The sequence below is a fragment of the Amblyomma mixtum genome, chromosome 8 (assembly GCF_055824585.1).
Source record: "Amblyomma mixtum isolate Tamu chromosome 8, ASM5582458v1, whole genome shotgun sequence".
NCBI lineage: Eukaryota > Metazoa > Arthropoda > Arachnida > Ixodida > Ixodidae > Amblyomma > Amblyomma mixtum.
In genome coordinates, this window is record NC_143019.1 from 47,853,218 (window position 1) to 47,988,206 (window position 134,989).

The 134,989-nt window shown below is 46.8% G+C and overlaps 4 protein-coding genes, 1 long non-coding RNA gene and 1 other non-coding gene across 9 annotated transcripts; 3 read left to right on the top strand and 3 right to left on the bottom strand.

Moving 5' to 3' along the window:
• The first annotated feature begins 12,747 nt into the window (after positions 1–12,747).
• On the top strand, positions 12,748–37,340 carry LOC149332324 (microtubule-associated protein 1 light chain 3 alpha-like). 3 transcript variants are annotated; one of them, XM_089557213.1, is made up of 5 exons: positions 12,748–12,947; positions 15,637–15,753; positions 31,912–31,967; positions 33,286–33,392; positions 36,838–37,340. In XM_089557213.1, the coding sequence occupies exons 1-5, from the start codon at positions 12,827–12,829 to the stop codon at positions 36,998–37,000; spliced, it is 564 nt and encodes a 187-aa protein (XP_089413339.1). In that variant the 5' UTR covers positions 12,748–12,826; the 3' UTR covers positions 37,001–37,340. The 3 variants fall into 3 exon arrangements, with proteins under 3 accessions (XP_089413339.1, XP_089413338.1, XP_089413337.1); XM_089557211.1 differs by lacking the exons at positions 12,748–12,947; positions 15,637–15,753 and adding an exon at positions 28,858–29,667; XM_089557212.1 differs by lacking the exons at positions 12,748–12,947; positions 15,637–15,753; positions 33,286–33,392 and adding an exon at positions 27,761–28,048.
• Positions 37,341–37,641: 301 nt separating this feature from the next.
• Positions 37,642–37,713, bottom strand: TRNAT-UGU (transfer RNA threonine (anticodon UGU)). Its single transcript has one exon. It is a non-coding gene; the product is annotated as a tRNA-Thr (tRNA).
• Positions 37,714–38,761: 1,048 nt separating this feature from the next.
• Positions 38,762–41,648, bottom strand: ix (mediator complex subunit intersex). Its single transcript, XM_089557214.1, has 4 exons — positions 41,415–41,648; positions 41,282–41,340; positions 41,109–41,202; positions 38,762–39,109 (listed from the first exon to the last, which is right to left on the bottom strand). The coding sequence occupies exons 1-4, from the start codon at positions 41,610–41,612 to the stop codon at positions 38,897–38,899; spliced, it is 564 nt and encodes a 187-aa protein (XP_089413340.1). The 5' UTR covers positions 41,613–41,648; the 3' UTR covers positions 38,762–38,896.
• A 234-nt stretch (positions 41,649–41,882) lies between these two features.
• On the top strand, positions 41,883–45,871 carry koko (cyclin Q). Its single transcript, XM_089555729.1, has 5 exons — positions 41,883–42,174; positions 42,271–42,368; positions 42,444–42,529; positions 43,516–43,648; positions 45,314–45,871. The coding sequence occupies exons 1-5, from the start codon at positions 42,117–42,119 to the stop codon at positions 45,653–45,655; spliced, it is 717 nt and encodes a 238-aa protein (XP_089411855.1). The 5' UTR covers positions 41,883–42,116; the 3' UTR covers positions 45,656–45,871.
• A 13,967-nt stretch (positions 45,872–59,838) lies between these two features.
• Positions 59,839–115,226, bottom strand: LOC149332328 (paired box protein Pax-1-like). Its single transcript, XM_089557215.1, has 5 exons — positions 115,147–115,226; positions 83,096–83,217; positions 74,614–74,838; positions 65,107–65,297; positions 59,839–63,019 (listed from the first exon to the last, which is right to left on the bottom strand). The coding sequence occupies exons 1-5, from the start codon at positions 115,148–115,150 to the stop codon at positions 62,869–62,871; spliced, it is 693 nt and encodes a 230-aa protein (XP_089413341.1). The 5' UTR covers positions 115,151–115,226; the 3' UTR covers positions 59,839–62,868.
• Positions 94,611–106,663, top strand: LOC149332329 (uncharacterized). Of its 2 annotated transcripts, XR_016285139.1 has the most exons (4): positions 94,611–95,419; positions 96,095–96,184; positions 100,089–100,141; positions 106,205–106,663. It is a non-coding gene; the product is annotated as an uncharacterized LOC149332329 (long non-coding RNA). The 2 variants fall into 2 exon arrangements; XR_016285140.1 differs by lacking the exon at positions 100,089–100,141 and having other exon boundaries at positions 94,962–95,419.
• Positions 115,227–134,989: the final 19,763 nt, after the last annotated feature.

Sequence of the window (134,989 nt, forward strand, 5' to 3'; positions counted from 1 at the left end):
GGAGGCACACAGCGATTTCTACAGTATAGGTAGGTGAGAAGCCTGTCTGCGATGCGCTTACGAGACGAAAAGCTCGGCCTCGGCACGCCGCTTTCTCTGCCGTCATTGCTCGCTGCGGTCGTGGCGATCCGAACCAGCTTTCCTTGTGCTGTAGCTATAGACCAGATTTTTTTACCCTCGCACGCAGTCTGCGGGCGCGCTCCTACTCTCGACATCAGTCGCCATCTGTCGGCGCGCGCGGCCCGAGGGACTGCGGGTCGCGCCGGCGCCGCGCGTAGAGCGCATGTTTACGTGTTCGCTTCTGCCGTTGTTGTGCTCCATCAGCTAACGTATGAGGGTGTGGGCTGTGCGTCACTGCTCACATTTTCCATCCTCCTCCAGACAGTACTGCAGATATCTTGCGCGCAGTTACTCGTTAACGTGACATCCGAGGGTAGCCGACCAGGTAGTGTACGGACTGGAAACCGGCACTTCTAAGCAGATTTCTGCGCTGTCGTGTCGTTTGTTGTCGCCTTTTACGTGCGATATCATCTATGATAATTTTATGCATCAGAATGTAGATCTATTGATTTGACTCAGTGGAGTAGTAACTGATTAGGCGAGCTGCAGACTGAAGGTTGTCCCGACGGAGCGCTTGTTTCGATCACCAGTACGTGTTCGGCATCCTTGCGCTGAGCTTGCTCTTGTTCCCATTAAACCCATTTCATGCACAGGATTGTAAGCACGACCGCTACCGATTTCAGCTGCTTTTTCCGCACGCATGTCAAAGGGGTCTGGGGGGCAAAGGTTTATCTATAGTATGTCTCGGCTGTTGGTATCTACACTACTTTGGTTTGGTTTGGTTTATTAAGGTTTTACGTCCCAAAGCGATTCAGGCTATGAGGGACGCCGTAGTGAGGGGCTCCGTAAATTTCGACCACCTGGGGCTCTTTAACGTGCACTGATATCGCACAGTACACGGGCCTCTAGAATTTCGCCTCCATCGAAATTCGGCCGCCGCGGCCGGGATCGAACCCGCGTCTTTTGGGCCAGAGCCGAGAGCCGTAACCACTGAGCCACCGCAGCGGTGCGGTATCTACCTTATTCATAGGAAAATACTATGCGCGATTTCATTACATTTTCCACACTTAGCCAAACGGCTACGCAACGCTCTCACACGCGGCGAGAGCTCCTGAATAAAATAACGCCACTTCGGACCTCAGAATTAGTGAAAGCTGGATTAGCTGCTCATATATCTATTCAAGCTTTGATAAATTAAGCGGAAGTACGTTTTTATGCACCAGGTTGCATAAACCATGACAAAATTTGTTTTCTGTTGGCGCTGCGACTCAGTTGAGCTCACAGCGGTAATTTGTTGATAAACTGGCGCGGCGACAAGAAAGCCCTGTTTGTGGAAGGGGGGTGGCTTTATGGCCAGCCGGCAGGAAGGAATAAGAGTGCATGGGAATTGGAATTGCATGCTAGCCGCACACCTAATGCTTGATATTGAACAAAAAGTTTCTCTGCGGTGGAGCACCAAGACGGAATTCGATATAAGCACGAGCGCGTTCTAAGCGCCGGCACAATTAACCTGAATGTCAAACTAAATGTCATTAAAACGCGTCAATGTTATCGCTTTGATAACGTAAATACTTCCTGCAACACAGCCACGTAGCGGAAGTATGCTCGACAATGTTTTTTTAGCGCCCGAAGCGCGGCTGTATGCAGGCGCGGCCGCGGAACTGCCGCAGCCCCGTAGTCCCCAAAGAAACGCCCGCACCGCGGCGCGCCAGTCGGTGCAAAATGGCCGCGCCCTGGAGAGGCTCAAAATTCTGGTCAGCGATGCGGGGCCCAGTCTGGGTTTGTGTTGTCAGACAAATCGGATGGGGTCAATCAAAACAGCAACATTCACTGCAGGGTGTAACCATTGCTTCCCACGTTTTCGCAAACATTTAGTTGACGACACAAGCCTCTTACCTGTCACAAAGTGCGTTCCGCACACAAGTAAATTTGAGTTATCGGGGTCCAAATTGTCGCGCTTAATGCGAGCCAGCCACAGCTCGCGCAGATTCGTACTGAGTCATGGAGCGCTCGCACTTGCATGCCTGCGATTATCTGATGAATGCAGATGAAGTTCGTGTTAATCGGCTTCTTGTTTCACCTGGACCTGTCGCTACGGTTGGAGCAGCCAAGGGTGGCACACAAAACCATACTGAATCTACGGATGGACGAGAACCATAACGATGCGAGCTAACATAGGCAGCGGTAAGCTAGAGGCGGTCTGGCGGTCTGGCGGTGGTTCGGCAGCATGGCCGACTAGCAGCCGACGGCCACCGGATGTGACGTCGGTGCAAGCTATGTATACGTCGCAATAAGAAGCTTCCGCATTGCCCTGAAGGCAAATACGATGTTGCCACAATGGGTCCGAGCTAAGAAACCCTGTGGTCACGTGATCCGGTATGTACGACTGGCAGCTGGAGCAACCGTGTGGAACATGCATGGACAGTGGAGAGAACGACAAGGCAGGGAGAGTCTTATTTTTATGCTATAGAGCTAGGAGCCCCTTTGGACCAAAATACGTCGTTAGACCCATAATTCGCTGGGCCGGAAGCGACGTCATCAGTAGAAAGTGACAACTATATCGACGTTTTTTAACTGGGTCCGCGTCGCCACCACCAGACAATTTCGGGGAAACACCTAACCACAAGCTAGATGACCTGTTGAGATGTCTGTAGATTTTAGAAACATGCACAGAATTCGATGTGAAGCAACAATAGCTTGTAATGCTACCGCACTGCCAGCACATTATGTAATAATTATGTGTCCCCGTGATTTTATTCTTACGGCGTTAGCTGCTCTTAACTCGCTCCTCGATAACTTGAAGGGGGGGGGGGGGGGGGGCTTCTTAACCCCATTCGGAAAGAATAAAATACGACAGCATTTAGGTTGCCTGCCGTGTGGTGTCGAAAATGAGTGTCAAATGCTCTTCTTGCGATTTTCCCGTCAAAACTACGGTCGGAACCGGTTCCATTGCCCTTACATGGTATGCATGTGTCGTCACCTTCTAGAATATTCGAGTCCCGTCCGGTGGACCACCATATGGGAATATACTAATCCTACCCACTAATCAATATTAATCCACCAACTAATCCACCTTAATCCAGTTTCTGGTGGGCCTACTTCCAAAATTTTCGGGGTCCTTTATTTCGCGTAAAAAATTGCCAGACGACCGACAAAGATGCTGCGACTTTGAGCGCTAGCCGATACTCAGGCCACCCATCTCCTCGGGCACAGTAAAGAGCGGATGTGTGATATGTGCGGGTATTTATGCCACTTATATTTTTATTTATTTATTCAATACTTCCAGCCGCCTTTTGGTGGCCAAGGCAGGAGTGGAATAGATGATATGCGAAATTGCTTGGTGGTCTGGCACCACCGCGCCCACAACTTCCGGTTTTCATCTTGGTTCGGGCGAGCTCATCGAGCTGGTGCATCGTTTGCTATGCGTACATTCTTGATATCGGTATAGCTGTCATGAATCTTGCGTGTGAAATTTCAACAGGCAAGCTTCAGCTGCTGCGTTGTTTTCACTGCTGATCTTTTACCAAATGTAGATGCTTTCAGTAAGCGCCAACTTCCTCCTACCGCGTCCTGAGCTTCGCTTGAAGTCTGGCGCTGATGATCGGCACTGGGAAGCGTGTTGGCAAGTCGAACTCTGCGCCACTGTCATTTTAATTCGCGCATTAAAGCACCGGTTCAAGCATCACGCATTATCACGGCTATTTTATTCCCAGGTGGACGCGATTTCAACTGGTGGGGTAGCGAGCGGTTATTTTGCGCTGAGTGCACAGATGTCTTGACAAACTGCTGCGACAGTGTGAACTTTCGTTCGCGCCGACGCCAGGAGCTTCGTGCATTGCAGTATATTCACACAGGACCCTCGACCAGCTGCGTAATGTGATTCCTTTAGTGCAATGTACAATGCACATCCGCGGTTTTCAACGTCACCGTTTCAGAGCCCGGCGCCGGCTGGTTTTCGACGCAATTCGTTGAAACCGCGTCTTGCTTAAGACGCAGTTGAAGCGAGTATTGCGATGTTGTCAGTCGATATTAACAAGAGTAAAGTGGGCACATATAATTCAAAATATTGTAAGCAAAGACGCAGTTTTTTGTTTTTTTCGGATAAGCACTAAGCTACAGCGGCGGCTTGATTAGAGAAAGAGCGTACAGCTGTAGGTGCCTGCACGGACTTACGCTGGTCAAGCTGTGTATGCGGGGGTGAAATTCGCATGTTCGGTTGCCTCCGACACTTAATTCGCTTCCTCCCAAACCTACACAAATTTCTTTGTTGCGAAGCAAGCTGTTGTAGCTTGCCACAACGATAAAATCTGATGGCCTGAAGAGTTTTCAGTACAATGTTGCACGTACTTTCTAGCTTGGAAATGCGTCCCGCTTTCACAATAAAGTAGCTTTTTTTTTTTCAGACTTTCGCCGCCGGAGATATCGAATGTACAGGAATCCTCAAAAAAATAAAGCATTCGCACCTCAGTTTTTATACGTAGGATGTATTGCTTCACAAAGAGGCCTTAACGCGCATAACATATGCGGGCGCGATCACGTACGACATTATAAGAAAACAATGTGTGGGATCTTGCAACAACCCCATGGTCCAGAGAGATTGCTAGCCCTTCCAAAACTAATCCAACGCGGGAAAAACTTAATTGAACACGTAACAAAAGCAGCAATGTGCGTGTGGTTCTTCGAGTGCGCTTAGTACTCCACGGCATGAGCAATAGATGGAGCGCACTGAGTGCCCATGGCCGCGATTTACCTGCACATTAATGAACGTGCTTCTTCGCGACTGGAATACACGCTTGAGGAACACAGGCGTAGGCTCGCTCAAAAAAATTACCTTCTCTATTACGTTGCTCAAGTATGCGTCTACATATATTCACGCCCAACCGGAGAGTTAATAAATGCACTAAATCGTCTTGTAATTTTGATCAGAGGCAACAAAGGATGCGGTCCGTATCTTAATGTAAACGCAAATCACGTAGAAAGCTTTGTGATAAATCAGCGCAGAAAGCGGAAGCTGTGCACTGAATGGCTTGCTGACACACGATACCTCACATAGCATTTGCTGTTACTAAAACGTTGGGACAGAGTAAAGAAAAAATAGAAAAGCGAAAAGCTGGAACGCACCTAGTTCTGGCACGCATCGTAGTTTCTTTGCATAGTGGACAGCATAGCGTAAGAGCGCATCGTCATTCCACTTTTCAAACGAAGCGCAGCCGTTTTAACCCAACGCAGGGCCGCGGTTTCGTTTTCTGTACCGTACCAACATGGAGGACTTAGTTCTCGGAGCGCCGAGAGATGGCGCTGCGCATTTCGCATATCTTCTATTGCACAGTGCTTTGCCAACAGCAAACAACGAAAAAAACATATTCAAGTGTTCGTTTGCCAAAATCCTTGTATGCTTTAAGCGTTAATTACCTGGGCCATATAATATATTGTATATAATGAGCCATAAGGTTCTGCGACCGCCAGCGAAAGCTTGGCGGAAACCTGGCCGATTAGACCTCATCCTCATGCCTAAAAAAACAACTGCGCGCTGATATAAACATCCCACGCTTGCAACGCTTTGACGACGGTGAATGCATTGCGGTCGGACATTTATCATATATTAGCTGCTCGCACAGTAGATTCCAGTATCCTGCAAGAACCCCAGGGTTTGACGTCAGAGTAACTTGTTTTCCCCTCAGCTTTTTCTTTATTCTCCATACAGAGGTTCTTGCGAAATGCGAAGCGTTGATTATTCAGTCTCTGCAAAACACAAAAGCAGAAACTTGAAATACACTTAACGCACCTTAAGCGTGGAATGCAATAGCTTTAGAAATCACCCCTGTTGCTACTTTGATGTTTCTGTATCGCGCTTTCAAGCGTTTCGGAGTTGCTCGTCAGACACTCGTCAGCACTCAGCAGCTCCACTTCGATCACAGAGCTGAATAAGCAGATGAGATTGGATTGATTTAGGGCTGAGGGACCATATACGCAGTGTTTCCTCGAGACATATACCTCACGATCCGGAGATTTCTCACATATGGTGGGCCGGTTGCTAACTGCACGTTGCGATGACGGCAAAAGGTCACGTGACCCCTCTCGACCAATCATAAATTTAATCCCCATCTGCCAAGGTGGGCAGATTATGATGACGTCACAATGTGACAGCACCTCTCAATCCAGTGGGCCGGTTGACACCTGCCACAGTGGACAGGTTGTGATGACGTCACAAGATGACGTGACCTCTATCGTCCATGTGGTGTTGACATACAAGCGACAAAGGTGCGACTGGGTGCGACCAACGTGCCCTTGACAGAGCCAGTGATGTTCAGACCGAGGAATTATCCCTCCTTTAGGGAATTTTAGAACCAAAATTTGGCAAGAAGTGAATTTAAGGGTTCTAAAGAAATTTTAAGACCTAAAATTTGCTCGTTTTTTTCTTCCAAATTGCTGGCTTTTACAAACTGTCCCGGGGAAAAACGGCCAGAAATAGGGATATTTTGCTCTAAGAGAATTTTAGGTTACGTCAGGGAGAATCCCTGGAGAGAACAGCTGAGCTAAAATTTCGCCTTACGTGTTGCGCAGCACATCGCTCCAGATCTCTAGACAAGCCTGCAGCCCAAGCCTCTATATCCTCACGAAAACCTTGCACCATATTAAGGAAAGTTACCTGGCGTCAGCCAAGCAGAGGTCGAATCCGCGACACTTTTTGCCTGGCGGCCAGTCACGATCGAACCTTCGTTGTCTGCGGACAGTCCCGTGAGATTGCCTCCTGATTTCATCATCATCAGCCTGACTACGCGAACTGCAGGGCAAAGGCCTCTCCCATGTCTCTCCATTTAACCCTGTAGGACAGGACCTCCTGATTAGATGCCGCCATGTCTCGCTTCCATTACGCCGCACGGCATTGTGAACAAGGTCTCAGCTCGGTCGGAATGATTAAAAAAAAGCAGTCACGGACAAACAATGCCAGCACGTATCAATGAAAATAGAAAGCAAAACACAGCACGTACAAAATACAGAGGGGCTAAGCAAAAGGTTGCTGTTTTTCCAATGTCCAGGGCTTTCGAAGCGCTGCAGTCTCTCGCACAGCCTACCGCATCATATTTCAGCAATAGTCGTGCGCTTCTTGAAATGGTCGTTACAACAGCCGGGCGAAGAACAATGTTCCTTTTAAATCTTATCTCGAGAGTGCAGAAGTGGTACGGACGCTTATCGGAACGAACGAACGAACGAACAAACCACTTAACGTGCGTTGTGATCAGGAAGTTGCACAAGGTGGGAAAAGAAAACGCCCGCGCGCTCGCATCTGGCGTATACAAGAAAATCTCGTTGTGAGCCTGCTAATTCGCCTGCTTGCTTCGGCTGAACGTAAGATGAGGCCGATGGGCGCCGCCATATTGGGGCACTGGGCTGTGCTCGTAGTACTGGAAAAAAAAGAGTTCAGTGTGTTAATCTCCACGTTCTCCTCACAGCCCAGAGAACCGGTTTTTCCGAAAACCTCACGATCAGCTGCAGCATGTATAAGGCCCAGGGGTTTCCCCAGGAATATAACTTAGGAGGAGGCGTCACAGTTTTTAGGGAGGGTTAGAGGGGAGTGTTGATGGTAGAGTAGCAGGGACAGCCATATTAAATTTTTTTATTTCCGATGTTGATGTGTGGGGTGGGACTAGCAACATTTATGACTCCAACACTCATGCCGAAAAGACAAATGTTCCCCGTTATGGGTAACAAAACAATTGCGAAAGCAATTGTACTGTGCGATGTGCGATGTACTGGCCCGTGTAATGTGCGATGTCAGTGCACGTTAAAGAACCCCAGGTGGTCGGAATTTCCGGAGCCCTCCACTACGGCGTCCCTCATAGTCTCAGTTACTTTGGGACGTTAAACCCCAACAAACCAAACCAAACCAATTCGTTTTGTTAAGGAGGTGTCGTCAGAAAAGCAAGGTTGTGTATAGGGAAAGCCCTGATTATACCGTCACTGGAAAGTACGCAGGCGTTTTTACTGTCTATTCGGTGACGGGACAACGTGGCAACATATAGCAATGGTAAGCAACGCGGCTGCGTGATAAGGAATGGCAGCGTTCGTCTCGTGTAGGTATGTGCCCACTTCGTGACAGGACGCTGGCCAAACTGAAAGCGACTAAAGGACACTCATGGATTGAAGCAGCACTGCGATCTGTTGATAGTCGTACTATACAGAGCACCGGATTAGCTTCGACCACCTGGAACCTTTAACGAGTTGCAGGCGTGCAGAGGGGGGTGACCAAACCCACAAACTTGTGTTTGGTACCAGAACGCATATGAACTGAGCTCCAAGGTGACGGTTGGTAGATGAGAAGAGCAGCGGCGGTTAGAAATTGAGTAGCGCCAGCTTGTTGACTTGTCTCAAACAGCTCAGGCAAATAAAGTGTCACACAGTGCGGGAGCAACACTTGTGCGCAGGCGCGATACACTCGCATTACCAGGCACTCAGGACAATCGCTTCTAGTTTCTCTATCTGCCGCCAGGTGGAGCATGACTTTGAATATTCAAAAATAGCGCCGTGACGTCATTAGTGACGTAAGAAAGAAAGAATGACCGCGTAGATGCCATTGAAGCGCGCCGCTAGGCTTAGCGGAACTGGCCATGGCGCTGTCCCGAATTCTTGGTAATGGAGGCGGTCGTGCATGTGCGCCGTGGAGCCGCGGCGCCGCGGCCGGCATTGACCAAGTTCAGCTACGACTCCAAACTGCCTTGCAGTAGCCCACTCTCAATAAAGTTCTGAACAAAACGCGGTACAGAGAAGCCTCGATGCCAGCGTCTCAAATCGAGTTGTACGGGCTAGCTGTGCGTTTAGAGAGGAGCCATTTTTTTCTCATAGTTGTTGAACGTGTGAACCTGTAGTGTGTACAAAGAGTTTCTTGTTTTGTTTTTTTTTTAAATTTACCGCTGGAACTTGCAAAACTCGGTGGTCCGTGCAGCCACCGAACAGCCAAAAGCGTTGTCTTAAGAAATGGTAACGCAGAATTGGGAAGCCGTGTTGCAGAACCAAAATGGCGCATTCGTTACTACCCGGAGTTATGACTGCAGTTGCTAGGCTACGAACCGAAATCCGTCTGTCTCCTGCCGCCAGATTTCTCGTTGCCAGAATAGAGAAGCGCAGTTAACTTGAAACACTGATCCCGGTCAAGGCACCAGTTAATTTTTCCTTTCCTAAACCGTCGGAATGGTCGGTTGGTCTGGTCGAATGTTAGTCGATGCGACGAATAACAATGGCACTTTGGCCGATGATCGTATGCGGCTAAGTGCGAAGTAGTTCGCGTCTTCGTACGCTCGTCCGGCGACACGTTGTCGGTTGGGGCAGCAGTTCCAAAAGCAGTTCTTTTCAATGGAAAACGGTCGTCGGCCTTTTGCGACCCTGACAAGGCTGTTTGCAGTCTTGCTTCCCATTCTCCGCGGCTTTGGACAGCGTCCGAAGCGCGCGACGCGCTGTCATCATTCCTAACCCCTCCAGACTTTCCAATGGGCGCAGCAGCTGCCGGCGAAAGGGAGAAAAGGAGCTCATGGCGCCGTAGGCTTCTAGCTTAACAGGCGCCCTCCATGAACTCCTGAATCAGCTGTCTGTGTCGCCCAACCCTTCGTGTTTCGATCAACCCTAAACAGCTAACTTCAATACCGCAAGGGGCGCTACGGTCTGCTAACCTCCAAATTTTGAAGCACTCAGCTGCCTAGGTTTTGAAGAATGACGCCCAAGTGGGCATACAGTTTCACAACTATAGCAGGACCCAATAAACACGCCGACCGATTGCCTGAGTGTTGAATCACCCCCGCGTTGATGCACGCCTGCCACCTCCCCTCTTCAGCGCCCTGAACGGTGCCTGCATACGATGCGCAAAGCCTCTAACGTGGCCACCGCACTGCCAGCGACTGCATATCTGCACAGGAAGTTTGTTGTGGCAACCCAACAGAAACGCTCAAAACCTGTAACGCGTGCCAGAGGTGATTAGACGGGGGGGGGGGGGGGGGGGGGGGGGCGAGTGCGTTGCAGCCCTCTTTCCTGTTTGGGTTGCGCTGCACCGCGGTGCGGCGTCTGCAGAAAACGGAATAGGGCACAATGGATAGTGAGGGGCCGGCCCCTTGAACGATACATGTATCGGCGTTCGGCGGACTCCCGCGCCAGTTCCTGCCGACGAACGTCGAGGAGAAGCAACGGCTGATCGAGCTCGTAGTCGGACTGTCGGATTCGTTGCCCTGAGGTGATCGACCACAGGTAATTGATGCACTGGAGAGATCACCGCAGGAGAGCGTGTGGGCTAATGAAAAGGTCGGACTGTCAGGCTTTGTACGAATGAGGGGGTCATCAGCAGGTTAATGGTCCATTGAAGAGGTAAGCAGAAGACAGTAGTCTGGGTTAAGGGAAAATTCGAACTGTCAGATACGATACTAATGTGGGAGAGCGTGTGGGTTAATGAAAAGGGTCGGGCTGTCAGGCTTTGTACTGATGAGGTGGTCATCAAAAGGTTAATGATCCATTGAAGACGTAAGCGGTAGACAGCAGCCTGATTTGAGGAAAAAGTCGAACTGTCAGATACGATACTAATGTAGTGGCCATATACACGGAACCGATACGCTGAATACCTCGGAGGAAGACAGATGCATGCAGCCTAAGGAAAATGAGAATCGATGAAGCTCTAGCTCACACTCAGAAGAACAAACGGGAGTTGATACTGCTCTAGGTGGAACATACTACGCGCACAGCAGTTTACGGTCCTTTATAGTAGTTTCCTCCCTTTGCCGCCGCGGTGGCTCAGTGGCTATGGTGCTCGGCTGCTGACCCGAAAGACGCGGGTTCGATCCCGGCCGCGGCGGCTGGAATTTCTTTGCAGGAGAAATTCTAGAGGCCCGTGTACTGTGCGATGTCAGTGCACGTTAAAGAACCCCAGGTGGTCGAAATTTCCGGAGCCCTTCACTACGGCGTCTCCCAGAGCCTCAGTCGCTTTGGGACGTTAAACCCCATAAACCAACCAACCAGTTTCCTCCCTTCCCTTACGGCGCGGTTCAGGTGTCCGCCGAGATATGTGAGACATATACTGCGCCATTTTCCTTTCTTTAAAAAACCAATTTACCAATTTTACAATTTAGAGTAGGTGTGAATGCTACGGAAAAGAGACGAAGTCGTGGTGGCCGAGAAACAGTTTGAGCGACAGGTTAGGAAATTCGTTGGCACAGGTGATGTCAGCGACTTGGTCTAGACAGCGGTGAGTAGAGGTCACAGGGACAGTATTTTGCTTGCAGTGAAGTTAGGCTGATGATAAGGATAATGATGGGGCTAGATGTTACTGGGGTAAATTTTACTGCAACGAGACATCTTCTGGGGAGGCTTCTGCGAAGTTAACCGAAGCACCTAGCAGACAGCATATTGAAGGATGACAGTGATATTGGCGGCTCAAACCACAGGAAATGAGGAAAACGAGCACAAATGCAGGGGAAAAAAAGGCAGCCACGCATGGAAGCGAATAGCTAACGAAAAAAAGCTGTCCCGGTATATTGGCTGTCTGAGATCCTACGCGGAAATTTCGCTTTCCAGTCGAGGGAGACACAACTGGCACTGTGTCGGCTTATCCTGTGTCCATCTTTTGACGCCCTTTCCAGAAATTAAAAAAAAATTGGCGCTTAAAGACTAGTCTAAAGTTCATCTGTGGATTCTCTGCAGTTCGATGATAGCAGAACCTTACGGGCTAGTTGTCGGTTAGTTAGTACGTGTTAAAAAGGAATTTATGACCAAGGAGGAAGACGCCCTCAGTACAGAGGACACAGGGCAAGAGAAGCTACCAGCTGTTTTTTTTTCAACCAAACAAAAAAGACACAGTTCCTAACAAACGATACGGATTCCGAAGCAAAATCTACATTGTCCCAAATTATCGGACGAAAGGAGCTACGAAAATCCTTTTCTGCACCGTGAAAAGAGGGTACTAGCGACGCACCATTCTCCTTTTCTTTAACTATGTATTATTATAGGCCTCGAAAGATTCGCGCCCTAGATTGTTTCCACTCCTTTAGAGCCCTAATCTCAGGAAACCGTGGCTCACGCCAACAGAAAGTACAGTGCGCTGGAAAACTTTCGCCTTCTTTGTGCGACGACAACGCATAGCTCGTGCGAAGCAATCGCGTGCTCAACAAGGTATATCTCTCACTGCAAACAGAGCACCGGAGGCACCATTACGCTCTGCAGACGGCGGTCTGTCCGCCACATGGGCTCCCATTGAGACAGGCGTGCATAAGCTTCCTACACTTTGTGGTGCATGTTAGCAAGGTCCAACGAAAGCTGTACTGCATCCCCTTGCGCCCCATGCTTGGAGACCATTCCATCATTCATCGTTATCATCCCTCATGAGCAACGTTTAGTTTGATTAACAAAAATTAGCCTATATATCCCGGTAAGTCTACTGAACCTCGTCTTGCGGACACTGTGTCCACCCATCCCAACATGCATCCAAGACTCAGAAGTCGTGACCCCATCTAAACCCGTTCCTGCCTCGGCTGGGTTTTCGTTCCCTTGACTCCACCTATCTAAAAGTTCTATTCTGCGCATTACATGTGCTGTCCCAATGCACTGCAACTCAATGCGCAGTTCAATTCAGTGAACACTCCTACATGTTTCCAGTGAGCCTAAATGGCACGTAAACATCCGCAGCGCGCAGAGTGCCCTCTCGGCCACGTCCCGTGCTCCCTGGCCGACCCACCCGCCTAGGGCCGAGTCCAAGAGGAGCACCGCGTACAAGTCAACGATAAGCGAGTATACGATGGCTCGCCACTATCGACGGCTAGAGGCGGCTATCGCAAACGAGCTGCTGACACCTCACTGGTCATTCAAGACGGCTCCCGCAAGCGACAAGCGCGAACGGCACGTCAAGTTCTACACGGGTGAGTAATATATACTGCGTAAACGTGTACGTATAGTATATGCACGGCGAAGCGTAGAATGTACTCGCGGACTTCGCCAACGCAGTAGAAGCCAAAAGGGAGCAGGGCGAGGGCTTTTGAAGACGCGCTACCTGCTCGTGAGCGCTTGACAACAACACGCTTGTGGAAGTCATAGTCTCGCGCTTGTATAGCTCCTACTGCGTAGGCACATTTGTTTGGAGTGTTCGCGCGCGAGTGTTTAGAACAGCGTAGGAATCAACTCATTTGCTTACATGGCGCTAACCCGTTCGGTTTTGCTGAAAACTTCTATGCTCCGTGTAAGCAATTGTGTGTGTGTATGTGCGCTCGACTTGCCTGAGCATGTGTAATTACGCGACTTTTAGAATCCTGATCTGGTGTAGCGTGCCATGTACAACACTCATGAACAAAAGTTTTATGGATGGGAGTCCTAGGGAAAAAAATTCTACGTGGGCAGACGAACTAATTCATTGAAAAGTTTGGATGCATAAGAGGGCATGCATGCCTCGTTCTCTGAAACGAATACCAGATGAATGGGTTGGAATACAATGATCTATTTTTTTGCGCGAACCCACATCTCGTCCGTAACTGTACATGACCACTCTTACATCTACAGTTGTCGTTAAAGGCTGTCTCTTCTTCCTTTGTCCCCAGTCAGGCTCTAAATAGCGAACTTCCGCTATAGTGTACTAGCCTTCTAGTGCGCTATACTTTCGCGTACGAGAAGGCACGCAACAGTCGGCGTCCATATTCACCTTCCGTTTTCACGATTTCCACGACTTGTTTATCCGGTCCACAAACAAGTATGAAAAAAAAGTAAGCATGGCATTAATCTTTGTGATGAATGGAAAATTTGTCGGATAACAAACGTGTATATCCAGAAGCTTGTGTTTCGATAAATTTTAGAATTTTCTCCACACATAAATAGCGATGAGACTCGGTATATAGGGTTAGAGTTTTACTTTTATTCCTGTGAGAGATACGTCAATCTATTCCGTGCAGGTGGACTGTACGCGATAAAGCTCAATAGTTATAAGATTACTTAACCTTATTAAGTGATCAATTTTTGTAGTTTTGATTTTAGGGGGAAAGATTACATTGCGAAACTGAAAGCCGCCCGCATCGAAGATGAGCCCAGTTTTTAAATCTACTCTATCGGTTATGTGGTTTGAAATATCGAAAGTCAAAATTCGCATTTCAAAGATCGATGAGTCGGCTTTTCCGGGTTGCACATTTATAAAATGGTGTCGCTGCGCATAGTATCGTCGCCGTCACAGATACACAAATCGCGTCTGTATTTACTGCATAAAAATACGGGCGACACCATTTTATAAATGTGCAACGTATGAAAGCCAACTCAACGAGTTTTCTCATGCGTAATGTTGGCGTTCGGTATTTAGAACCACATTACCGACAGAGCAAATTTCAAAACTGGGCTCATGTTCGATGTTTACTGCCTTCCATTTCTCAATATAATCTTGTCCCCTAACTTCAGAAATAAAAAATGTGTATTAGTTAATTTTAGTTAAATTATCGTCTTTTAGTTGAGCTCTTGCTGTACAACCCACCTGCACAGACCGCACCGACGCATTTAAAATAAACCTGTACACGTTAAAAGAAATCACCCGTTATAGGTTCCCGTCAGTTCTTTACAAGAATGGCTTCTTAGTGGAATGTTGGAGCTAGTATAAAGAATGCAGAACAAAGAGACATTTTTTTGATTCGGGGCTCTCACAGCCGAGTCAGTAATAAAAGGTCCTGCTGATAAAAAAGGCGGCCACTGAACTTTTTTCTTTTTTCTCGGCAGCATCGCAGCGGCAAGATACCGCTTGTGCCTTTTCTTCTACGCTCATGACTGTGCCGTTGTTTATTGTTACCAAAAACAGCGGAAGATATCCGCAAGATAGCTTCCATTTATACACTCAGTCAGTTAAGCCGAGACGAGTTAGCTAGCCAGTCACGTCAATATAATTTGTTTCTTTTTCTTGAGCATCGGTTTGTGTATTTTACTTTTGCCAATGACTCCTCATTTTTTCTTCCTGTTTCTGCTTTTAAATTACTATAAAGCTTTCATGGCGCTTTCATTGGGGATTTTCTGTCAGCGTTCATATCTCCGCTCATTTGCATATAACAATACCAAATTATGTCCCTCGCATTCCCTCGATAAGACCACTCAATAATTCTGTCGTGGCACGGCAGGCAGCTGTCATTAATCAAGCTAACAAGTAAACGAAGGCAAAGAGACTCATGGCCCTCCGAGAAACTGAGACAAGCGACAGCTTAGGAGCCCACGAGCAGAGAACCCGAACTGTATACGACAACGTGTGCACATATTTTTTTTATTTAAATATACTGTCAATCCCCAGAGGGATTGTAACAGGGGTGGGTGCAAGAAAAAAAAATTACTGTATTATTAACAAAGAATTATACCAGAGAGAGCAGCACAATCGACAGATCACATTATTGCAGGACAGGTGCTGGAGTGCATAAGTGCTGGAATGAAAGAAGGACGGGAAGAGTATTATATATTCTCAAGCACGATGCATGTAAAATAGGTTAGCTCCAGCAGTCTGCAAAACGCAATGTTCTTCCTTTCTACGCCATTCTTTGTGTCGTCTTACGGTCTTTTTTTATCTCTGCCCTCTGGCTGTGACGTTGAAAAAACGAACAGGCTGGAGTCCATGGGTGCATTCAAGCTTCCTGCCACCGAAAGAACTGGACGACTCTGGGTTCGACAGCCTGTCGCGCAGGTCCTTCGCAGAGACGTCGGCCAGGACACGACTGCCCAGTAAGTCACCCGCTCAACACGGCGTTTTCCCACCTCCTCCTCAGAAAGCGGCCACAGAGTGAAGTGCGCGGCCGAGTTCGGGGACGTGCGGTGGACAAAGATGATTTTCGGAAACACTGTGCTCAAAATGGCGACTATAAAACAATAGAAAAGATGCTAGACAAGAGCTTACTCCAAAGTAAATATTTGGACCACGGTGCTAGAACCCCTGTGGCCTGAACCATTGGCAAACCTGTGTATAGAACGGGAAGGTGGACGCATCTGGCACCAGACAAGGTTAATTGAAGAGACATGGCAGAGGACTTTTATGATGATTCTGATATGACGTGCAGAATGGATAGAAAAGAAGAAAATGACACTGCTAGGCCTTCATAATACCATCGCATTTGTTTTCATTACGGCCTATCGTTTTCGAGACTGCAGGGGTGTGCCAAGAGACCGAAACAGAAATGATGTTTACAGGAAGTAGCCCGTGCAAACAAAGCAGTTAACCGAGTGTCGCAATGAGCATGCGCCGTGGGGAATCCCCTCGGAGGGTCGGGGACTAACGCAGACCGGATCAAGGCAGTCTATGTAACGCGAGTCCCCTGACCTCGTGCTGTGCAGACGGGGGGGGGGGGGGGGGGGGGGGACAGGAAGCAAGATAGACAAGAAACGACGCACCTAACGAAGTGAATGGCGATAAGAAGAAAACTGACCATCAGCTGGGGCACTGATAAGAGAGAACGATATCGTGTACGCTCGCCAACGCGGCCTGGCACACCAGGAAACGTTTCGCGACCACCTCGCAACAATGGGAGGAGGAGAAGCACTGTGCTGTCAGGCGTGTGTTTCTGAATGGACAAGCCTGCAATATTTGGTCGCTGGATGCACACAAGCAGATCCAGCATCACTGCGATAAGTTTGTGTTTGTGTGTGTGTGTGTGTGGGGGGGGGGTGTCGCGTGCGTGCGTGCTCGTGTCTATACGTTCTAAGCCACTGCAAGAAGAAAAACTGGTGTGGCGCGCACGGTATCGGCCAAAGACACACTATGGACACACGTCCGGTGATAAAGTGCTAGCGCCTTTCGCACCGTTAGCTGTATAAAAGAGTTTATTGTGGGTTTTGGGTTGTCGCGGCGTCGTAGATCTGAGTGCGACAAAAGAAAAAAAAAATCTTTCCCGCGCCATTTGCTCCCTGCGCTTCTCCAGGCAAGTTTAAAGCGACCTTAAAATATGCTTTGTTAAGGATGTGTTTTCCTCCTCTTTTGGGCTCCTGGCACTGCTGGTATACACGAAGCTATCGCTCTCACTGCCTCGCTCCAGAAATAACCAGAAAATCTGGAAGAAATTTCAAACTTGTTTCATCTCAGCCGGAGTGACGCAGTTATGCCGATGGGTGTATAATTGCCGTTTAGTATCGCCATAGCCGGAAGAAGGGCCAAAACGTTTCGCGGCAGCCTTCCGTGCTTTTCTTCAAAGTGTTGTTCTCGTGCGATTTGGAAATACTTGCAATTAGCGCAGTAACAAATGCCGCTTTTCGCTCTGAAACTTTTTTAACAGGGCCGCCGAGGCGGCCCTATGGTTATGGTGCTCGGCTGCTGACCCGAAAGACGCGGGTTCGATCCCGGCCGCGGCGGTCGAGTTTCGATGGAGGTGAAATTCTAGAGGCCCGTGTGCTGTGCGATGTCAGTGCACGTTAAAGAACCCCAGGTGGTCGAAATTTCCGGAGCCCTTCACTACGGCGTCCCTCATAGCCCGAGCTGCTTTGGGTGACTCCAATAAACCCCAATAAACCATAAACCAAACTTGTTTTAACCAGAGCATACTAAAAATAACAGTTGCGGCGCTAGTAAAAGACCAAGAAAGTTCGGCTGAGGCTTAGCTAAAGTGTTAAGCCTGGATATCTCGAAGCGAAAAGCTTCGTGGCGATGCTCGTGGTTTAGCTTAAGGTTTCATACATAGGGTTACAATTTAAGTATAGCTTTCTAGCTTTTCCAAAACGTGTTGTCTTAGGTATACAAAGCTTGTACAATCGTTATACAAGGCTATTAAAACATCTTTATTTGTTGTTCTTCAATATACACAGTGTCTTGCACTTTCTGTATAGCCATAAAGATGGCCCGGTGATCAGAGTAGTAGTAAACAGGTGGCGCGCGCCGTAGCGCGTGGCCGCCGCCGCCGCTCACGCGTTCTCGCAACGCCTTGCGAAAGAACCTTCTCCTCTTAGGACGGCGGCGGCGACCGCGCGGCAGCGGCGAAGGGTAAAACGGTGGCGAGGAGGAGAAGCGGCGACGTAGCTCGCGCCGCGGCGGCGCCGAGGGGTGGCTCACGAGAAGCGCGGTACTGACGAGCCTAGTGAAGCTTTTCGCTTCAAAATCTCACTAGCCTTCCGTGTTCTCAAACGGATGCTTTCGTGAGGGATGGATACGCTTTTTCAACTGCCCTAACAATTAAACTCCGGTTTTCGCAGTAAAAATTGCTTTCATGCGTACTGCGTCAATGAAAGAAATTACCTGAGGCCCATGCACATGTGCACCACGCTCGTTTCTGTTACATCACGATGATTTCAACGAGTCGTTTCAAAGCATGCAAAGAGCCCACGGATGTCGCGAGGCTCTAAACATGAGGCGCACAGTATTCACACCTGTGACACGCACTGTGCCGTTTAGGCGTTATATTCACAGGCACCCAGCTTATACACAATTACAATGTAAAAAAATAAACCTATAAATGCAAATTGTGGAAAGTCCAGGTTCTCGTGAGGAAGGAATCCTGGCACTGGCGGCAGGAGGACATCGGGCCGCACGACCAGCAAGTAGCGAAGCATTGTCCATCACGTGGACGTGGAATGACGACCAAAATGGCCAGCGACCTGCACTCCAGAGCCGTGGGCGTAAGAAGCGGTGTCCAAATTCGGGAATTTGTAACTGCGTCGAAGCCGCAGATGACATCCAGGAAGGCCCGGCCACTGCTGCTCGCTGGTGTCTGCTCCAGGGACACGTCCTCGAGCTGTGCGCTGGGTGAAGAGAGTAGCGGGAATTACAGAAGGGCCAACCAACTATGCCGTGAAGCTCTAACGCTTCAAGCCAAACGTAGCGCCATAGTTTCGCAGTGCAGCCTCTAGGCGTTATCGAAAGAAACAGCTGATCAGCGCGTCTCATAGACATGGCTTCCCATCTTGATGGTACGCACCTTGTTACACACTCGGAGAGAGCACGTACTTGGACCGGCGAGGACTGGCCTCCCTGAAGCTCGGCAGTCGTCGTGTCGGACCCCGGGGAGGACGGTGGTCAGTGACCCGGAAGTCGACGGACCGAAAAGGCTTCTTAGATGTTGCGACGCAGCGGTAGGTATCGCTAGGAATAAGTTCCTTCCAAAGAGGTTCCAGCGAGGGAAACCGCTTCTTGCCTTCGGGACGAGCGCCACCTCTAGAGCGAGCAAAGTAGCGAGGCTCTGCGAAGACAGCGCGCGGGTCTGCAGACTTGGACGGTGTCCAACAGAGGGCAGGCGGTGACGCAGAATCGTCGACTGCTGGCTGATGTAAGGCCGTGCATTGAGCTGGCGTCTTCGCAAGCGAACGAGGCTCAGGCACCAAGTGAGGCCGCCAGCAGACAGGGAAAGAGACGGACCTTAAACCAGTCGCCATCTTTGACTGAACCGGTCTGTGGATCGTAGCACGCGGCGCGCGCATAGGGCGGGTTCTCGTGCTTCTGTTTCTTCAGAAGAAGCAGATTTATTTATTTATTGCTTATAGGGTCCAGAAGGGCATTGAGTAAAGGCGACAAAAAATGACATATGTACGAGAGAAACTAATTAATCTACATAATTAATGCATGGCTACTACAGACTTCAATGTGCAGACGAAGAAGTCCTTGCCTAAGTCCTTCAGTGTTTCGACTTTGCCGAAACGCGGCCGCCCTCATTAAAGACGAACCAACGAAATTTGCTGATCAGCAGGCTACTCATCACCCCGTAAGCACGTCTTTTTAAAGGGGTGGAGACAGGAAATTGACTATTTGCAATCGCTAAAAATCGTTCACTCGCTCTCCACAGTCCTCGACATCGCACACATGAACCCTGCGAATTAGCTAGGCCTACTCGTCGTGGAAGGCAGGCGGCGTCGATTGAATATAAAGAATCTTTAACACTGGTGAGTGTCAAAGAAAGTTTGAAATGTAGCCGCTCGATTCAGTTATATGTAAGGATAAGGTAGAGACAAGCGCAGCTGTTCAGGTCGTCGTCTCGTCGACGTGAAGGTTTCGCACGGCCGCCGATGCCGGTCATCAGTGACGACCTTCGGCCGATCAGGCGCCTATACCGACGTCGCGCATTGACGTTCACATCGAACAATACAACATAGTGCCTCCACGTGCTCCGTCGTGGAAGCTTTCCGCCACGTCACGTGGTCAGTTTCCCACTTGGTGTGCCTTCGTAAAACGGGAAGCTATATATCAGCTTTTTCCAACTTTGCACGTCTTCTCAGCTACTCTGAGGCATATATGGAAGCAAAAAATTGGCACTTTTTCTGGTCGCGAAAAAAATCAGCGCCATAAATGTGTCGTGATAGCCTTCCGTTCCCTTATTCGTGGTTGGTTAAAAAATAAAAAAAATTGATTGCAAATTGTGTGGTTTGATGTCCCGAAGCGATCCATGGGCTATGAGGGACTCTTGAGGGATCAGGATTTAGACCACCTGAGGTTCTCTAGCGTGCGCTGACATCGCACAGCACACGAATTTTTTGTATTTCGCCTCCATCGAAATACGGTCGCCGTGGCCGGGATCGAACCCGTGACCTTGGAATCAGCAGCCTAACGGCACTACGACTGACTAAGTCGCCGCGGAGGGGGTAAAAGTTGCTTTCGCGGGTGCTCTACGCACAAGCAATTGCAACAACAGACATATTGCGATGTGAGGGCGAAAAAGTTAGCTTTAGTCTGAAGAACGACCCTAACATCTAACACAAAGCCTTAAATTTGTTTCTGCAGCACACGTCACTTCGCAACAAAAATCTCATTCGCCAAAGAACGACTCGTAGAATTCTCGAGCACTTTGTTGAATCTGTTTACTCAATCTATACACTTCAACGTATACTTAAGGATACAGTAATATGAAGATCACGTATTTCATATTAACTTTAGGACGTTTGTCTCTTGGTAAATAAAAGCGGGGTACTGCGCACAAAAAGACACGGACGAGAAGATAACACAACAAGCGCAGACTCGCGACTAACTTTATTTGAAAAACGACACTCCTTTTATAGTTTCAAACTGGCGCATAAAAGTATCCTCGGCACATGAATGCCGAAGGGCAGGACCACCAAGAACCGAAAGTTCCGCTCAATAACGAGGAAAGGGAATGACGACCAAGATGATCATCACTGCGCGTCCGCGTACCGCCTAAGAAGCCTTGGCTGTCATCGGATACGCCGTGATAGGTCGTGAACGTCAACTTCGCAAGCAGACGCCTTCTATGGACCGGTGAAGGCATCAGCGCGTATGCCTGTGCAGCGGTCGATCTAATGTCCATACTATATATTGTGCTGGATCACAGGCGTTCCAAGCTGACCGTGGTGGCTGATGCCATTGTCATGCATGGCACTATGTATGGCACCCGCAGGCTGCACTAACGAACCATGGTTCCTTAGTGCAGCCTGCAGGGTGAACATGGTCGTTGGTACTATGGTTCTTTAGTACAGCCTGGATGCATGACTGCAGAAGAAGCTGTTCCGCATGTACCATGGCCAAGATGTGCGGTTCCTTAGTGCAGCCTGCAGGGTGAACATAGTGGTTGATGCTATGGTTCCTTGGTACAGCCTGCATGCATGACTGGAGAAAGAAGCTGTTCGGCATGTCCCATGGCCAAGATGCGAGTGATGGCGTTCGACTTCCTGTTACAGATCCGGAGAAAACACGTTCCTGCAGCGGTTCGGTGAGCGTCGCCATTGGGGAGGGCGGCTTGCTGTCGGTGGAAACTGTCTCGTTGTGTAGGCGGTCAGTGTCGCGGGCGCCGAAGGACCGAAAAGACTGTCTAGATGGGGCAAAGCCGTCAGCATCACCCGGAACAAGTTGTCCCCGAAGAGGTTCCAGCAACTCAAAGCGCTGCCTGTCCTCTGGACGAGGGTCACCACGCGGGCTGGCTAAGTAGCGAGGCTCCATGAAGACAGCGTGCACGTCTGCAGGCTTGGATGGTGTCGGGAAGGTCCAAGCGGCGAGCGGTGGCGCAGAAGCGCTGACAGCAGGGGTTCCACGCCTTGGGTGCGAGCGTTCCCAAGAAAGCGCAGCACAGTTGACGAAGAGGTTATGGGCGATCAGGGAGCTAGGCGAACGTAGAACCAGACTCCATCTTTGATCGAACAAATCTGTGGCGCGTGATGCGAGGCGCGCGCCCAGTGTAAGTGCACTTCAGCTTCTGCGGACGGGCTAGCCACCTAGCGGTGCCCACTGCAGTCTCATTAATGTAAAAAAGAGCGCAAGACAGTGGTACATCCATAGAGTTTCTTACTAGAAACTCTATGGGTACATCTATATTTCGCCTTCAGCGAAACGCCGCCGCAGTGAGAGCAAGGAACCCACGGGATCTTGCGCTGAGCAGGCGACTGACGTCAGCTTTAGTTATCGTTGCGACAGGATTCATTCTGAGAGGCGTTTAGAGGACCTGGAGCATCTTTCTTTGATGGCGTACTTTTTCTCAGTGGTTTTGGCCCAAGCAGCGCAGGTAATCCGCCCAATATTGTAGCTGAATGGTTTCACTCTGGTCAACTGTAAGACCAGCCTTTTCCAATATGTTCCCAATATTGGGCCAATTAATTACCTGTGCTATTGACCGCTGCCACTGACCGCTGCTGGCCTGCTGGACACTATCGGACATTTCTTACTCCGGCAAAGGGCAAAAAGTCTGAACGTCTGCTTTTTTTTTTAAGTACATTCGCGGACGTGCTCTCCACTTTCGCATAGACGACAGCCGGCGCCAGCTGCGACATTTCATGTTTGGCAACGCAGTATAGAGAACATCGTGTGGAATGGACGAAGGATGACGAGATGTTAAATACAAGCGGTGGAAAGGCTTTAGGGAGCCTTCATCACTCCAAAGCGTGACTGCCTGGTAGCCTATGGCTGTAGTAGGCGTTGAGCAGACTTTTCTGAAAGTACAACCAGGGTTTTTTGATAGCAAGAGGCCTTGGCACATCTTCCAACCCTCCCACACGTACTTTTATCGATTAGGTGCAGCCGACCTAGTTGTCATCGCTCTCTTTACGCCCTATCTACAGCGAGCTTTCCCACCTCAAGCATGTTACCCATTCCTACGTCCCCTTCCTGTGGACCTTGGACGAACAGAAAGACCGTTGCCAAGCGATAAAATGGTGCGAGTGGAAAGGAGCCCTTGTGAACGAGCGGTCAGAGGCTCCAGCGCGTTCGCGCAGCGTTTATCTGTGCCTAATATTCCAGGAGTACGACGCACTTCGGATTGCAGCGGGTATCATGCGACTCCCAAGTATAAAACAAATAATTGAGAACTAAAGCAGTGGCTGAGCCCATAGTTTAGAATTTGACAGGTATGATACAGGGAATTTATAGCCATTTTTAAATACATTCGATCCCAGATGTACCGAACGCGAAGGGTATCGAGAAATAGTTCGATGTATCGTTAATTCTACTTACGAAACACGACAACAGATAAGTTTATTTGCAAGCCAGAGGCACGAATACGGTGCACCCACTCTAACGCGCCGGCGAGCAGCACGTCTCTGCATGAAGCGCGCTTCTATCGCAGGTGTCGTGGGCGATGCTTTAGAACCAGCCATAGCCTATCATAAGGAGTACCATTTCACCTAAAAACATTAATGTTCTGCAGCGAAGCCAATCACTCAGGGGAAATTTAAGTTATGTGCCACGGCCACGTTGCCGGTGTGCCCGTGTGGCACGCACAACTACCCGGTCAGCTAGGTTGGCTTCGCTGCACAATAACCGGTGCACCAAACTTCGGCTTCACTGCATTACGGTGGCGTCCTGTTGAAAACAGGCACGCCAAACCGAAGGCTACCGACAACCAAATTCTACGTTTCTCTTGTCTGGCGGTTCTGCAAGGTTTTCACGTGGCCAGCGCTGCCAACAGGTGTCCAAGGCTGCGATGACGACTGAAGTGTCGACCCAGTTTTGCGCGCGTAAAGTGATTGCGGAAGTGCAGTTAGGAGAAGCGCTACTCGCAGGCACGCAGCGCGCCGCTCGATATATCCTATGTTTCGTTGAACGGCACTTCGACAAACGCGAATACTGCTGTACCTTTGTATGGGATTTTTCAAGATAATGTATTTGCTGTTTGATACAAACAATTATTCGGTATACCCGGGTTTGCTATTGCAGAATCGATTGTATTAAGTTATGAGTGTTGCGTGGCTCATGATTAATTTGTATTATTATTTTAAACATCGCCGTGATGCATGTTTGTACTACTTTAGAGGCGAAAATGAAAAAAAAATTGGAGAAAACCTAAAACTGAAGTCGAAATCATTGGGTGGCAGGGTTGCTATTGGTGGTTCGCACAGGTGCGCTGCCCTAGAAATGAGGTTCAGGGGGGCAATGCGCGCACTGCAGCCGTCACACGCGGCCCACAGTGAAGTGGATCAGACTGGGCTGTGTCTCATTGCGCTTTTTGCTATTCGATCCCCGCCTGCAGGTCGATCGAGTCTGGAGAAATGACTTTTACAGCGACAGCTGTTAGTGCCGCTTCCCTCGGTTTTGCGGCGTAGTAGTAGTGTGGTGTCCGCGCAGCGTAGCACAGCGAAAGACTGCGAGATGATAGGAGAGTGCGAAGCACGGTGAAAGGTGCGGTGCGGGAGATGAAAATAGCTGGTGCGTTGCAGCAAAAAGGGGGGGGGGGGGGGACACTGCGGCGCAGAGCGAGGAAAGGGGCATCGATTTTTGGAGGAAAGGAAATTAGACGCAGTAACTGTCTCACCTCTCGGTGAACGCCTCAAACGCGCCTTGAGGGAAGAGATGAAGGAGGGGGTGATATGAAAGAGAAATAGGTGCCGTAGTGGACGGCTCCCGAATAATTTCGGCCAGAGCGAGAGGGAAAGGGCTGCGCTGTAAAGGCGCAGCGCGGAGGAAACAAAGTCTGGCAACCACAGCGGCGCGCCGCATGGCGAGGCGAGAGGAACAGCACCGTGGCGAGAATACAAAGAACGCCGAGAGCACTGTGGCATCTCGGCGTCAAAATTCTCAGTGTCACACCACAAAAGGTGTCTTGCTCCAGCTATCGCTGATTACAAGCGCATAGAGAACCGCGGAGTTCGAGTTCGAGTCTCGGACTGGTATAAATTTTATGCTTTGATTTTATTGCCATAGCATTAGAGTCACATCACGATACTGCTGCCAGGGTACATGCTACTAGTGACGAAGCCAATCCACATTACAGTTCCACTATCAACACTTCGCTACTGTAAGTCCTCCTCTTTTCTAAAAAAAATGAAATAGAAAAATGCGTATGTTTCTCTAAACTGCGCAAGGCGTACCTAAAACACATAAGGCTTTCAAAACAAAGTACTCAGGAGCATTGTTACGCGCAATTCGCTCAATGTGAACTTCCGGTTTATTCGAACAGACGCTTTGCTCGGTTCGAATTAAGGGGAGTGCGATCTTGAGCTCCGTATCATTAGAAGAAACTCCGGACATCTTTGCGTTCTAATTATCTAGGTTCGATCAAGACATCAGAAGTTCAAATGACCGGTAAAATTGGTTAAAGCTTCTCTGCATATTCAGTTTATACGAAGCGTTAACAAATACACACTGGAAGTAATCGCTATGTTGCAATAATAAATTGAGGGCAAATATGGCTTTTCCCATATTTACGTACACATCTTTCATCATGTCATTTTTCTTGTCTGGGGGCCATCGTATACACGTGTTCCGAGAAAGCGACGCCATGCAGCTGTCACGACGCAGCAGTTCAAAGCAGAATACGAACAAGGAATGCGCATGTGCGATATCAACAGCAGATGTCGTTGGCGTTAGGGCAGAAACAATAGCAGACAATAAGAGAGTAGCGACAATGAAGTCCTATTGCGCGAGGTATTCGGGCAGCTTTTTTTTTTTTTTTCTGGCAGCTTGCTTTCTAGCTACACTTGATCTGGTATGCCTCGGCTTGTATCATTGAGGACGGTGGAAAGAAATGCGCCTTTATCTGGCAAGAATGCCGACTCAACAAGTAAGGGATCACCGCCCGATTAAGACGGTATGCCGAAGGTGCGATACGCGACAAGAATTCACGTTCTAAAAACACCCTACCAATACTCTGTTAGATCGGCTGCACTCTTCCAAATTTCTAGGCCAAGGCTCGAAGTAATCAAATGCGGCTACTTCATAAATATCGCCAGCCAATCGCATAATCGTGACCGAGTTCGGCGAGCTACGAAGCTAACAGGATCCGATAATGTTATGCGCAGTGGAAACTGTCAGCACGAGATCGCCCTTGCCCAGGCCACGATATGGAAAAGGAAAGACACAAATACTAATCTCAACAAAGTTGCAAATGTTGCTGGCATCTTGAGGAAGGTAATAGCAGCACAAAAAAACGGGACTCAAGAGAGACACAACCAACAGGACTGCTTGTGTTTCTCTTGTGTCCCGTTTTTTTGCGCTGCTTTTACCTTCCTTAAGATGAACCACCGACTAGCCCAAACAAAAATTTTGATCAATTGCTGGCATCATCCTGCTCTTATGTCAGCTTAAAAAGAAACTGAGGACAAACCTGAAGTTGGCTTGTGTCGATAGAACACCGCATTTCACAGATAAAGACACTACTTCCAATGATAAGGACTATGAAGATAATGATGATGAAAACATTTATTGAAAGCCACAATGCCTTAGTTGAAGGGAAGAAAATGAAACCGAGAACGCAGGATCGATCTTCGACAACGATCTCCATCATCTAGCAATCTTTTTCTTACTGTCGGCACATTTTAAAGGGACATGAAAGACAAACTTTAATTGTCCTGAATCGATTAATTCCCGCAGTCTAACAACAAAGCGGAGCTTTTAAGAGCTATAAAACGCCAAAAAATGAAATACAGGTGGCTCCATTACCGGCCGATGCCGCAAGTAAAAACGGTGCACTGACAGTTTTTTCTAGCACGGATCCCAGAGGCTAGATACACCGCCGTTCACTGTAAAACGGTGATCACGGAGTCCATTTCGGTGTAGACGTCACGAATTTGAATCGAGTTAGGGCCAACTAATTAAATCCAATTATCTCAGCAATAAATGCGTCTTTTGCTGCCGGACAAATGTGGACATAGCCAGAAAGAGCCACAGAATCAGTTTTTACTAAGAACAAACATTGGGTGGAGCCGTTCTCGGTGTCGCTTCAAAGGGGGAATATCGACGGTAAGAAGTTGAGCTAGATTGATAATTACCCCTCGAGGAAATTACGAGTTTTGTTTTGTTTTTTCAGTGCGAAAAGGTGACTTCGTCGTTCAGGAAATTTTAAACGATGCCTGAAATAGAAATTTCAAACGAGAGGAGCATCATTTTTAATCTCCGTCATATTCGGAGTTATTGAAGCTAGCTGAAAAATTTTTACAGTGCGGTGACGAGTGATGAAATCCAGATCGTTCGTGAGCTTTTCATAAGCTAAGTAAATATCATTTCATGGTCCCTTTAAAACACCAATCTCATCTCGCTGGGCTAAGCCTAAAGTCATCGGAACATCAGCTGTACACTGAGCGCCATCGTGGAGAGCACGCGGTAACGAACAATAGCACAGATGCCAACAGTCCTGAGAGGGCGCTGAAAGCTCAAGCTCAGTTGAGTCGTTCAGCAAAACAAAAGCCATTTTGCCGGCTAATAAGGATAACCGCAAGTTATCGATCCCTTGAGAGGGGCAGCCGTTTACGAGCAACGGACTGAACGATAACGCACCACAGGAAAGCGCGACGACATGCACAGACCACATCGTCACGCGGAGTGAGCGCATCGATTAGATACGACAGCAGACGGGCGCGCCATGTCCCCGCTTAGATTCCAGCCAATAGAAAGATAGCGATGGCGCGACACGCATGCCATTCTTGCCGTTTTTCCGATCACGTATCGGATGAAAAAAAGCCCGCATCACACACCTATACTACACCGGCCGCTGTTGCCACGAGCCGAGGCAGTCTCGGCGTGGGTGCTGGGCCTGACACGTGTCGGGATGCACGTGCGTCTACTTCGGCGTGTGCCTGCGTCTTCAGCGACCAAGCGACCTTCGAGTGGTGGTGCATCACGCCCACATGTCGGCAGCAGAGGCTGCGCGGAGCTTCAAGGAGCAGAGGAGCCTGGGTAATATGTCAACGTACCACCACTCCGACACGCCAAGCGCGTAATTAGAATTCAGAACTAGTCTACTGACTGTAGATGACGCATTCACGTGTCGCGTCATATTTCGTCTGGTTAGTGTGAGCCATTTTTTGTGTGTGCATGTGCTACAAGGCGCCGATAGATGTCCCTCACTAGAACCACAGCTGTTAAAATGCAAAACAAGCGGGGAAGCCGTTGTTGCTAAGCGTCACCAATCGCCCACGCGAGCGGTTTTGTGAATGTCAGGACAGGTATTTGGTGCACTTAGATTTCACAGCGTCCTGTCACAAGGTTTGGTTGAACGAGGTCGAAATTCTGAGACGTCTGAAGTCAGCACGCGTGTAGAACTAAAGCAATCGGTGTTCGTTGTGACACTGGCGTGCAGAGAAGCTTGAAAGCCGCGGGTATGTCTGAGTGACCAATGACAGGGGACCGAATGGACCCGAAATGGCCAACTTGAAATGGACAGCTTGTGGAATACGGCCCTTGACACGCGAGCAAACTGCTTGTTACAAAGTGTTACGCTATGAGCGATCTATGGAGCGCTAGATGCAGGGCAATATGTGAGGCGCTTCAACAACAGCGGAATCACCTTCGCGACGATGAAGTGCGATATGCGAACTATGCCAAGTTGTCGAGTTGGGAAACAAATGACCCTCGATGAGCAAACGTTTGCTGATTTCCGCTTTCTGGTGTAACCCAGAAACACATCAGCAGTACACGAGAGAATCACGTACAGGCGTAAATAGCCGCATTTCCCTAATTTAAACCGGATTAACGTCGGGCTCTCGTCTTTTTTTTTTTTTTTTGGATTCCCCGCAGACGGTGGGAGGAGTCGACCAACCTTTCACCCAGTCCCGTGGCGGCTTGCCGCTCTACCATCGGCGGAGTGATACGTAGTGATCGGCGAAAGCAAAGAGTCCACGCATATTTTGATTTCCGTGGCCCTAATCTACAGCTATGCGTCCGCCGAGGTGTGGGCGTGTAGCGATTTGCGGGGTACGCCAGTTCAGGGACGCTTGCTTCGGGAGATCATGGATTAGCTTTAGGCGCTGCTGAGTTGCTCAAGCTTTGCCGTAGTGCCGTCCCACAAATGCTGTGTAGTGTGTTCTCTCACCAAAATGCACAAGCCGGAACTATAGGAGCCAGAACCTGATACCGGGGTACAAAGGGGACCACGCAGTGTACCAGTTCAATTTGTGTCTGTTTTGACAGACGCACCGATCTGATAAGACTTACGCAGCTTGCGCGTGCAAAGCAGAACTGCTCGCTTCCGAAGCCCATCTCAATCTACAACATATCGTCCCCAGCATGTTCTACGCAGATAACAAGCGCGTGCCGATAGTTTGAACAACGATAGAGGCGCCCAAGAAAGCAATGTACAATGTCACTTGCATCCGCAAACTCTACGCGTGCTCTCCTGCAGCCCGCTTGCTCGTGGGTAAAATTCTTCAGCAGTTTCAAAAGCTGTTTGTTAGCCTTACTACGCAGCAGCAGCCGCAACCCACACACGTCATCATTTTTCTGTGCGCTCGGTATTCTTCCGGAGGTGACAGGCATGAAGCGTCTAAAAAGTGGCAACGTGAACAGTACTCCTGTGGGTAAGTTGCAAAGTTCGCATGAAGCAAGCGGCGGGGCAGCGCATGAGCAGACCGAAGCGCCGCGTTCTGCGCGTGCCCAAACGCGCGATTTCACTTCGCGCGCAAAGCCGTTGCGGGCGCTCTACAAGCTAGCGAAGTTCAACGGAGCCGAATTGTTTTCGTTATAACCACTAGTTCATTATAGATGTATACACAGCATGCTAGGGATATTCAACGGTGCCGAAATTTCTTCGTTACAACCCATAGCTCATTATAAACATATTTACATCAGCTTGACAGCAAGTATTGTGCGTGCTGCTGTATATTTACAACGAAAAAGTAGGCGCCGTCATAAAGCAACTCGTCGGACGACTGATGTGCTGTTACCGCCCTCATCTGAGCTGCACGCAGCATTACGTCCATCACTTTGTGCACTGTTCTGTTTTTAAGCAGCAAGCAGAGAGGAAATGTGCACTGCATTGACAGTCAGCGCTCAGTGATGACTCAGTGGTGAGAGCAAAATTGTACGCTTTGTTACATTGTTTCAGGGCGTTGACATGCAGCAAGAAACATCCATTATCATTTCAGAGCGCACCATTCACCCAGCTTTCCGGCTCCCATTCATTGTTCTCACGCTGCTCAATCTGTTTGCAAGACTGCTAGTGTTCCTTTCAACACGTTGGCCGAACATAATGCAAATTAATGTGTACTTGCTAAATTAAGGAGCAGTTTTTTTTAGTTTATTTTAGGAAGACACATGAACGTGCTTTGATTCTATGCACCCCCCTCTGTTCAAAATACCCACTCGTAGAGCTTGATTAATTCATGTTGGTAAGGTAACTGAGCCAGCAGTGATCGCTTCAGTACTTTGTAACAATTACAGCTTGCAGCTTGAAAGTGTCGCCGAACATTGCGCAAATCCGGTCAGAGTCCCAGTGCTGGTGATGACACTATACTTGCTTTAACAGCATGCAGAAGCATGTCGGGGACATCTAACCTCGTCGAGCGCAGATGCAGCCACCGCCCACGAGTGTTTTTACGTACCGTTCGGCGCCAGCACCGCGCAGGTTCGGATCGGCAGCACGTGCTCATCCGCGCTGGTGCCTCCTAAAAAGCTTATTGACGTTGTGTGGACTTGGCTTCATAGTTACTACGGACAACCTGCTGAATACGTCAAGACTTTTGTACGTGCTAGCGAAGCCGCACAGAGCGCTTTGCTGGAACCGATCGAGTTTCCGATCAGCTAAAACTCTCCAATGACAGGCTGCATCTTACAACTGAATTGTGGTCCCCTGGGTCATGGTGCAAAACCAAGTGCCCACAATATTTTCCACCGTACACAGGTGCCCCATTTTAGCATCCTGATTAGTGACTAAGCCCCAGTAACCGCAGCCATATGGAGACTCAATGCACATGTTTTCGAGTGTGGAGGTCAGAAGGCCCATCGAGAGAGAATGGGCAACACGCCGCTGGCTGTCACCTATTGTTTTCCGCCGGCAAAACGCCCATATCTTCCCCTTCGCTAAACGTTATCGTGCCCCACTCACCCAAGAGCCGTCCTTGTTTCCCCTACCTACCTCTGTGGAAGTCGACCGATGACCAGGCTTGCGAAGAAAACTTAGCGGACTGGAAAACGCATGCACTTCTAGACGAAGCTGTGATGCACCGACCTTTGTACTTGAAGTTGATGTCTCAGAGATATGCATCCATGTTTCTGACACGAGGGTGAAACACTGCTGCACAGCCTCAGGAAGTTGAACGAGTCACTAAACATTGTTCGCACTGTGTTCCCTGAGGGCTCACTATCAAAATGAGAGGTGCACGGTGGTAAAGTTGCATTTATCTTTTATTGTGAACCACAGGCGCAGCAACTGCTAACATGGGTAAGGTTAATCGTGCCTGTGCTTTAGATTCACCACCATGAATACCCGCAGGCTACATGCAAGTTGATGTCAGTCCTGGTCATTATTTAAACGCAGTATGATAAAGCCGGTGCTTCAATGGTACCGGGGGTTTATTCCTGACTGCTATTCTTTCGGCTGTGCCACATCAAGAGCTTAATAATGAACAAAAGGAAAGATGGAATAAGATTTTATACCGGTTGTGTTGGGTTTTATGGTGCACAAAAGGCTAAAGCTATCATGCATCAAAAAATAAGGTTGAGAGGTCAAATGCAGCCTTTAAGTCAGAAGCCAAGTAATTGTGGTGGCTAAAGCATTTTTTACGTGGTGCTAAACCTGTACATTTTCTTCTTTGCTCTTGCAGCCTCAAGAAAAGAGGAAGTCACCAACATCAGGCAACGTTTCCCATCTAAAATACCGGTAAGCTGTGCCCCTTCTGTATCATCAACAAGTGCTTTACAACTGACTGTAGCCTGTAGGAATGCAATAGAAGGATCAATACAGCTACATAAAGTTAACACATCAAAAGGATGTACAATACACTACACAGGTATCAACAAAATTTTTTCCTGCTTTTGTCACAACTTCGCTCTTATTACAAATAAGTTTGACTTCAATTATATTCAGTTAAAGCAATTATTTCAAAGGTCAGTAAACTGCATGGAATGGCGTGTGGGGTTAAAATCCCAAAATGCACAAATTACTACAGAGAAGCCACAGAAGAAGTTCAAGTTAATTTTGACCACCTGAAGTTCTTTAACATGTACTGACACACAAAGCACATGGACGTATCTCGATTCACCTCTATGAAACTTGACCACAATGGCTGACCTTCAACCCTGCGACAGTGGGCTTAGCAATCTGATGCCAGAGCTACTGAGCCACCGTGGCGTGTCATGAATAAACTGTGATAGATGAATGACTGCAAAAAAGGTGGTGAAAACATGGCCCTATTTTGCCAAATTGTGTGCATATTGATAAATTCCCACTAAGTAGCCCCTTAAAATTTGTTCAGTAGACTGTACCAGAATACTGTATATACTACGATGCACCAGCGTATTATGTTCTCGTAGGCTGCCAAATAAGTTCCTGATTGCAGGTCACAAGAAGCTGAAATTTCATCTCCCATGGGTGGTGATAGTACACACACCAAGGACTTAAAGGAGTATAGACACCAGACTTTTGGGTGCATGTTTTCTTCTTTGCAATGAGGCGTAAGGCATTATTATATGCGGATTAACACGTGGTATTCTCCTACAACACTAAATAATTACTAATCGAATTTCTTTCTCCTGCTGTTTAGGTTTTGGTTAAAGAGTGGTTATAGGTCACACGAGGCACGGTAAACTGCAATATAATTGGTGCTTCTCCGTCCGCTGTCACTCCAGCTTGAGAAAGGCTGCCTTCAGCACTGCAGTGAATTAATTAAAACAATGAAGCAGCAATTACATCGCAGTTTTTCCGTACCTCACGTGACATATAACCACACTTTGCCGTCATAACCATCGTTCAGCTGTTGAAACCGAAACAGCATGAAAGAAAAATTTGGCAATAAATTACTTAATTGTCATAGGCAAATACCATTAGGTGATTCAAGCATAGCAGCATTTTCCACATCATTGTAGAGAAGAAAACATGGCACCAAAATTAGGTGTCTATGCTCCTTTAATCCCATGCAAGCAAGCTAAATCGTATGCTGGACTGTGTGACAAAGGTGGCATGGCAACGCTCTATGCAGGTGATTGTGGAACGATATGCCAAAGAAAAGAACCTCCCACTTCTGGACAAGACAAAATTCCTGGTTCCCCAAGAGCTCACCATGTCCCAGTTTGTGTCCATTGTGAGGTAAGCTTCACTGCACAGACAGGCCGTTATGGAATAGGAGGCGATGCATTTCTACCAATACAATTGAGGATTAAAGTGTCCTAAGCATCAAATAGAGAACATGTGGTGTTATATGCACAAGTGGTATAGTACGGGGAAGTATTGCATGGTAAGATCATCACAATGCAACCACAAACAGCACACTATATGCTCACTTGGTCACAATGTCAAGGCTCAAACACTACAATAACATTGTAACAAAATGAAACTTTACACCAGTAATGACCAAAAGTGTCATAATGAAATGGCCTGCCAACCTAAACCAGGATACTGCTTTACTTCACTTAGCAACAACCACTCTAAACTAACAAGCATGAAATCAAAAGTTTTGTTTTGTAAACAGACAGAAACAGTAAGACCTGAAATACTGACATGTCGCTGGGTAAAAAAATATGTAGAGTGAACTTGCCTTCTTCATGAAAGCTAGCCACAAGCTTACAGGCTCATCGTTAACATTTGTGCAATGTGTCACGTGGCTAGCTCGAAGCACAGCATGGGGCCATACTGTAAAGCTTGTACTTTGAGTTTCCCCTAAGTGTCCTCAAAGCCCACTTATAAAGGCTGCAGTTATAATGGACGCTCGCTTATTACGAACGAGGCCGGTACTACCGTCAAAATATGCACTAGGGCAATGGGACTGCGCTCAGCTACAACTCAGCAAGAATGAATGAGAAGGCACCGTAAACTTAGCCTTGCAGTAAAAAAACTCATGTTTCCGGTAAGCACGGAGATGGAAGAGCATCTCCGGGCCTTTGGGTGCTCGTGACGTGCTCCCCCAAAAAAGAATGTGGGGACTCCAAAACACAATCAAAACGGGCAAGACATATGGACTTGGATTTGTAGCAGCACAGCGGTTTCTTAACAGTGCTTCATTTACCAAGGGACAGAAAGATGAGGTTTTGTATCCGGCTTGGCTAGTGTTGCGTTGAAAACGTGGATTGTACTGCTGAATCATGGCTGCCCCGCAGTATAATGGCTAGATCTAGCCATTGCAGCCGTGATGCTCTTTACCCTGTGTAGATTACATTCTTTTGACAGAGCATTTTTTAATTATTTATAAATTTAGCATAAGTGAACGTTCAGCATTAAGCTCGTATGGAAATTAGCAAAGCATTTCTTTCAGGACTACCTTTGGAAAAGTTGCACTGCTATAATTTAATCCACGTTTTCGGCCCAACACTAGCCAAGCCACATATGAGACCTAATCTTCGTGACAAGCCCTTGGTGGATGAAGTGCAGCATTGCCAGTTTTCCCTCTAGGTACATACGAGAAACTCTATGGGTTAAATCATAAAAACAAACCCTTAGGCTACCATACCGTTTAACAATTTTTGCCAACAGCAGTGGCGTACTGCTGCCCCTCTTCACCATAGTCATGACCACGAAAATGTTCTTGTTTTATTATTAGTCTACCGTATTTTCCGGTGTATAAGACGCGGTTTTTTTTCGAAAATCTTGCTGGTGCGTCCTATACAAGGGTGCGTCTTATATGCGAATTTTTCGTTTTTTCAGAAATTACTCAGGTTCATTTTCAAGCTTTTTTTACCGAAAAATTATCACTATCAATGATGCGGTTGTAACACGGTTAATACTTCAATACGGAGACCGCCGTGCGCAACTCCTTTTAGGTGAACTTTATCATGAAACGGCGGGGATGACGACTTCCGTTATCACAAACACGCGCCCGTTTCGGAGGCCCCAAGCAAAAGTAATGTGAAATGCCATAAGATAACGACAATCCTGTTTCTAGCCATTGTCAAGACAAGCCAGGACTAGCCGGCGTTCTTTTTTCAGCCACCCTTTGCAACTTTGTTTGCTTCGTGTACGTAGTGCGAAAAGAATGTTCCAGTCGCGTTGCCTCCAGAAATGGGCGAACTTTTTGATAGCGCATCCGAAGGTGAAGACTTCCAAGGTTTTAAGTAGAAATAAAATGTTCTTATGGACATATGGAAAGGTTTTTTCGTTTTTTCTTTCTTTTTTTTTTCTATAACGTGGGCGGGATTGGCGTGAGTGATGCCTTTTTTGACCACTTAGCGTTGCTTACGAATTTCTCACAGGCACGGTGAATTTCATGATGGTCGCGCAAGCGTGTTTAATTGATCCTCACTAGCCTAACTGGGTAAATTGGGGTGCGTCTTATATACGGGTGCGTCTTATATACCAACATTTTCAATGACAGACTGCATATATGGCGGGTGCGTCTTATACAAGGGTGCGTCTTATACACCGGAAAATACGGTATATCACGGGTTCTCAAACTGGGTTCCGCGGAACACAGGGGTTCCGCGGGCTGTCTTCTTGTGTTCCGCGAGAACCCTCACCGGCCGATCCCTGTTTCAGGTTCATTTTTAGTGTACGCACGAAACAAACAGCGCTTGGTCGTTAAAGCTCATTTTTACTCTTCGTATCCTCAAAAAACAATCTTGCGCGTCACGCCCGCGATAGCAGGCATCGACAGCGGACGTCTTTTTGCATAAGATCGAATTCACACGGCTACCCGTTTTCCGTGGCCTCCGAGATCACGTCTGCACGCGTGTTTCTGAAACCCGCGCGCGGACGTAATCTCGGAGGCCATGCATTTTTATAGGAACTTCTGTTTGTCGTTGCCAGGATGGCACTACCCACGCCGCCGTCGCGAAGCCAAGCCATGCCTAGACAAGCAATAAGAAGCTCGTTATGCTGCCGAGGTAGCCGCTAGATGTTAACGTGCAGTACTTTCGCAGTACCACCCATCACATTAGTATTTGTATTAATCTGCGCAATAAACATTTAACCTTTGCAAAAATGCACTCGACAACATTGCTGGTAAGTGAAAGCGGGGGGGTTCCCTGGAACTTATTGAAGGCTTTTGGGGTTCCTCCAAGCAAAAAAGTTTGAGAACCACCAAAATCACGCGTTTCTCTCGTCTTAATACGCTCACTGGGGCCACGCATTGGCAGATTTCGTCTGTGGTACCCGTCTGCTCGACAAGTCACTAAAAAAACAATTTCGTAACCGCCGCGGACGTGCTCTTTCGCTTGGCGAACAGGCGGCGGCCACTCCGGGCAAGGCTGCTCTAACGAGCTGGGCGGTTCCGGCGCGACAGCGTAGCGGTAGGCGGAGGAGAATGTAAAAGGGAGAGGGAATAAATAGTCTGGCCACACTGGGTTTTAGTTCACAATCTGGCAACCTTATAGCCTGGCAACACTGGAAGTCGCGCAAGTCTGGCAACACTATAGTATGGCAACACTGGGATAGCAGACGGCGGGTACGTCTCACGAAACCCAGCCCCCCTGGTCTATATAGTCAAAAACCAATTTTTGTAACATCGTTTTTCCATGCATGCATTGCACTGCATGCCTCAAGGTTCTACACTCACTGGATCAGTGCATATTTGTCCTAACACTAGGCCATTTTCTCTCCTTAGAAACAGGCTGCAGATCAGTGCTTGCCAATCCTTCTACCTTCTCGTCGACAACAAGAGCATGGCCAACCTCTCCAAGACGCTGTCGGATGTTTATGCAGACTGGCACGATGAAGACGGCTTCCTCTACATTACTTACGCGTCCCAGGAAATGTTCGGCGTTTAGACGAGAGAGGTCAGGAGACATTTACATGCATTTTATGATCTTCCTATTCATTCTCACGGTGCTGCTTTTAAGTTTATTAACTCACTAACATTATCAACGTTGGCCACCCTCACAAATCGAGCAAGAGGTTCAGCTCACACAGCCTGACTACCCATGCTTGTTTCACTTTTGCTAGCGCAGCAGTGAGGACAGACTTCGCTAGTTCCCTGCCTGCAGAATCTCACATTTAGAAAACTGAAGTACAACAACCATTTTGTCTTCTGAATGTTTCATAACATCCTTTCATTGTCCCCTACTAATTACCATGTGCATGAAGCAAATAAAGATTTTATACATCCAATTTGTTTCAAGTCAAAATCAAAACGGTGAAGAACGAAATGCGCAAACGGAACACGGACAGCGAAGAGGCAAACGTGCACAGAAAGCCCAGACTAACAACTTTATGATGTAATTAAGCAAACAAGAGGGACGGGAATGAGGGGCTCGTTATAAATATGAGAGAAGCCAACAGCCACGGAAACCAAGGGGCACAGGGGGTTTTTAATTTATTTATTTTGTGGTGTTGATCAATTTATAATATTACTGAATATGTGATCGCTTAAAGCTAATTGATTAGAAAAGCAGAAGAAAAAACAACCACATGCCGCCGGTGGGATCCGAACCCACGACCTCCGAATTACACGTCCGGTGCTCTACCGCTGAGCTACGGCGACGGCTGTCAAATCTTAGGAAGCATAAGGGGGTTCTCAAACAGCTTCCACCCTCACCGTTTGATGACGTTCTATGTCACATCAGCGGTAACTAAGGACGTGCTACGTCCGCCGCTTAAGAACGTGGGTGGCGCTGGTGAACACTCCCAAGGTTAGGTTACTTGTAAACATAAATACCCCCAAAAACAGAAGATTTGACAGCCGTCGCCGTAGCTCAGCGGTAGAGCACCGGACGCGTAATTCGGAGGTCGTGGGTTCGGATCCCACTGGCGGCATGTGGTTGTTTTTTCTTCTGCTTTTCTAATCAATTAGCTTTAAGCGATCACATATTCAGTAATATTATAAATTGATCAACACCACAAAATAAATAAATTAAAAACCCCTGTGCCCCTTGGTTTCCGTGGCTGTTGACTTCTCTCAACTTTATGATGTCTTACTCTGCATCTGTGTGAGTCTTTGCCTCTTCGCCGTCCGTGCCTCGTTTGCACAGTTCTTTCTTTGCATTTGTAATCAACCAACTAGTCCGACAAGTTCTACTCAAGACAGTCCTTGGCACACAAGCGTCGCAGTCCAGCAACCAGCACTGTAAGCCCATATGTTTTATTACACCGCACTCAAGAAAAGTGCACGAAAAATGACATGCAGAGAGTAATGGGAACTTTTGAATTTCCCCAAGGTAGTGTCCCATTTAATTGCAATGGGTGCAGTTTTAGTACAAAAGATTGCTACTATGATTTATTATGCCAACCAACTTGAAGCAACATTTTCAACAAAACAAAACAGGAGCACTTCCCAGATATTCACATACTGCTGCAGCAACCTAGAAATCAGGCCACTTCAAGAACTGATGCATGCAAGATAGTGCCATCTTATTTATTAGTCCAAAACCGGCAATTAACTACATTAAACTGCAAGCTCATGGTATGACTGCTAACATGACTAAGATAAGTAATGCAGCAAAATACAGTTAGCAATTTCTACCTAAGCCTTCTGTTAAGCAGCTGCTACGGCAAGCAGCTCCAGAATTTCGCAAGAAGGTGACGCAATGAAATGGAGAGAAAGACAGAGATATGGTTTATTTTTTTACAAGCTATGAAAGGTGAAGTCGTCGATGACAGCTCATCCATACCTGTGCCTCAGCACGCATTCTACACCAGATGTCGCAGGTACGTTTTGACGAACAAAACTACTCTGGCTGGTTAATTCTTCGAGCGCCTTCATTCAGCACATCCTGAACAGCCTTGGCAAAGCTGACCTGTGCACGGATGGTGTTGATGTACTGGGTATAGGAAAGTGTGCCATCCTGAGGGTTGCTGGGGTCTGGCTTTGTGGCCACAACTGGCACGGGCAGGTACTGGTGGCTGTCTCGCAGCTGCAGGGCACACTCTTGGATGGTACGCTGCAACAATAAAGAAGCTTAGTTTCATCTAGCCTTACCCATCAACAATGCCGCAATTTATCTTTCACTTTCAGCAGGGACCCATCTCACAACAGCAAGCAGGCAAACCATACTAAAATGGCAGGTTGTGATGACACCTCAAGGTCACGTGACATAGGTGGCCCACCCACCTCCTAGGTTGCTCATGATTTTGTTCCGAAAGCAACACTACAGCAGCCCAGCTCGGCTCGTCGCGTATGCTCGTGGCGGTGCGGCTACCAAACGACCTTGAGTCGCCGTTGCCTAGCAACCGCTTCAGCTGTGCTCCAACAGATGGCGCTGTGCCGCTTGAGTTCGAACTAGAAAACTAAAAAGAACTAGAAAACTAACCAGTAAGTATGCCGGTCATGAGGACGGAGAAAGAAAGAGCATTAAACGACAGGTTAAAAACGTGGAAGTTAAAAATTGGATGAATTCAGTGGAAAAGAAACATAGTGTAGAACTATATCGATTCTGGAAAAGGCAGATCAGGAAAGAATTTTTCTATGATAACTCAAGAGGCAGTGCCCTACTTTTTGAAGCTAGATCAGGGAGTCTTAGAACGCGCAGCTACAAAAAGAAATTTAACGAAGAAGATGACACATGTGCAGTGTGTGGTAGATCTGTGGAAACAATTGAACGCCTCATAATCAAATGTGATGGTATCCATCCGGTTGTCGATGCGGGCACAGTCACTCTTTCTGAGGCCCTAGGGTTTAAAGATAACAATGGTCATGTAAATAAATCTGCAGTGGAAGTCAGCAAAAAGCGATTGGAGGATTGGTGGCTGAAAAGCAGAGATGTGGCATAAGGTTAGAATTGTAGGAAACCGTAGGCAAAGGTGATGGAGAATCTTAATGAGAATTGCCAACACAGTAAAAAAAAAAAAATAACAAAGAAAGAAAAGCTGAGCATGGTGGCAATTGCCACCACCCCGTTTCAAAGGGGGCGCTCCTATCCATCCATCCATCCATCCATCCATTGGGCAAGTTCAGAAGAGCGTTGCGCCAGCTGCGCGAGAAGTTGCTTGGGAAGAGCAACATGGGCCGCACAATTACCACCGGTGAATGCGATAGAAACAGCCACCTGCCAGTGGCTCTCTCTTAACTGCTGCGCCACTGCGCTGATAGGGGTATGAGGACTCAACGCCATCTATGAATGTCAAATAGAGAGTTAAAAATTCTGCATACATGTGCATTCACCCTCTACTAGTACCACGTCGTGCTCTTAAGGCAGAGCTTAATTGCCCCCTCCAGTTGAAGAATGAACACCTGCTTTTGCACGCGTTTTCGGTTTAACTACATTAAACCCCCACCAATTTTTTGCTCACAACGCCGACGCCAGATTTTCTGGGCAACGGGACCTTTAACACACTCCTCGCATTAAAATCCTCTTCAGCACCTGACATTTTAACCAATCTGTATCCTCTTTGGTGGCCCGACCATTAAACCCGTTCCATTATACATCCCACGAGTTAGTGAGAAGACATTAGCCACCATTCTAAACAAAACTGGGCACTGCTTAGACACCAATTTTCGTTCACCAGTTCACATCAGTTGCTGAGTTGCATCAGTAGCACCACTCGGTTCCCGAATTCACATTTCTTTCCATAAAGAAATTCTACACCTTCAACCTCAGCCTAACTGAACTGGCAAGTGGTATTTCTGAGCCGCCATAAAGTATCAAAAGTGCTGACCGCACGCGGCAAACGAAGGCAGAAAGGAAACAACCTCGATATGAAAACGGCCGCGCAAGGACGCAGCCTGAACGCTATGATGCTGCAGTCTAGAAATGTACCCCGCTGCTACATGCACTGGTGCCTCAACGCATTATTAACGCGTCTAAACTGACATCCCTGTCACTTATTTCCAGGGCAGGGAATGAACTCTGTCGGCTCAGCAATTACTCTAGGAGTCTAAATACGCCGAAGAATGCCTCGGGAGTATTCTACCACGGTGTAACGTCAATGAGGAATACGTACAAGATTCAGCTCGATCTGGTTGCAGATCGAAAAGAAATCTTCGAGGGCCTTGTCAAGTCTTGGAGGCGCCGACTCGTCCGATGTGGTTGCTCGCCTGCAAGGCGAACCACAACAGTCACACACAAGCGTCAACCTCGATTCAGGCGTCAGTGGCTCCGAAACAATAAACTCACACTCCATTGTCCACTGCTGCTGTGTGATATATATTCGTAGCTGCCACTTTCACCAGATTCTGAAATGAGGCGGCAGAAGTACAATCAAGAGCCTGGAAAAGTTCAGACAGTAGTAAAACGACAGGCAACTCACCGAGAGCGCTTCTTTCAAAGACCAAACCAGCGCCTTCACTTTGACGACGTTGTCAAACTTGACCTCGGTTGTAGATGTTTGGCCTTGTGAGGAATGAACTGCTTGCGGTTGGCTTGGGTGCTGAGACATAGATGGGCCAGGGGGTCCGCCGGGCGGGCCGGCAGCCCCAGCAGGCAAACCCTGCATGGGAGCAGCCATCTTCACGCAAACAAAAATGGGGGGGAAAAAAAAACGACGCTGCCAAAGACGTGAAAATAGTGCAAGGATAGAATTCACGTCGTTTTGATGACAGATTTACAGTCGCCGCAACGCGTATTTTCGCTGCGAGCGAAAGTTCGTCTCTATTTTGTACTCTATAAATGTTTATTCACCCACTAATTATTGCGTTTTTATGTTTTATTTTTCAACATGTGTCAGGATCAATTATTTTTTCCCTACAGAAGACACTCTAGGTGGCGCGCAGGTCGTTTTTGTTTTTGTCACCGTTGATTGCCGGTGCCGGCAAAGTTGGTCGCAAGTGCATACTGTGCATACAGCGAGTGTTTAGCAGTGCCGGCATGCCAGCGGGTCGTTCTACAAGGTAACTTTACTCCAAAATCGCTTTGTGTGCAGGCAAGACATCTGCGAGTGCACTGTGAAACGAGGCGGCACTAACAACTTCGGCGTGGTGAGCGCATTCTGCGCGCGCAAGCTACCTTCACGATGACTACCCCAAAGGCACCATCTTACATCGGCTCTGTGAGATTAATATTCGAAGCAGGTGAGATTAATCTTTATGCCACGTTACTACGTCGGCTCTTCCGACTTTCATAGTAGTAGAGCTTCACTAGATTGTGCTCTGTATGCAACGTTGCAGGTACGAAGTTAGAGGCCAAACCTCAAACTGCAGCAACCGCTGCCACGTATTTTCACCGCTTCTTTCAAGAATGCTCCCAAGAAGACTATGACTTCTATGTAAGTGTTGCTATTCAGCTCTTAATGTCAGCTTTCATGCTGTTTTGTAACTTGCGTCTGTTCTTTTACTCCAAGCTCGTGGCAGCAACAGCGATGTATTTGGCCGGCAAAGTCGAAGAGGACCATCTCAAAATACGAGACGTGGTGAATGTATTCCACAAGTGAGTGCGGGAGCGCTCACCCTTGAAGGCGTTGTCGCAACTAATTGCGAGTGGCCCGTTTTTAGCACGGTCCTACGCTGTGTCTTTTCAGTGGGAATGGTTTCAGAGCTGTTATTAAGCGTGATTCATGTAACATTCTGGTCAACGTTTTGTATTAAACGCACTGTTTCGAATTATCGGAAGGCAGGCAAATGATGACGTTGCACGAGCCTGTTATTTCACATAGGTCGCTAACTTAGTCTCTCAATTGGCGCGCAGAATACTTCTGTTTGATAGCGTTGAAACGTCGGCTCTTTCCTCGTTGGCGTTGCATAACCCTCCTCGCAGTGCCGCCCCTCCTCCTCCGCTGTAAGAGTGTGTTAGCCGTATTTTTCCGTTTTCGTTTGTTCACTGAATGTTTCTATTGCACTGATATGCCCACCTTGTTTGAATTTTTCGTAGCGGCAACTTTGGTTTTTCTTATAATGTTAGGACTCTTTAATTTGCATCAGAGGAAAATAAATTTGTGTGTAGTTAACCTACTGCTTGCCACTGTCCTAGAAGGAATGAATCCAGCTCTCAAAAAGTCTACTGACAGAATGCTGATGCTGCATCTAGTTTGATTCATTCCCGCTGCAGTTGCTCAAAGCATAAATTAATTTCTTGCCTTTTTCCTCGAATGCCAAATACAACACTTATCCGGCAATTCCTCCTGAACGTGGTAACGTTTTCGCGGTATCAGTTCAACGCAGGAAAACCCAAGTCGCCGCTACTAATAATTCGAACAAGGTGCACAGATTAGAGCAATCGAAACATCCCGTAAACAAATGAAAACGGGAAAATACGAGGAACACACTCTTAGAGCGGAGGAGGAGGGGCGGCGCTGCGAGGAGGGTTATGCAACGCCAACGAGGAAAGAGCCGAAACGTCTACACCCGGAAAACCGGGGACATCGTAACAATTGCATCTGGCTTTGTTAGAGATTTCCAACAGCACTCTTACTGCAGGACTGCCTATCCAAAGTCGGATCCCTTGCCACTGGCAGAAGAGTACTGGTGCCTGCGTGATGCCATCGTCCAGTGTGAGCTGCTCATGCTGCGAGTACTCCAGTTTAAAGTTTCTGTCGACCATCCACACCGGGTGAGTTTGCCTTGGCATTGTGCACTCATTGCAAAGTCTTCTGTCAGAGAAAGCTGGAAATGTTTCGACTCGCAGCCCTAGTCCAACGGGAAGTGCTATGCCCAATACCATGGTCACAAGTGGCGCTTGTTAACATTGTGAACACTGGTTTATGTATATACGCACACATTCACCTGAGCAGAACATTCCTGCAAGACAGGATGGATCGTCTACCAGCAATGCACTCTGCTTAGAATGGCCCAAATGAATCAGCAGACAAGTGCTATCAAGACAAAATGGAACTTTGTCGTCATGTTATAGTCATGAGCAGCAGGAGCCAGACAATCTGTTTTCCAATTACAAGTAATGCCTGCATGCAAAGGCTTCCACTGGGTGATAAGTGGTACCTCGCGTAATGGAAGTTCAGAAGCTGCGACACAAATGTTGTGGTCATTGGACTATCAGTATGACCTCTTTTCACACAGCTAGGCATAGTGTAAGAGTTGCAAAGAATAAGTACCTTGCTAGTTGTTAACTGCTGGGATGTGTGCTTTAGAACCTTGTCATGAGCTGCTAACTGTGTGGTTTCAGAAAACAAAAATGCCAAGGGTTGGGGGGTAGCCCCATTTCGCTAGCCAATGTTTTGATAAGAGGACTTGTCTTTGTTGTCTTCCTACCATCACCCCAACCACAGCTGTGTAGTTGTAGGTCATATTGACTGTGATATGCAGATTCCTCGTGCTTTGTCTGCGGGCCAGAAAAACGCAGCAGAGGCAGTTTAATAGTCGCTGCGGACAGATTCAGTGTAAAAATTTGAGTACAACTAGAGTGTTCTTTAGAGCTCGATCTCTTCCAATGCCATGCCAGTACTAATTCAGCCTCAATAGAGTCATCAGCAGCACACGTTCACAGACAGAAGCTGTGGGAGCAGCCAGTGTTGGTGGGCATGGTGCTTGTTGAAGAATGAAGGAAACAACTGAACACCCTTAAAGGTGCAGTGAAGAGGAATCTGAGCTCGTCTTTTTGCCGCGGGAACTCAATCTACGCGTTCATAGCATTCTTAGAAACTTATACTTATTGCCCTGTGTGGCGGATTTCCCTAATTAAATCGGATTGACGTCCGGCTCCTGCCTTTTTTTTTTAATTCTCCGTACAGTGGGTGGAGTCGACCAACGCGTGGAGTGCCTTTCAGCCAGCTCCGTGGAGGCTTTGCTTTCACTTTATTTTGTTTTTTAGGTTTCCGTGAATAAATAGTTTCATTCGCAGATGATATAGCCGCAAAATAAGCATGCAGAAATAAAATACGCGCGGACTGTTTGCTACTACGGATTACTACGTATTACTCCGCCGTTGGCAGAGCGGCAAGCCTCCACGGAGCTGGCTGAAAGGCACTGCATGCGTTGGTCGACTCCACCCACCATAAGGGGAGAATAAAAGAAAGGTGGGAGTTGGACGTTAATCCGATTTAATGAGGGAAATTGGCCACACAGGGCAATAAATCACTTTCTAAGAATCCTCGGAACGTGTAGATTGAGTCCCCGCGGCAAAAAGGCGATTTGAGATTCCTCTTCACTGCACCTTTAAAGAGAGAGAATGACTGTAAGGCATGCAGTGGATGTTTGTGCGATTGTTTTTTCTTTATGTTGTAATTCTTTCCTTCCTGTTTCTTTGTATCTTCCCCCCCAGTATCTGCTTCACTACCTCCAGTCACTGACCGACTGGCTGGGCCCCCTCACGTGTGGTGGCGGCGGTGCGCGTGGTGGTGCTCCATGCCAAGTCCCCCTGGCCCAAGTGGCATGGTCGCTGCTGTGCGACACCTACCTGCAGCCAGGCTGTCTGCGGCACCCACCGCAGGAGCTGGCGGTGGCCGTCCTCCAGGTGGCACTGCTTGCCTACGACGTGCGAGTTCCGCATGGAGAGGACAGCGTGCTCAGTTGGTACGAGACACTCTGCGAGAACATGACACGAGAGAAGCTTGCTGACCTCATCATGGATGTCATACAGGTCTACGACGCCGAAGGACAGTAGTCAACATTAACATTGTAAGCCAAAGCAACCCGAAGTGATTGGTACATAGCTAGCGTTTGGGAAAACGGGGTTGTGGAGAAGTTCAGTGACATCATGGGTATTGTAAATGTACAACTGAAGGACAGTAATAAACATCGCCATTTCCAGATGAAGTAGCCTGGTGTAAGTGGTCAGGAGAGGTTGCTGACTGCGCATTAAACTCTTTTAAATAACAACGATCTGTCTATTCTTGACTTTCTTGCCAACATTTAGTTGCAGGCAGTTTGTTGTAGAAATTTGTACCTGAACATTATTGACTGTGTGAACCTTTTCTAAACTTGCGTGCAAACCAGTTCTGCAACGAAGTTAAATAAAGGGCACACTGTCGCTAGTAATGTTTAGGTTTGCATTTCTTGCATGGGCCCAGCAACCCACCAATGCTAAAGTATATACAGTCTGACATCGGGTACAAAACAGGTAAAAAATTAAGAGAGTTTGATGTAACCGCTATTTATAGGGTAAAATTTTGCCAGAAACTTGCTCAGGATAAGAGTAATTTAGTCAGTGAAAGGACGGTGACTGGGAGAGGCCTCCGCCGAATTTTTAGGACGGTTTCGACGCTGCTCATGTTGTTGTGGAGACCACTAAAAACAGGGCGCCAAACATCAGTTAGGTTGGCTTCCCCGCACAGCACCGCCAGCGCACGGAGGCAGCAGGTCAAACGCCAGTTGGGGAGATTTCTGGGCGTTACAGAAATTGGACGCCAGAACGAAAGCTTTCACTTTTTCTCCACCTTCTTGACTGTCGACGTGAGCAGAGGATGGCTACTGGAAGGCTACAACCGATTGTATTGCTGGTTCCGGGGCACTATTGATGAGTGTAAGAGGCACAGATGAGTGTTGACTGCCTGGCTACCAGCTATGCACACCACTGTTTCTTCCATCAAGGTGTTGGCAAATGTGACGTAAAACATCAACTATGGAGCAAGCGCTTACCACGCCACGAACGTTCAACTCGTGTAATCAGGCAAAGCCTGCCACCTGTCATCTTAGTGAGCACAGACTGGCACTCGGCAATTCGGATATCCGTTTTATGGCTAACCGCATTCTGTATAAAAAGCAAGAATTGCATGTATGTGTTTAAAAATTAAGGGACAGTTTGATAAAGCCAAAAATTAGAAAATCCGTGTTCGTTGTATCAAGATTTGATTGTAACAGCCCGATTGTTCTTTTTCCGAATGACAACTTTCCTGGATTGTAATTTCTAAACAACTGAATGAATTGGTATTCTTGGCTTTTGCCAAGGAATGTAGGGTTTTTTATGGAGGGAACCGTGTGTAGTGTGAAGAATATTTTTTTTGCCTCGTAAAGAAGTGCGAGCATTTCTGCAGTGCCTGTGGTCTTGGCACTTGAACCGCACACCGGCCTGGTGCCTGTTTTCGTTGTTGCTGCAGTGGACATAGAACTGCTTCCTGCATTAAAATTCTGGAGAAAACACTTAGACTTCAGATCAGATGAAATGTTCTTTCCAACATTGGTGATGCTGAGGGCCATGGACGAAAAGCCTCTGAATGGCGGGCTTGATTAGGCTCACAACCCTTAATTACATGGCGGCATGGCATAACAGCAAGTACAGTCGAACCTCGTTATAACGAAATTGTTTATCACGAAATAGTGGATATAATGAAGGAATGACAATAGGAGATATTCAAAATTCCGCAAGTGCGCTTTCCCACATAACTATGTTGCCCCAAACAAGATGGCCGACTTCGCTATAAAGGAACTACGTGGGCTACAGGACAGGCGCTAAAGGTGTGGATAGAATGTAAGAAAGTATTTTGGAAGAATCAAACAAAAAACCAGTCTTTCTTGCTTTGTTTCAGCTGGAAACGCATGGTCAGCCATCTTGTTTGGGGCAACATTGTTATGCGGGAAAGCGCACTTGCGGAGTTTTGAATATCCCCTATTCCCATTGGAAGCTCGGTCAACACGGCCTATAACGAAGTAATCGCCAGGCCCCTTCAACTTCATTATAACGAGATTCAACTGTAGTTAAAATTTTGTCCGGTTGCGAGGGCAGAACTGTGAAATACAAATGCACACCCAAATAAATGCTCACAGAAACCAAGCCACAGAGGGCAGTTCAAAGTAGAGACGAAGCAATTGTACATACATGCAAATAAAGAAATGGCACTGTATAACAGAAAGCTGTATGGCATTATGGGAGATGACAGACACATGAAATATGAACAAACATGTCTGTTTAACAAAATACAAGGTTCAAAAATACAAATTCAAGCAGATATGTCGGAAGAAAGAACTACATATCTTTATTTAGGTGTGAAGGTAGAAGAGGACACAGCATTTCAAGTTCATAATTTATCATTGCAGTGGAATTTCCCACATTTCAACATGTCTGAGAGAGTGAATATTTCATTTAAGCTTTATGTTAAGTGTATTATTTTGTCCTTTTAGATCAGCTTCATACTAATACCTTAATAATCGGGTTCTGTAGGTGTCCCGAAGTAGTTTAAGTGGAGTAAAAAGAGGTTGTGTGTGGCTCACATTTATTAATTTTTTTTCTCAAAGTTCAGCAAGGGACAATTACATGAGGGTTGAGCTGACAATAACTGTATTAGCTTGAATACAGACGGTTTTCGATGGCGGAGTTGAAGTGACCGGGATTGGTGATGGTCGCCAGTTTTGATGGAAGGCCATTCCAGTTGCTGTTTGTTCTGAGAAAAAAAAACGGATATGTTCCGTGCAAGCTTGCTCAGGTTTAAGAGCTTTAGAGTGACTGTTGCGAAAAATACGATGAGTGCATGGGATGGGGAGCTACATTGTTGAAAGTGTGATAAAATTTATGACACAACAAAAAACAGGTGATTTTTCACTGATAAGGGCAGTATAGGAAGATGGAGCTTAGATTTTAGGCTTGAAACGCTAGTGTGATAAGAATAATCTGTGCAGATGAATCTGGCAGCACTGTTCTGGATCGATTCTAGCATAGTGATTAGGTTAGCATGGCATGGATCATACATTGCACATGAAAACTTTAATTTTGAATGTATAAATGTCAAGTTAGCAAGAAGTGTTATGGAACTAAGGAAAGGTTACAATTTAAATACCATAGGACTTGATAAGTTGAATTAGTGATGTGAAAGACCTGCCACGGTGGCTTAGTGGTTAGGGCGTTTGGCTACTGAGCTGGAGTTCCTGAGTTCGAACCTAACCTCAGGGACTGTGCTTCCATGGAGGCAAAACTGCAGCACCTCTTTCTTTCTTTTTTTTCTCTCTTTCTTTCTTTCTTTATCCTCTCCCTTGGAGCTGTTCAGTGTGGACCGAAATTTGAGACAGATACTTCATATCCTTTCCTCAAAAACCACTTTTCAGTGTGACGCAGCCAGGTTAAATCTCTACTTAAAGGGACGGAACACTCTATTCTAAGCGTGCAATTTTTTTTGGCACATCGGAAAGCAACGGTTTTGTGGAAAATGCTGTAGAAGATTTTTACCGAGCATTTTAAAATCTGTGCACGCACCCGTTTTTACGTACCCCAATGCTGGATGATCAGCAAACGCGATGGCGATTGCAAGTTGGCAAAAGTTACCAAAAACTAATATAAATCTTCCTCACCAGACAGTAATAAGATATTTTAGTATAGAATAGCATCTATTTTAGTTTCCACACTCAAAAACTGTGACGGCACAGTGATGCATACACCTTGTCAACAAAATTTGATGAGTGACAAAAGCACTGGTCGACGATGCAAAAAGAAAGTTACTTTTTATCGAAGGGTGCACTGGAGATAGTGTAAACTATAATAAAACATGATGAACACTCCTGAAAGAAAAATGCACTGTGCATTTAAAACAAATGAGCGATATTTTACCGAGATATGATCACGTGGTGGGCTACACTGATAATAGTGGGTTTCACCGCAAGATATCTTTTTGTGAGGTTTTCAATGTCAAATTAAAATTATAAGTCCTCGTTTCTTTGACATTGCAGGGTTCGGTTCTTACAACATGAGGCACAATCTTTTCATTTCTGCTGTAATCTCATGACACGTTTTGTAGGAGTCATGGCATATTCATGACCCCACGAATTGCTTTTTTTTAATCTATAATGTTGACTATACAGTAGAGCCCCGCTATAGTAAACTCTGTTATAGTAAAAACTGATATAATGAAGTGAAGCTGCGGTCCCATTTCGCCTTCGATAGATTACTGTACCTTTTTTTGGGCTGGTTATAGTAAAGTTTTTTTCAAAACAACAGCTATAGTTAAGAGCGTCCAGCCATGACAGTGTATTTCTCAAGTAAGAATTCCATTGTGGTATGCGCGAAGTCTAGGACCGCGAAACGAATAGATAGCAAATATGATAAAACAGTCCTCTTTGCGGTGGCTTCACCACCATGTTGAGAGGGAAAGCCGACTTTTCGAAGGTCTTGATGCCTTGAGGCAAAGCATGAGCCTTGCATGGAAAAAGTAAGGCTGGATATGAACGCAGAAAGAAGGCGGCACAGGTCGCTGAGAAAGGATAAGCAATAGTAGTGCAGTGAGGAGTATAAAAGAGCACGGGCTCATAGCACAGCAGCGCGAAGCACGTGGAAGCGGCAGCAAGAAGTGGAGGCATGGCGGCTCTGCGTAGCCGGTTTTGCTCCGTTTGGCTCTGTCACGAGCGTTTCTTAACTACTGCCTCTTAAATGACGCTAAGGCCACGGAAGACGATGCCACAGTCATGCAAAGCTTTGGTTTTCACGTTTTCCTAGTGGTAGTAGCGTAGTGGTGCCACTGGGTCAGCTGCTTCGTTGCTATATGTAGTAGCGGATGTCTGCCACAGATGGCGCCACATATTCTGCTGGCAAATCACAATGCGGCAAATTTGAATTGTGAAAGTGGGGTCTCCAGTCAAGCCACTAAATTACTAAGAAGATACCCCTCAAGCAGAGAGGTCTCCCTCGTATGGGTTCCTGCTCATGAGGGCATTCCGGGGAATGAGGCTGCTCACAGCCTCGCTCGAGAATTATACATCCGAGCAGCTCTGGAAGTGCCCCGGAGTGGGAATAAAGACCCTCTCATAACGTATAAAGAAATTACTGAAACACCAAGACTAGATAGGAGAACACTCTCACTTCCGGATAGGTCACTCACTCCAAAGGAGTGCAGGGCCTGGAGGAGGCTTCAGGTCAACAGATTCTTTCCCTACTTTATACTGCACGACGAAGATACTGGGGAGCCGGAGCTCTGCAGTAGCTGTCACAGAATCACTTCGCAAAATCACTTAATTTGGGAATGTCAGGATTCTCCTGGGGCTAAAACACAAATCATCCCAGACCTTGCCACCTGGGAAGCGCTGATCCGAAGCCACGACCCGGATCAGCAGAGACTCATCATCCGTCAGGCGGAGACAGCTTACCACAAGACTCTCTCCGCGGTCTCCGGTGCTGAGAGCCGGCTGGGAGGCGCCCCCTCCTAATTGCTGCGCCCCGACCGTGAGGCCCCATGATGACGGAAATAAAGTTCATTCATTCATTCATTCATTCATTCATTCAACTGCCGCGTAGTAACTGTCGTGATGCGGTGTTTTAGTTATACTAAGATGGGTTTAGTGAATAAGAGTGAAAGGTGGTGTACAGTGCCGCCCACAGTCGGGGTTTGCCCCACGTTCGCGCGGGCCCACGTCGGCCGCGCAGAGTGTCAGGGAGGCGTGTCATGTAGCGCACGGCGCACCGCTCAGACGCACAAAGCGTGCGTTGCGGCGATGCCAACTTCACACGCCGCAAATAGTTTTCTTCGCGGGAAGCCAGCAGCACCTGCTGAATGGGCGTCGAGGTCCGGTTTATTCTCCATCCACGGCCCATTCAAGGATGACTTTCGCTCATATCGCGAACTGCCATGAACGCCGTAGCAAGAGCTTTCTGTGCACCTTTAGCTTTCCGAGAAGCTCGGCTCGCCGGCAACGTGAACCTGAATTTCAACGGAGAGCAGACGAACTGCGAGAGTGCTTTGGTGCCAATCTTTAATAGGTCCCTGAAAAGGGTGTTTGTGGCTGTCTGCAATACGTTTGCATTATGTAGAGTACAGGCCACCGAGTGTTCATGCCGCGTACAACCTCGAAAGAGAACCGATCATTTACAATAGGGGACCGCAGCTTCGCAGGGGGGCGCTGCGGACGCCAGTGAAAAGCGCCCTCTCCGACCGACTCCGTATTTTTGTCCGGGCAAACCGGTCACCCCTCCCATTGAGTAGCTGCGCGAGCAGCGCGCTTTCCCCTGAAAAAAAGCCAGTTCTGCACGTACTTTGCACGTGTTGGCCAGCGTGCAAATCTCTTTGTGCAGTCCCGAGCTTTTTCCCTCGTGCTTGAACGCTGGCGAGCTTCAGAGGATTAGCAAAATGTACAGGGGCGCTAGAAAAAAATGCGAACAGCACGGCGCCCACGCGCTGCGCAGTCGGAATTTATCTTCAATGCGTTTTTATCTCGGTAGTAACAAAAAGACGCTAGAGTGGTACATTATTGTATCACGGATGTCTCTAGTGTATTTGTGTTGCGAGCCAAGTATAAGCGTGACGAAAATAAATTCCAACAGCGGAGAGCCTAGGCACTCCGCTGTTCGCACTTCTTTCGGTCGCGGCAGTACGCTCTGAGATGTAGGTTAAAAGAAATAGTGGACAGTGAATTTTTTTTTTCGCTGCGAACTTGAAAAAAGAACTGCTAGTGGATCAGTCCCACTACGTGAAGCAGATTGTTGACGAAAAAGCCGGTACCGTAACGGCGAAATGTGTATCGCATGCAAATGACGAGATCATTTAAGACGTGGAATTCGAGGTAAATACCATTTTTTTTTGGCACGGCCATCTTCGCAAGATGCTTAATTTCGTTGGGTGACTGAGCACTTCGGTGCATGCAGGTTTGTTGGCCAAATAATAATGATTTTGTTACGTGTTTCGATGAATAATGATGGAAATAATTTTTATTTTAACTTAAAATAAAGTGGCCTTAAGGCGACACGCGAGGCTGAGGAGAAAAACGAAAACACGCACGAAATGCGCCTACCAGCTGCTTGCTATATACGGCTAAGAGAAAAAATGCTCTAGTTTGTCAATCGCTACAACGGAGATAAGCGGTTCGTATATTTATTTTAATTCCGATTACAGCGCACGCGCATTCCCAAAACAATTATTTGCAGAGCCATCGCTCATATGCAAACGCTCATTCATGTGCAAGCAAACATTTTGATTATTTTTATTTTTTGAAATTTTTTACATGTAAAGCAACTTCGAAAATTGAGCCCGGCGTCACAAGTCGGAACATTCAGGCGATCGCTGACCTTGCCTCACACGCGTCTGCATAACGCCGCTAGCTGCAGTCAGTCTCCAAAATAAAAAACGGTAAAAAAAATGAGTTTCGTTAGCGCGAGCTTTACTAAAGACTGCATGCTTAGTGAATTACAGCAAAAACTGCGCAGAAATAATATTACGCGTGCGACATACCAAACGTGTTTAGTAACAGGAAAAAGCTTACTTCACCCTGCCCATAGCAGTTATCGAGGCCTGCCGTTTCTCGTTCTGATCCATTTCATACGCAACAATTCCGGACAAAAACATTTTTGAATAGTAAAAAATGTATGACCGCATTTTTTTTTCATATACTGGAAGATTTGACTATAGCAATCTCCCATCGATAGGCTTGCATTTTTTTTTTTCGTATTAACGTTTTTCCTATCGTCAACGGCTCGATACGAGCGATGAAAAATATTTAAGATTTTGCTGCATATAGAAAGGGTGGACCATTACCTTCAATATTTCCGTTACTGTACGTTACAATTTTCCAATATTAATTTTTTTTTTCCAAAGAATGTAGGACATCACCAGGAAATCTGTAGATTTACACGGGCATTCCTTGGCCGTTGATGTTCAGAGAACTATTGTGACAGCCGCACACACAACCAGTTTCTCCACTCTTAGAACGTCGCGGAATTCACAGCGAGCGGCAACACCACTTTTGTGCGCCCGCGAGCAGGACGGCACGTGCTCACAATGAAAGAGAGAGTGCCAGCTGCGCGAGCAGCACGCGCGTACCAGCCGACAGGCTGCTGGCTCAATGCGCTCCGCCGGCGACGTGCCCGGACAGCAACGCCAAAATGACCGGCAGGGGAGAAGTGGCGCTGGTGCAGTGGAAGCAAACTTCAGGTGCGCTACCATGGCCGCAGCTGTAAGCTCAGCGCTCCCCCCCTCCCCCCTCCCACTCACACACACACCCCTCGCGCGCGCCGGCAGAGGGACCGAGTGGGTGGATGGATGGATGGAAGATAGGAGCGTCCTCTTTGAAACGGGGTGGTGGCAGTTGCCGCCATGCTCAACTTTTTTAGAGCGCAGCTCTTAGGTGCCGTTTCTGCGTTTCGCGGCGTCGCCGTTGTCCGTTGTAACCAAGAGAGGGTAAAAGCGCAACTTCCTCCCCTCCTTAGCAAGAAAAAAAAAACAGCCCCGCACTGACGGCTCTCGCCGGCGCGCGTCGTAAAACTGTCGATTCCGTCGATTGTTCTAGTCCGAGGGTCCGAGTCGTTTCTACGCAATGTTGACGGAGAGGGCGTAGCCTTGCGTGCGCTAAGAGATGCCCTCCACCTCTTCACTCGCGCGATGGCGGCGGCGCCACGACGGAAAGTTCTAGATACTCCTCGAAGCCACTCCCGGCCTTTGACCAATGAGGACGCGCGCCCAGCGCGAGAAAGAAGAGGAGACTGCGCAGCCGACGCCGTGTGTATGTGCACGCCTGCCTTGGCGCGAAGGACAGACGTGGAGCGAGCCTATATTAGAAGGGCGTTGACCGCCCGAGCCGCCGTTTAAGCTTCAATGAACAAATTGTGTTTTGTTTGCCCCTCTTTTGTGGTAGTGCACTTTTAAATGCAATAATTCGTTTATATTGTAATCTCTCTCAAGTGTTACTTTACAGTTAGTGGAGTGTTTCTTCAAGAAAGAATATGTCTGAAGAAAAAAAGCTGTCTGTAATTGTACATACATTCCTTGCTCGCATTCTTTGCCTCAATCTATCGAAGAGCTGATGAGCTGCGCTCAAATTTCGCATTAGGAAATAACGTAATCGTCGGCAATTTTTCCCTTTATTTTTGTTCAACTGTGTTGTAAATTCTCATTAAAATGCGACATTTTCTTTCACTGCGTCTTCCTACACTACTAACCTTATGTCACCACTCTGCTTTTGAGCCACCAATCGCTTTTTGCTAACTTCCACCGCAGATTTATTTGCATGACCATCGTTATCTCTGAGCCCTAGGGCCTCAGGAAGAGTGACTGTGCCTGCATCGACATCCGGATGGATACCATCACATTTGAGTGTGAGGTGTTCAATTGTTTCTGCAGATTTACCACACACAACACATGCGTCATCTTCGTTAGATTTCTTTTTGTAGCTGCGCTTTCTAAGACACCCTGACCTAGCTTCAAAGAGTAGGGCACTGCCTCTTGAGTTATAGAACGATTCGTTCCTTATCTGCCTTTTGCAGTATCGATATAGTTCTACACTATCCTTCTTTTCTATTGCATTAATTCAATTTTCGCCTTTCGCGTTTTTAACCTGTCGTTTATTGCTCTTTCTTTGGCACAGGAGCCCCGACATTTCAGCATGCAAAAAGTGACAAGAGGAAAGAGAAAGGCGCGAAGACGCGTAAATTCCAATTTTGACTGCAGATAACTCAGCTTCCACAAAACTCATTAAAAAAATTCTTGCTGGAGGATATTTGTGAAGCGGCGTCCTTCAACATTCTAGGCGTACCGCAACTTTATTCGGAGCCCCTTTCAGAGCCCACCTGGGGTTCTTTAACGTGTCAGTGCACGTTAAGAACCCCGGGTGGTCGAAATTTCCGGAGCCCTTCACTACGGCGTCCCTCATAGCCTTGGGACGTTAAACCCCAATAAACTAAACTAAACTAACCTTTGAATACCACGGGAAAAACCGCAATTTTTGTTACTGTTTTTGGCTGAAAACATTACGTTGCTTACATATCATGAGCCATATCAAAGCGAAGATAAATAAATGCATTGTTTGGTAGTATGCATTTCAGGCAGAAATATTAGGCAGTATAATATGATTATTTTATTGAGCCGCGGCGTTGGCTCAGTGGTTACGGCGTTCGGCTGCTGACCCGAAAGGCGTGGGTTCGATCGCGGCCGCGATGGTCGAATTTCGAAGCAGGCGAAATTCTAGCGGCCCGTGTTCTGTGCGATGTCAGTGCACGTTAAAGAACCCCAGGTGATTGAAATTTCTGGTGCCCTTGACTACGGCGTCCCTCATTGGGACGTTAAATCCCCAAAGCCAAACCAAATTTTATTTGTATAATACGTAATTGTTATAGTAAATGTTAAAGATGTTTGGATCATAACGCGAAAAGGAAAAAAAATATTCCAGGAATTCTGAAATAATGCAAAACTCTGCTTGTTTCATTGCAAAAGGACCTGAGAGTTTCAATGTTTCGACTGACAAATACTTCGGAGTAAAAAGAAAAAAGTTTGCTGCCTCATAGACAGCAGGTATTATTTTGAGGTGTTACAAACCAAATACTTTGATTACAAAATGCTCAGAAGTGTAATCGCATCTACTAATGTCAACGTTCTTCTGAATGATGGAATTGAAAGAGTAAATGCGGGATTGTAATCCACAAGAAAAATTTTAAACTGGAAAAATCTAGTCAGATGACAGCGAAACTAAAAAAAAAATGAGAATGTCGTGGAAGAAAAATTGGCTAATATGTGTCTTTTCCACAAAAACGTTTCGTACTAAAGTGACTAGAGGTTACGCAAAAAAAAAATAGAGTTGCACCCAGATAAAGTTTTCAGCTTAAAAAGAAAACCTTCAGTAACCGAGGCTCACGTGTCACCGCGCGAAACAGCTCCTCAATGTGGAAAGACGCAAACAGACGTCCAACAAGCACAGAAGAGCAGTAAAATTGCTTGTGGCCATTAACGTGCATGGGATGGTGGTGGAGGTATAAAACGTTTATTAAGGCGAGAGCCTTTAATGCTTCATCGTTGTCGACAGAAGGTTGTCAGCAGAATTGTCACGCTTTTCGGTTGGTCGAAATGGTTATGACGTCATAGTGCGCGGATTCGAAGTAAGAGGTCACCCACGGATGCCTGACGCCCCCTTTTGGAGCACACGACAACTAATAAAAATAGTTGTCGTCTGCTCCGACAGGGGGCGTAAGGCGTCGGTGGGTGACCACCACGGAGGTGACCACATTACATACCTCATTACTGCGAACAGAGCCATGGATACAACCGAATTCATCGAAGCAGGGAGAGAGTCGTGCTAAAGAAGCAGTCAAAGTCGGCAGTCGAAGTGTGTAGTTGTAATGTGTAGACAAAGTGTGTAGTCAAATAAAGCACTAGTGCAGCACAAGCAGTCTCGCAGTCAATGCCAAACGGCGCGTCTGGAAAGGCTTTCGCCTTGCAGCACTTTAGGGAGCCAAAGTGCCCCCTGAATTTTTTAAAACAACCTTTATATTTGCCGCCGCGGTGGCTCAGCGGTTATGGTGCTCGGCTGCTGACCCAAAAGACGCGGGTTCGGTCCCGGCCGCGGCGGCTAGAATTTCTTTGGAGGAGAAATTCTAGAGGCCCGTGTACTGTGCGATGTCAGTGCACGTTAAAGAACCCCAGGTGGTCGAAATTTCCGGAGCCCTCCACTACGGCGTCTCTCATAGCCTTAGTCGCTTTGGGACGTTAAACCCCATAAACCAAACCTAAACCAAACCTTTATATTAGACGTTTAACAGGTCCTGGGCCAAGTTGACGAGGGCGCGTCGCAAGTTCAGGTCCCGAAAGCGAATGGAAGGTGAGTGGCGGCCCGTTCAGGATGGCAGAGTGGATTCCGAGAGGAGGAAAGCGTATATGGAACAGCAGAGGGTCAGGTGGGGAGGTGAGATCACGAAATAGCGGTGATACGTTGGTTGCTGATTGCTCAGTACAGACTACAGAGGTCATTGGAGATCACTGAGAGAGACATTTGTCCTGCAGTGGACGTAGTTGAGCTTCTGCTGGTAATGATGAGAACATCCGAAGGTACTGAAACAGTTTAATGTCACATTATTCACTCCGAAGCGCCAACACATTGGGCGAATGGACTGCGACCGCGTCACATAATGTCACATTATTCACTCTGAAGCGTCACCACATTGGGCGAATGGACTGCGACCGCATCTGTCGTACACCAAGCCAACGCCTCCCAAGTAACACCTTATCTTCCGGCTATCCTCCGCCCACAACCCGGAGCGCGCTTGACTGTACCAGGCGAAGCAGGATAATCAATGGTCCGCGAACAGGCACCATTATAGAATTGCACTAATGTGGCTTCTGTTCCCCACTCCCCGTCTCCTTCCTCGAGCCTCCGTATCCGTCCTTTGGAACCTTCACCGTACCTCTTTTCCGCTACACCCCAAAGACTTTTCACATTCCGGCCGGCACGCTAATGTTTGGCCATAGCGCCCTCATTAATTTCGCCGCGGTTTTTCGTCACGCCCGTGGTACTGTATGCTTTGGAAAACCCATTACACACCACTCCTCCTTCCCACGTTGCCCTGCCCACGCGAGCATTTGGCGTAGCGGCATCGGGACGAGCGCTAGAGAGAGGCTTCTATTTCGGCGCGTGTTAATCGGCCTGCGAGCGTGTTTCCTTCCGCAAGCAGCGGCGGCGGCGAGGACGACTCCGGGCGACCCCGTCCTGCCTGTGAGGCACGGTGTCCGTTTTCACGCAGGGTCGTCGGTTGTCGGAGGCACACGCATGGGGTTGGGGAGGGGGGGGGGTCATTTTCTTAGAACCCCGATAAGGCAACAGATGGCGCGAGTCCCGACGCGCTTGGCGGAGCGAAGAGGGTGATTCCGGCCGTGGTTCACCGCTTGTCGTCGCTGCTGCCGCCGCCACCGCAGGTTGGCCCCCGCACACCCTCACCTCACTCCCTACTTGGCCGGAGGCTTTGGAGAACTTGGTTCCTCCCCCAGAGCGACCGCAACAACCCATCCTCCTCTTGGTATACGGCACCCCCCTAACCTATGACCCCCACGTCTGAAGAAACCACCAGCAACTTCCTAGCACGCAGTGTCGGACGTCTCGCATGGCTCAAAGGAAGCCGTCGCGCGCGCGACTCTTGAATTCCCAATCGGCGATCACTCATGACCGCTGTAACCGAGGAGGAAGGGGGCTGGGTTGAGGGGGCCAGGGGAAAGCGGCTTCGTCGACCTCTCGAAAATGTAAAAATCCATAAAAAAAAATAAGCGACTCTCCCAGGACTTCATTCCTACCTTCCTCCACTTTCGGTGTTTTTTCATGTCGTCTGCTGCGTCGCGGCAGACGGCGTCTGCTCGGCTCGGAAGTTAAAAAAAAAACACTGAACTGGTAATAACGTGACGGAAAAACTTAAAAGACGAGGGCCATATTCTCTCACTTTCCGCTGGGAGATGTGTGGAAGGGGGGTAGGGAGGAAGTCAGAAGGCCTGCGACGGCCTGCGTTCGTTAAAAAGAGAAAAACAATAATATTGGAACTCTTCCGGGAAAGCCCGCCTTTAGGACTCCCTAGCCGAGACCGAATTTCACATGCAGTTCGCAGGTTTTTTTTTTATTATTATTCTTCCTTTCTGACATTGTAGTGCGGAGGCAAGCGCGGTTGGGATTTATCAGTGCCGTGGCCTGGAAAGAGAACGTCCAAGCCCAGATGGCGAAGCGACCAGCTTACTGGCCGTAGGGGGCATTGCGCAATACTGAGGCCTTCACTGAATTGTAGAAGTGTTTAGCAAAACCGGCTGAGCGCCCTGGTACGGTCGTGCCAGTTTAAGTTATTATTGCGGAACATAGCTCTGTAGCTCATTCCCATTCCTTTGTTTAGAGAGGACCTTGAAAGTTATTGCAAGGCACGTAGCAAAGCATGGAAACTTTTCTCGTGCCAGTTGTACAACGCGAGAGGAAATAAAAGCCACTGTGAGATGCGATTGCCCGGGATGGAGCCCTTCTCTACGGCGTCCGTCATAGCCTGAGTCGCTTTGGGACGTTAAACCCCCTTAAACCAAACAAAACCACGAAACAATGAGGACTGTACGTGGCTCAAGTTGGCTCTTCCTCCACAACTTACTTGGCCTAATGAAGTCTCACAAGCCTCAGCTTAACGCTGAGACTTTACAAGAAAGCATTGATGGCACGTACTTGTAAAACAAGAAGGGTTTCTTTTATTGGGAAACCAGCACGACTTCACTCTTGCGCTGGATTGTCTAAAAGCGCAGTTTCACAAATGGGCTTAAGTAGCATTGTGGTCATTCGTCTTTTTAAGAGCACGAACTCGGTAATAGTGGCACAGACCAAGCTGAAATGAAGATAAATAGAAACGAGAGCAATTTAATTAAATTATAGGCGGGTACAACTTAAGAAGGCAGCGGCTTTTCCCCATCAAAGAACCCCCCTCCAGCCAGTGGGGTCGGCGGATTCTCATTGTCCTGCTAGCGTGACAATGCAGGGAGTGGCAGCTGAAAGGGGATACGTTAGGGATAGTCCCCTCCGGCCATAGTCGGGGATAGACCCCTCTCTCCATTGTGGCACCGCTCCCTGCATTGTCACCCTAGCACGGTCATGAGAATCGGCCGACGCCATTGGCTGGAAGGTGTTGTTTGGCGGGGAAAAGCCGCTGCCTTCTTAAGTTGTATCCAATTATAGGAAGGTTAAAATGTACAGCCTTTGTCAAAAGTAACCAGGCTCCATGATTTGCTTCTCATTCGATATAACAGAGCCCTCATGAATTCCCTAAAGATCAAAAAGTTATTTGAAGGTGAGAACAGGGGTTCTTCTTACCATACACAGATTTAGAGCTTGAGGGCTGGCATAATAGCTTTAATATAGGACTGAGAAGAAAAACGTGCAGCCTGGTTACTTTTGACAAAGACTGCACGTTTTTTTTCTTGCCGGCGACTGCAAGGTACTCCTATAGCAGCGTTTTGTGTGAAGGAAATAATTTGGCTATCTAAAACTCGGTTGGAAAGTTGGTTAATTAATCTCAATTATAGATTAAAACTGAACGAGTTTCAACCATTTTTTTTCCTGGTTCGTTTCGTACGAGAACCGCGCAGCGTAGCCAGTTCACGTGCATCCGTCGCGCATGCGCAGAACGAAAATTCTAACTATGCCCAGAAGTGGAGCATGCTGTGACGCTAAGCGACGCGAAAGCAAATCGGGCTAGAATTCACTACTCAACAAAAAAACGTGCTGCTACATAGGCCCACAGCACCAAGACAACGTCATAAGCGCAAAGCTTGCCGTCAGCATAAGAAAGAACATATGGGGGATGGTTTCCGCTACTGGCTCGAGTCATGTTTCAGACTTGGTCTATTTTACGCTAAGAACACCAATGGAGCACATACAGAAAAACGCTCACCGCAATCAGCGCACATTCGCAGCATAGAGTACGTATACCACATGCGTACAAGTTCAGTTGTGCATAGTTCACCGTATACCGCGCGGTCAGACGTCCGTTCCGATGTAGGCTGACGCACTGAATGGTTCCATAGCCGGACGGGAGCACGCACACACAAGCACATCCACACGCTGACGTAGGCCGGGCTGAATTCGTCGCCTCGCAGTGAATCATTGTGAAGCAGAGGTTGAGGCGAAGCAGCCTGTGATCCGTCTTCCAGCAGGTACACACACGTTCGATGGGTTTATCCGCGATACTTTGCTGCTCATCTCTTACGTCATACCCTCGTACGTCAGTCTGTTTCAAACACTCCGTCGGCTGCAACGTGGCCTTCAGCTGATTGGCTATCTATCGAGATAAGGGACACCTGTCATTCGAACTCACTACATCCAACTTTTGTTAATACCGCGCCACGCCCTCATGCATCGTTCGTCGATTTGGCCTGTTGCGAACACGCCGTCGGCTTTAACTCCACCTTCTGATAGGCTAGACTTGTTATTCATAATTTGAATTCAGAGGTCATTTGGGAAGTTAAGCACAGCGCTTGTATGTACGAGACATGATTGAAAGGAACTTATCAAACTCGAGATAGCGATAATTTTACCGACATGAACAGCCTCGAGTGAGCGCAGATTTGCCTCGTATGCCTGTACTTACGAGCGCATGATCGCACGACAATGTATTGATGACGTAGCTTTCGAGTCCTTTCAGGCCTGACATGTAACTGATACCTTCCTTCCTAAAAAAATAAAGAAAACATAAGCAGAGGCGGATTTAAAGTCGAGAGGGTCGCCCACCAAGCGAGAAAATTTACTTAAGAGTAGTACGTTGAATCCCAACTTTCTACTAAAAAATCCCAAGAAATACGTGGTTCAGATAAACCCTCCCCTTTCCCCAACCGCCTTCTATAAGGGTTACCCATGACTTCTCCCCTTGTCACTTTCGCGATCCGTAATTGCATAGCACCGGATAATTTACGCGACGTATACAGAATGCAGCGTGCGGAGCGCATTCTATACGAAATGAGACTCGAGAAGTCCTCCCGCGCCGTCTATCGTTCAACCACACGGACAGCATATTTCCTCAAAATCGCACAGAGTTGCAGCCAAGCTCGACAAACGTTTTCAAAGTCTATCGCCACTGCACGATCTCTCTCTCTCTCTTTCTTTTCCTTTTCCACACACAGTCACATATTGGTGAAAGCCAAACCGTCCCGTGGTGTCGGCATCGCTCTCCGCTGGCACTCGCAGAAGACGCACGCGCGAGTGTCTTTCTGTCGCCTTCTTGACTACATGTCGGCTGTCCCCGATGTCCACTTCAACAAGCCGTGGCCTTTAGCATACCCTGTACCGTGTTACCGTTACCGCTGCTGGAGTACCGGCAGCCCGCCCACCGCCGGTGAGCACGCGCTGATTGGCCCCGATGCTGCAGGCGCGCGCGCAACAGCCGGGTACCTGGCGCCGTCAGGGCGATTTGCGCATGCGCATTGGTTGTGCGCGGGCTTCCAGTACTCCGGTACCGGTAGCGGTAACACGGTACACGGTATGCTAAAGGTGTCTAATCTCTCCGATTAGGGGCCACCGGTCGTCGAGATCGAGCCTCCAAGACGTTCTGAGTTCCGCAAAGCAGGGCGCATTTTCCGGCCTCCATCGAGCTGTCTCGTCTGTGTGTAGAGCGGCCAGTGTTGCTGAGCCTTTGCAGAGCTGGACCAGTCACGTGACGCAGTCAGGGAGAGGAGGAGGCTGCTGCAGGACAGCGGCAGCGAGCTGGCGTCAGAGCGGCTGACCGGCGGCCGCGGCCGCTGCCGCGCCCTGCAGGTAGTAGCCGTGCAGGTAGTAGCTGTGCGGGTGCGGGTAGCCGCCCAGCAGAGGAGGAGGCGGGTGGTGCGGGGGAGCCCAGCGACTCAGCTGCGCCGCCTGCAGGCTGCGCACAACATGGGGACGATGAATGCAGCTGGGACGAAATTTCTTGTTTTAAATACATAAGGTATACTTAATCAATTGGCATTTATAAATGTGCGCTTGAACTAGATATCCGGTATGGCAGTGTGACTCAACCTAAAAGTAATGCTTTGCACAGTTATCTCGGTCTGCTATTTAATTGGAGGAGACACTTAAGCTCCACCTTAAGGGTATGACTAGAGGGTTAAATGCCCATATATGCGCAAGGTCATTCTCTACTTTACATTTGGGGTCCTCACACCCCTCTTGGCGCAATGGTGCAGCGGTTAAGCGATGCGCCACTGCCCTGCGATGGCAGGTGCTCCCAGCGGTGGGCCTTGTGCGGCCCAGGTTGCTCTTCCCGAGTGACCAATCATTAATTTAACTGCCACCTGCAACTCTGGGGAGTTCGCTCACTATCCTGTGGGGCAGGTTGTGATGACGCTGCAAGGTCACGTGACCTAGGTGGCCCCCCACTCTCTGGGGACCACCTTCTACAGTCATGCTCGTGATTTTTCGCTCACAACTCCGGCACCAGATTTTCTGAACAACAGGGACTTAAAAACTGTAGCGTTAAAAACTTTATTGATTGAAATATCGAAATATATTTGCACTGAACCGTCACTCCTGAAGGTGGCAGCAAAATGAAACGCAGCAAAAGAGTACAGTGTATAGTTTATTCTGCTACGAAACACTCACTGCCTCAACACGGGCCTCGTACTCTTCGCCAACTCACTAACAGACAACCATTCGCGAAAGCAATCATTTACTTCGCTACCGATTTAACTCATCCACATAGCATCGAGCCTTGGTGGAATTCCTCAAAGGAACATGGTTTTGCTCTTTAATTTATGCATGGCGTGCCATCGAAGCTTTTTTTTTTATCCGCCAAACCGCTATAGTTCATGCATTTACTCCCACACCCACAGTCGTCCACTCCCTATGGGAATGCCTCGACCCATCGGGGCTCCAACCACCCATCCCCCGCCCCATTTTCTCCCCTGGGAGGCTGCTCTACTATAGCACAGATCTACAAGACCAGCAACGGCTGATCGAGCGGGCGAGCAGGATAGCTGCACCCAATGGGAATCCTTTCGAAAGGACACCGCCTGAAGATGATGGCGGCCAGCCACCAATGTATTATTGGTAGCATGCAAGATTTTCTTTCTGTACAATTTCTGTACAAATCACTACTATTGTGACCCAGAAATTTTGGACAAGCGTACTTTTGAACGGGAACTTGTTTATGAGCGCAACGTTTTCATATATCGTAAGATTCCACTATAACAATCAATACATCCGCAAATCTCTCTCCTCGGCAGGCTTGATTTTTTTTGCTGCTAACGTTATTGCTATCGTCAAAAACGTTCCTCATTGGTTTTCTACGACAGTATACTATATATGCGAGCGTTGCACAAACTTCAAAAGGAAGATTCAGCTACGCATCGCAAGAATGGACCATTGCTTTCGATATTTCAATAGCAGTACCTTACAATACTCTACAGTTGCCTCACAATTAAAATTGATGTTCGAGTATCCTGGACTTCATAGTGCATCGCTCTGGAGTAATATCTAAAGCTTGACTGCGCCCGAAGGCGCCATAACTCAGCCTTATTCGAGCGCTTTTCTATGTACTCTCAATTCTATGCACCACTAGCTATATATACAGTTCCAGGCAATACGCAAAGGTCAGCCTGATTTTCATAAAACTAACCATTATACTCTCTAGTGTGTGCCAATTACTAGTTTTGAAACGTAAGTACTAATTTTCTTCTTAAAGGATGACCCCTGTAATTTTTTTTATGTCGAACCTCGTTATAACGAAACGGTTTATCATGAAATAGTGGATATAACGAAGTAACGACGATTCCCCTTAGAAGCTCGGTCAACACGGGCTATAACGAAGCTATGGCTATAACGAAGTAATCGCCGGGCCCTTTCAACTTCGTTATAACGAGGTTCAACTATGTATTTCGAGCCAAAGTTAAAAAAGGTGAAAGCGTTTGTCCTTCGTTTGTGTTTCTTTGCCCGTGTGGTCAGTTCTGAAGTGGGACGAACTACACTACATACCTGGCGGCGGCGGCCGTAGCCGTGGCCGTAGCCGCGGCGTGCGTGACCTTGTTGCGCAGGATGCGGCTAATGCTGCTGACCGAAGGCACGTTGCCCTTGTCGCAGACGCCCTCGGACAGGAGCCGGTCCCGGATCTCCCACGCGAAGATGCCGGGGTCCCGCCGCTTCAGCTCGCGGATGCACGCCACCACCTGCGACACTCCGTCATTTTAACAACTCCAACACGAAAACACTGCCTCGTTCGACATCGAATGAATGGCGAAAGGGCCATGCATGACCAAAGAGAGTCAACGGTTGGGTTAGATTCAGTGCCAGTGTTGGCCATTGCAGATATTTACATAAACGCCTAGAGGAAGTGACCATGAGCCGCGAAATTCCGTCGACATTTCGGGCCTGCTGTGTCTGGTGTGACAAAAGATCACTGCCTTTTTTTCGCGACCCCGAACAAAAGCTCACCGTACTGAGTCTTATGTCTATAGCGTGAGGTTGACATTTTACCGCAGGCATTACGTTTTGGTTAGGTTTAAGGTGAGGTGAGATGTTAGATGGAGGCGCTAACATTAACTGTGCTAATTCATAACAGTTTACCGCAACTCTGCTTGAGGTTTGGTTAATCTTGAGATTAGATTAAATTAGATTAGATTAAAATTGTAACTCTATGAGTTCATGGCAGTTTACCGTACGTATGGTAAGTGTTAGGTCTTAAATTGATGCGTTAACAATTAAGGGCTAACAAATAACTGTGTAAGTTCGTGACAGTTTACCGTTGGTTTGGTTAATGTTCGCTTAGATTAGTTTTAGGGTTATGCTGGCCTTTAAAAAAGGCTTTAGCAATTAACAGCTCTGCTAAGACACTAGCAGGGTTTGTTGCGGTAAGCTTTTGTCCGGGCCTCTTAAAAGTCGGCAAGATTTTGTCCGGTGAGCCTAACTCCTAAAAGCTTTTGTCTGGGATTCGTTTCTGTTAATACCTTTGTTTCGGAAAGCACAGTATAACAGCTGCTATGACTCGCGCCTATCAGATGGAGTTTAAGTGAGAGAATAACTACGTTACCCCCCTCCCCGTTATATGCCCAGTCCTTTAGGACGAGAATTGCTTCAGTAATTACACACTACCTCTTCCCGTCCAGTCTCCTGGAGATAAAAGCTGCTACTTATCACTACACTCTCGAACCCCAGTTCCAGCTTGGCTTGCCACCGCTTAGCTGAGAAGCTGGAACGTACAGCCGACCGTTTGTTTTCCAGGGGCGATCAACGAGCGGAATATATGCGCTGGAGAACCACACAGTGCATTCATACTCGCAGGCGTATGCATGGCTTCGTATCCATGAGTACATATACAGCAATGCGATTCTTGGCTCGGATGAGAAAGAGAGAGAGAGGGTAAGAGTCGCGGGCCACCACCTGCGCCCATGGCGGCGGCTCTCGCCTCTTCTCGGGAAGCGACCGCTGGCGCGCGGCGGTACCGTTTGTTTGCTCGGCGGCGCCTTTCCGCGAACGCCTCCGCGTTTTCTTCCTCTTCTTCTCGTTCGGCCATATTCCGGCTCTTCTAGCGTTTCCCGGTCTGCTGCCGCCGTCTTCTTCTTGGCTGTCTCCTTCTGCAGCTCAGAGGCGCCGTTCCGGATCGGGTTGCAAGGAGCGCCGGCACATGCGGCCCAGGGTGTTCGCGGAAAGAGATCGTGCCGCCCTGCTCGTTGACACTCGGTCGTGGCGGCGGGGAAGAAGCGAGATCGCGCGGCCGCCCGCTCATTATTATACGCGGAATCGGCGGGAACAGGAGAGCCTTGTCTTTCTGTGGCTCCCCGCCGGGCGGTGCCGGTGGTGGCGCTGCGGGCGCGTTTTTGTCGTCTGCTCTCCGCGAACCGTTCTCGTCTGTTAGTCGTGGCCGTGGCAGACGGCTATCGCGGGCGCCGATACATGTTTAACAAAGAAATTACGTTAATATGAATACATACTACGTCCCTCTATTAAATTAATTTGTGAAATTGCGCTTTTAAAAATCTCAGAATCATTAGTGGTTGCTTTATTTTTTTTTTATTTAAACATACTGCAGTCCCTTTTCGGGTCCATGCAGGAGTGTTTACAATGCATCACTGATCAAACAGAGTAAAAATAAAAATTCAAAAATACAGAGATGTTCTCTGACCCAAACACAGCAACAGAAAGAGTAGGAGAAAATTAAACAGAAAAGTCAATTTTTTCGATATATTTAAGAAATAGTTCCACGGACGTACACTTCACCGCATCTTCAGGCAATTTATTCCTATATGATATAGCATCTGATATATAGCATCTTCTCCATACCTTTTTGTCTGGAGTTAATGGAGGTCTGCTTCTTTAGGACCAACAGGCGAGAAGAACAGGATGGCTGTCTGGTTAAGTGAACATTTTCCACGTTAATTAAAACTGGACCAGCATAACCATAATGTGTTGGCAGAGGGAAAAGGCTACAAGGCGCCGGAATCTGAGCTTAAAAAAAGGTTTCTTTACTCTCTCAATAAAATTTGTGGAAGCATAAGATTACGGTGTAATTCCAGCAAAGAAGCGACATTTCTTTAGCTTTGCGGGAAAATTGAAAGAAAACGTAATAAAAGTCAACACTTCAGTTTTGAGACCGAGCCTACGACCTTCAATGTCAGTCCATGTGGCATGGCTGTTGTCCCTTCCACTTTCGCTGCAGGAAGAGATGGAAGTTTTCCCTTAGGTGCTGTTACCTGCCAGATCCTGACCTATATGACCCCAGATGTCTACACACAAGTCGTGCAACCCGTTGCGAACGTACAAGTTTGGGACCAACCAGCCAGCGCGATTCTGGAGAGAACTGCGACTGAAACCTGGGGCAAAATAGTAAACAAAAACAGAACTACGAAATAACTAAGTGCGGTGGCCTCAAACACTCTTGTTCAAAAAGAGTGGGACGAGCAGTAACGTAAAACGAACCCGAACTCAATAACGAAGCTGCAGATGCCTTTTAATGAAGGCCGTCCGGTCAATAGCGCCGATCAGTTGTCGTGGCGTCACGGTTAATCCTGTTAACCTGTGGTTAATCTCCTTGAATCTTCCAGCCCAGTGCAATGTCGCGCGAGCTGATCCAAAGAGATTAACAGCGACGTCATGACAATCGGTCGACGGCATTGGCTAGAGGACCTTCTGTGAGGGTCATGTACCTCTTCGTTCCTGAGTCGTATCGCTCCCATACAACTGCTCTTCATTTCAATCTTTTGGCGCACAGTGGGCTGATGATGAGAGTAAATGCAAATAAGCGCCCTTTTCAGGGCTTCTCCATATCCTCTTCGGGAATCCGACAACCAGTATTGATATATTTGTCGATGCTAGAAGCGTGTCCCACCAGGCATCGGGTCCAAGAGCACCGCCGCTGTGCCGAAGGAGGAAGGAAACGTGGGCCGGAGACGGGGAGTAGGGGAAGTGAAGGAAAAACTGTATTCACATAATTACATTATTTACATAGAGCGGGGCTGAGAATGGCTCTCAGTGAAAGAGGAACGTCTTCGTCAACCGTAGTCGACTGGAGCTAGCAGGCTTCTCGGCCACACTCACGGCCGAGTTAAATATCGTCCGGTTTCCCCAGATCCCTGGCTGGGGAATCATGGTCGACGAGCACTGTCCAATCCGATGGACCGAAGGGGACGTTCTTGTCACCACCCACGGCTGGGCAGGTGCGAGCTTTTCCACTCTCCCACAGCTGGGCCGATGAGAGGGGGAGAATGCTGACTCATCCAGCACTGCGGGAAAGGAATCTCCCGAAGTCCTCCAGCAGGGGAATGAACTTGCCTCCCCGCCGATTGCCCAGAACGCGAGTCGGGGACACAGAATTCTTCAATTATCCGCCAGCGTGACCGGCGCCGCCAGGTCGCCTCCGCATTCACGGTGGTTGCTCGGACAATAGCTCCTGGGCCTCGCCTGCCTTCGTCGCCGCTGCACTCTGCTCAAGGAATTTCGCTGGGATTACTGCTGACAATGGCCTTTGACATTCCTGCTACACTAATCCGCTGAGGCTCGGAGGGGCATTCCAAGCATCCAACTTCCCATGGTCGTCGCGAGGTTGTCGACCTTGGCGATTGTTCACGGTAGCTGCCTGATCGGGCCCACGTGGTCCGAGTGGACACAGGTGTGACGGGAACACACAGAGTTAAGGGGGGGGGGGGGGGGGTAGAAACACAACAGCACGTCCGCCGCCCGAAGAGGTCTCGTAGTGGTTGCAGCCAACGCTGCTGCGCGCAGAGACCTGGAGTTGTGTCCGTTCGGCTTTTGGGTCACAGCTGGGCCCAAAGGTTCTTCTTGCTTCGTTGACAACTGTAACGGTCTCAACCAGCAAGGTACACAGCCCAACAAGCAGAAAGCGCCAAACCGACTTCAAGAACTGCCAAGCTGTTTTCGGTCAACAAAACCTCTTTAGAGAAAATGAGCTGTAGCGTGAAATTTACGTCCTCCTCCGAAAGTTGACATGTTTGACCAAACCAGAATACCCAGAGCTTGTTTAGTCAAAAGGGAGGAAAACTTGCTAAAATTTTGGGGGGTGCAGTAGCACAGTTTTTGTCACAGAAAGCCACCGCCCGTGAGAGCACAAAGGGAAGGTGGAGCTGCTGAACACACATGCAAAACAGACAAAAATGATTCCCGCTAAAGCAAAAAACAAAATACAAATTTGCATAGCGGAATAACGTCTGGGGAGTCAGGAAAGGGCATTACACGGGAAAGCTTCGGCTGAGGCCATCAGCGTTTCCATTACCTCGCACTTTACTGCAACGCATGTAAACTGAGTCCCGCAATGCCAAGCTCCAAAATTTCACTCTCATTTCGCATAGGAGAGTGTAATGAACAAAAGACAAAAACAAGCATTAAACTCAATATGAGATTATGCGTCATATCCGCCCCTTGCGCGGCCGTGGTCCGACAGCTGCTTTAGCAGATAAGACATTACATAATGCTAGGAATTTCAGCTTGCATTTCTGTACAGGAGAGTTAAATGAACAAAAGAGACAAGCATTCAACTCAAGAACGGGTTATTCCTCGAACCCGCCCGCAAACAGCGGTGCGACTCAGGGAATTTACTGGTTCCTATTTTTCAGCCGCCCCCTGCGCGGCCGCGGTCCGATAGCTACTCTAGCAGGTGCAACAGGACACAAGGCTAGGAATTTCAGCTTGGGACCCTTAACTGTTCCTCGTCCAAGTCTCGCGGTTCTGAAGTTTGGCTGACGCTCAGAAAGCAGAATGCGAGAAGGGAACGAACGGGTGCGAATGCCGTGCCAGCGTATCCGTCTCTCTCGGATTGGGTTCGCGCGTTGCGTCCCCTTAGCTTGTGTTCCCTTCAAGCGGCGCGTGCGAACTCTTGAGCGCTGAGGTGCCAAATTGGGGCGGGTAACCGGTTGTCCGGTTTTCTGTGCAGCAGTCAACATGAGGCGCACTTTCCCCTTCATTAACATTCCCCGTTTGGCCACCTCTTTACGCTGCCGCTCCGTGGAAACCCTCGCTGTTGGTTTGCGGGGCGCGTCACTAGCCATCGCGGAACCGTCACAGGTTAAGTCGTCGGCGTTCGCCTCATTTCCAATTTGTGATCCAGCCTGTTTTGGCTCACTACCGTGAGAATTTATAAGGCTTACAGGGCCACGTTTGCCCTCTTCACCCGCGTGCTCTGCTGGCTCTGCGAATTCTGGAGCCTTCGAACTGGTAAGGACCTGCGCAGCATTATTTCCAAAACAAAGGCCTTTTTCTTTGGGCAGCATATCCAAGCGATTTGATAAAATCGAGGGATACTGCATAGGCAGGTTTTGGGAGACGGCTGCCTTGGTCAGACGCAGCTCGAGCGGGCTCTCGTTCGCGACGCGGGCAGTAAGTTGGTCGTATTGGATACCTTTCCTATCCTTATACTGGCGGTACAGCAGGCCAGAACGGAGCTGGAAAGGTATGTTCTTCCGTGACACACCTATGTCACTTTGGTGACTCAAGTAATGTAGAGTCTGGTCTTTCTCTTGCTCAGCGGTGAACGTTTCTCTGTCCACACGAAGGAGTTCGAGAAAGCCATCTGAGTGGGGCAACACAAGATTGGTATTCAATTCCTCACCTAGCCCCAGCTCATCACTTGCGCCTGCTTCGGAAGACTCACTACAGCTTGCACTACTATCGGTGCTCTTTATCCCTGTGCTAGAAGTGAGTAAGTCCTGTGCTGACTCGTCATTAGGTAACGCGGAGCCGTCACGGCTTAAGTCGCCGGCGTTCGTCTCATCGTGAGTCTTTACTAGAGATTGCTCTGGCTCATCACCGTGAGAATTTACAGGCTTCGGGCTTACAGGTTGAGGTTTGCCCTGTTCAACCACGTGCTCTGCTGGCGCCGCGACCTCACGCGCCTCCGAAATGGTGAGGACCTGCGCAGCGTTATCTCCAAAACAAAGGCCTTTTTCTTGGGGCAGCATATCCAAGCGATTCGAGAAAATCGAGGGATGCTGCTTAGGCAGGTTTTGGGAGACGGCTGCCTCGGTCAGACGCACCTCGAGCGGGCTCTCGATCGCGACGCAGGCAATTGGCAAAGACACGCAGTTTTCATTGCCGACTTTAATTTCTTTTCGCGCCGAAACCTCCTGATTTAATGTCGAATTCCTGTCGGCGCGCTTCGCCTCTAAAATTTGTTGCAACTCCAAACGCATTAAAGCAAGTTGCCTTTCATCGGCTTCCTTGAGACGAAGACGTTCTTTCTCTATCCTGTCGGCCTCCTCCTTGCGTTCCCTTTCAACCCTGTCGGCCTCCTCCTTAGCGTTCCTGATTCCCTCCTGAATGACTTCCCAGGTCTCCAAAATTTTGTCTCCCTCCTTAGCACCACATTCCTCAATAGCCTCAATCAGCTGCGGCTTTCTGTGACTCTTCCTGGCCTCAATACCCAGCTTTTCACACAGCAACATCAACTCTGGCTTCTTTAGCCTGCTCAAATCCATGGCAACTTCCGAACGAGGACTTTCATAAAATAAGCTGCTACGTGAAATGCTTAAGCGAGCACGTGCAGAAAAACAATCTACAGGTAGTGATAAATTTCCAGAGTTATCAAGCCTGGCAGATTCTTAAAGAAAGTCAAGCGCTCACCACTGCTGAAGCCAGGACCAAGCGTGGAAGATCCCGCCGCTGCCAACCAGTTGATATATTTGTCGATGCTAGAAGCGTGTCCCACCAGGCATCGGGTCCAAGAGCACCGCCGCTGTGCCGAAGGAGGAAGGAAACGTGGGCCGGAGACGGGGAGTAGGGGAAGTGAAGGAAAAACTGTATTCACATAATTACATTATTTACATAGAGCGGGGCTGAGAATGGCTCTCAGTGAAAGAGGAACGTCTTCGTCAACCGTAGTCGACTGGAGCTAGCAGGCTTCTCGGCCACACTCACGGCCGAGTTAAATATCGTCCGGTTTCCCCAGATCCCTGGCTGGGGAATCATGGTCGACGAGCACTGTCCAATCCGATGGACCGAAGGGGACGTTCTTGTCACCACCCACGGCTGGGCAGGTGCGAGCTTTTCCACTCTCCCACAGCTGGGCCGATGAGAGGGGGAGAATGCTGACTCATCCAGCACTGCGGGAAAGGAATCTCCCGAAGTCCTCCAGCAGGGGAATGAACTTGCCTCCCCGCCGATTGCCCAGAACGCGAGTCGGGGACACAGAATTCTTCAATTATCCGCCAGCGTGACCGGCGCCGCCAGGTCGCCTCCGCATTCACGGTGGTTGCTCGGACAATAGCTCCTGGGCCTCGCCTGCCTTCGTCGCCGCTGCACTCTGCTCAAGGAATTTCGCTGGGATTACTGCTGACAATGGCCTTTGACATTCCTGCTACACTAATCCGCTGAGGCTCGGAGGGGCATTCCAAGCATCCAACTTCCCATGGTCGTCGCGAGGTTGTCGACCTTGGCGATTGTTCACGGTAGCTGCCTGATCGGGCCCACGTGGTCCGAGTGGACACAGGTGTGACGGGAACACACAGAGTTAAGGGGGGGGGGGGGTAGAAACACAACAGTATAAGCCACGCCTGGTCGCGAAGGCCTGTGTTTGATCTGCTATATTAAGGAGTATAACAACTTGTTGCGTGTGGACTTCTCGCTGAATGGTGGTAGTAGGGCTACATGCAGTCAACTATCACTCGCTATGGAGAGCATTACAGCCCGCTAAGCGATTTTGACGCGATGATTTGAGACAAAAGTTGTTCACTATGCTCTCGAAAGCGGAAATGGAAGCGTGCGCTTTGTTTTATTTAGAAAACCAGCGTCGTCGCTTCGGCGGACGCGGTTGTTGCGACGCGCTATTCTTTAAATCTTTCCTCTCAAGTCTCTTTCAACACTCCTCTGTCTGCGCGTGGCTGCGAATGTGGCTCAGCTTGAGCCGTGAGCAGGCCCCTGCAATTTCCTTTGCATTCTTCCGTCAGTCACAACAACAACAACAGTCACAACAACGACAACCATATACTTTGTCTCGCTTTTATCGCTTCCAACTATATTAATGCGAGAGCATTATATCGCTGTGTATACGCGTCACCAAAAAATGTCCGCAAAACGTGCCCGCAATTTTGTTGTCCGCTCGTTCCTGTCGTCCTGTGAAGAGATATAGAAAAAGTTCGGCTGTATCAGATAGAGGATGAAAAAATCTCGCTATAAGGCGAATTTGGTTAGTGTGGAATAATTAATTAATTAATTAAAGCCGGAAAACCGACTTGGATGTCGAAATAGCCATGGACAAGTCGAAATAGTGAGAAGACGTCATAACAGCCGCGGACGTCAAAAGGACGCCAAAAACTAACAAGGACAAGGGACGAAGAGTGTCGAGGAGGTGTCAGTGTCTCCGCATTCCTCCAATGCGGGTCACCGCAGTGATCTCAAAGTTTTTTTTTTTTAATATATATTTTACCCCGCACATTGAGCGCATAGTCCGAACTTTCATGGGAATAAATGCGGTATATTGGGTGTCACAGAATACGTAGTACATATAACGAGGAGAATAAGAATGGGGTGGAGCGCATATGGCAGGTTCGCTCAGATCATGAATGGAAGTTTACCAATATCCCTCAAAAGAAAAGTATACAACAGCTGTATCTTACCGGTACTCACCTATGGGGCAGAAACGTGGAGGTTAACAAAGAGGGTTCAGCTTAAGTTAAGGACAACGTAGCGAGCTATGGAGAGAAAAATGATAGGTGTAACGTTAAGAGATCGGAAGCGGGCGGAGTGGGTGAGAGAACAAACGCGGGTTAATGATATCCTAGTTGAAATCAAGAGGAAGAAATGGGCTTGGGCAGGGCATGTAATGCGAAGGCAAGATAACCGCTGGTCCTTAAGGGTAACGGAGTGGATTCCAAGAGAAGGCAAATGTAGCAGGGGACAGCAGAAAGTTAGGTGGGCGGATGAGATTAAGAAGTCTGCGGGGATACAGTGGCCGCAACTGGCAAAGACAGGGTTAATTCGAGAGACGTGGGACAGGCCTTTGCCCTGCAGTGGGTGTAGTCAAGCTGATGATGATGATGATACCTTTGGCGTGGTGACGCGCGGCTTGCTTCCGCCGATGGCTCCGGGCAGGATTGAGCCGGTCTCGTGGAAGCGAGCCAAGATCTTGGAGACGCATCCGTGCGAGACGCGCAGCTGCCTGGAGATGTCACACGGCCGCACGCCCAGCTGAGCCAGTTCGACTATGCGCAGTCGCACCGCGTTGGGCAGCGGTCGGCCGTTGACGAACACGCCGCCCAGCTGGTTCACCTGCGGAAGGCGATGTTCCGTCACTTTTAATGCGAAAGCATTATAGCTCATTCGGAAGAAAACCTGGCTCCGCCGAAAAAAGCGACGTAATAAAAATGCCGAGATAACTGTGGACAACCTTGACCAGCCTAATATAATTACCAAGTATACTAGTTACGGTCAGTAGTAGCTAGTGTGCAGTTAATTAAAAGAGCTAGTTAACAAGTGACTAAACTGCACTAATTGGAAATGAATAGAATTGGTACGTGAATACTTCGGGCGGACTATCGAAATCGAAGTTGGCCCGGTCCGAACCCCCCAAATTTGGAATTCCGTCCGAAAACAAAACTTTATGCACTAACAAAAACTTTATGCAGAAAAACAAAACTTTCTGAATAAATACCATCCCGAAAGCGACGTTGGCATTTGAAATGTGTTTCTTTGTTCTCACTAGCTGTACTTTTGCGTTTACTTCTGTTCTTTTTGCGCCTTGTACGTACACGTCATCTATGCCTTATTGTCTTCTTGAAACCTATAATTTGTGTTATATTGTTTTCTATCGCCTGTTTTCTTATTCACTCTCCTGTGCTTAATTATTTTCCGTGTTATACCTAGCTTGTTTATTGTTCCTTTGCTTGTTAATTATGTTGCTTATACATATATTTTTTACACTGACCCCCCCCCCCCTTTATGTAATACCTTCGAGGGAGCGCCTTTAGGGGCATGCTGAATAAATAAATAATATATAACATGCAATGAGGTTTCAATACTTTCGCATTAAAATGCGTAATCACCCTAAGCGAAGTTTTTTTTTTTTAACACTTTAACGATGAATAAGAATTGATACTAATCTGTGGTGACAGATTATACAGCGTCCTTGTAACTCAGACAGACCATTTTCTCTGAAAACGGAGTTTTATAAGGTAGAAAAAGTAAAGAAAAGAAGAAAATACCGGAATCGCCGCCACCGGCCGCTTCAGCAAGCAGACTGCCGTGCGTCAAGACAGCTTTACGAGCGCATATCTTTGAGGATAGACAGCACCGCTGTCCAGTTTCAAACTGTGATCACGGAGTCCTTTCCGGCCTTGATGTGGCGAGTTAGAATCGAACAGCGAGGGAGAAAAGAAAAGGGCAATTTTAAGTCCAATTTTCTTTAAAATAAATGCGTGTTTGACCACCGGAAAAACATAAGCTTAGCCTGCAGAAAGAGCCATAAGATAGATTTTTAGCGAGAACAAAAAAAAAAATGCAAGCAGTCCCCAGAGTCCCTTTGAGGCGCGCCTCATCCTTTCCGTGATACAGCGCCAAAGTCTAGAATGGGGAGCGCATCCTTTCATCCTTTGCCGTCGTTCGTACAACTTTAGCTCACTGACGACGAGTAGCTCCTATAGACAACAGCCGTACTTCCTGTGTATTCAACCTCCTATACTGAGCGCCGCTGAAAGCGCGATTTAGCACGCCGTAATGAGCGCGAAGCCGACACTGATCTTTTATTTTTCTCCTCATCACCGCATACCGCGCTACAACTGAGACATCTGCGGCAGCGTCCCCGCCGTACATCCTTCTCGGGAGCCATAAAAAGTTCCTCCCGTAAGCTACGCGGCTCGCACGGGCACTTCAAAGATGACAAATCCCGCTGCACCCTCTACTACGGGGGGGGGGGGGGGGGGGGGGGGAAACCATGGGTGTAAAAAAAAAAAGAAGTTGCCACAAAGAACCTCCGACGAGAGACCGGTGATTAATCATGGCCGAATACACCCGGCTACATATAGCTCCTGTCTGTGTGTATATAGGCGTGCATTGTTTCACTTTACTATACGCACCGAGCTACCCGCGTAGTACTCTAGCATTTTTCGTGTAGCAGGCCTATTGTACGGATACATATTACTTGCTTGCTTGCTTACGCTCCCCGCACGTGTATTCATAGCTGCAGTTTTGGAGTGCTAACAGGGCTGTTATCGTTTTGCCTGTGAGTTCTCGTTTTCAAGATCGATTTGGTTGCTTAACTGAGTTCTTTGAAATTACTTCCGAGAAGAATTGCCTCACATTATGTACCGTTTATCGTAAGAAAGATAGGCCACCTACTCTGTTCAAAGTGGGCTCGTGGCCTTTCCTAACGACTCCTAACGTTTCCTAACGACTCTTAACGTTTCCTAACGACTCCTAACGTTTTCTAACAATAGAAACATGAGGCGCCTTACGTTGCGAAAAAAAGCAGCTTTGCTTTATCGCGACGGACGCTGTCTAGCGTTTTAATCTTCGATTAGCTAACGTGACATCTTGTCGATATGTAGCGAACGATGAAGAAAGTTGACCTTGAGATCGATGTATGTACATGATATAGGTCTTAGTAAGCACACTGCGAAAGCTCGGAGTCTAACGCCGCAACCGCCATTACTGACAAATTCGACGAGCGCCCTTCAGTGGCATGCAAGTATGTTTATTAGTACTTGGATTGACTTTATTAAACATTGTACTGAGAAGAGAGCACTTTTTAATCCACCGTATAATTAGGGTTGTTCGTTTTCGGGTAAAACCCGATTTTACCCGATTTTTGCACCCCGAACGTGTTCCTAAAATATCGGGTAAAACCCGATTTTTCCCGATTTGTGAAACAATTGTGCCCATGGAATTGTGGAAACTGGGAGCCGTACTCGATCCGTTCCAGAAGCGGCTGCTGAGTCAGTCGTTTGATGGCTACCGACCTCTCTTTATTTCCGTGATGGATGACGTAGGCTCGCTTCGCGAGGAGTTTAACCAGTACTTGCTGGAAGCAAGCCCCACAAATGAAGGTGTTTAAGTGATGGACTATTGGAACGACGCAACTGTGCGTTACCCAAGGCTAGCAAATGCAGCGCTGTCATTGTTGTGCCTAGCTAATGGCAGCTGTGACTTTGAGCGAACGTTCTCTCAGCTAAGGTACCTGCAGAGACCAGACAGGTCTCGGATGGGAACCGAGATTTTGCGCATGTATGTTGCGATTATGTGTGTTAATAAGGACGTGTAGAACGTCGATGACCGCGCCCGTGAATAAAATGTTTATTTTATCAAAACTGACCGTTGCCTCTCACTGCGAGTAATAATTACTTACCAAAGAAGCGCCAAATATTGCAATACTTGCTTGAAAGCAGCCCAAAATATAGCCCTAATTGTTACCCACCGGTTAGAGCAAATCGAATAAATTATTAGTTTGGAAATTTAACCCGATAAAACCCGAATTTCGGAGTTTTTCCACGAAAACCCCGATTTCTCCCCTATTATCAAGCCGAAAAATAACACCCGAAAACGAATAACCCTACGTATAATTCCCATACTTCAGAGCTATTTTCGAAAGCGAACATAATACGCGTGTTTAATGTTTATAACTATAAATTAAGTCTGGCGTTCAAACGGGAGGTGAAAGAAAATTTAAAGTTTTTTCATGAATTATCAGATCTCGATAAAAACGCACATTTCTACACCACCCGTTACACAGAACCGTGGAAGGTGGTCACTGCGCGGGTAAATTATTCTAGGCAAAAAGTGTCATGCACGCTGCCAACCCTATTAAATTAATTCCACAAATCAGGTATAGATTTACATACAATTTCTGTACGAACCCTACGCAAACATTTCATTAACAATCCTTGCTTACAATAACAACTAAAAGTATTGTCTTGTCTTTTTTTGTGTTTAACTCTTGTGATTACCAAGTGTACATGCATTAATTTTGAATGTTGTGCTTTCTGCAAGTTTTTTTTTGTTGTTGTTCTATCGCTGACTGCATTGTAGGGAGGCTGCGGGCTTCAGTCAAGTCGCTTGGTTGTCAAGCGGCTTTTATCTGCAGTCTCCCCCATCACTGATGTTAATAAACAAATTATTATTATTATTATTGTTGTTGTTGTTGTTGTTGTTGTTGTTGTTGTTGTTGTTGTTGTTGTTGTTGTTGTTGTTGTTGTTGTTGCTATATCTATGGCCTTTTTTGTAGTCCTGGCCGTAACTGCCGGGCCCAGTCACTCAAGCCTCTTGTTGGCTCTGACGGGCCTGAACCATATTGTATCATCTACAAAGTGGCAATAAACATTATTATTATTATTACTATATTTTTTTTCATGTTGCTGCTTCCCTTCCCACTTGTACATTTACTTTATCATTTCTTTCTCTCTTTCGCATCTGTGATTGGTCCAGCGCTGCCAGTGGTTCATCGCATGTCTAGCGGCTTATGTTATTTTTCTCCACAAAAGCTTTGAAACTTCAGCGAATGCGCAAGACACGGCCGCATCCCAGCCGATCGCACGAGCTATTACGTGAATACCTAAAGTAGGAAAGTTTTCATGAGTACTGATTACAATCGAAGTGCAAAACAATGGCAAAGCTTCGCGTTTTTCTAGATGCGTAGTGAAGGATTCCGGATTAATTTCGGCCGTCTGGGGATCTTTAGCATGCACTCACATCACACAGCACGTATCGGCATCCATAGATTTCGCCTCCACCGAAGTCACTACCTTTTCAGCATAGGGGGACCTTGCCCTGCCCGGCTCGGGAACCGGGCAGTAGTATATTGCGAGTTCCATCAGAGAAAGAAAGCGGCGTCGCGTTTCATAAATGTAGCTGATTGGTCGAGGGGATGCGAGGTCAAAACGACGTCATCATACCACGTGACGAGGAGGTGTGGCGTCAGCCCCATAACAAGGGGGCTGGAACCATTGTCAGGTTCTTTGGGCCTTTAGTCACAGTCTACCCTCGCTTTGTCGGGAAATAAAGCACTTTCATTAATTACGTTGCCATGCCGGAAGTGATATTAGCAGACAGGAACACACTTCATTTCCGGTAAAGGCATCAACAGCTTCGAATGCTATTTCATTGCCAACACACGATGTATTTATGCGCCCCTGAGTTCTTTCGTGTCTCCAAGAATGTCAAGAAAGGTTAACGTTTTCTCTTATTCTTTACTGCGAAATCAGTGTAGTTGAACGGTTCAAATATTTTCTTTTACAGCCACGATCCACAGTATGCGGAGCACACTGCGGAAGCACGAACTTCTCCTGGATCGCGAAACGGCTCACTGAGATAATAAGGAGGGAGCTTCGCATGCTTGTTCGTGATAAAGTGAAGGTTAACGATGCGTTTCGTGTCTGGGACGATGCCAAGGATGGGTGCCCGGAACTCTCTTTATCATCGAGAGGCATGCTCCAGAATGATGCGAGTGAAACGCAAACCGCTCACTGAGCTAATCCGTGTGACCAGGTAGCGTGTGAGCTTATTGAAATTCCCCATCGAAATATCATCATCATCATCAGCCTGACTAAATTTATGAATCTCATCCGCCCACCTAACTTTCTGCCGCCCCCTGCTACGCTTGCCTTCTCTTGGAATCCACTCCTCCCTTACTCTTAAGGACCAGAGCTTCTATTGCCTTCGCATTACATGCCCTGCCCAAGCCAATATCTTCCTTTTAATTTGGCTAGGTTGTCATTAATCCGCGTTTGTTCCCTCACCCACTCCGCCCGCTTCCGATCTCTGAACATTACACCTATAATTTTTCTTTCCGTAGCTCACTGCGTTGTCCTTAACTTAGGCACAACCCTCTTTGTTAACCTCCACGCTTCTACCTTATAGGTGAGTACCGGGAAGATACAGCACCCCCTTTGCCAAGAGTAACCGAGCAGCAGGTTTTCGCTTCTCAACCGTAGAGCTGAGCCTTTACGGCACCCCTAAAGACCGGTAGGAGTCAGAACGTCAGGAGAAAGGCTCACCTTGCTCTACACAGATTCAGAGCTGAAGGCCTGCCATAGGTGCTTCGCTACGTGGCTAAGAAAGGAACCGCTGTTACCGGGTTACTTTTGGCAAAGACTGGCAGTTGTATACTTTTCTCTTGAGGCGACGCATTTGTAAGCGAACCGTCCCTGTCTTTGCATTGGAAGAAGCCTGCTTTTACTGACACCCGTTGATTAACTGCGTCGCGAGGTTCTTGGTATTATGGCTCTCACTTAAATTTACGCTACTTTTATTAATTGTTTATGTTAATTGGACGCACCTGCGAAGAAGGTATCGCAATGAACTGAGGGAGGCTTCATTCATGCTAATAAACACGTTAATGACAGAATAAACATTAATGAATGATGCACAACCCAAGAAAAAACTTTTCAGATGAACTAAGAAACGAATACACAAGTAAATGATAACAAGACATGATACTCACAATATTAATATTTTTTACAATATTATATAATGCGGCCTTCTAAAGGTTGTTCTCCACTACGGTAATGGTGAGTTGAACTTCATCAGAGCGTCATTACGGCTGTAATCCGATAGCTTACATGGCGCTGTTTGAGGAAAGCTCACCACCGTATATAAGTACTTCGCTTCAATACCAATTGAAAACGAAATGGTGGCAAGATTGTGCAACTAAAAGCCATATACCTGGTTTCTCTGTTTCTCTGTTTCTCTGCAAAATTTCGTTTGAAAATTAGTTAATCTGCAGGCAGCTACAGGCTTCCAGAAGGTCTTTAGACGTAAGTTATATTTTTCAGCATTCAATAAACATGCGTGAAGTGGGCTTCCTGCATCTGCCCAACAACTTTCGAACACTTCATCTGGCTTTAGTTCACCTTATTTTTATGCTACAGACAAGCACAAGACAACAAGACGAGCTTTTTGGTCACCATCTATTTGCGCTTGAGAGATGTGCCAATACATGTCAAACCAATTCACTTATGGACGTCGTCTGCATGCACATAGTTGACGCAAGTATTCCGAACTCTCGGCCGATCAGCTTGTCGTGTACTGAAACGCATTGGACGCCTGCGCAGTCATACCCAACAATTCTGGACAGAAGCACTCTTGAGCGGGGAACCTTTTATGAACGAATTTTTTTCATATAATGTAAGATTTCACTATAACAATCAATATATCCGCAGATCACGCGACGGCAGTTTTGCATTTTTTTATTAACGTTCTTGCTGTCGTCAAAATTGTTCCCCAATGGTTTTCTATGGCAGTATTAACAGTTCGATGCGACCGATGGAAACAATTTAAAAGAAATATCTTGCTACATATCAAAACAGCGGACCATTATCTTCAATATCTCCATAACAGTATCTTACAATTTTCTATTTTCTGAATGTTCATCCGAGAATGTTCGACATGTTTTCGATGCACCGAGAGAGCACTGCACGTATACAGGGTGTTTCACCAAAGAATTTACACATAAAAGTAGGCTTCATGAGTTAGAACAGCGCTTTTTTTTTGCCATAGCACTGTCAGCGGTGCAGTAAATCAGAATACAGCTATGAAGTGCTAACTAGCAGGCTGGTTAACCTATACTGAATAATTAACTTTCAACTATTAATATTCTGTTCCTTTATTATTGAGAGGCGTGTAGATCACCCTAAGTAATATCAATATCAACTTTTAGAATTTCGAAAACGCTGTTACCCTCGGCGCTGTGGCCGAACAAATTTTGCCTGCATCGCGCGCCAAAATACATGCGCTTTCGGAAAGCATGCAGGCACAGCAACCTCTCCAGTGCGCGTAAAACGTCGAAGTAGCCAAAATTGTTGGGCCACAACGCGAAGGGTAATCGCGCTTTATAAATTTCAAAAAGATATGGATATTACTTACGGTGGGCTACACGCCTCTCAAATTAATAAGCTAACAGTAATAGTTAAAAAGTTAACTATATTCAATACTAGCTATCCAGCCTGATAGTTAGTACGTCTTAGCTATATTCTGGAGAACAACACCGCTGACAATGCTATGCCGAAAAAAAGCGCTCCTCTAACTCAAAAAACCTCTTTTTAAAATTTGTGTAAAGTCTTAGGCAAAGCACCCTGCATATTGCGTAGTGCATAAAAATATTTGCATCATGCCAAAGAGAGAGGCAGAATGCATTTTGCCCCCGGTACGATGTGCAACGCCTCGGCTGCGCACCACACTCGTCCCCTTGATTCGATCGTCATCTAAACAGATGCTTCACGAGCTCAACACAAAGCGGGTGAATTATACTCTTTCGAGCGGCAGCTAAATGTGCAACTTTGCAACCCCATCGAGCCTGCACTTTTTTTCAAGGAGTGGGTTTGAGAATTCGTGCACCCTAGCAGCACACCTAATTGGCCCATTATTGGTAATATACTGTCAAAGGCCGGTCCTTTAAAGGACCAGGGTGATACCATCCATTGCCAATATTATTGGGCCGACGACCTGCGGTCCTTCTACACTTGAGTGTTGCAGGTTATGCTGAGCGCGACTGTATAAATGCACACATCGCGCGGATGTGCACATGCACATGCACACGTACCTCTCCGTACTGTTGCTGCTGGTGGGTCGGCTGGGAGGCGGTCTGCTGGACCGGATGGTGCGCGTGGTGCGGGTGGTGGTGGACGCTGCCCAGCCTCGCCTCGGACGACCAGGGCTCCGGAGCTGCTGCGACACAACAACGCACCAAGCGTGCCACACGATCGGCAAAGCGACTCTGGCCACAGTGTAGTCGATTAGTCAACCGACTGTATTTTCGGCACTAATGTGTGGAACGCACTGCCCATTGCAATACGACTGCAAAACGTTTTGGAATAATACGCGTATTGTTTCATTCAGTTGTAATCAAACTGGGCAGGACACGCAGCTCTCGTGTGTCCTTTAAAAATGTGTCGTCGCTAATCAAGTGACGTCACGCCAAAGGCATCAACAGCTTCTAATGCTATCGAATTGCCAACGCATAATGTAATTAGATGTTTATGTGAATTTTTTTATCATCGCCGTCTCGTTCCGCTGTGCATTCAAGAATCAAATTATGCATTGTGATAATTTTTTCTAATTCCTAGGTTGCATTGGTTGCTACTGTTAACTTCTTTTTTGCGCATACAGACAATTAATCGATCTGCATGCTTTGGTTTGCTCCGGTTGTTTACGAATTAATTTTTTTTTTCGCGTATCTCAAGATTCCACCATGCCAATCATTATATCACAGATCCTCCCTCGGGACGCAGTAGTTTTCCGCTATTTGTTGTCAAAAACGCACCCCATTGATTTTTTTTATGGAAGACTTTACTAGGTGCGCGCGCAGAACAAACTTTAAGAGTAAGATTTTGCTACACATCTGAAGATTATACCACTCCCTTGAGCAAGTTAAAACAGTATCTTGCAAATTTCCACAGTTGCCTCACAATTAAAAGTGATATCCAAGAAAGATGCACTTGTTCCAGCGCGTGAACAGTTGCCGCTCTTGATTTCCTGGAGGCTTACCCGCAACTTCGGAAGCTAATCGTGGTGGCATATTTGGTGGCAATTTGCAACTTATACTTTAACCTTACGGTGCACCTTGAAAAATGTGCATCTTAAAGCGATTTGTAACATGCTTTAAGGAAGAAGTGAGAGCACATCCATGTTATTACCAATACAACAACAAAAAATAAACGCATAACGTTCCTACATGACTCGGGGTCTGAACAGGTTAGTGTATTGAAAAGAGTAAGGTGTAAATGATATACAGAACATTCAAAAGCCGGAGCTGAAATCAGGAACAGATGCGAGATTTGATTGAAGAACCACGCCAGCACGAAATCGAGGTATACGTAGGAGAAGGCGACACGAAACCAGCACACTGCACAAAGCCTGTTCAAGGCTGCGACATCGCTTCAGGCTTTACGAAAGACATGAAGACACCGATGGCCTTACAAAGCTGAGCCCTTCTGCTAAGGCCTGCTATTCTGGTCGACAGGTGTTTCATCGCACGTGCTTCCGTTTAATGCCAGAGTTCGCGTTTCAATAATAACGTTGGTCTTCTCCTGGACACTATGCGTGTACTTACACTCTAAACATCAATACACTTACATAGGAGTAAAAAAAGAGGGTAAGGTGCCCTCTAGCGCTTCCCTTTTACAAAAGGGAGTGCGCTAAAAGACACCTTACTCCCTTTGTACTCCTTTCTATTTTAGAGTGTAGGGCTCTCCTTTACGGGGCAAAATGTTGGTATTTCCTCATTTTTCCACTACGAGCAATTTAATGGTTTGGTTTGGTTTATGTAGGTTTAACGTTTGCAAGCGACTCAGGCTATGGTGGACGCCGTAGTGCAGGGCTCCGGAAATTTCGACTACCTGGGGTTCTTTAACGTGCACTGATATTGCACAGTTCCGGAAAAAGTATGAGAGCGAACGGCTGATGTACATACCGAGAAAAACAAGATGCATAAGACCGTTCAAGAAAGCTTTTTCTCAAATAATTTGCAGGAGGTGAAAACCTCGCGTTCCCGTGTAGCCAAGGCGTGGTTTCACTCCAGGATGAATTTCAACGCGTGCAGCTAGTTAGAAGCCAGCATTGAAAACACAAATTTATACATGACAGTTTACTGGATCTTTTGAAATAAACGAAACCCCACGACATAATCTGCAATGCTCCTGTTTCTTTTATAGATCCATTGAAGGTACGAAATTGGCTGAGCAGGCATTTCACATGCACGTATACGACTTCAGAAATTTTACGAACTTGCACGGTATAGCGTATGCAAAGAAAAGAATGTTTAGGAAGGAAGGAGAGAGGAATGCGAGAGCGGTTAGGAAGATCTTTGTGCGAAACAAACCCCCGCTCCCTTAATACGTCGAGCACTGACTGTTACTTTTTTTTTTTATTATTGAAGCGATACGAAAAATGTCCGAAATGTTGAACGACTCTACTAAAGCTTAAATTTAAACCCAACTTTGAACTCATAAATGGCATTAAGTTTTTACTTCTGAATTTGGGGAAAAAACATAAAACGAAGCATTACTTCAGTGTGCTTAAGGGAAAACTCCAAAGTGGAGCAAGATATCAAAATGAGGGAGTGATTACTCCGCAGAATCAATAAGTGCTGCCGTATACGGCTACAAATATAAGGTTTTTGTTCAACAACGAAGTTTCTGCAAAACCTATGCAGCTTTCGTTTGTGACTGTTTGGCTGCGCTAGGGTGGACGATAGTGAGTATTCACTCCCTTACTTTGAAGAGTTACTCCACCTTGGAGGTTTCCCCTAAACTCATTGGACTGACGCCATTCTCGCTTCGAGTTGTTGATCAATTAGGCCTCCTCCTACCATGCTGTAGCCACCTTGCGGTTAGCTCATTTGGTATACAGAACGATTGCCTCGGGCAGGCGGTGGTCCCATGTTCGATCCGTGGACCAGAAAGAATTTTTTTTTTTCAACCACGAATCTTCCGAGAAAGCTGCGAAACTTCCCTTTGTAGCCGTAAGGCTGCGCTTGGATGGATGTTGATATGTTATTGCTCCTTCATTTCGTAAAACGAGGTAGCGTCTTTGTCAAAAGTAACCAGGCTGTATGGTTTGCTTCTAGCTCGTACAGTGGAGCCCTTACAGCTTCCTTGAAGCTGAAATGGTCGTTAAGGGTAAGGACTGGGGGTCTTATTACCTTCCAACACATTTTGATCTTTAGGAAAGCTGCATGGGCTCCACTATACAAGGTAGAGGCAAACCATGCAGCCTGGTTACTTTTGACAAAGACGGTACCCTACATCTACTGTACAGAAGTTATATTGCTACAGATTTGCAGGGCTTCCCTTGCTGACTGTCGAAATTGCAGCGTGTTTTTCAACTGCCACATGCGCGGTTAGGTGGAAGCGAGTTTCTCGGCTTCACGGCACACACACACAAACGGTACAGAGCCTTTGTTACAGTTTGCTTGGAGAACGTGATTGACCATGCCCCAGTTAAGCGAACGACCAAGTCTGGACCACGTGCTCTGGACAAACCCTTCTAGTGTGCATGACTGCCGCAATGTGATGCGTGGCGCTGAACACTCAAAATCACCGCGGGAATTTTGAATGTTCGGTACACCCCATTGACTTTCTAAAGGCGTCGAAAACGCGTTGGCGTAAGAGCAGGAAGCATTTTGTAGGTAAACCTTTTGCAGCGCGAAGGACTTAGAGTCAGCCATGACAATTACCACGTTCGCGCAGAAGCTCCCCAGGATTCTAGTTCTCTCAAAATTACACGTTTAAACTATCTTTATTGAGTTACGCAGTGGTTACTACTGGCGGCCAACATATGGAGCTAGTTTCTTAATGTCCAGGAAAGCTGGACATCTTTAAGTGCCCAGCAGTGAGTGACCCAATATTCTCTTAAAACGTCAGAGTGCATTGATAATAGTAACTATACATACACGTTCAGCTTCCCGCTAGAAATTTTCTCCGCACATTATAGAACGTCTTCTTTGTGAAAGCGATGAAATTATAAAACAGCGGCACGTCATTAGCTTTACTGTCCTAGCCCGGAGCCTCGGCTGTTGACCCGAAGGACGCGGGTTCGATCCCGGCCTGGGCCGTCGAATTTCGACGGAGGCGAAATTCTATAGAGGCCCGTGTACTGTGCGATATGTCAGTGCACGTTAAAGAACCCCAGGTGGTCGAAATTTCCGGAGCCCTTCACTACGGCGTCCCTCATAGCCTGAGTCGCTTTGGGACGTTAAAGCCCGTAAATCATAGCCTCATCCTGGCCAAATTTTAATATGATTTGCCTAGACGACGCTTCTGCTATACAAACAGGTAATTGCTTTTAAGTGAAGTATTCATATTCAAACTGAATTCTACTGCTGTATCGTCACGATGGTTTTCGGGGTACATAAACAATTCAGTGAGTGAACGTACAGAAAACAGACAACGACTGCCCATTAACGGCATTTGAGGTCGACAAGGGGCGACGACGATTTGCAACCAGCGAAACCATCCCTTACCACGAAACCACGGATTAAAAGTTCGCACGTCAGCACTTTTACCTAACGCTGAGCAGCGCCATCTCACATGAGACGGATTCTTCGGGATTGTAATCAGGTTTATTGTTATACAAAGTAGAACACAACGTAGGCAACATTACACTGAAGGAGGTCCCGTAGTCAAAGACTGTTTTGGAACCTCCAATATTATTAAGCAAAAATGTAATACATATAAAAACATAGCAGCTGTAATAAAAACTCAACGAACACATACCCAACAATTCTGGACAAAGGCATTTTTGAACGAGAGAGAGTTTATTAACGCAATTTTTTCTGATGTCGTAAGATTTCGTTATGAAAATCTGTATATCCGCAGATCTTCCGTCGGCAGGCTTGTATTTTTTTTTTTACTGACTTTTTTGCTATCGTCAAAAGCGTTCCCATTGGTTTTATATGGCAGTCTTAACATGCTTGCTGCGAGCGATGGAAAAACGTTAAAAGAACGCTTTTGCTGCGCATCGGAAGAATGAAATTTAGGGTTTGACGGACACCCGTCTGGTCGCGGGCATGTTCATAGCGGAAATTCTTCAAGCGCCAACCAATAGTTTTAAAAAATGACGTTTCGGCCCCGTTAATTTTTTACAACGATTGGCCGGCGCTTGAAGAATTTCCGCCACTTCGGAAGAATGAACCATTGACTTCAAATATTTCCATAACAGTAACCTAAAATTTTCCAATAAATCATAAATTATTTTAAGATTTCTTTTTTCCGCGCACTGTTGAACTGTGGAATAACTTAGATGGTTCTCTGCGTTCGTTGCCAACTAATAAATTTGTGCTAGAACTGCATGGCCATCTTACTTGACGTTGTTGTGGTCTGCCTTACCATGTTACTCGACATTGCTGTATTATGATTTGTAACCCACCCCTGCTATGTCTGTAACAAGAGACAGCAGTGTTTGTGAATAAATAAATAAAGTATTCTAAGTTTTTGTTCAAGAACGTTGAACATGATAATTATGTAGTGACCTCTATCGGCAGCGGATGTCTTTGAGGTATACATAAGCGAGTGCAGCAATTCCGGATCTCGCAGTGTCGTCTGCTCGCGAGCGGTGCCGCCATGGTGGGCAGACAGGCATGCAGCCACGTATAAGACCCGTTGGACGCCTCGGCGGGCCGCGCGCCAGTCAGGGATCGCGATGCGGGCGCTCATCAGTCACCCGGTCGAGACGATGCGCTCTTATCTCGCGACGCCCTCGCGAGATAGTGAGCAGGAACGAGACGCGACAACGGTCGCGGGGGCGTGCGAGGAGATGTGTTCGCGCCAGAGGCCGTGGCGCTACGCCACATAAGTCTTCGCCGCTGCTGAAGCCAGGCAGTTTAACGAGCAGACATTTGGCAGCGTTTGTGTTATAAATAATGCGCTACGTATACGCTATATAAGGCATACGCTACAAGCACTATGCAGCGCATGTTGTTTGTTTTGAAACTTATACCCAATGTCCTTTGCCTCAGTTTTTAAAGTGTACTTGGGGCTAAAATAGCAGTGTTGTCTTGCGTTGCTTTGATCGTCATTTTAAAATTCGTAGTTGACATTCGCTGGAACTTTTTGACAATCTTGATTGTTTTGTTATCCTTTCTTTTTTTTTTTTTTACTACGGCAGAGATTGTGGCAAATAAACCGACCAACGCTGTTCCCACTTCGAGTTATTGATCATTTCGCTCTCGCCGTATACCATATGCTAGCCATCCCGGTTAGCTCAGATGGTAGAGCGACTGCTACGGTGAAGCGGTAACCCTGGGTTCAAACCCCGGACAAGGACGAATTTTTCTTTACCTACGAAGTTTCTGTGGCAGCTGTATAGCTTTCCTTTGTAGCCATATGGCCGCGCTTGGGTGGTTGCCAATGAGTAATTTGCTCCTTAATTACAAGTTTACTCCACCTTGAGGGATTTTTCTAAACATTTCACCAGGTAAGCGTATGCCTGCAGAAATTTTCGCAGCACGGAAGCCACGGAACAATTTTATTTCCTAACCACGGTTCTGAAGCTGACAGCACTAAAGATTCTGCGTGCTCCCTTTTCCCCTTCCCGTAGCCGTGATCTTCAATAACCACATAATAACCAGAATAACCACATAATAAATTCTGCTAATTGTGCTCTAGGTTATTTACGCCGTAACCTTTCACTCGCTCCTCCCCCTATTAAACAGCTTGCTTTTCAAACCTTTGTGCGACCCAAGCTTGGGTATGCTAACGCTATTTTTGATCCACACCACAATAACCTTACTAACGCCCTCGAACTGGTTCAGAGCCGCGCAACACGATTCATTCTATCTAATTATTCCTACCACTCAAGCATCTCAGCACTATAAGCTCGAATCAACTTACCCCCCTAGCCTCGCGCCGTAGGATAGCACGTCTTAACCTTTTTCATAAATTTTTCCATTCTTTGCCTTTTGATAACCCCTACATAAAAAGAGCCCACCGCATCGCCCGGTCCAGCCACAGTAATGCAGTGTATCCCCTACAAGCCCATACTGTGACATTTCAGCAGTCATTTTTACAGCGTACTGCACAAGACTGGAACGACCTGCCTACCGAAGTTGCCATTATCATCAACCCACTAGAATTCAAGCGGAGCATCGCCAACCTTTCATCTCAACATTTTTTACCATTGTTTGCCAGATACCGTCCACTCCCTCATGTAATGTCTCAACCGAGACCTTTGAGGAAATAAATAAATAAATAAATAAATAAATAAATAAATAAATAAATAAATAAATAAATAAACCCTTGGCAATCTATAAGCACGCAGCCAAGAAGTGAATGATGTGCTCTGCACTTCGCACTTGCACGACCTGTGCACTGTCAGGTGACTCAAGCCTCAATGGCTCCATGCAATGTGGAAACTAAGCCTTTTTGTGAAACTTCCAAGTTGACTTCTGCGGGCACGTTTATGGCGCCACACTCCCGTGCTGATTCCACACGTAAGGAGCGCCGAAAGTCGTCATCATCATCATCAGCCTGACTACGCCCACTGCAGGTCAAGGGCCTCTCCCATGTCTCTCCAATTAACCCTGTCTTTCGCCAACCGCGGCCACCGTATTCCCGCAAATTTCTTAATCTCATCCGCCCATCTAATTTTCTGCCGCCCCCTGCTACGCTTGCCTTCTCTTGGAATCCACTCCGTTAACCTTAAGGACCAGCGGTTATCTTGCCTTCGCATTACATGCCCTGCCCAAGTCCACTTCTTCCTCTTGATTTCAACTAGGATTAAAAACAAAACGTTTACCACTCCGGTTCACTTATAGTTATTGCAGCTAGTAACTTATTCACGACCATTTTGATGTATGGTAAACATGTAAGAAGAGCCGTCTGCTGAGATATACTCGGGTAGAACCGAAACATTGTAACTATGTTATTTTATGTTTGATCAAAAGATAATTGAATGTTCCTGTCGTTCTTTCTTCCAATGTTTCATTAATGCTACATATAACGTTCGAATAACCTTTCTCTAACATTATTTAAACAACATAAATGCAACATTCTCGAAAATGTTAACGCAACCCTACATGAGCTTACAGGCCCGCCAGTGTGACGGTACACAATTTAATCAACGCTTTGCAAAAACCAGCAACGAGGGTGATACTTGAGACTGTAACAAGGTACCCATGTGGGCTAGTTGGTGTACATCAGACATCAGCCATCAGTTGGTGTACATCAGACATCAGGTGTTGTCCTGCGTTCTTCTTCTCCTCGTGTCTCGTTCTTTCGCTGGTGAAGTTATGTCTGTGTGATACTTGAGCTCCACAACATGGAGCTCGTACTGTCACCTTCGAACGGATACCATGGAGTCAAGCTTAGACATTACCGAGAGATGGCCCATGAGTGGTAGTGACAAACTGGTAACATAAGCAAAGCTTTCTACCGAAATAATGGAGCTGTGTATGCTTCTATGGCAGGCCCAATCTGAGAGATTTTGGTCGCAAAGTACTGCTAGTTGTCTTTACTATCGCAACAACTGGAAAAGTTTTGAAAGCCGGGGCTTGAAATATATTTATAGTGTTGTTGTTTTACAAATATGATTCAAACATTATAATAATGTTCAGAAGGCTATATTGCCACGTATCATTGTAGTGCCCGTTCGTTTGCGCAAGGCAGCAGGAAAGGGGTGTTATCATTTTTGTTCGTGACGCGAGAAGCGACCGGACTTATCTCGATTGATCACAGCCATGAAGAGCTGCATCTACGTGTTTCCAGATTACTCTAGATGATCTCGACCTCTCGAAGTTTCCTTGCCGGCTTTAAATTCAACAATGCCGCGAGCAGCGGGCATTCGTAGTTCGACGACTGACGAGCACGTTTGTTGCTTACGCCGCCGCCGAGTGATTCAGTTCTTTTGCGGGCGCAAGGCAGCCCAAATAAAGAGCTTCGTTTCAAAGACTTCCTGGTGTCTTCCTGACCGCTGGACTGCCGTCACTACAACGTGACAATATTAAAGCAATGTTTATCAGGAACGTTAAAATAATGTTTATGATACAACACATAACGTTATCAGTTAGCTTTCAACGTTAATGTAAAGTCACAATGCAGCATATAACGTTACTGAAAATTATATAACATTTTTGTGACATTACTCTAATGTTCGATTTACCTGGATATGTGCAGACGGTGAATAGCTGCAGTTTAAACGAAGCTACATGACTCCTGTGCGCATTGGACTATGCCTTATGGTTGGTTCATGATTTCAATTTGTTTGCTAGTTATGTAAAACTGCGCCATTTGATGTTACATCGAATTCCTTTCTTTGTACACTTTGTGCAGGCTCCTCACTATAACACCGGAGTGCTTAGGACGTAAACGCTTTAATTTGATGCTGTGAGGCCAATAAAGAAACGCATATAATTAGATGCGCCGCTTTTGCCAATGCCATAGCAAGCAAGAAAGAAAGGCCGTGTAAAAAAATAGAATTTGGTTGAGAGTTGCACATCGTGTGCCGACTTCATTAAGACTTCAGTTGCAGCTCTCTAGTTTCTTGTCAGCGCTGTCACTACAGAGATGATGAATTGGTTCTTATAATACATGCACTTTTACAGCCTCTATAGCTGTTGAAAACAACTATTGCCTCTTCAGAGCACTGTAAAAAATTTCACACCTTTAAAGGGAACATACTGACAAACACACCCTCGCACCCGACAAAATAGGAGTTTCTGTTACTCGTGCACCCGTCCTGCACCCGTCTGCAACCTAGCATTTTAGGGGCGGGTGCATATGGTCAAAATACCCGCCAGTGCAGGCAAGGGTGTTCCTTTAAAAAATGTAAAGCTGGCTTCACCTCAGTTATGCATGCCGGACTAATTGGGGAAGGGAACTGTAAAAAACATAAAATATAGCTGTAGCTCGTGCGTTTTATGGGACAAAATGTGTTGGCGTGGTTACTGTGACAACAACACGTGCACGTGTGAAGCAGTAACATGCGTTTTCGGCATTTTATCCACGTTTCACTGATGCATCGACGCGATTGTTAAGGCAACATTCCACATGGCGATCCCAACTTAACTAATTATGAAGGCAGTACAAACGCTCTGACGGGGGCGATAGTATGCGCTTTTGAGGATTGGACTTTGAGGCATGGTTTACATCTTTCGCACCCGAGAACATACATGCAGCGGCGAGAAAAATATTGGTTCACTCGCAGCTGAAAAAAAAAAAAAAGGAGTTATTGATTTTATTACGGCCGCCGCGCCGCTGCGGAAAGTGCTGACGCACTGTCAAGCCGCTGCTAAGAGCGGCGGCCGTTCACTTCGCCACGGTCAGCGGGCACACTCAGTTTCCATGCTCAGTTTGCTCGAAAACGCCGTTGAGAGCGTTGCAATTTGGTAGCGCACGAGCGTAGTCACGTGGTATCTTTTCATATTTCGCGGGCTTTCTTTAGATGCCGGAAAAAAGGACCCCGTAGGAGATACGATGCTACAATAAACTGTATTCGTTGTTTATAAACCTGCTCTACAACCTAACGTAATGGTCTTGGCACTAAAGTGAATATATGAAAAATTGCATAATTCATCTTAGTTAATTAATTAAGCGCAATACAAAATATTCTGAGGAGCGCCACATGATTGCGAACAATGCATCGTTGGTTTCAGCTGGCTGCGGTGTACCGCTTTTTTTAAATCCTTGGTTCAAGTTACGTGAAACACCCTGCATATTTTTCAAACGGAGTACTGTCAGCGCGAAATCATTCTACTTTACGCACGAAACTACGCGCAAAAAACAAGACCAAAATTAGCAATTTCTTGAAGTAACCTCTGTGTCAACTGGAAGAAAGGTAATGATGGAGACCTGAAGTTAATTAGGGTCCCAGAAGAGCTTGAGAAGCTCAAAGAGCAAAGGGAAGAAAACAAAAATTTTATTTTGCCCCGACGTACGTAGCTCTCCAAAACTGAGCGAGTAGCAGAAGGTACCTGTGCAAACCCATTACAGAAAAGTTAAATGCTGCGGTATACAGCGTTTAATGTCTGAAAGCTAAACCTGAGCTATCGGAGACACCGTAGTGGAGGACTCCATACCATTTTCGGCAATCGTGGGTCCTTTAACGTGCACTGACATTCGCACAACACACGGACAATTTAGGCATTTAGTGCTTCCAGTTTCCGTTCTGGACAAACTAGCGAACATCGTCTACGCACAGCAGCGCACAGGACAGAGAACATGAGCTAGAACTTTTAGAACCTTAAGCGAACATTTCGATCCTCCCGCTGATCTCGTAACAGGCGCGCCGCGAGTGGAAGCACGCTGTGCGGGCCCATGAGAGCGCCAAGGGAGCTGAAGGTCTACTGGACCGCAGAAAAATCTGTCGCGATCAGACCTTGCAGTCGGCATTCGGCCTTATGTGTTTCTCTCAATCACCGCTGCGTTTTGTTGATTAATTTAAGTTTATGAAGAGCAATGCCACAGGCCTTGGAGCATTATGCCTATCCATCATAACATAGCGCCCTCCCGCTCATCTTCTACCTCTCTGAGCCTCCTCACCACGAATGCCCTGGCACCGTCCCTGTGCGGCCCTTCGAAGGGGTCGCTTGACGGTGGGGGTGCCGTCCCAAAATATGCTACGCCGTGACTGCCATACATTTCATGCTCCCTCCACTTTCGACGACGATATAGGCTACACTTTTTTATATATATTTCGCCACCATCGAAATGCAGCCGCTGGAGTGAACGTAAAAAGAAAGAAACGGCAAGGGGGCCAATTCATGGTAACTTTTGAATACGAAGAAATATATCTAATTTAATCACTTCGCATTTTCCGTAACTGGTAACGGTTGGCAATCGTTGCGTATGCTGTTCCGATGCTGCAAATACATTCTAGCTTCCGTACGCACTGTAAAAAACCCAATAAACTGAATTCAAAACTGAAAGTAAAACTGAAAGTGAAACTACATTTCCGCCGCTAGGCGGCCATCGGTACCGTCGGGCCTTTGTTGATTTTTTCCTGCCTGTTGTGTGGCGTCGGTCGTGGTGTGCGGATTTCAGCAGTTGACGTGAACTGCGTTTTCGACCGCGTTTTTCGAGGTACCGCGTTGAACTGAAGTGTTTTTTGTGCATATATAACTGGAGTAGTGCGTAGGTTCGTTCACTGCTGTCCAAGTACTCGTATCTCACGTATCGGAACAGAAGCACCCTTTGGAGGCTCTGCCGAATGCGTTTCTTTGTTGTATATTGGCAGAAAGGCCGGCGCTCGCTCACGTTTTAAAGGTTTGATATCAGAAATCACGGGCGAAGTTATAATGTGCGCGTGTTTATGCACCAGAATGCATTTTGTAATGTAGAAACGTCCTGAAGTCGGCGTTAATGAAAAACTAGCGTTGCCGTGACTTGGAGACGTACTTCATCAGCTCGGCACGACTGCACACCTGCCTCGAATGGTAAGCAATACTATGTCTTCATGCATGCTTGTGTGCATTATTCAAAGCATATTTTATGGAAGAGCGGCCTCAAGACTTGCCGCTTCTACTACCAAAGTGCCAAGATCTGCAGACAGGCAGCTCTTTCCATGTATCCAGGAAGAGAAGCAGCACTGAACAGAGTTCGCCGAGAATGATTCTACTGAGAGCTGTTTTTGTTTTGACGAAACGAATGTTGCAGAGTACTACCTCATGCTACGTAAGAGCTCTAGTATGTGTGTTCTGTCAAATTTAAAGCCGTTTAACGCTATTTCGTCAAATTCCTTGTCCTACGGTTTATCTGCACGTGGTAATTTTTCCGCCCGTGCGTAAGGTCTATTCCGTATCTGTGCGTAAAATGCGTTGCGTCAGCGTGACATCTGAGATAAGCTTTCAATTTTGTGTGCTGCAGGCGCTGACCACTGATCGTTTGTGCATCAGGCCATGTTTTTGCATAAATTTGTTGACGCTGCTATCTATTTTGGTTTTTAATTGTTTTTAGAACGGCATCCAGATTAAAGAATCCAGTGCTGTGCCAGCTAGGTATATTTAGCTTGCTTTTTCAAGTTTTTAAAAGCTTCATTGTTTGGCCGTAGTAACCGAATTTCTGAATTTTGGCGGCCTCTAATCGTGATGGTATTAAATGGATGTCTGCAGGGGAAACATCTACATCCACATGGGAGTCCACAGCCACAGCTTGCACCTTGTTGCCGCTGGGAAATATTCACGAGCAGTATGGAAGCAAAGGTGTGTTTTAGTTCTTGCTGCAAGCTTCTTTTTATGTTGTATGCTAGGTTCTTTTTTGGGCCATTTTCCCTTCTTTCCTTCATCAGGCTGCTTCATGAAACAGGGTACATAGCCTAACCATAATCAAGGGTTCGACAGAATCCTGTCTGGCGAGGGAGAGGCATAGTGGTGAAATAAAACGTACACTCGCCAAAAGATGGTTTATAAAAAAGCTTAGTTTGACGTTTTGGGACCCGTACGTTTCCCCGGAGTGGTGTACAAAATCCCCTGCAAAAACTGCGATGCATCATACATTGGCGAATCAGGCGATTTCAGAAGAAGATTAAGAGAACATAAAAACGACGTCAACAAATGTCGCACCTCATCGAACCCGCTGGCAGAGCATGCTCAAGAAAAGAACCACACCATTGACTGGGAGAACGCCACAATATTAGATACCATGAAACCCACATCGTCACGACTGCTTTTAGAATCTTTTTATATACAGACCACGGATCATGTCATTAACAGGACGAAGGGTAATCTCCCGGATAACTACGCCCACTCACTGCGTTGTCAAGTGCGCATATAAGAAGCGGCCCATTCCGTCCATCATTCATTGTGAACAAGGGACCCGTACGGGTCCCGAAACGTCAAACTAAGTTTTTTTTTATAAACCATCTTTTGGCGAGTGTACGTTTTATTTCACCACCATAGCCTAACCATGCCCTCATTTATTTGTACATCCTTGCTAGTTCGTTGTCAGCATGGGGTTATTGCAAACCAGTTTGAGTGTCGTTAAACGTAGTTTTCTCGTCATCATCATCATCCTGATTACACCCACTGCAGGGCAAAGGCAGTCCTTTGCCAGCTGCGGCTACCATATCCCTGCGAACTTGGTACTAGCATTTGGTGATAAAAAGTGCGCTACCACATAATGTCTTAATCTCCTCCTCTCAAAAAGTATGTGTTCACAAGCAGGAGAAGTACACAGTCCTGTGTACTTCTGCTTGTGAACGCGTCCTTTCCACGAGTGTCACAATTTGAAAAGAATAGGAGCTAGGCCTGGTGTGCGAGTAGTATTCTCTGCTCCAAGCAAATTGCAATGTCTCCGCAAGAGTGTCAACCGTGAAGGGTTGCCACCTGCAGAATGCGAAAAGAACCGAGAATTCTCTTATGTACAAGTGCCCCAAAAATGTGGCGCACAGAAGTGAGCTATCCCGCGGAACGTGCTCTATCAGTCAAACAGGACATGTCTAAACGACTGTCTGAGCGAACACAAGAGCCCCTTAAAACCACCTCCTGAAAGCAATATGGTCAAATATTGGCTGTCGTGTGAAAACTGCACCTCTGCTTTCAGCCGTACAACCATACTGTACACGCATAAGGACCAGCACACGCGGGAGATTGTTGTTGATGCGTTTTATCCGTCAGGAGCAAGACAAATGCATCTGCAAACATTCTGTTGTGCTCAGATGCAAAGAACTATACTTCGTCTCACAAGATGTTTGCAGCACTACGGAAGGTAGAGCTCTCTCGTCCAATAAGGACTGCAGAAACGCAGAAAATAGTCCCTCGAATATTTGAGGAGCGTATGACTATTAATCAAAACAATAAGCATTGCAACTAAAAACATGGTTTGGACAGGTATATTTAAATGGTAGGGAGTGTTTCAATCACTGGTGATATTACCAGACAAAGCCCGTACGGACACAGCTCTGCGGAGGCCTGCTGCGAGGTAGTGATGCGTTGCCACTTTCTAACATGGTGTCGGTCGAGTCTGTTGTGTCTCCTGTGTGCTCTACATCGACAGTGCGCTATTTCCCCAAGCAGGCGAAGCAGGTGGCTTCGCGACAACAGAGGGACTGATCAGAACAGGTTGCGACAAAAAAAAAAAAGTGGGGTTAGTCCCTTTGGAACGGGCGTCCGCCTGTCCAAAAACAAACCAAAATAGAATAAAAAGACATCAAGTGCCACCTGCTAGAGGTAGAAAGAAGCCACCTGGACATCAGGTGGATTGAGCCACAGGCGCGTAGGAACACACTAATTTAGTGCGCGCCATCCTGATTGGACGAGAGAGCTCTACCTTTCGTAGTGCTGCAAACATCTTGTGAGACGGAGTATAGGCTACCTCAGCAGCTTAGACGGCAGGGTAACAGTTTCTTCTACATTTTTAAACATTTTTTTTTTGTTTTTATTCACCAGCATTTTTGCCTTTCGCAGTCAATCTTTAATGCAGTGCCACATGTTTTGCAAGCTGGCAAACTGTCGCGAAAAAAAATGTTGTTTATGCTCTTTTTTCACCTGTTTATTGTGTGGCAGCAATTAAGATCGTCAGTCTTGAGTCAGCGCCTAGTCTGTCTTGTTCTTTCATACCATTATAGTCATGCTGTGCCCTTCATGCTGACAAACATGTACCGACTAGCTCAAGAAAGTAACCTTTTACATTGTGGAGCCATTTTACCCATTGCATTCGCATGGTTTGAATGAATGACCATTCAGGTTGCTATTGCGTATTTTTGGAACCGAACAAGCTTAAATTTTGCAAGCTTACCAAACTCTTAGGATGCTTATGTTTGTTATTACCTGCATTAAGTCTCCTTTCCTGCTCACGTCTACAGAGGGCAAAATGCTAGACTCATTATATTGCGGGGACTATATTTGGTAGACTGGCAGGAACAATACCACCATCCAAGTGCGTAGGGGAGTGGGAGTTCTCAGTGTCACGGTTATACATCTGCACAATGTAAAGATTCAGATTGGTGTCCTCTTTGTAACTTGTAATTGTAATTTTTCTAGTGTTACAGAAGCCTCTTACAGCCCAGCCAATTTATTGACCTATATGGAAGCTGCTATATGCCTGGTGATAAGTAGGCTGTGTATTGTGTTGCTGTGCAATACTGAATAAGGTGATTCCACGCCACGTTATCCAGACTTTTGTACTCGACTGCACTTGATTTCCTACAGGAACAAAAAAATCATGGCTTATTTTATTACCATGACAAAGATTTTTAAAGCATGTTCTTGGCAGAAAAAAAGAAGTTTCGTGTTGTGGCCACAGTCTTATGTTTACAAGCAATAGCAAAGCTAAGTCTTACAAAAAACTTGTTAAAAATAAACACTTTATGCATGACTGAAACTTTTTCATATAAATAAAGGACGTGCTTTTATATCCAATAAATTGGACTCATGTATAAAACATGAAAGAAGGTACAAAAATATTGGAAATTGATATTTTTTATTCAATTTATGTTCTCATAACAGTCATTTCAACTATTTTGCTGGGTTATCCAAAAGGCAAAGAATGTGATAAAAGTGTTTCAGAGATGAAAAAAATGCAAGGCATGTCAGTCAGCTGAAAAAAAATATTTTTGAGACATATTCACTGAGCCAGTGGCTCAGTGAGGTTGGCCTCATTTATTTTCTAATGGCTGTGACATTTCTAAAATTTTAATTGGAGCAATTTTCGTTTTAGGCGTGAAAATAATTTCGCAATTTGAGTCTCTACCTTCAACCCCAGCATTGCTGGCTGCTTGCTCGACACTGCGGTGCACGCTAGAGCCGGCATCAAGGAGACACAAAGCTTCGCTGCACGGTGCTCCATGTGGATGCTCCTCAAATTTCGGTTTTGACGTGTCTGCTGGCATGTTCGCTCACATTTTGTCAGTTTGAACTCGAGCATGACTTATGTCCAGCGTGCACCATTGAGAGAGATAAAAAAGGCTTGATGTGGTGAAAAATGCTTATTTTAATGGTAGCACTCTTGTAAACCGCCTAGTGAGTTCACCTTTGTTTTCTTGAATCATTTGTTGGAGCACCCAGATAGCTACGACACTCTTAATGGTTTTCTCCGCCCATGTAAACAGCTTATAGAGGATCAGTATTTAACCTTTCTATGGCCTCTGAATGCTTTCTGTTGCTGCAGGGGGCCTCACACTTCCACCAATGCCGTCATAAGCGCTCTTCCCATGTGATCAGGTGAAAAAGTCCATTCCACTGAAAAGTTTAAGTAATTTTCATGGTAGTAGAGGTTTTAACTCTGATTGGTCATACCACAAACAGTGCTTCCCTGTGTCGAGGAACGAGAGCCGTTCTGCCATGTGGCCCCTTCATTTTTACTTTTTGTAAATCTATCCTTCAGCAGATTTCTTTATTGCCGAAGCTGCTGGCATCGAAGACCAGCACACCATTGTATTCGTGCAGCGGAGTGCTGGTTTTGTGTAATTTACAGCTGGTGGCAAAGTGTGCTGGAGTGAAAAGGAAGCACTGAGCAGTGTCGATGTTGAACGCAGGGACTCAACTTGTAAGATTGTTTTCTCGCTTAAAAAAAAAAAAAGAGCCCCAAATAAACTAAAAATAAATGCCATTAAATGGTACTGTTTAAATTTCTATCTTTCATAATATAATTAAGATCACCTCATTATGTAGTAGACTACTGAATATGTCACAAAAAGCAAATTCTCTCGACTTTAGAATCCTTTCGCTGTCTTGCCTTACATGTTTTGCTCTCTGAAACATTTTTATCACATTTGCCTTCTCGACAGCTTAGAAAATAGAATAACTACTGTGAGAACATGAAATTTGATAAAAGATTTCAAATTTTTATATTTTGTACTTATAACATGTTTTATTTAAAACAAAATAAGTTCAATTTACTGCATTGGATATGGAATACCTTTAATTTATATAACAGAAACTTCATAGTCCTGCGTAAGAACGTTTCTTTTTACAAATTTTTTTGCAAGGTTAGGTTTGGCTATCACTTTCAAACATGAAATGGCGGCCACGACGGGAAAAAATTACTCCGCCTAAAACAAGCTGGGATAATGTTTGCCTAGGTAATGCAATAAGCCATGAATTTTTTTAAAGAAATAGAAGATTCAGTGCTAAGCCTGGAACAGTTGGCATGGAATGACCCAATGACATATAAATGCCAACTGTGCGCTGATTTGAAGAAGCCTTTATAATATTTTTGTAGCTCAATTAATATTGCAGTGTAGGTTGAATGCAATTTTTTCTGCTTGCATAATTGGAATGGTTCCATATCATGCCGTTTATTTCGCATCTTGTATGCAAACTTGTATTGCATTGCCAATATTTTTTGCTGCTAGCATTCACCCCATATGAATACTGCTGCTCCTGAGCAGCATACTCAACTGATCCACTGGAATGGTATCACTGTGTGTACCTTTGGTAAATTTCTGGGAAAAATGTATTCATTCACCTGGCTGCTTCATAGTTTCATGTTTCATATGTAATGACAGATGAAATGCGGATCTGTCCTAAGGATGAATGTGGCCATTTGTTAACACCATTTTACAGTAGTGATATTTGCAAGATGATCAATTCTATTTATCTACTTTGTACTTTTGTTCACTACATGGTGCATGTATGCCTCTAAGAAACGAAACGCAAACCAGAAAGGAAACAGCTTGGAACCCCTTGTGGTCTTTTTCCAGATGTAGACTTCATCTCTTAATGTGTGATAGTATATTAGTCTAGGCAAAGCAGCGTGCAGGGTAACAGGGCACTGACAGGAACACACAGGTACTGCGCTGACTAACAATTGAGGAATTTATCGCTTTGCTCACTATAAATACAGGAAATATGATCCAAAATACAAAAGAAGGAAAGTCATGGAATCATCATTTGGTCAAATCTGTTGGGCTTATTTATCCAGATAGTCAATTTCTTTTTTCGTTGGCGTTAGTGATGATGTGCTTCCATAGGTTGAACAATTCTTATGTGTCATGCACGTCTCTAATATCTCGGCATGAGCTGTTAATTATATTTCCTAAGAATTTTACATCATCGAAAGTGGGGGGTGCACTCACAGTTCGACACATGTCTTGCTAGTTTGCTACTGTATCCTGTCTTAGTATTGCCGACTTGTTCTATTAGACAAATGTTGACATGCTGACCTTATTTCCCAACATACGACGCTCCGCATGAGAGAGGGATCTCGTAAGCGAAGCCATAGTCGCATGTTGTGAATTTGTTTCGGTGCTTCATCTTGTGTTGGCGCGTTGCATACTACGTTCAGCTACTTTCTGCAAAAAAAGCAAATGAATCCATCACAAAGAACTTCCGCAAGCTGCAAAAGAAGGTTAAGCGCCAAACAGGGAAGAACGAAACCTAAAAACTTGTGTAAAGCCAACAACTTGTCCAAATTAGTGCTGGCTATGACGAAAAGTGATGGCCTATGCCTGAATGCCTTCGCTATTGCAAAAACACGGAACAATAACTGGCCTTTCAGAGTAATTGTCGCTGAACAAGGATCAAGGCAGCAACCCTTAGGGCAGTATCTGCAAGAATTGCTCTCCTTGTTCACCGTGGGAGACCTCTTCCTGGTGAAGAAGCCAGAAGTGTCCGCATTCCTCTCGAACAGCTGTACAGAAGAGTTGTCATCTCATTCTGATCAAGGACTTAGACTGCACGCTGCTAAATGCTGCCTTGTTTGAGACGATAAGAGAAGGCATTAATTCAGTGGGAGCAGTACAATTCCAGAACCTGTGCAGAATTAATGCGGATAGATTCCTCGAGTTGCTAACCATCTACTTCCGTTCTACCTATGTAAAGTTTAATGATGTGTGCATACAGTGGCAGGGAGTATGCACCAGTTCCAGCGTTGCACTAATTCTCATTGTGCAGCTAGCCTGTAAAGATAGCCAACTATTAAAAAGCTGTGCATGGCGCCAGTTTGGTAATGACCTTCCGATTTGTGGACGACTTCTTAGTAACCCACAAGCTTCATTACCAAGGGTAACTCAAAGTCATTGTTGACATCTTCAAGACCTTCTCCAAAGTTCTTGCTAACTTTGAGCTGACCAAAGAAATGCCACTGGAGGCACAGCTTCCCGATCTATGGCTGTACTTTGTAGAGACCCAATATGTGCTTGCGTTACTTCCCAAGGTCGAAAAAAAGGCTGTTGCTACTGGCGCACTGAAAAATATCCTAAATAGCTCGTGTATTGACCGTCAGCAAGAATTCCTTGAGGCCCACCTGACATGGCTACCTGAAGCTGATTTCCCAGATGACCTCATCTGCAGCCTTGGCTTCAGGATAAAGAAATTTGCCTGTCTACCTGTAAAAGGCTTCAGAAAGAACGGAACGTAGCTGTCATAGCATATTACTATGGGGTTTAGCTCAGCAGCAGGCGCGACGGGTTGCACTCAGAAGGCACCCCAAACCAAGTCACTCCGAGCGCTAGCTGCAGCGTGCCTGTTGTCGTCAACTGCCCAGTGTCAAAACAACGTCCTCTTCGCCTTGCAACTTGCACTGTAGCACTACCCCCTCCGCCTCGCGGAAGGAAGCACAGCCCCTGGGCGCCCTAAGGTGGTGCGAATGGTAGGGCTTAAGACAGGTGACGTGCACGAGCTTTGTGGAGTGGGCCGGGGGAACAGTGCGGGAGTGCAGGGACGTGATTTCATAGGTCACATTGCTCAGTTGCCTGAAGAGAAGACGCGGTAAGGACCCACGTAACGAGGCAGCAGCTTCTCACCCAGGCCCACATGGTGCGCAGGGAGCCAGGGGAGTATGTGGAAGCCGGGAGGGTAGTGGGCAACACGGTGATTAAGGTCATAGGTGCATGGTATCAGCCACGCACTAAAGAAAAAGGTCAGGCAGGCTGGTGTGAACTTATTATGCAACACGCCCAGCTAGGGTGCTTCAAAGACAGCCTGGTATAAAAGAAGGCTGTCAAATCCGCAGCATGCGACAGTGACTTAGGCACCTTGTTTACTAAGTTCACACCAGCTCGCCTTACCACTTTCTCTTGCGCGTGGCTGATACCATGCACATATGCCGTCACAGCTAACTTCCGTTCTTTCTGAAGCCTCGTTGGGGTGGATCAGCAAATTTTTTTCATTATCTTCAAGCCAAGGCTGCAGACGAGGTCATCCGGGAAACCAGCTTCAGGTAACTATGTCAGTTGGGCCTCAACGCTTTCCTACTGACAGTCAATACACAATCCGTTTGAGACATTTTTTAGTGTGCCAGTAGCAACAGTCTTTTTTTCGACTGTGGGACATAACACCAGTACATATGGGCCTCTGATGTGCAGCCATAAATCGAGAAGCTGTACCTCCAGCAAGGACTTCGGAGAAGGTCTTGAATATGTGAACAATGCCGTTGTGTTGCCCTTGTTTATGAAGCTTGTGGATTACTAGGAAGTCGTCCAAAAATTGGGAGGTCATTATCAAATTGGTGATAAGCAAAGCTTTTTAATAGTTCGCTATCTTGACAGGCTAGCAGGACAATGAGAATTAGTGCAACGCAGGAACTGGTGCATAATCCTTGCCACTGTATGTGCAGATAATTAAACTAAAATAACAGATGGTTAGCAACTCGAGGAATCTATCAGCATTAATTCTGCATTGGTTCTGGAATCATGCTGCTCCCATTGAACCAATGCCTTCTCTTACCGTCTCAAACAAGGTGGAATGTGGCAGCGTGTAATGTTAGTCCTTGATGACAATGAGAAGACACTCCTTCTGGACGGCTGTTCAAGAGGAATGCGGACACTTCTGGCTTCTTTACCAGGAAAAGGTCTTCCATGGTGAGCTAGGAGAGCAATTCTTGCAGATCCTGCCCTAAGGGTTGCTGCCACGATCCTTGTTCAGAGACAATTACTCTGAAAGGCCAGTTATCGTTCCGTGTTTTTGCCATAAAGAAGGCATTCAGGCATAGGCCCTCACTCTTCTTCACAACCAGCCCTACTTTGGTCAAGTTGTTGGCTTGACCTTCTTTTGCAGCTTGTGGAAGTTCTTTGCAGTGTCTTCATTTGCTTTTTCACAGAAAGTAGCTGAATGTAGTATGCAATGCTCCTAGCAAAGGTGCTTCAAAAACAGCCCAGCATAAGACGAAGCACAGAAACAAATTCACGACATGCGACAGTGGCTTAGTTTACAAGATCTATCCGCCACGCGGAGCGTCCTGTGTTGGGAAATAAGGTCAGCATGTTAACATTTTTGTAATGCAACATGTCGGCAATACTGAGAAAGGATATCGTAGCAAGCTACCAAGACACATATCGGACTGTGAGTGTGTATCACACTTTCGACAATGTAAAATTCTGAGGAAATGTAAGAGATGTGTATGGTACATAAGAATTGTTCAACCTGTTTAAGCACATCATCACTAACTCTAAGGAAAAAGAAATTGACTACCTGGATAAATAATCACGACAGATTTGACAAAATGACGATTCCATGACTTTCCTTCTTTGTAATTTGGATGATGCTTTCTGTATTCATTGCAAACTAAACAATAAATTCCTCAGTTATCACTGCACCTGTCTTGTCTGTGTCCTGTTATCCTGCGTGGTTTTGCAAAGATTCATGCACCAACTGGCCCAGCTCCTTTTCTTGTAGTTTAGTGGCCTTGTGCAAATCTTTCTTGATGAATTTTTGAGTTTACTGGCTGCAGACATGGGAGATATGTTAACTTAGCACTGTTGCCTGCCTTTCAAGATGTCACTTGCTTGATATATTAATGAATGCATGCTTTGCATTAGTTGCAGCTGACCACTCTCATGGAAGGGTTGTGTTGCTGACTTTGATCAGATACTGTGCTTTCTGTTGTTACAGTGAATTTTGCACATTACTTGTTGTTCGGTTTATTGTAAAGCATTTTCAAGTGTGCTATTTTCGTCTTTGTTGTCATGGTGTTTTGTGCCTTTTATAGTCAGTTTACCCTCCATACAGGCCAGTGGTTTGCACTAGCTTGTAGCAGTTCGTGCAGAATTAATTGCACGACCTGACCACCTTCGTTCTATTTCATAACATCTAGCTTTTTAGCTAAAACATTGTTTGTATAATGCCATTTAGAGCTATTTTTTCTAAACCACAGTGGCCTCTTTGGAATGTTTCAAAAAATAACAGCTGGTGCTTGCTCGCCACATGGGCAGATTTTCTTCTTTCTGTTAGCGTTAGCATGCATAATAAAACACATTGTTAATGAGCAATATGTTGGAATTTATCAGCAACATTGAACAGTGTAAACTGGTATGAAATATTTTACTGTTTTTGTCTGAAATGCAGACTCGCACCATGTATGCTGTTCACCGAAGACAATCCTGAGGTGGCTGAGAACCTGTTCGTCGAGGGAGGATGGCTACTCAGCAGGCTTACCACTGCGGCTCACTCCACAACTGCGCCATAATATCAGGAATATGGGTGTTCAGCATAAGTTGCCTTAAGTTTGCTTTTTGCTTATTCCTGGGAGTTAGCGTCACAGTTCAAGCCTTCTTCAGGCTGGTATATAAGGCTGCACAAGCATGAATTTTTCATTCTGTTTGCTCTGAAAAATTTGGGAGGTAGAGTAAGTGCTATGGAACCTTATTCTTGCAGCACCATAAGCCCAATAAAAGCAGGTATGGTGCTGTTGTACCTTAAAATTTTTAGTTCTTTGGATGGCAGTAAGGAATTCATTGGAGAAGCTTCTTGTGCCTTGTTTTATGGATGTGTTTTGTTCTAATAAAAATTTTCCACATTTCTGCAGTTTTGTGATTTGTTTGTCAATAAACGTTTTTCTTAGGTGCACACCGCCTGTTTACTGCTATGAAGAGCTCCAGTAATACATGTATATTGCATTACTTAGGCATTATAATGGTAAATTTAAAGAACGCTTAAGAAAAGTAATAAAAGTGGGGACAAATTATGAACCCATTGCATGCTTTTTTCCTGAAGGGTGTAGGGGTGTAAGAAGCGTAAAACGCCTGTGGCTCGGTGGTAAAGTGTGTGATACACCTCAGCACCTTTGGGTCAAATTTTATCATTTTCGGGCTGGTTCTTTCCTGAAACACCCCACCTTAAAGATGTATTCAAGTCACAAAACTCCTTTCTGGGCCGGGTGCAAGGGTGCGAGTTATAGACACCTGGAAACTCCTTTACAGGTGTTTTATTTTTTACAGTGAGGGAAACGACGAAGGCCTTCAGGGACAGAAGACACTGGGCGCTGAGAATTACTTCGTTATATGGGGAACTTCGTTGTCAGACGCAGAAACAATCAAAACAGATTACTAAGTGGCAAAAAGAACAAAAACAAATTGTGCGTGCGCTGGTTGTCGCCGCAGAATTTACCTCGAGCATTTGCCTCATGCGTTCTCCCTTCGTGCACTTCGGCAAATCGTTTCAGGAGACACCAGCCATCATCTACCTGCATGCATATCGGAAGAAGTTGAGCACCATCGTCGTCGCGATGCGTCCACCGATAACCCGACGACGCTGCCATTTTAAATAATACGCCCTTGCTATATGGGTACACTTTTTTCCATGTCATATTCTTTCCGTTGAGTTGGAAGCGAAGCTAAAGTCATTTCGATCTTTTGAAATTACAAAATTATTTTGCCCTGGGATATCTGCGGGCAAACTTTTGTTTTATTTGTTGAAAAGAGTAAATTCGCAAAATCAAGGTTCAACTGTATATTTGTAATAAGGGAGTAATTACTCATTGACATCCACCCAAGCGCAGCCATACGGCTACAAAGGAAAGCTATGCAGCTTTCTCAGAAACTTCGTAGTTAAAGAAAAATTCGTCCTGGCCCTGGGTTCGAACCCCGGACCAGGACGAATTTTTCTTTAACTACGAAGTTTCTGAGAAAGCTGTATACTTTCCTTTGTAGCCGTATGGCTGCGCTCGGGTGGATGTCACTGAGTAATTACTCCCTTAATACAAATACTCCACCTTTAGGAATTTCCCTAAACATTTGACCAACTGTATATTTTATGCAGCAGAAGATTTATAGCGCGTATTTTTTGCATACAGCCATGCAAAAGGACACCCAAGTCAAGACATATTATCAAGTGCAGTTAATGGGACATTTCACTGTTATAAAAAAGTTTTCATGACACTCATGCGAAGAGTGAGTGGCCATTTAGCACAAATATAACATTATTATCATCCTAGGCTCAACTACGTCCAATGTGGGACAAAGGTCTGTCCCATATCTTTCCCATTAACTTCACCCCCCTTCCAGCTGTGGAAATTTCATCCAGCAAACTGCCACTCATCATCTGCACACCTGACTCATTGCCGCCACTTGCTGCACTTACACTCATAGGATACCATCGGTTATCTTCCCTTCGCGTCATACATGACCCGCGAATGCCCTTTTTTTTTTATTTTTCGTCTAAACTAGGATATCATTAGCTCGCGTTTATTTCCCGACCCACTCTGCTCTATTCGTATACTTCTTTAACTTTATACACGTGATCCATAACTACAGCGCAAACGACAGGACAGAGATGAAGAAGGGACACCACACAGCGCTGTGTGGTGTCCCTTCTTCATCTCTGTCCTGTCGTTTGCGCTGTAGTTATGGATCATCGAAAACACCAACTCGCCCAACAAATGCTTTCGTCATTACACACGTATCATCTTCCTTCTGCAGTCCGTCCCCTTTCTTACTTAGCAGGGCAGTACCCTCCGTAAATCGTGTATCATTAGGGCATTCTCCATAATCTTGTATTTTCAGCTCTTGCCAACCTTTTCTCTCAATACCCCTTGTAAACGCTATATACCGGGTGTCCCAGCTAAATGTAACCAAACTTTTAAAAAAGGCGAAGTGTCCTAGTCCAGTGAAACCAACTCAGGGTTGTTCATAGTCGCGTGGCCTTGTCTTGAGTATTTTTTTCCATCTTCGAAGTTAATTAATTAATCAAGTTTAATTAGCTAGCTTTTTAATTATTAACTTCAGGAAGAAAGTGTCAGTGCAAAAGTTTTAGATCACCTCGAAAAACCGCTAGTAGTGCTGTTTCCGTCAAGTTACGATTTACGTAGCTTCATTTATTGGCCTTAAAAGAAAGTTGTCACGTGACCAGCTGCTCGCTCACTTCTCTGCCCTAATGTGCACCCAAAGTCTCATCGAGGAGAGGACTTCAGAAAAAATGGATTTTATTCTTTAAGGGGCGTCTTGGGACGCTGAAGTGGCACAGTTGTCATGTGGAAGCTTTTTCTTATTGTGCGGGTATACGGTTAAAGACCGGTAAAAAAAACTACTTTACGTAACTATTACTTTGCTGCAAAGGTCTCAGTAAGCTGTTTCTCAAAGCGGTCTACAACTTTTCCATTGACACTTTGTTCCTCAAGTCAATAATTTAAAAGTTAGTTAATTAAGCTTAACTGATTAGTCAACCTTGAAGAACGAAAAAAATACTGCAGACTAGGTCACGCGACTCTAAACAACCCTCGTTTGGTTTCAGACGGCTAGGACAGCCTGTATTTTTTAGAAGCTTGGTTAAATTTAGCTGGGACACCTGGTAGAATTTACAGGTATATACTGCTGCAATCAGTAGTATACTCACACTATAGTAACAGCTGATTGCAGTTGTATACTGACTGCGGCTTTATACCATATGCTACATTTCTTGTGCGACCAATAATATTGGTTGAAAGTTAAAGTTTAATGCTCTGCAATCATTGCTGGCCGCTGAGTCGAGGTATACTAAAGGGACATTGAGGGAATTCTAATCCAATTTTCGTTCTTGCTAGAAACAGATTCTATAGCCCTTCATGTGTATATGTTTGTTCTGCTGCAGAACACGCATTTATTACTAAGACAATTGAACTAAAACATTTTTGCCCCAAGTCGACTTAAACCCGTGAAGCCTACGCCGAAAAGGCCTCCGTGATCATCGTTTTGAAGTGAATGGCGGGACAGCCTAGCCTCTCAAATCCGCGCTCCAAAAATACGTGTACGCACCACTGTTTACTTCTGAAATCATCCGGTGATGGCGACACATGTGCTTAAATTTTTGGCCTTTTATATACCTCACAAAAGCTGCTTTTTCTATTAAAGTACCGTCTTCCTCGTTGGAATACTGTAATCTATAGGAAACAGGTTAACCTAAATTTGCCCTCTGAGTTCCTTTAACGAATGCTGCCCCCCCCCCCCCCCCCCCCCCCCAGCTTTGCTTGATGCCTGAATCAACATTTACATGGCTTGGCTTTCGACATTCAAAACGAAATGAGACCATGTTTAGCCAGCGAAACTTCCATAGCAACGTTTCTGATTGAAAAGCCCACCGATAAATGACAATGTGAGATACGTGAAGAAACGGATGAATTGGTTTATGGTTTGGCTTATGGGGGGTTAACGTCCCAAAGCGACTCAGACTACGAGGGACGCCGTAGTGAAGGGCTCCGGAAATTTCGACCACCTGGGGTTCTTTAACGTGCACTGACATCGCACAGTACACGGACCTCTAGAATTTCTCCTCCATTGAGATTCAGCAGCCGTGGCTGGGATCGAGCCCGTGTCTTTCGGGTCAGCAATCGAGCACCATAACCACTGAGCCACCGCGGCGGCGGAATGGATGAAATGCAGACCGGTTGAGCTGGGAGCCCTCATCGATACAAACGATAAACAATGGGAAAATTTAGTTTTTTGAAATGCAAAGGTTACGCCTTACGAGTAATTTCAGAATGAAAGCTCAGGAACCTACGAAACGTGAAGATGATTTCTGTTTGTACTTTTAACACAAACTGACTACGTGTCACCGTACATGACACAGTGTCATACACCATGTTCAATTTTCACGACAGGCGCGAAAAACTGAGTCCTCCCACGCCTCCACAAGATTGCCCGTAGATTGCCTAGACCACCTGGATGACATGACATGACTGGCGTACTCTGGTGCCCCCATCTCCTGCCCGCATTGCCTGAGACCAGTTGTAGCCAAAGCTCCGACCGTATGGCCCAAGCCTTGGGAACACGCGACCTGATAGCTGCACCGCAGCGGTAGACAGGGCGAATCGAAATGGAGAGAGCAGCTCTGCTTCTATGTCACAGCTCTGTATTAAGCTATACGAATCGTCACCAACTAGCCCATATCGCAGCCTTAATTCACGTGACCACACAACACATTTTCGAAAGCTCCCAAAATGATTAATGTGCTGTTTGTCTGGAAAGTTGCACTCGCGTTCAAACACCACTATTTGGAAACTATTCTTCTGCAAAACAACACTTTAATTTGGGCGGCGCTATTCGACGATTTTGTTGGGAGGCATTTATATAAGAAGACGCATGCACGGCATAGTACCGTAAAGGTCTCGTAAGCTGAAGAAGCGCGAGCGACTTCGATATGTCCTGCCGGAATTATTCGCAGGAAGGAGCCATGCCATTGAAATGATGTATAGCGGTCAGTCGGACAGGGGTCTCATGCTTCCGTGGATGATGATGCTCGGTGGATCGAGGGGTTGGTGGTGGTATATAATGTTAATATGCAGGCTGCATTTATAATGTAAACAAACTAGCGCAAAAATAGAGACAAATGACAAGGAAATATACACATATGAAAATTATCAAGCGCTTGTTAATTGTCATATGTGTCTCTTCGTTTGTCTGTATTTCTGCGCTAATTTCTATAAATTATGCAACACTAACTAGCCCGACAGCAGGTCCTTCTGAACTGTATTTATAGTCTCAAAAAAGTTACATCTGCAATTGCTTCCCTTGTTCGTCGTAGTAAAACAATTAAGTGCTTTTCCGCTGCCTTCAAATTATGTTCAAACATCCGAGCCTCTTAGTTCGTGATCCCTGAGAAAACACAACCCGAGCGACGCTGTCCAGTGTAGTGTAGTGTAGTGTAGTGTAGTGTAGTGTAGTGTAGTGTAGTGTAGTGTAGTGTAGTGTAGTGTAGTGTAGTGTAGTGTAGTGTAGTGTAGTGTAGTGTAGTGTGTGTTCACCGTCACTTATGTGCACTGATTGTGCATGCATGATCCGCAGCACTCTTGCTCATTGTGTACAAATAACGGAGTTAAAGAAAAATTCGTCCTGGTTCGGGGTTCGAACCCGAGACCACCGCTTCGCCGGAGCAGTCGCACTAACCGGGACGGCAAGCTTGTGGTAGGGCGAGAGCGAATTGATCAATAACTCGAAGTGGGAACTGTGTTCCTCAAAACCAATGTTTTTCGCAATTATATACGAATGTTTTCGTAAACGAGCGTCAAACACTGTCGCACAAGATGAGAAGGTCGATGGAGGTAACGAAAAGGAATCGCTGTTTCAAGCTGGCGAGTGTGGATTATATATGCCGTTTACTGGCTGAGTATAAGTGAAATCTGCCGTCAACCTCTAAATGTCGCGAAAATGCGCAAGTGTACGGAGCCGTGTGCCACGGCAAAAGAACATATTGGCGGTGATATTGATATGTAATTGGCACAGATATATTTGCGGAGTTCTTGAGGAACATTTGAGCCTTTGGCGTATTCTCCAGAACGTTCTAACAGCTGCATAAATTAAGTCCGCGTATATAAAAACACTGAAAATATGCAGGGTGTATCATATAAGACTTTACGCGGTGTTTAAAAATAGACTCTTTGAGTTGAAAGACCGCTTTCTTCGGCATAGCATTGTCAGCGGTGTATACAGCAGGATACAGCTAAGACGTGCTAACTCGCAGCCTGGTTGAATAGCTAACTTTTTAACTATTACTGTTAGACTCCTTAATTATTGAGATGCACCCGCCGCGGTGCATCTCAGTGGTTACGGCGCTCGGTGGCCCGAAAGGCGCGGGTTCGATCCCGGCCACGGCGGCTGAATTTCGATGGAGGCGAAATTCTAGAGGTCCGTGTACTGTGCGATGTCAGTGCACGTTAAAGAACCCCAGGTGGTCGAAATTTCCGGAGCCCTCCACTACAGCGTCCCTCATAGCTTGAGTCGCTTTGGGACGTCAAACCCCAATAAATCTAAATATAATTATTGAGATGCGTGTGGCCCACCGTAAGTAATAGCCAAATCAGTTTTCAGAATTTCGAAAACGCAGTCACATTCGGCGCTGTGGCCTAACAAATTTTGTTTATATTTGGACGAGTTACGAGGTTGCTTTGCCTGCAAGCTTCTCGAATGCGCACATATTTTGGCACGATTTATAGTGACGCCCTTATATGCGTCGACGCGCCTTCATACATGACCGCTGAACGCAAAGGCGTAGATCAGTATCAATACGCGCGCACACAGCAAATCACATATGGGAGCATATAGGACAAGGTCGCATAGCGTTGTTCGAAAAGCGCCTTTGAGTCCCGCTCAATTGCACATCCCATACAGGCTATACAATCTACTCCACCTTGGGGGATTCCCCTAAAACATTTCGTCAACACAGTTCCCACTTCGAGTTATTGATCAATTCGCTCTCGCCCTCTTGCCGTCCCGGTTAGTTCAAATGGTAGAGCGACTGCTCCGGTGAAGCGGTGGTCCCGGGTTCGAACCCCGGACCAGGACGAATTTTTCTTTGACTACGAAGTTTCTGAGAAAGCTGTTTAACTTTCCTCTGTAACCGTATGGCTGCGCTCGGGTGGACGTCAATGAGTAATTACTCCCTTATTACAAATCTATTCCATCTGGGGGATTCCCCTAAAACATTTAGTCAACTCACTTTATGAAGGAATTGTAGATGTTTGTACGCGTTTTTCATGAGTAACTTTGCTTAATTCGTCCCTTTTTCTGTTTCTGCAATATGAACGGTAAGTTTGTATTATGTAAGCTCCTGTAATAAGAACGGAAAGTCAGGGCTGGGCTTCTCCGACCTGGCTTTTGGTTCATATTGTTACGAGGGAACTGGTTACCGTATCAATGGACTCGACTCGTGAATGAACCGTAAACGAATCGTGAACGACGAAGTGGCAGTGCGCCGGACGACTACGACGCTGACAGTGTGATCCGGGCCCTTGGAGTCTCTGAGCTGAGTGCTGGCCATCGCAGTCGTCAATACAGACTTCCCCGTAACATCTCCCATAACGATATTTAGTAACGACCGTTTCGTGTCTGCGGTGGAATTGAGCGCCTCACTTACATTGTGACAAAGACAACTGAAGTCTTTAATTAAGCATATAGCCTGCAGTATACGTTGAAGGTATACAAAACTGATTACAAGTTTGAAAAGTTCAATAAGCGATATACTCGAAACGAAGGATCACAGGCGCCAGTAAATGTGAATGTGCCTGTTGTCACTAGTTGGGGAACAGCATTAGACTTCTGGTGCATCTGATGACCACTCTCACATGCCCCGCCATAAATCTCTTGCGTATACTAAACGACGGCGCAGAGATTTGTTCCTCTTCATCGGCACCGTGGAAAAATTTATATGTATACGTCTAATATATATTTTCATTTGGCTGTAGTACTATAGTAAGCGATCGAATTTTAAAGCACATTGGCGTTTGCAACAATGCCAAACTGAGAATCATGGAGGAGCTTAGTGCTTCAAAGGTTCTCGAAATTTAATTTCCCCAACTGAGGTTGAATGTAAGTACTACATTTCAAGTGAAACTATTGGCATTGCACAGCGTCCCGTTCAATTTAACGACGAGCATGAAAGGTTTTAATGGCAAGGGAAGCTGCCTATAAATATGGCGGAACTTATATGCCAAACTAACGGAATATGTGACTTTCTATTTCACCCGCGTTGGCAACAGCATTGCGAAATCAAGAGTTGCTACTATACCACAAAGCTGTGCATACTCTTCCTCATGGAGACGGTTTTCCCTGGCCTTCTTTCAATACCGTACATCGATCGCGTCGTACCTAAAGGTGAGGACACCGACTTTTAGATCACAGCAGCCTTCTCAGTGTCTCTGGCATAAGCTTCTGCTGCCTCGAAACCTAGCTCAGTTTCTGTATGGAGAGTGTGAGCTTCGGTCGAGATTATGGTTCGATGCCGTAACAGATAACGACGCGTGTCCAACGGCGTCTTGCATACGCTACGTTGCTAAATGTACCAAGGAAAAAAAAAGTTTGATCCGCTCACCAGGACGCCCGATTCAGCGCTGCTGTCGGTACACGCAGAAATCTCCGTGAAGGTCAGGGGCCCGCGCCAATGCTTTGTCATCACACGCAACGCGTAAAGCCACAACGCGTGGCTGCCTTCTTACAGGAGCAAACACACACACACGCACGTGAGCACTCCGTACAGGAGGCCGCGGTTGTTGTGATGGTGGCGGTGTATGTGCTCTCTCGCGGGGGTCGTCGAGTGATGCTCACCCATGGCCGGTGCTCGGATGCCCCTGGCTGTGATGCTCGGTCGCTCTTCTTCCGCCCGGGTGCAGATGCCGTGCTGCCTCGGTGCCGATGGAGCGAGGCAAGGCGCCGCGGACCGACGCGCCTGAGGCCCCGCCCTCTGGCTCCGCCCACCACTCTTCCGCCGGCGCTTAGCCACGCCCCCATCCCTCTTCGTCCCGCCAGCAGCCGCTCCGCGCGCACCTGTTCGCCGCGCTTCGAGTTGCGCGCGCGCGTGCGGGCGGCGTTTTTTTTCGCCCGCGACTTTCTTCGTGACATGCGCTGTCGAGAGCGAAAGCGACGCCGCCGCCGATGGCGTGAAGCGCGCGGGTAAGGGAGGGATTCGTGGAATTGGCGCGCTCGTAATTGGACCGGCTGTCGGAACGCTTTGCGGAGGAGTGCAGCGGGAAGCGGCTGGTGTCATGTTCTTCCTTATGTGATCCCGAATAATCGCAAAAAAAAAACAAGAAAAAGAGAAAAGCACGTCGATGTTCAGTGGGTGCTTGTTGGGATCTTTTGAGTTCGCCTTCCGTATTGACCCTTCTTTTGACGGCTTATCCCAGCAAGAGGTCTTGAGACAAGTCGTTGTGGAGGTCTCTGCATTACTATCGTAGAGCCTCTGACTGACCTGAGGAAAATCCAACGTGAACTAATTCTATATGGAGGAAATTATGGCTAATGTTTATTCATTCATATCAATGTTCATTCATTCAATGTTTATATATCAGTGTATTCATTCTCCGACGAACGGAAGCCATGCAGCTTCCTTACAATGCTTTTAGATGAAGAAACACATATTCTAGGATCAAACCCAATGTACGGTTAGACCAGGGTGGGCGTTCTGACAACCTATATGATTATATCTAAACAGAGATGCTGTTTGGCCGATAGCAATACCATCAAGAGCTCATCAACACGTCGAAGAAGAACCGATATCAGTCCAATGCAAACCATTAGAGGAATCTTCCGCGGTGGTGCAGTGAGTTTCTCACGAAATACCCATTCTAATCAACCTTTAATCTGTGAATCATCTGTAAAATACGTCTGGAATCGTCGATACATATAAAGGACAATGTGAACAAACGGCTCTTGTATGAATGGATGGTTGCCGCCACATTCATCATGGCGCTAAACACTCAAAACCACCGCGGGAATTTCGAATGTTCGATACATCTGTTTTCTATGGCCGTCGGAAATAGTCGGGGCGAACGTTGGAAGCATTTTATAGGTCAGAGTTTGCAGCGAAGAGGAAGAACCGGCCATGATAATTGTGTTCGCGCAGAATCCATTGGGACTTTCTGGTTTTCTCGAGATTACAAGTTCTGGCCAATAGATCGCTAGTGGCTGATGTCGAGTGTACGGTCGTACGGTGACTCGATACCGTAGTGTCGAGCAGTCTTCTTGTACACGCTCCCGCAGTTAGCAGAGTTACGCGAAAGTCCGCCAAGCTCTGCGGAGAAGCCGCTTCTCGTGTTGCAGGAGCCACACGAGAAGGTAGTTTGAAGGCACCCCTCCTTATCCTGTCGGTGGCTATACACATGGGCGTCCGGAAGGGGGGGCAAGGGGGGGCGGTTGCCCCCCCCTTGGAATTACGGATATTATTTATGCACTAGTAGAAAACAACTACACATCTGCCGCCTCCCCCATAAGTGGCCATCGGGTGCACCCCCCTGGAAAAAGTTCTGCGGACGCCCTTGGCTATACAATGCCTCCTGAAGACTTCTAACAAAGCAGACTGTGCTCAAGATGGGAGCGGCTGGCACCCGCCTCCTCTCGGTGGTGACTATACAACACCCCCGCCCGCCGCGGTGGCTCAGTGGTTACGGCGCTCGGCTGCTAGCTGGCCCGAGAGACGCGGGTTCGATCCCGGCCGCGGCGGTTGAATTTCGGTGGAGGCAAAATTCTAGAGGACTTTGTGCTGTGCGATGTCAGTGCACGCTAAATAACCACGGGTGGTTGAAATTTCCGGAGCCCTTCACTACGGCGTCCCTCATAGCCTGAGTTGCTTTGGGACGTTAAACCCCGACAAACCAATAAAACACCCCCACAGTCGAATAACGGCTGGCCCCCTCCGGCTCAGTGGGTATGAGCCGACACAGAATGGAGCATTTGACGTCAAGGGGATCATGTGATCACCGCTACGCGAATAGTGTTGTGAGAGGCGCGGGGAAAACAGTCGCCCAACTCTGCTCCCTGCGGGGAGCATACACTGTAAACAAAAATACGAAAATATACCCAAAAGGAAGTATAAATGGTGGCGGCCACCCTTTTTACTCCATTTGTGAAAACATTTACTCCATGAGTGGGGAGTAAAAAGGTGGACGGTCCTCCATTTTACTCTCATGAGGGAATAAGGGAGTAAAAATGAGGATTTACCAGCATTTACTCCAGTCTAGAAAGGGAGTTAATTGTGCCAAATACTCCACCAGTGCCGAAATGGAGTAAAAAAACACCATTTTGTGCAATCCGCCTAGCGTCTCGTCTGCTTCTGGTCAGTTGTCAGATAATGGCGGTGAGTGACGTTACCATCGTCGCTGGATCTCTGCTGACTTCTGCTCCTTCACGGGCCCCTGCCGCGGTACAAGATATCGGCTTGTCGCCGTTTTCCGCTACAGTACGTTACATAATTGAATTACTCCTGTGAAGCCTGCAGTGCTCCAACGATACCTGACTTTCCTTTGTGTCGCCACCCCGTTACAGCCGCCGCTTAGGCCTAATTCTCACAGGCTTTTTTCAGTGTGGTTCTCGCAATGTGTTGCAGCAGATTATGTGTTGCATGAACATGGAACTGTGATAGAACATAGTGTCAACGCTGAGCTCTTGATTGAGCTCATGAGGCCACATTTTTGCTTAGCCATGTTTAAAATCCAAGCCTTAATGCAGTGAATATGAAAGCAAACACTGCCATTCCAAACTACCATCAGGTGTATTTTCTTTTTTTCTGATCTGGTTTTGGATCAAATATAGCGTGGTGCATGACCGTGAAAACTACCCAGCGTCTCCTTTTCAGTTTTGAACTATACTGATCATAATGTTACATCCCTTTATCTACGAACATGGCCAACGAAACGAGCTAGTGAAGTTCGCGGTGCTGTATATTTTGTTTACCGCATCCGGTCGCGATAGTGGAATGCCCATTACGTCCTTTTTCTTGGGCCCTCCGCACACTCGCACAGAAAGGGGTCAGTCAACCCAGCGGGAGAAGAGGAGCGCCGAATGGCGGGGGATTACCGGAGACGTCAAACTCCCCTCATGGACGGAGTCGTTAGGCCGCATCACAGTGCGTGGGCTTTTGTGCCATGTCTGCAGCGGCGTGCTTTGACATATTCTCACGCTAGCTGCAGGCATGAGGAGCGACGATGCTTAACAGATGAGTTGAAGTGGCCTTCCTGGAACTTGGGTCAACCGGTTACTACCCGGTTCGCCAATATTATGCGATCGAACTCCGGCAATGACATGCTGCTTCCAGGAGATTTTAACATTACCCGCGTGAATTGAGGTTACCTCACTACTTACCACAGTAGCCTCCACCTCTGGCTATAGCTACCTCCAATACTTATATGCCGCTTCTAAATTGTCTTTTATGCGCGTCTCGCTAACAGCGCAGAACGGGACATTTGATTTACTTTCACCTCGGCCCCTTATTTTCCATCTCGTCGAGAAGAACTCCTGGGAAGCGACGATTTCATTCTTTCCATCTTCCTTCCGCATGATTCATGTCGACCACACTTTCAACATCACATTGAAACTCATCACTCCTGATCCACCCTTTCCCTTTTTTGAGTGGGGACAGTATCTTCTGTATATCCAACAACAATGCAGAGAACACGTCAGTACTCTCAAAGACACCCATTTTGCTGACTCCCTCCTTGAACTATGGAAACGCCGCCAAGCTCTCATCAAACGCTGGCGCAGCTCTAAACGTTCTAAACATCTTAAGCTTCGTATACAGCAGATCGCAGCGAAGCCCTAAAAACATTCCCTACACCTTACAGGCTTAATTTCTGTGATACCCTAAACGGCTCCTTCAAGTCCATAAGCCTTGCTTGGTAAATCCTCTGCTCTCTCTCCTGAACCTTTCGAAATCTTGTAAGCTCCTCTCCCGCAGCATGCTCACTCACAAACTCTCCCCTTTTGACCTCGAAACAATCCGTTCCATCTGCTTTTCTGAACCTCCCATTCACCCAAATCCAGCTCCATGCTACCTGGCTGACTCCCCGTCCTCACCCATTGATCAGCCATTCCCGAACTATGCTTGCTGCTCTACGTTCCTGCAGCACCACAATACCTAGGAGCCGTACAAAATTGCCTATAATCTTCTGCGTAACCTTCCCGAATCTTGTCTTGGCCTTCTCCTGCACTTCGTCAACAACATATGGGACACGGCAATATCATTCCCTCTTAGAAGCTTGCCTTTATGATAGTAAAACCCAATACACCTACTCATGGGTACAACCTTCGTCCAATCTCTCACCTCCTGCATCGGAAAACTCTCAAAAATTCGCCCTCCCCCGTCTGCCCTGGCACTCTACTCCCTCCCCCGGCATTCTTATTGTTTTTTGTTTGTTTGTTTATTTAGGTAATACAAAGTTCTTGCCTTGAGGCAGGGCAAAAGGAGGGAACATGTCCTCCTGAGCCTCTTGTTTGTGATGTCCCCTGGCGGGACTTCACAAACAAATTTCTGCCTAAGACTGCCTCCTCCGGCTCTACAATGACGCGCTTGCCTCTTTTAGTACCTGTCATCTTGGACTATTCTTGTTCTTGATGTGCACAAAGCCTCTGAAAACGTCTCACGCCCTAATAAACCTTGCGCGACACTCAATGTGGTGTTAATCTACATACGTATACATTCTATCCTTTTCTCCCTCCGTGCTGCCTCTTTTACTTTTTCAATTATTCTTCATCCCCCTGCCTGCTCACCAATGGGGTCCCACGTGGCTCTATCTTCTCCCTCTTTCTCTTTAACCTAGCAATGTATCTCCTCGCCCCATGCACTCCTGAATGCTGTCCCACAACTACTACACTCCATTTACACTGATGACATCGCCCTCTGGACCACCGGCTCTCCGGGTAACCAAGAAGCCTGCCTTTCGGCAGGCAACATCGTAACTTTCTACACCTCCTCCATCGGTTTCTGTTGCTTCCTTGAGAAGCCTGAACTTCTCGTTATCTCCAATCGAATTGACAACTGCGATCGTGACCTATCCGTTTATCTCCATGGGGCCTCCATCAAACAAGTCCCCTCTTTCCGAATCCTTGGATTAGCCATCAACAATTCCGGCACTAGCCGTTCCCTGGTTCTCTCACCCATATGCTCAGTAGCGTCACCAGGCGCCATCATGGCCTCAGTGGACTAGCTCGGGTTCGTGCGATTGTTGGTCTCATCTACTCCTGCGTTCTCTACCAGGCTCCGTACGCTCACCTCCCTGTTCCTCAACTAGACATGCTCCAGAAAAACTCTGTAAAGCCACTTTTCTCGCCCTCGGTATCCCCATCTATGCTGCCCTGATTCTCCTTTCCGCCATGGACCCTTTCAACACACTTGCAGAGAGCATCGACGGACACCGGCTTGGCCAACAATAACGGTTTGAGACATCTGGGCCGGGCTGGTACATGTAGCACCTACACCTTTCCTGCCTGTTAGACCCTCTTGGTCTACGCTACCCGACCATAACATTCACCCCATGCTAAGGAATATGAATTTTAACACATCACGCGCCGCAAACACCAGGTACGCGACCTCATTGTGACCCTCACTGTACAACAGAACACTATTTACAACGCTGATGCCATCTACCATCCTGAATCTCTTATGGACACTGTTCGGCCATACAAACATTCCTGCCATTCAGAGGTGGCTCTCTCCATCTCCCACAAAATGTTCTCGACGCCCTCTATATACGTATACATCGCCCAATGCCAGGTTGACGTGCACAATATCTCTTCCCACCTCTACATCGGCGCCTTCCCCTTAAGAGAGCACTGAACTGAGGGAACGAAGACAATAAAATGGTTGAGGTAAGGTCGGAAATTAGGTATAGCCCAGATGATAGCGAGGCGCTCTTTTTCTGTCCTTGAATAGTAGCCTCTGCCTTTGACAGAGAGCAGCTCGCGTGCTCGGGGGTTGTCGCAACATAGTGATTTCCACACTCGGCCACGCTCAGTTTAAAGCTCGCGACGACCATAACAAAAGAAGTTTTAGACAGTCTATAGAGTGTCTATAAATTTCTGTCTATAAAGTCTATAGATTGTCTATAGACAAATCCTAGATAACAGTCTATAGGCCATACAAATGCCATAGACAGTCTATAGACAATCTATAGATTTATGGCCATACACTTTTAGTAGACTGTCTATAGACAGTCTATAGACTATGAATAGACAAAAAGCAATTTCTATAGGAAGTCGATAAAGTCAATAAGAAGTCTATAGACTGTCCATTGAACATTTTTATAAAGGAAACTTTCGCGTTGGGTTGGACAAAACACCTACAACCTTGAATACCGTGAAGAGCGCGGCTACAGTAATTCAAGATAAATGGTTTATGGTTTATGGTTTATGGAGGTTTAACGTCCCAGAGCAGCGGCCAGTGGACGAGTTGGCCGAGTGCGATAACCACTGAGGCACCACGGCCGCTCATTAAAGATAAATCTCGCCTCTTGTCGAGTCACGAACAGCGATAATGCCATGTGCCGGCATGAACATAAACAAAAGACTACAAAACTGCGTGGCACTGTGTTGATCCATGCAATGAGAGGTAGCCCATGCGGAAAAACGTCGGTTTTTCAAGTCGGGCCTGCATCGGCCTAAACTTGGCAGCCCATTTGGCTTTTTACGATATTACATCGGGTTAATACAAGCATTTCATATGTTCTTCATGAAAAAAGTCCAGTGTGGGAAGTATCGCCTCCTAGTTAGCCCCATGTCAGGCCAATGTATAGGCAGCCCATGTCTGAGCCACTTTTCAGTTCCATATGTTGGGTCTATGTGGGCAGCGTATTACGTGAGCATTCAGAGAAGGTTCAATGTGGGCAGCTCTACTTATGGCCCCTAGTGGGCCCCACATCGGGCCAGTGGGGCCCCACATCGGGCCCCACACTCCACTTATTGATACCATGCATGGCCTGTGTGGCCAGGTCACGTGTATAGTTCTCTACAGTCGGATACAATTGAAGAATGCACCGGCAAATGCCTCTCAAAGGAGGATGCGTCGGCTGGTTATCATGACGCTCTTTTGTACCTCCCCGCGTGACATTGCAGGTGGCTGGCATGGTACAATGTGATTAACTGCGACATCATGACAATCGGTCGACGCCATTGTAAGGAGGGTTTCCTTTGAGTTGCGTTTGACTCAGCGTTCTTGAGTTGTATACAATAAGCTTAGGCATTAGGCTATTGCGGTGATCCTACATGGTCTCAATCTATTCCACAATAAGGTAGTGCTAACAGCCTACATTCGCTGCCTAATCTTCTCCATAATGAGGTGATGTGGGCACACGTAGCCTGCAATACATCCTCGTTGGACACTTTAGGTATTATGTGTGATGTGTTATTTTTCGCGCTTATTTTTACAGCATATGAGAGCAGCAAAGCGTGTGTGTTTTTCTAATGCATTTAACGAGGTTGCAGTTTTTGTGAATATACGCTTTTAATAGCCACTTATGGAAAGGTATAGTTTACGTTAGCCAAAGAAAATAATGCCTGTGAAGTGTATAGGATGCTCGCACGGCGATTTGCTCAGCCCCGCTACAGCCAATGGAGTATACCAACGGCGGTAGTGCGTCGGCAGCCCCATTTGTGTTTGCTGAAGTTTTCCTGCACGAAGCCAACATCTACGCCTACCTATAGCTCTCACAGAAGCCGAAAGGCGGTCAATGCTGGTTCGATGCCAGAATGTGGGCATGATTAGCTCTTCCATTAGGGACTTGAGGGGACAAGCCCTAATACAGGCTCTCCTCTCAGGGTGCCAACATATGTGTGCAGACGGGGTCGAAAAAATATTGCAGGTTAATGCAGTTTTCTTCAAAGCACTTCTCGCTTTGGAGAGGTGGGGGGATAGAGGCACCGCCTGCTTTTGAATGCACCCCTAATCCAACCTGACCAGCTCAAAACAGCGGCGCTTAGGGCACATAGCTCGACTAGTTTCCGCAACAGTCTTTGCAACCAAAGCATTTATGCCACTCAGAAGGAACGCACCCCCCGACCCAAGTTCCCGCACCCTCTGAGCGCACCGGCCGGGCTCCTAGCCGGCGGCAGCCTTCTATGCAGCGTGAACAGCTTGGCACGCTGCGTGGTGTGCCCACCCCTGTACGACGGCATACCCCCTTCCGGCGGCGGACTCAGCGCTTTAGCGGCGCCGGATATCTGCCGCTGGTTTTCGCTCGGCGATCATTTTGGCGACACACGCGGGGACTCTAAAATTAGCCTCCGCACGGAGCTCGCAGCTGCATGCATGCCAACTCAGTGCGTGCGAGAGCGGCTTTTCCACGAGGCTGCACGCGCGGCCGGTGCTGCGTACTACGCGGAGGCGCATACCGTGCAGCATCGCTGAAGCTATAGGCTCGGGCTGGCTTTGGAATGGGCTCGGGCTGACCCGTACTTTAGAATTACGCTCAGCTACACATACATGGAGTGACTAGCGCAGGAAGCAAGGGTGGATTCAATACACATACTTAAGAAGCCATTCAAAACCGAGCAGCCCGTTTTATATCCTCAAATTACAATAGAAACAACAGTATCACCAGGATTAAATCTGCACTTAACATCCAGCCACTAGAGCTCCGACGGAAAATCGTACGACTCTGCCTCTTTCATAAATTATATTACAATTTTCCTGATCTTCGTGACACATTTTTACTAGCTCCCATCAGAACATCGCGCCGCCTGTTTAACCTCCTCAGCATTCAACGTATACATGGATCGACCTTGGCATTTAATAAATCTTTTCTTCCAACTGCAATAGAAAATTGGAACCTGCTACCCGACTACATTGTTAACGAGAGCGACGCTACTAAATTTCGACAGGCATTAATTAATCACTGTACTGAATAAAAGATACTGCCCATTTGTCTCAAACTTCACCCAATTACACTTATTCTTTTTTTGTTGTTGTTGTTGTTACCGCCTAATTCAGCCTTTCGCCATTCACTATTGACCAACGTTGTATTGTGATGTATCGTTTTTCATTTTATTGTATTGCATTATGTTTTGTTGTATTAACGTATTATTCTCAGTTGTATTTGCTTTGCCCCCCCCCCCCCCCCTCCTTATGTAATGCCTCAACAGAGGCCTTTAAGGGTAAAATAAATGATGAAATGATAAGGATGAGACATTGAGGATGAATTGAAGCTGGCCTGTATCGACCGATTACCGCGCTTTGACCACAAAGACGCTGCTCACAGTGAATACGGAGCTCTATAGGAAATCACGGGAAAGGTCAAAAGGTGAAAAACAGGTGTCGCCACTATCGGCCGCTCTCGGAAGCGCACACCGATTACGTCAAGCCTACGCAGGTCTGTACGGGTATACTACGCTTCCATTAACTTCCAAATGTTAACCACACAGTCCATTAGGTCTCGGCGTCGCAAGTTGCAATGAAGAATCGGGAAATTTTCATTTTTAAATCCAAATGTTTTGTAAAAGTAATAAGTGCTTACTTTGGTGCAGAACAAACGCCAGTCTTCTGCCGAGTGCGAGTGAACCAGAGTATACTCCAGGAAGGAGTGGGAATGGCAGCGTTACATATGTACAGAAGTTGCGGACAGTCGGGGCAATGATCTGTATACCGCGCCACCCAGGAGTTACCGATCATTAGTGAAATACGGAGAAGGTTAGTCAGCGGTGTAGCACATCATAATTAAGCTAAGACATGTTTACTTGCAGCCTGGTTAACCAATACTGAATAGTTAACTTTTTAACTATTACTGTTAGGCTCCTTAATTATCAGAGGCATGTAGCCCACCGTAAGTAATATCCATATCAGTTTATAGAATTTTGGAAGTTTGGCGCTGTGGCCCAACAATTTTTGCCTACATCGCGCCAAAATACATGCACTTTCGAGAAGCTTGCAGGCAAAACAACCTCTTCAGTGCACGTAACTCGTCAAAATAGTCCAAATTTGTTGGTCCACCGCGCCGAGGGGAAGGGCGTTTTTGACATTCTAAAAACTGATATAAATATTACTTATGGTGAGGTATACAGTCCACTCAATAAATAAGGAACCTAAAATTAATAGTTAAAAGTTAACTATTGATTATTAGGCTCAGTCACGGTAACCCGATAGCACGCATCAGTGGCCACACGTCTGCTTACAACAACTCATTTTTTCACAACGCAATAGCACTCCGGAATTCACTGCCTAACGACATCGTTGCATGCACTGATCACAAAACATTCTGCGAGAAAATAAAAATTCACCTCACATAGATATTGATCGCTTCTGCTCTCCTTGTAGAGATTATTGTCTGATACATCTTTAATGAGTAATGTATCACCTGCTGGGGAACCCTGACATGACTACAGCCCCTGTTATGTTTGTTTGTATGTTTGTTTGCTTTTTTATTGTTATGCATGTTCCTATCCCTTTCGCCGTTGTAAACCAATATGTCCCGCCCTTATATAATTTCGGGCCTTTAAGGAAACAATAAATGAAATGAAACCAGCCTGCTAGTTAGCACATCTTAGCTGTATTCTGAAGTACGTACTACAGCGCTGACAGTGCTATTCCAAAAAAGCGCTCCTCTATAGCTCAGAAAGCCTATTTTTAAAAACTGTACAAAGCCTTAGGTTAAAAACCCTGTATACGCGTCCATACAGCTCACACAAAACTGCACGGTTCTGCCGAGGCTGCCCGAAATCCGCGCGGTTCCGCGTTGCGTGGCGTGGGATTTCCGCACGTTCTGTCCCGACGCGCATCCTCTCAAGGCGTAGAAAGGGCAGCCTTGTTTGGTGCGCGGATATATGTAGTGCGAACGGGAAAAGAGGTTGAGGGGGGGGGGGGGGAGGCTGAAGGGCGGCTCGACACGTCCAAGCGCGCATCTAGCGTGACGACAGAGAGAGCGCATAAAACCTCGTTTCGTGGGTTCCCTCGGTGTTGCATTTTCGCCCTGCTCCTATTTCGCGAGAAGCAGTGTCATGTGTTGAGCGCTGGTGTACTTCTACGTGGCTGCCGTCGTTTAACCGACGTGCGAGACAATTCTGTCCATTGCAAGCGCGCCAAACAAATCATATGACATATGTGTAACGTCCTGTCTTCCCTTATAAAAGTGCTCTGTAGACAGTCTCTAGACTTCTTATAGACTCTATTAAGGCGGAAGCCCTTAATGCCTCATCGTTGTAAGCAGGAGTTGTCGACAGAAATGTCACGCTTTTCAATTGGTCGAAATGGTCGTGACGTCACAGTGCGCGAATTTCAAACGGGGCCAATTGTACTTTGGCTAGTAACCATGCAACCAATTAAAGGGATGGTATACTGATGCTCCAAGACATGGGAGAGGCCTTTGCCCTGCAGTGGGTGTAGTCAGGCTGATGATGATGATGAAACTAGCCGAATTAACCTTTCTGGACCGACCAGATAAATAAATAAAACCGAGTAGGAAATTGGTCGAGTTGGGGAATCGAACCAGGGTCTCCGGAGTGCGAGACGAGCACCCAACCACTCCGCCATGCCAGCTTTTTTTTTGTCTTTATTGCCATGCCAGCTCGATGGTTTGGAATGAGCAAAGGCGCGTCTATTGAATACGGTGTCTTCGTTCACTCCCATCTTTCTCCCTTCCTTTACGGCGAGGTACAGGTGTACATCGAGACATGCGAGACAGATACGTTTCCTTTCCTCAAAAACCAATTTACCGACGAGCAAGGCGCACAGCCGAACGGGCGATTGCGTTCTGTGGACTCCCTGGCAGCGTTGCAAGACGCTGTCGCGTTCCACTTAACCACACATCAGTGACACAGGCAGCAACACCGCGCCTAAGGCTGCCGCCTCACTGCACTTTGGGTCAACAAAGTGTCCCCCTGAATTTGTGCCTTCCTATAGTTGTTTCTTTTTGTCTATTAAGTCTATACACTGTCTATCCACAAAAATCTAACAAAAGTGTGTGGCCAGAAATCTACATATTGTCCGTAGACTGTCTACAGGATTTATATTGCCCATAAACTATAATTTTTCTACAAGCAGTCTATAGAATTTACAGGCAAAAGTCTGTGAGCAGTCTAGAGACTGTCTAAATAAGTTTTTGTAAGTATTGAAGGCTAACGGAAATGTTAGTTAAATTCGAGGCTAAGCACCGAGTTATGAAGAGGAAAATGATAGAGGTATACCTTTAAACCGGAACAAAGGCGATGACTCTTCCTAGAAAAACGAGGCGAAAAAAAGAATGTACGAGTTCTGTTAGAAAAGTATCCGACCTTTGGCCGTAGAAAACTAACTTGCATAACTGGAGCGTTGCAAATCTAGTCACCTTCAAAGTAGTCTCCTCGGGACTCCACACACCTCCTCCAGCGGTGCTGCCATTGTGGGAAGAATTCCGAAAAGGCCCCTTTCGGAATTCAGTTTAGGTCAGCTGTCGTTTGCAGCCACAATGTTCTTCCTTGTCTGAAATCGCGCTCCTTTCAATGGCCTTTTGATTTTCGGAACCAACCAGAAATCGCAGGGGCCATATCAGGAGAGTAAGGAGTCTGTTGAACTACAGGAGTCTGGTTTTTGGCCAAAAAATCTGAATCAAGTGCGAGGAATGTGCAGGAGCATTGTCGCGATGGGTGCGCCAATTTCCTGTTGACCTCAGCTCTGGGTTCCTGCGCCGCACAGCATCACGTAGGCAACGGAGGACATCCCTGTAGTACTCTTTGGTCATTGTTTGACCCTGTGGAGTGCGTACTCGTGGTCTGCCACACAGAGGGTGTCAAAGAAAGCAGTCAGCATCACTTTCACATTGCTGGGCACTTGGCGGGCCTTCTTAAGTCTTGGTGACGTGGAATGCTTCCACTGTGACGACTGAGATCTGGTTTCCGGGTCGTACCTGTACACCAAGACTCGTCACCAGTGATTATGATGTTGATGAAGTCGGAATCACTGTTTTCGGAATCCAGCATGTCCTGTGAGACTTCAACACGAAGCTGCTTTTGCTCCACCGTGAGCAGCTTCGGCCCGAATTTCATCGCAACTCTCTCCATGGCCAAATCTTCGGTGATAATGGAATGTGCGGAGAAATTGCTCATGTCCACCTCTTCCTCAATTTCTCGGATAGTCACGCTACGGTCCCGCATCACCACAGCGTTCAGTTCGGCAATGGCCTGGTCATTTTGGCATGTTGATGGCCGATTGGAGCGTGGCTCGTTCCCCACCGATGTGCGGCCATCTTTAAATCAATTGTACCACTGCTTAATCTGTGTGCTGCTCATAGCATCGTCACCGAAAACCGTCTGAATATTTCGAATGGTTTCCACTTGGCTGTCGCCCAGTTTATGGCAAAATTTGATGCACTAGCGCTGCTTCTTTCACTCCGCCATTTTCCTTGCAATAAAAAACCGACGAGAGCACTGCGCACTGCCTCACTCAAATGCTGCGTCCCAGCGACTGACGCAATCGGCAGGCGGAAAAAAATTCGTGCATGCGCATGAAGGTTCAAGGTCGCCTGATGCAAGCGCGCATGTTTCATAGCCATCAGGTGTTCGCAAAAAAAAAAAATAAAGTCGGATACTTTTCTAACAGACCTCGTACATGACATAATAAAGAAGCGCAGACAGTTCAAATTGGACGCCGTATTGTATATGCAGTTAATACGTCATCAGCTGACGTTGTTTTTTCACTGGGCTTCCTGATGCGCCTCGTGGTCTCGGTTGCGGTTTTGTGGGGCATAAAACACCGATTCCCTCGCGCTGCAGATAGTATATAAACAACGACTTTTTCTTCGTTTCCGTAGAAGGATGCCGGGGAAGAAAAGCTCGGGCCGAAGCGTGTGCGCGCTCGTTTCCTTCAACTCCCTGGTGACCTGGTACCCATATTAATTCCTTCCGTTCAGCTGAAGTCCTACATTGACTAAGAATTTCGGCATCCTTCTACGTCCTCCCTTCCTGATTCTGGCTCCTCCTTTCCGCTAACGACATATTCAGAAATATTGCAACATTTGCGCCTTGAAAGGCAGACACTCCCAAGGCCCGCTAAGGGTCTCAGTAAATCAGAGGGATGTCACCTTCGCAGGCTACAAACTATGTCTTTCAATAACCCAGCTACGCTTCATGCCATTGAGCCCGAGTCCTTTTCGGCACAGTGCAAATTTTGTGGCCAGAAGGCAAACTTGTACCACATGGTATGACTTGTCAGAAAAATGACAGCATTGAGATCATAAATCAGCCAACGCGGGAGGGCTGGGAGGCGGCCCTGTCCAGCTCGGACCTCGAGGAACAACGAGCCCTCGTCGCCAGAGCACGGGCAGGGGCTTTCACCAACGGCGTCCCGGACTAGGGACCCGATCAGCCTTCCCTCCAACTAAGGCATTGTGGCTTTAATAAACGTTTTCATCATCATCATCTTCTTTTCCGTGGCTTCGAACTTCCCATTGGCATTAATCATCAGACTGCATTTACTTTAACGTTAATTTAGTTATATTTATCTAATTACTACGATTTCTATAGTAATTGACACTCGCCCCGGCTGACAGTTTGTTTCTGAAAATGCTTTCTTTCTAATTCCAACTCCCTGTGTATTTATAAATTTTCAAGAGCGTTCGCTGAAGCACTAGGTACTAAAAACTTAGAAATTCGCCGCAAGGTGAGACTATAGAGAGTTGCAGTACACCAGTCGCTATCATTTCGCCGCCCAGGAACAAGGAGGGCATAAAATATGGCAGCTTCCAGCTTTTTACGGCTAATTTTCTCGCGTTCGTATACCTATACATTCGTTCATTTCCCTAATGCATTTCAATCGTGAATTAAAGTGCTTTTTCGGTTCTTCTATCTCGTGAAATTTGTCGTCGTGTGCTTTCGCTGTAGTGGTTTCACAGATCACAAGCACTGATTAGTATGAGTCGAGTGATGCCTAAAAGTTGACATGGTTATGATTACGACGAGGAAACAAACTAGGACTGAAGACAAACGCAGGCAATAAGGACGATTGCCAGGCGCGGCTGACTCGATGAACTGGCCGTTTGTAGAACGAAGTAATGAGTGCACGCAGTGAAACAAACTGAATGACGAAAGCTCTCAGAACGAAAAGGAAAAAAAAAAAAAAGTCGTGCTGTCCTGAGAAACACATAGTATACCTCGTTGACGGAGTGCCGGTATTTCGAAACGTAAGCATATATCGTATGCATGGACACACGTAATACACCAATGCAAACGTGCATCAGCATTTTACAGACTTTGAAAGCTCTTTGTTAGCAACAGAGGCCCATGGCTTGCTCGTCGCGCGAATCGTATACACCTCCACCACACCCCTCCTCCTTTGTCTTTTCCTGACGTGGTTAACGGCCACGTCGTGCTATATCCGACACAAGTTATATACAGAGATCGACTCGGTCTCTCGACAGTGCGCACACACACGCACAGCTCTGCGTTATCCGTCTCTATCCTTCTAGCAGACGACGCCCGCGAGCATGCAGACGACGCGCGCTAACGAAGTCCGCGCTGCGGGAACAAGCATACAGTAGCGCTATGCATCTTCTCTGCGTTCCTCTTCTCCTTCAGCCCGTGTTGTTCCGCGCTTCACCCTTTCAATGAACAGCGCGGCACAGGCCACGGCAGCCGCGGCAGCCGCGGCACCTGTGTTTGCCGCCGTCGTCGGCGGCGGCCCCTTTGAGGCCCAGATGGCGCGTCGTCCTTTCGGCTTTGCTTCTTCCGCCGGCTCGCCCGCCTGTAGCGCCGCCAAGGAGGCGCGAGGAGCACTACTCTCTGCCGCAGTCTCTCCACACAAAAGCGTGCAGCGGTGCGCCGCGTTGCGGAGACGGTCTCTGTACAGTGTTTAGTGCAAATTAGTACCATGATTCGACAACGTTTATAAGTAGGGTGCTTGTTATTAGTATAAAGTGGGAAGAACTGCTTGACCTTACGCCCTGCATCATAAGACATCGCCTGGCGAGCAGACGACGCGAGTTAAGACTGCATGTGACGCAGCGGAATAAATCCTCGCTTCCTCCTTTCCTGATTGGCTGATCTCTGCCCCAGCTTCCGCAATGCTGCACGGGTTTTAGATAACGAGAAAACACCTCGATCTTTTTTTTTTTAGCCATTCTTTTGTGCCGCTGTTGTTTCGCTCTAGCACGGGAGAGGCACGCTATGAATCGTATGCTTCGTGCCGCCGCAGTCAGCAGACAGAGATATGCCCCGAGTTTCGTGAAAATTGTTCTTCCCACAGCCAACTGCTAAGGCAGCATTTTCCAAAGATGCCGAGCCAGGAAAGCTTACACGCCGGAAATACGGGAGAGGATTGTGAAACGGATAAAGCCGAATGAGTGAATTAATGGAAGGGAAAAGGTGAATAGTGTGATTGAGCTGAGTATAAAGCAGAAGTTGAGCTTGAAACACCTAGAAGAAAGCTAAAGAAAGAAAGACGATAAATTAAATAACACCTGCACTGCATCTGATTCAGCTTCCATTTCGTCTCTTCTTGACGAAGCGATCGATCGTCTCTTGCAATGTCTAGTGATTTTTCTTAGACGCACACCGAAGCCACCAGGCGGATGATTATTCAGCGATCAATTGTTGTAGATCCAATCCTAAATTAGTGCAGCAGGGAGATTAGGATTCAGTGATTAGTTGTAACAGACCTGACGTTAAATTAGTGCAGCGAATCTTGCAAGACGGCTTTAACTAAGCAGATTGGGGTCGTAAGTGAACTGTTTGTCGCGCTGACTGACAGCAAAATAGAGAGGGCAACCTCAGATGGCATAGCACGTCACACTTAGAAAGTAAGATAGAAGATGAAAGTTTAACAAACAAAGAAAACAACTGTAGTGAAAGGGAGAGTAGAAAGAAAGAAAGGAAGAAAGAAAGAAAGACAGAAAGAAAGAAACAAAGAAAGAAAGAAAGAAAGAAGGAAAGAAAGGAAGAAATAAAGAAAGAGAGAAAGAAAGGAAGAAAGAAAGAAAGAGAGAAAGAAAGAGAGGAAGAAATAGAGAAAGGAAGAAAGAAAGAAAGAGAGAGAGAAGGAAAGAAAGAAAGAAAGAAAGAAAGTAAGAAGGAAAGAAAGAAAGAAAGGAAAAAAGAAAGAAAGGAAGAAAGAAAGAAAGAAAAAAGAAAGAAGGAAGGAAAGAAATACGCCACCGGCAATGCGCGGAGTTCCATTAGGCGCCGGAGAGCGGAGCTTTCTTGGGCCGAAAAGACGCCGCCGACTTCCGAGAAGGAGGCACCCGACGACGGTTTGGTAGTGCCACCATCGTCCGTACAGCGCGCATCCGTCGCGGCCGAACTCGGAACCATAGCCGAATCGCTCCGCGCTCTCTGTCAGGCAATGTATAGCACATCAGAAGAACCAGCAGAGCTGGGACGACCTGATTCTGTTGAGAGTCTTGACAAGCAGTGAAGAGCTGTACAGCTATGGCCGCATGGCCTCCGCATGGTTCCTTCTCTTCGTCGGCGATTTTTTCTTTTCTTCCTCAACAGCCCACGTCAAAGTAGAGAGCAAGGGAAATACACGAAACGGACGGAAGCAGATATATCACAGGAGCTAACTCACCAACCTGCCTTGTGATGATGATGATGTCCTCGGGCTGTGTTTCTGTTCTTATCCTCTTCTTTCCCTGGCGTTGCAGTTATCATCATTAGCACCGACGCACAAAATGGACCCCGTGCAGTCACGTGACCTGTAGTATACTTATTACGTGGAATAGGCAGGCAGTAGTTTTTAAAAATCGAATCGAATTCGAATAGCGCAGCTAAAACAGGAACCATAAACCATACAAACACAGATCGTTCTAGCGCAAAGTATGACGGCTGTCACGGTGGCTCAGTGGTTACGGCGCTCGGCTGGTGACCCGGAAGACGCGGGTTCGATCCCGGCCGCGGCAGCTGAATTTCCATGAAGGCGAAATTCCAGAGGCCCGTGTACTGTGCGATGTCAGTGCACGTTAAAGAACCCCAGGTGATCTAAATTTCCGGAGCCCTTCACTACGGCGTCTCTCATAGCCTGAGTTGCTTTGGGACGTTAAATCCCATAAACCATACCCACGACCGACCAAACCAAACCAAACCGAACAGTGATAGAACTGAGTCGAATATTTTTACGGATATTCGCTTCTTACGAGGATATTCTCACAAAAATCAATCGTGCAAAACAGCTAAGTGTCAGCGGTTGTGCTGCGGTAAGGCGCTGCAACTCTACAGGTTATACGAGAGACGCAACATTGCCGCCATGTCATTCGTTTAAGAAGATTATTGTTTGTTACTAACGAGGAGAGCGAATAAACTATCTCAGTTGATGGGAGAGGCGAAAGCTTTACATATGAGTCACAGCTATAGATTCCGAGACCGGGCGTCAAGGCAAGGTTTGCTAACCTACCTGACCTGTGGCATCGCTCAATTCTCGAAGCCATGCACGTACGTACGAGCATTATGAATACAATATTTGATTTGATCAGTGAATCGAATGGGAGGACATTCCATTCGCTATTCGAAGAGTTCGAACACTTAAACCATGCCGTCTCCGGGCATGTGGATCAGACTAAGGTAGTGCAATAAGATTTGCTGGGCTATAGTTGGTTCATACTGATGAAGGGTTTAACTGCTCGAAAAGGTTATGACCATTGTGAAGAAGCACACACACAACCCTTTCGCGCAGTTACACCCTTCATCAAGTAATGCGTTCTGGAGAATAACACATGCATGGTCAGGTGATGTTGCTGAGCATCGTAAAAGATGATGTGCGCTTCCCACCGCTTTAGCGAAAAGATTGGCAGTGAGGCTCTGTACGTGGTAAGGGAGTACGTCTACTCAGGGCAAAAACTGACAGCAGATTTGGACCATGCGAGTGAAAAAAACTAGAATGATATAGGAATGAAGTGGAGAGCATTTGGCAAGGTACTCTAAGGTCATGAACAGCAGTTTACGTATACGCCTCAACTGAAAAGTATAAACAGCTGCATCTTACCGGTGTTCACCTATGGGGCAGGAACGTGGAGGGTTAAGGACAGTGCAGCGTGTTATGGAAAGGAAAACGATAGGTAGAACATGTAAGAGTTAGGAAGAAAACAGAATGGGTCAGGGAATAAACATGGGCTCATGACATCGTAGTCGAAATCAAGAGGAAGAAGTGGGCTTGGGCAGGGCATGCAATGCGAAGGCAAGATAACCGCTGCTCCTTAAGAGTAACTGAGTGGATTCCAAGAGAAGGCAAGCGTAGCAGGGGGCCGAAGTTAGGTAGGCAGATGAGATTAAGTTTGCGCGAATAAGATGGTGGAGGCTGGCACGGACCGGCTTAATTGGTGAGATATGGGAGAGGCCTTTGTCCTGCAGTGGGGGTAGTCAGATTGATGATGATGATGAGTTCCATTGCATGGATTCGTATGGATCATTGCGAGCTCGTTGGGGATATTGCTTCAGAGGCTCGATGGGAAATAAACGTTAGCCGCTCTTACGTTATCATGTGAACTTTTCCGGTTGTCCTTTCAACAAGAACAAAAAGGCAAGGGAAAATATCAGATTCCAATTCCTTCCTCAAACTGCCGCACCGAGATGCTCTATTCCTGGCTTTCCAAGAAGCGGGACGCTTCCGATGCATCCGGCATCCCATCGTTTGCCTGTCGAAAGGCGAAACGGCAACATCAACTACGACGAAATCCGTCTGCGTTTTGACGTCACCCCTGAGCTCCTCCCGACTGGGCAAACAAACCCAATGGAA

Coding starts and splice junctions, on each gene's coding strand:
- LOC149332324 (XM_089557213.1), top strand. CDS start 12,827: ATGGCTCGCCACTATCGACGGCTAGAGGCGGCTATCGCAAACGAGCTG. Junction 15,754..31,911: donor GGCCAGGACACGACTGCCCA/GTAAGTCACCCG, acceptor TTGCTCTTGCAG/CCTCAAGAAAAGAGGAAGTC. Junction 33,393..36,837: donor CAGTTTGTGTCCATTGTGAG/GTAAGCTTCACT, acceptor TTCTCTCCTTAG/AAACAGGCTGCAGATCAGTG.
- ix (XM_089557214.1), bottom strand. CDS start 41,612: ATGGCTGCTCCCATGCAGGGTTTGCCTGCTGGGGCTGCCGGCCCGCCC. Junction 41,341..41,414: donor CTTTGAAAGAAGCGCTCTCG/GTGAGTTGCCTG, acceptor GCCTCATTTCAG/AATCTGGTGAAAGTGGCAGC. Junction 41,203..41,281: donor GCAGCAGTGGACAATGGAGT/GTGAGTTTATTG, acceptor TTCGCCTTGCAG/GCGAGCAACCACATCGGACG.
- koko (XM_089555729.1), top strand. CDS start 42,117: ATGACTACCCCAAAGGCACCATCTTACATCGGCTCTGTGAGATTAATA. Junction 42,369..42,443: donor AAGAAGACTATGACTTCTAT/GTAAGTGTTGCT, acceptor TTTTACTCCAAG/CTCGTGGCAGCAACAGCGAT. Junction 43,649..45,313: donor CTGTCGACCATCCACACCGG/GTGAGTTTGCCT, acceptor CTTCCCCCCCAG/TATCTGCTTCACTACCTCCA.
- LOC149332328 (XM_089557215.1), bottom strand. Junction 74,839..83,095: donor AGCAGCAACAGTACGGAGAG/GTACGTGTGCAT, acceptor CGCCTTCCGCAG/GTGAACCAGCTGGGCGGCGT. Junction 65,298..74,613: donor CGCGCGTCACCACGCCAAAG/GTATCATCATCA, acceptor GGAGTGTCGCAG/GTGGTGGCGTGCATCCGCGA.